This window comes from Cydia amplana, chromosome 5 (assembly GCF_948474715.1).
Source record: "Cydia amplana chromosome 5, ilCydAmpl1.1, whole genome shotgun sequence".
NCBI classification, from domain to species: domain Eukaryota; kingdom Metazoa; phylum Arthropoda; class Insecta; order Lepidoptera; family Tortricidae; genus Cydia; species Cydia amplana.
The window spans coordinates 15,542,114-15,686,292 of NC_086073.1; the positions used below are offsets into that span (position 1 = coordinate 15,542,114).

At 37.3% G+C, this 144,179-nt stretch overlaps 9 protein-coding genes across 12 annotated transcripts in view; 2 read left to right on the forward strand and 7 right to left on the reverse strand.

Annotated features, from left to right (window-relative positions):
* The first annotated feature begins 1,350 nt into the window (after nt 1-1,350).
* On the forward strand, nt 1,351-33,660 carry LOC134648131 (protein Wnt-6). Its single transcript, XM_063502602.1, has 6 exons — nt 1,351-1,552; nt 17,495-17,715; nt 31,858-31,964; nt 32,094-32,300; nt 32,681-32,821; nt 33,281-33,660. The coding sequence occupies exons 1-6, from the start codon at nt 1,491-1,493 to the stop codon at nt 33,599-33,601; spliced, it is 1,059 nt and encodes a 352-aa protein (XP_063358672.1). The 5' UTR covers nt 1,351-1,490; the 3' UTR covers nt 33,602-33,660.
* Nucleotides 33,661-34,031: 371 nt separating this feature from the next.
* LOC134648189 (uncharacterized) lies at nt 34,032-37,146 on the reverse strand. The gene is made up of 5 exons (XM_063502670.1): nt 36,842-37,146; nt 36,392-36,579; nt 35,579-35,720; nt 34,907-35,046; nt 34,032-34,361 (listed from the first exon to the last, which is right to left on the reverse strand). The coding sequence occupies exons 1-5, from the start codon at nt 36,870-36,872 to the stop codon at nt 34,032-34,034; spliced, it is 831 nt and encodes a 276-aa protein (XP_063358740.1). The 5' UTR covers nt 36,873-37,146.
* Nucleotides 37,147-40,362: 3,216 nt separating this feature from the next.
* Nucleotides 40,363-44,197, reverse strand: LOC134648190 (uncharacterized). The gene is made up of 8 exons (XM_063502671.1): nt 44,030-44,197; nt 43,706-43,765; nt 43,532-43,597; nt 42,738-43,196; nt 42,290-42,477; nt 41,713-41,854; nt 41,037-41,188; nt 40,363-40,473 (listed from the first exon to the last, which is right to left on the reverse strand). The coding sequence occupies exons 1-8, from the start codon at nt 44,091-44,093 to the stop codon at nt 40,363-40,365; spliced, it is 1,242 nt and encodes a 413-aa protein (XP_063358741.1). The 5' UTR covers nt 44,094-44,197.
* Nucleotides 44,198-46,978: 2,781 nt separating this feature from the next.
* LOC134648191 (uncharacterized) lies at nt 46,979-49,482 on the reverse strand. The gene is made up of 4 exons (XM_063502672.1): nt 49,026-49,482; nt 48,435-48,622; nt 47,874-48,015; nt 46,979-47,145 (listed from the first exon to the last, which is right to left on the reverse strand). The coding sequence occupies exons 1-4, from the start codon at nt 49,480-49,482 to the stop codon at nt 46,979-46,981; spliced, it is 954 nt and encodes a 317-aa protein (XP_063358742.1).
* Nucleotides 49,483-54,560: 5,078 nt separating this feature from the next.
* LOC134648132 (protein Wnt-1) lies at nt 54,561-72,880 on the reverse strand. Its single transcript, XM_063502604.1, has 4 exons — nt 72,529-72,880; nt 66,517-66,779; nt 57,131-57,429; nt 54,561-56,306 (listed from the first exon to the last, which is right to left on the reverse strand). Exons 1-4 carry the CDS (start codon nt 72,618-72,620, stop codon nt 55,782-55,784), a joined length of 1,179 nt encoding a protein of 392 aa, XP_063358674.1. The 5' UTR covers nt 72,621-72,880; the 3' UTR covers nt 54,561-55,781.
* A 37,930-nt stretch (nt 72,881-110,810) lies between these two features.
* On the reverse strand, nt 110,811-112,292 carry LOC134648508 (protein Wnt-4). The gene is made up of 2 exons (XM_063503030.1): nt 111,992-112,292; nt 110,811-111,787 (listed from the first exon to the last, which is right to left on the reverse strand). Exons 1-2 carry the CDS (start codon nt 112,060-112,062, stop codon nt 110,836-110,838), a joined length of 1,023 nt encoding a protein of 340 aa, XP_063359100.1. The 5' UTR covers nt 112,063-112,292; the 3' UTR covers nt 110,811-110,835.
* A 7,815-nt stretch (nt 112,293-120,107) lies between these two features.
* Nucleotides 120,108-144,179, forward strand: part of LOC134648133 (sodium bicarbonate cotransporter 3) — a 74,851-nt gene continuing 50,779 nt past the window's right edge. For all 4 annotated transcript variants that reach the window (XM_063502605.1, XM_063502606.1, XM_063502607.1 and 1 more), the window contains exon 1: nt 120,108-120,126. The gene's annotated coding sequence lies outside the window, so the exon portion shown is untranslated. The remainder of the gene's footprint in view (nt 120,127-144,179) is intronic.
* LOC134648264 (uncharacterized) lies at nt 142,217-143,548 on the reverse strand. Its single transcript, XM_063502754.1, has one exon. It carries the CDS (start codon nt 143,546-143,548, stop codon nt 142,217-142,219), a length of 1,332 nt encoding a protein of 443 aa, XP_063358824.1.
* The window catches only part of LOC134648265 (uncharacterized), a 5,715-nt gene continuing 5,665 nt past the window's right edge, over nt 144,130-144,179 (reverse strand). Inside the window, exon 3 of the mRNA XM_063502755.1 lies at nt 144,130-144,179. This exon is cut by the window's right edge and continues 3,002 nt beyond it. The gene's annotated coding sequence lies outside the window, so the exon portion shown is untranslated.

Sequence of the window (144,179 nt, forward strand, 5' to 3'; positions counted from 1 at the left end):
ATGAAAAAGCTGGAATGAATGTCTAGAGCATTCACAAAATAAGAATTTTATTTTGACAAACAACCCTTTATAGATAAATATGAATCGACTAATGTGAAGCAACATCACTATTTGCCCCCAAACTGAGCATTAGATAACGGGGTGTAATAATAAATACATATGCAATTATTAGGCAAAGGATATTCCTACCGTAGTGGTTATATAAGGCAAGGAAAAGCTGCGTCCATGTAATACGCAACATATGCAATGCGTTATGAAATCTGGACCCTGAAATTTGTATGATTGGGGACATACCGCGGTATTCGGAAAACAAGATCCGTTCTAGACTAGAGAACAATACGATAATTATGTACTAGTTACGTTGTAGTTTAGATTTCAACTAGTTCTCTTTTCCAGCTAAATTCGGGCAACAAATGTCACTTTTAAGTTAAAGTATCGTAACTAATAATATCTTGTGGAAATCGTTCAAGAGTATCTCCAGAATCGCGGAAATGTCAAATTTGACAGGCTAGATCTTAAAAATATCGTTACGTATCTTGGTGATGTCTAATAGACATCTAATAGATGTCTAGTTCAAAATCCGAATCGGGCCCATACTCGTCGTGCGTTGCGTATTGCGTATGACAGGTATGTCCCCCAAGCATGCATGCAAGTTTTTGGGTTCAGTTCAGATTGTCATAACGCATTGCATACGTTGCGTACATATTCTCAGATTGTGACAAATTAGTAGATTGAAACACAGATTTTTAAATACGTATTTACTCATAAATTTACGACATCTACCTATTTATGTTACTCACAGTATATTTGGGTAACAGTCTTGTAACATTACTTCTCAAACTTACACCTATGATGATGCAAGTGATCAAAAGAAATTAGTTAATTATTTTTAGTCGAATTTAATTAGATACATTCATTCATCCATTCAATGAGAACCCAGAGAACACACAGCCGTACCCTTTATCTCACGTTAAACAAATCATATGCGTCGCGGTAAAAGCTTGTTCTAACATACCGGTTACACAGTAATCAAAACTGTCCCACGCCCACTCATTCTCATTAATGTTGGTATACTTACCTATACATATATACGTAGCTATAGCTAGTATTAAAATTCAATAAAATCAACTTATATTTTGCGTATGATCAAAATAATGACATGCATTAAATGCTGGCAATCTGTATCAGCAATAATGTAAAAGTATTGCAAGAATACAAACAAGAAAATCAACTTTAAAACAAGGGTGTAAAGTATTTAATTGAGCTTTTCTAATCATGGAGGCTAATCCGCCAAAATCTCAACCAAAATAGCGCGAAAATCGCTCGAGCGCGCAACCCTGCGCGCGCGCAGGTGAGCCGTCAGTCGTCGTCGCGATCTCCGCCCGAAAGGGAACGCGCTACGCTGCGAAATTTCGGTGTTTTCGTAAAGTTTCCAATGTAAACCTGAAAGCGCTGTTCCAGAATGTTCGCGATGTAGTGATGTCCCAGAGATGCGGCCTGTAGTCATCGCCGCTTGCTTGATACTGCTTGCGCCCATCACTGACTCCTGGTGGTGAGTTGAGTACAGTATACAATAATAATAGGTAAAAAACTTAAAAAGTGCCATCCGCTTACTTATATATTTACTTTAGAGAAATCTTTGTAAAAAATCAAATATGGACGTCAACCTGTGTTTACAGGGGGCCTAACCAAAAAGACAATCATTGATAAACGCCAAATGGAAAAAGAAAACTGTGTCGGGGTGACAGATGCTATAAAAAGTCACGTGACTATTTCCATTATTTAAATGTCGGTTGGCGTTTTCGATCTACGGTTGTCATCGTGGATACACCCCCATTGACGTTAGCTCAAAGGCCAAGGGCCAAGAGTACTTCTTTAGTTTTTGAGCTATAAAAAGCGAATCAGCTGATAAATATTTCAAGTAAAATATGAGTTTCAAGTTGAATTTACTAAAATTAACTGTAGCAATAGTGTCTATCTAAACAAATGAAAGGGGCACGTAAAAATATTGGTATATATGTCTATTAGACTGTGCTTCAGAAACTAACAGTAAGTATTTACTTACATAGTGAAGTTGGATTATAGATTACTAATATACTATACGTTTCTATGAAAGGCAAAAGTAGCCCCCTATTATGAAATAATAAGAATGAACCAAAACACTAGTGTGGCTACCACCAGTTTGGCACTGACATAAACGCTATCGAGAAAGTAACTTACTTTCTATGCATCTCGCTCGTACTCGCATATTAGTGCGAGCGAAATGTATAGAAAGTAAATTACGTAGAGCGTAATATGTCAATTTTGACACTGTCAGTGACTCGTGGTACGGGTATAGGAGTATCTTATCTTTCACAAAGTCCACTAAGTACCTATTTAAAAATATTTTTATATCAGTGCCAAACTGGTGATAGCCACACAGAGCAATACATAGGCATAGTCATACAAAAATAATATATATGTATACCTCCTAAAAAAACATTTGTCTCCTTTGAGGCCAATAGCGCGTTTATGAATATCGCCATAAAACCGTAGTAGTGAAATTCATTCATGTCACTAAGGTGAAGTATATAAAGGTTGACGCAGAGAGAAAGTGCACTTAAGGTGTTATGAATAAAGGTAAAACCAGTCTGAAAGCAGTTTTAGTAAAACAATAGTATTGGAAACGTTTTGTGTTACAAATAGCTAATAGAAAATACCTTTGGGACATTACTATAAGTAATTTATATTTCATATTCCCGGTTTGTACAGTCAGCTGCAGAGAAAAGGTACCCTCCCTCCATAGAAGTTTGTATGCAAAGGTGCTAAGCGAATAGTGATGCTGACTATACCTTAGGTAGGTATATTTTTTCTCCAATATCCATGAGATGTGACAGGAACGTAATAGTAAGTAGTTCAGAAAAATACAATTTACATTAAAATATAGGTATGGAGGTTTCTACTGTTCAGGGCCATACTACTAAAGTATTTCATGTTTTTTTTCATTCTCAATATTTATCTGTATATGTACATACAGATAAATACATATAGTCAGCAAAAATATTAGCTTAGCACCCCTGCATATATTGTATCATTTATATGTCGAAGTCTAGTCAAAGATACACTTTGTCGCTTTCCATAAAGACGAGATATGATTGTATCTTTATACGAATAACCTGTCAAAGCGTTTTTATGGCAAGCGACAAAGTGGGGCGTTTTGCCGGCCGGCGGACGCGGAAACATACTTATTTGTATGCAGGGTTGCTAAGCTCTAGGTCAGGGGTTTTCAAAGTGGGGGGCGCGTGGCCTCGGGAAATTTGAACACTATTACCTAATAGTTCTCCGTTTCCTTGCATCGAAGCGAAAAGGGGGGCGTGATGGGAACTTCATTTTAGGCAGCAGGCGGGCGTGCCTAAAAAAAGTTTGGGAACCCCTGCTCTAGGTACTTGAGTGAAAATATCTCTTAAGGACCTCTTATACGGCTATGATATCACTACCTATCAATCTTCCGTCCCTTTCTCTTTCTTCAGAGAAAGGTGGAAAGGCAGAGGTTCTCTTTTAACTAAGTACATACAGAAAATAGAAACCTTGTGCTATCAAAGGGAGATTGTAATAGTTGCAACGACTCTTATCTAACATGTTATTGCTATTTAGCTAAATGGATGCTAAACTATAATAATACTATAGAGATTTATGACAGGGAAGCGCTATAAAGCTATTTCAAACATCAATTCGCTTCAGATGGAGAACAAAGGGCGTCTATTTGCGACTGATTCAATGGATATGGGCGCGTACACATTAATTAACAAGGCCTATAATCGACAAGAGGGCAAAGCATACGGCTCTTGTGCTGAAATTGTTGTTTTTACTACCTATAGATTGTCATATCAACCGAAACACAACTACTACTTGACAAAGAGCTATCTCAAGGATCTCCACAATAACCAGTTGTGTGTTCTATTCCAAACGAAATGATTGTTATTATTGTATGCAATCTAATGAAATTGCAGATTTCAGCCAGTCGCATTATATTAACCCGCCAAAAATAAGAAAATATACTTTCTATTTTTCTAAGTGAAGTGGAAAGTGAAAGTACTTCCCCAATAAATAAATTATAGAAAATATTTTTACAGTACATATGGGGCGTAAAATAGCACTTTTCGTGCGTGTGTCGAAACTTTAAAGTGCCATATGTACTGTAAAACGTTGTTCGATACACGTGCGAATAGGTAGGTAATACGCAACTCGTGTCGATTTAAAACACTCCCTTCGGTCGTGTTTTAATTTATCGCCACTCGTTTCGAATTTCCTCTTTTTCGCACTTGTATCGAAAATAACTATTACACTATTTGAGGTATACATATTTCAATACAACAATAACAACACATATTTGATATTTACCAGTCGCTTTTCGGTGAAGGAAAACATCGTGAGGAAACCGGACTAATCCCAATATGGGCCTAGTTTACCCTCTAGGGTTGAAAGGTCAGATGGCAGTCGCTTTCGTAAAAACTAGTGCCCACGCCAATTACTGGGATTAGTTGCCAAGCGGACCCCAGGCTCCCATGAGCCGTGGCAAAATGCCGGGACAACGCGAGGAAGATGATGAACAACACAATAGCTATGCCTATTAATTAGATTGAATAAAAAAATATGAGTGAAAAATCCTAGAGCCCCCAAAAATTAAGTAACTAATTCTTGTAATATACAAAAAAATCAACAAAGGGGCTTAATAGCGATACATAGTTATATAAATGGTTATAATGTTATTTATAATGTCAATATACAGAGAGGAAAATGGGACTACGTTTGCATGGAGAATCGTCCACTTTCCTCTTAAAGCTGAAGGCGTTCTCCAATTAATCCTCATTTGTCAGGGTAGCAATTAATTGTGCTCGCCAAAACTTCCTGGCCGTCTCCTTGAACTTTGTAATTATTTCCCTACATGCACCAACAAAGGGCAAAGACTACAGGATGTTCCGACAGAGGTATACATACAGTGATTTTAGAACCGCTTGTATATCACCTGCATTTATTTCTTAATATTTTCCACCCCTTAGTAAGGGGATTTTTAGAAAAGGGGTCCCTTTGTTTCCCATAAAGTTTTAAGTCATAAATTAATGTATTGTTTGTCATATTATCATTAGTCATAAAACTGAAACCCTTGACTTTTCAGGATTTTCGTAAAGTTATCCTTTAGATAGGTTGGGTTAGGTTTGTTTTATGGCAATCCTGAATGACTTAGGAACGTCATGGGTGTTTTCTATGTATTTAAGTCATCATCTTCCTCGCGTTGTCCCGGCATTTTGCCACGGCTCATGGGAGCCTGGGGTCCGCTTGGCAACTAATCCCAGTAATTGGCGTGGACACTAGTTTTTACGAAAGCGACTGCCATCTGACCTTCCAACCCAGAGGGTAAACTAGGCCCGTATTTGGGATTAGTCCGGTTTCCTCACGATATTTTGCTTCACCGAAAAGCGACTGGTAAATATCAAATGATATTTCCGTACATAAATTCCGAAAAACTCATTGGTATTACGAGCCGGGGTTTGAACCCGCGACCTCCGGATTGTAAGTCGCACGCTCTTACCGCTAGGCCACCAACGCTTTTTTCTATGTATTTAAGTATGGGTATATTATATATATCGATCGTTGTCCGAGTGTCCCACAACACAAGCCGTTTTGAGCTTTCTATGGAGCTTAGTCAATTTGTATAGGATGCCCTATAACACCTAGTGCTTATGTTTCTTTTAAATATTACTTGGTATTTATTTTCTTCTGAACTTTGCCAAAATTACTGAAGACTTTCCTTGTCTTTATATAAACAGTCTTAGACACAAAGAGGTTATTTCGGGTCAGGGTGTTTTTTCCATACAATGTATTATTAAAAAATCCATAACCATTCCACGCATCCTGTAAAGTTAATCGCCGTGGCCGCATCAGATAATAAATTCGCAATACAAGTTATAAATCAGAGGCATGAAATTCAATAAAGTCATATCGGGCGGGAACCACCTCGGTTGAGACTTTAATATGCAATTAATCAGCCGAGCTGAATTAGGAGCAGCAAAAAGTATTTTTGTAAAACGTGAGAATTAATTCGATCCAGGGCACTTTCTACACACTTAATTGTGTGTTGAACGTTTCATCAAGAACATTAAACCATATACAGATAACTCACAATAGAACGGTCCGGGTCTGGGAGGCGTCCGACACTTCAGTTTTGTATAGAATTCATCACGCGATCACCCAGGAGGCCAGCACCCGTCATAGAAAACGAATTGTCGGAAGCCTCGGGCCGGGCCCGGACATCCTGAAGTCTGTAGACCTATACAGGGTGTCTCATTTAAATCGGTCAGTATGGGAAAGTCTGAAACTATAAGACATACGAAGATCTGTTCTTAGAAACCATGTCATCGATTTTAATAACATGAAAAACTGCATTCATACATTAAAAAAAAACCTGTAACCCTCAGCTCAGCTCGGGAATCGAACCCGGTTGTTTTTAAAAAAATAAACTTACACTATTTCTATTTAGATATCGATTATGTAGGTCTTAAGCAGTAAATTTTACTATGAAACATGATGTCTAAAATAAATAAAATGCATTGTTTTCATATTCTTTAATTTATTTTAGGAAGTGACTGAAATGACCACCGCCTTTTTATTATTTTGAATACAGGTTTTTATTTTAAATGTATGATTGCAGTTTTTCTTGTTATTAAAATCGATGACATGGTTCCTAAGAACAGATCTTCGTATGTCTTATAGTTTCAGACTTTCCCATACTGACTGATTTAAATGAGACACCCTGTATATGATGGTTGCGTCTCATCACATTCCTAGCATAGTCTCGACTTTTTGTCACAGCTGTGCTAAGGATCTTCTGTTCCACTCGGTAACCTAATTTCATAAAATGGCCAGGCAACGGGTTTATGCAAAAGCGACAGTCTGCCATCTGTCTTTTCGACCCAGAGTTGAATGAAACTATAGGTCTATTTTGGATAAGTACGGTTTCCTCGCGATGTTTTCTTTCACCGAAAAAATGATTAAAATACTTATTTATTTACCAAATTTAACCTTTTGTGACTCAAATGTATTTCCATCATTTCGATATAATTACCATACCTACTTACCGTACATTAAGGTCATTAAGTACGCGCGATCAGGCGGGCAGCCGAGCGTGACAAATGACATCATCTCATTACGATTCACGATCTTGTCAACTGATTGACAATTAGACAAATAGGTATATCGTCGATACATAAATGGATCGAATGCTATATTTAGATATTTGTTTCAACTGGTTTGGATAAGTATTTGTTAAATATAGCAAAAAATATTATATTTAACGTCCGCTTCTTTAAAATCGTGAGGTATTTTTTTTCCTGCCGTATAGAGGTAAAGAAAGATATACCTACCGAAATACTCAACCAAATATAAAAATAAGATACCTGAGGAAGGTTTTTGGAGCCTGGCAGAGATTATGAGCTAAAGAGAGAGAATATAATAGAGTAGGAGAGGTGGTTATTGTTTGCAAAGATGAGCCTCCAAGCTTCGAAATGCGAATTATTATGCTACCGAGCATGCACAAGAGACTGGATAGAATAGCGGGCTTATTTTCAGCTATATCCATGATAGCATCAGCTTTTAGCAGATTTTTAAAATATTTTGAACCCCATAAACTAGGTAAATTTGAAAGTGTGGTCGGTAGTATGTGATACTTTCTTGTGAACAGTAGAATGCCATTCCGATCTTTATATACAATGTCCTTCCAGCAGTCAGTCGGTATACCGCAAGCGATGAGGTGGCAATTTGAGCGGCAGCGTCTGGAAGACGTAGACTGTACAACTCCACTCCATCCATCCATCCATCCATTCATCCATCCAACCATCCATCCATCCACCCATCCATCCATCCATCCATCCATCCATCCATCCATCCATCAATCCATCCAGCCATCCATCCACCCAAATCCATCCATCCACCCATCCATCCATTCATCCATCCATCCACCTTGTGACCGCATCTTCAAAACAAAGTTTGGTTTTGCGAGCCACGTTAAAGCTTTTCATAATCCGGACAAGAACTGTTGATGGAGTAGCCATCGGCGGATGCGGATGCAAGGAAGATTGATGATGCTAATGATGCTAACGGCGAGAACCACTAACTACCCAAAACTCCATTTTTGTAGCACACGGAAACTAGATCGGAAACCGTGGAATCACTCAGCTTACCAATACCAAATTGGCCATAAAAGCGATGAGTGGGCGAGATGAATGCCATGTATGGCCTAAATGAGTCGCCTACGTCTCTAAATAATATCGATTTGTTAATTAATTATAGCCTTTTTACGTAATCGGTCAATCACTTTTCGAAGCGTCATAGACTAGCGGGACATTAACATTTTAAGACAGTATTGTAGAAAATCTATAAGAATGTCATGACCGGACTGGACCAAACGCTGGAGTGTCATGACAAGTCATGTCATTATTCATGATAGTGTCGGGGCCGTAAAACTATCGTGAGTCATAATATTTAACATTACCTTATGTAGGTAGGTACATTTGTAATTTTTTAAGAAAATGATAATTTCACTTGTGGACTTATGAGCGCCATTTTGCGATCTATCAATAAAAAAAATGTATCTTAATGACTTGTGTTAAAACATAAGATGGTTGCAAGTAGATCAATAACCCGTAGCATGAAGATCGAAGTAATCTACAAAATAAAAATAAAGCAAATAAAGTAAAACAAGATTTATGGAAGCAATTAATTTTGTTTTAACTTGCATTCTAAAAGCTACTACGTATTGGGACTATTAAGGAGAAGATAAGTAATGTTTGTTTTTTACTCTAGGAATCTGTTTGAGTTAGGTATATTTTTTTATATAAAACGTGTTTATTTAACGTAAATAATACAAACTTAATACTTAATTACCTTATAAAATGAAATAACTAAAATTAAACCTAACAAAAAAAATTAAAATCCCTAAAACCTACCTTCTAAGCCCAGGCCCCTCGGCAAGGTGCCCATCACGCAGGCAGCATTCCCGTGCTGTATAGCGATGGCAATCCTTTGCGCAATCCTTGTTAGGTATATTTGTAATAGGTACGACTATTTTAAGTAGGTATAAACTCAACCGCAATAATTAAATTACAGGTTGATGTAGAATTCAGCCCTAAGATCATTTATAAAATTAAGTATATTAAGTGCCAGTAATTTAAGTTATAATTTGATTTGATTTTATTTTAATTTCGATAGCACAAGTACTCGAGGAAATTAACATTCTCTTAAAAGCTTACGTTGCCTTTGCTTAGGCGAATAATTTTTTCGGCGTTTTTCAGTCCGGAAAGAAACGAAAGCAAAATTAGTAATATTGTCAAGTAACATCTTCCCCTTAAAATCTAACTAATACGAGATCCGCCAGTAGTAGACGCAGTCACAACATTTGGACCCTGAATGACATAAAACTGTTACAGGTTTATTTTACGACCAATTCCGAATTTATGTGGACTTCAATATAATGATGTTCATTTTATTAACACCTCAAGTAGCGCGTCAATACTGATTTATACATTATTGTATTTATTTCGACTTCATGGATTTGATACAAAAGCACAAAGGTTTGACGGGTCTGAAATAAGTACCTACTCAGAGTTATTTATGTTCTGAAAAGGCAACCCCAAATTATAACAGGGGTGTTTACATGCCACTACACTACGGGGTTAAAGGAGTCAAGACTTTGGAGTCTTGACTCCTTTGACCCCGTTGTGGCCTTGGCCTTGGGGCGGAGGCCAAGGTATTGGCCAGGGCCATGATGGGATGCTCTGACAACACCGCGATTGTCAAATGTGTGGTGAAAAGGATGACACAGTTATACATCTGTGTGAATGTCACACCCTCGTCAGACAGAAAATGAAGGCTATCTGGAACCAAAGGAATTCAAAGCACTGCCCTTGAGGTCCATCATCCGACACATGGAAATGGTCGAAAAAGCTCTTGACTAGGCCAAAGGATGCTCTTAAAGGGGTGATCCCGACAGGTCGAAGTGTATCCGAAAGTGCCCCCGAAATAATAAGATACGATGAGATATCTACTTGATACAATTTTCTATTGGATCATGTTCGTATTTCGCTGCCACATTTCTAACCTTCCGTAACTCAAGTTTAGTGTCTATATCACGGCTCTCGATATACCTTATAGACAAGTATGATTGATAAACTGGAAACTGGCTGGCAATAAACCGGCAGACAGATTGGCTCGAGCTCGTGGCCGGACGTCGTAAAGATGACTTATTCTTAATGGATCTTAGCCTTGATGACGGGTTGCGTCAGCGGAGCACCCCTTTTGAAAGGTGCGTCCACACCGCAACTTATGTGGAGCAATTGTGGATCAACATAGTGCAAAAGTAAGTAACTACTTAACTAAGTAGGTAAGTTACCTAATGTTACCGTGTTGCACAGTGTTGCTCCACAAACTGCGGTGTGGATTTACCTTAAACATGTTAAAACGTAAAACTGCAGAACTCTGATGTAAGATAGTAGTACCTAGATGTTTAATGGGAAATTTTATAGTCTGTTTCAAAATTTATTAGTGTCGGAAATTCCCGATTTTCATAGTACTTATAAAAAAATCCCGTTGATAAATTTTAAGTACTATAGGTATACTTACTTTGGTACACTTATAGAGAAAGTAAAGGATATCCCCTAATTTTACAGATTTTGAAGGATTTTTTTACAAAAATGTGTTCTTAAAAGTAATTTTAGATAAACACAAGACCCTGTTTCGCTAATATTTGTTAGAAATTTAAATTGTACCTACCTATGTACGCTGAACCTTACCTTACCTGCTGTACCTTATATACCTATGTACGCTGAACTCGCTGAAGTCATGAAAAGGTAGGTATAGATGGAAGATCGATGACAAAAGACGATCACTTTTGTGTGCGACGAGGGGCAACGTGTATTCCTCGCCCTTTTTTCAGCAGTTATACAGCCTTTGTACGAGTACCATTCCTAAGAACTGTGAGCAATAAAGCAAATGATTGAAATGAGCGTGGAACTAGTCCATTTAGCACTGGAGCGATGCCCTGTCGCTCGACCGCCCGCCGCATGTTTGTGTGGCTGTTAGCGGCTGCCCGCTAACACTGGGACGAAGATCAACTCACGCGCAGACTGTTATATCCTATTCTTCTACACACTGACCAAACTTCCGAGCGTAGTTAGGTAGGTACAATCATGGAATTTGATTTCTTCACAAGTTTGTGTATCACAGTGAAATCAATATGGAGGGCAATTCGAACTTACGTTTCGATATCAAAATATCATTTGGTTATCAATCGCCCTTGCGTTTCGCTCGCGCCGTAATAAATCGTACGTATTGTTCTATTCCATGTCTCTAAATTATAGGTTAGGTTACGTACATACGTATTCTAGGTTACATAATAGTTGTAGTCTGTGTAACAATAATCTTTGTCCATAAACATGCAGTGCACAGCGCGTCACTGTGCGTAGAATCTCACCAATTATCGCACCGCACCCAGCACTCGGTGGCGCTAAAACAGTACCTGATACGTGATAAATATGCGGTTTCAATATAAAATAGTATTATTACTATTTTATTTATATAAAGGACAATTTTATTCAGATCGACCCAGTCCCACAGGCCGCAAAAGTACGTATCTGACACGATCTTATTTGTAGAGCCATATTAAGAGTCACATATATTTGCGGTCTTGGAAGAGTAACATATTATTGCAGGTGACTGTACTAGACGATGATGAAATTATGACGCATAACTAACACTTACATAATAGTCTGTGGTGTCAAAATCGCTGCAGAGTTATCTTGGTCTAACTCTAGGAGGATCATGGTGAAACATTCCATATTTATGTGAAGCGCAGTAAACAAATCTGTTCGATTGCGCTTAGGCAAGCTGTTTCACTTCACCAACTGAAGATTTTTTGAAACTTGTACCTATTAGCAGTACATATGTATGAGTACTATGAGTGGATAAGGAGTAGTATAGTTATACATGTCATGTAATAAATTGTTGCTTCTAATCAGACTAATTTAATCTTTACATAATGAATTAATTGCCTACTTTTAACAACTGCATTCGCAAATCAACACGTTTTCACACTAAGTAGGTACCTACTTATACACTTTTGTTTGGTCGGGTATCATTGATTCATAACAGCTTTAATGATCGGACATGTAAATCGCTACATAATTTGAATATTCATCAATCACAATTAGCTGTCAATACATTCGCAACATTATTGTTAAGTCTCAAGCAATCACAATTGACAGAATACCATATAAACCTATAAATAAGGATGCTCATCATTATTTAAGTAAACCAGCCGGGTGTCAAATATCCCAAAACCGTCTTAAAACCTTCAGGACTGTCCCTCATTCAGCTAGAGTAGAGTGACAATGAATGAGTGTATTTGCGGACACCGGGCGAGGCGCTAACTCGCGACTTGGACACGATTAGCGACTGCATGACGACTTAACTGTAAACATCATTACCATTACACATTCACAACAATTTTATGTCATGTTAAACACGGAAAAAATAGCCTTAAGATTATTGTAATAAGAGTTAAAGTTAGTGTAAGTTTATGGTGGTTTTGAGTATCTGTCAACAGCCAGCAATCGTCAGACTAGATCGGTCTGTCACTGTCCGCGTGTAAACACTTTTAAAAAGTTTATGTTGTGGATTGTTGTCGCAAGGTTTTAGCGGGCGCATCATGAGCGCTCATGCCACACTGCCCGTGTATTTTCCATGATTACGAAAGCGCAGGCGACTCGGTTCTCCGGTGAACCAATAAAACGTGATCTCGAGATCAGTAGCAAGTATGTGTAAATGGAGACCGCACATCTGGTTACTCAAGGCTTTCGACTGGCGGAGGAATAGGAATGACACCCCCGGCATGTCCCCGTGTTTGAGTTGTCGTTAAAATTGGGTCCGTGTACGGCCATTGTTGGGTTTGAGGCTTTCGAAAGTGGATGTTATTTTATGAAATAGAGCGTTTAGCTCCTAACTTTGGAGGTTAGTTTGCGTGACGGGATATTAAAAAAAAAACTGGCGTTGTTTGACAGTACTGTCTCTTGGAAAGGCGGTCTTTATGTGTTTGTAAAAACGGTCGTTAGTTGAATTATTTTAACAAATGAATTAGATTCAATGGAACATGAATTATTCGTAAATTAAAGAAATTAAAATATGGCCCAAACATACGTTGACAAAAAAATTTAAGGAATATTTTTCTTACACGTCTTTTACAAAAAAAACATCATAAATTAAATCTACAATCTACAATAATTTAACTAGGTAAATCAAAACGTATTATCTTCAAAATATTGTCCTTTAGCTTTATAAACAAACGCAAATGTTTGTTAAAATATTTGCCCCTGTTCAATTTTTTGTATACCTACGTATCTTCTATATCTAAATCGCCTAGATGTTTTTACACACATAATATTTTGAACCTCAAAATTGTACGAACATAATATGCTCATTCACGTCCATATCGTATATCTGCGGCGAACACGAGATGACTTTACGATGACAATCGCAATGTCGCAATACTTTCTTCTGTTTGTAGTAGATAAATCTACTTGCAAGTCTTGCGACGCGTCGACAGCTGGCCAGATATTCACAAAACGTATATCTTCATGTTTAACCCTATACTCCAATAGACCTCTGGATTCGAAACAAACATAAGTTATCGCTAGATAGGCTAATACTGGTACCTACTAACAGCCGCGATGCGACGCGGTTGGTTAGCTTTGTGAATGCTTTTCTTACTGCAATAGCTTGCCGAGCGCAGCGCCTCATCAAATCAGAATTCTGAGGGGCTACAGCGAAAACCGAATTTCGTAAATTGTGGGGATCTTTCTCTTTTACTCCAATGAAGGTGTAATTAGAGTGACAGAGAAAAATTTCCGCAATTTGCGAAATTCTGTTTTCGCGGTAGTCCCTCTGAGCGAAGGTGACATTTGGATGATGACTGTAGCAGCATTACTGCTGCAGCGTTGACGCGGACGATGCCACTATCTACCTCCTTGATAAAAGTTGTGACCGGTCACTATACATTTTGATAAGCTAAAATAATTTCTGAGAGCTGGCGGCTTCCTCGCACAACGTATCAGCATTGCGATACAGCGAGAAAATGCCGCCAGCATCCTTGCTACAATGCCTCAAGGGCCTATTTTAGATTTAAGCTAGTTATTAGTACCACTATATGCACTATTTATGTACTAGTAGTATATGTTTTATGTAAATTAATGTTTTAGCATTAAAAAAATCTAATTGACAAACATCTTACGCGGCATTATAATATATTATTTGACGTTGTCAAGCTGCGCACAGTGCAGTTGAGTCGCTAACGGCACCATACACGTGGGGTCAGTTTTGATATTTAGTCAGATTTGTATAGTTATTCTAGTTCCATGGGCACAGCTTTCAGGCCATTTCATTGTCATTTGTTTGGTAAACGTCGAGAATAGCAAACCTGACTTTATTACAGGAGGCCATTAGAACGGCGTGCCAATCGTATTGTTGCCACAGCGACAATATTTACTGTTTAACTGATGGGCCAAAGTAATTGGGATTTTAATATGACGGGACGATTGCGATCTGTCGTGTTCTTGTCTCGTTTTGTTTGGCTTGATAGAACAACTGGCCGCGTAGCAACTCGATCGAAACGCAACTGTCATTGTCGCACTAATATGAGTGATAGAGAGACACAAAGCGTTTCATTGTCGAAGCGATAGCGATTGTAACCTTGGTTAGGCCGGCTGATCATGATTTTGAGCGTAACATTTTCGCAGCCCTGACTAGGGCTCATTTAGACGGTGCGAGAAATCGCATCGCAAAGCTTCATTACATTGTGGTATCTGATCGGTCGACTAAATTGGATGTAACCTCAATAGTCCGCAATGTAACTAAAATCGCATGCGAGTTCTCGTACCGTCTAAATAAGCCCTTTGTCAAGCTAAATTTGGCACAAATTCCTTTAGCAAAATAATAAACTTATTAAAATTGATTTTTTCTTGCTATCCCAATAATAATCCTAACAAATTTCACCTAAAAAACGCGTAGCTTTTAATCACTTTAGCGATTCAACTCGTCAACCATCTCATTAATTTAAAGAAGTCATTTATTCTCATAACCCGCCTACTAATCAGCTAACCCAAATATATAGCAATTCGTTAATTCGGCACTTGTTCATTACGGCTTCCTTTCCGCGCTCGGTCGCCTTCCAAACCACATGGTGCTTTGAAGAATAATTAATTGACGTACAACTTATCACAGTTAATTTATTCGTCTGCATAGACAGAGGTGTGTCGCCTATTTGGCAAAATTCCATCTACGGCACGCACACACAAAAATCAACCATAACTGAAGACAATAAGGTTAGGTTTAGTTTGATGATCATCTAGTGAATTTTCACCGCTTTTAGAAACGCTGTCACAAAGTGAAACTTATATTGAAGCCAAAATAAATAAGTGAATGACGTATTTCCTAACAGTAATCTAAGCCATGGGTGTAAGTAATTTGTTTGATAAATATTGGCAATACCGTACGTATTTTGTTACATACGTCACGACTTGATAATGTGTAAATGTTTGGAGAGATATGTTCACACAACTTTTAGAGAATTATTTAACTCGCATCATAGACACGTATTGGTTTGAGTAACACCTACTCACAGTTGGTGACGAGTGTCACGACTTTTTAGCGTCACGGTAAAATGCATACCAATATACATGTGGTAAATAAGCTATTTTTGCAGACTAAAAGCCCAAGCTATGGAAATTGTCAAGTCGGTATTTTTTATAATTAACTATTGCTATCGGTTCTCGTTAAGATTTCTCGTTTGTTTGGCATTAGAAAAAGACTACGCGATTTTGACGTGTCTTTTTATTAAAAACGCTTTTTAAAAATCAGTAACTATTACTTATGAAAGCAAAAGAATGTATATGATTCATAATTTTTACATACCTATTTGCCGTGACTTATTTTTCAAAAGTGTTTTTCAATAAAAATACACGTTAAGATGGTTTACTTTTTTTCTAATGCTAAAAAGAACTAACTATAGTTTCGCCTAATAGTACTACCTGTGAGTTCCTGTAATTGGCTTCCTGTTTTAATCTTGTTGTCTATTGTAAGTTTTAAAGCTGTTGGTTCTCCTAACATAAATAAATAAATAAATAGCCTTGCGTTAGAATAGTCCGGGACCGGGCCGAAGCGTCCGACACTTCGTTTTTCTATAGAAAGCATCATCACCGAAGCTCATAACTGGCTGTCTATAGAAAATGAAGTTGGACGCTTCGGCCCGGTCCCGGACTCAAAATCACGGAAGTTCAATACTTTGACAAAATTCTTACTAGTTCGGAACACTTGCAAAATACGCGTAACTACTCCAAATACCAAAAATTCATTACACGGAATCTCTAAACCCCTCTTTAGGGACTTTGCGGTCCAAGCAAAGAATTCCACCAACGTTACACGTTACAACTATATCGGTATATCGGTAAACAGCGGTTACCGAAATCGCTCTGTTAGGTAAGACGGTAAACTTATATTTTACCACCATGTTGTGGTCGTAATTTACAAGAATCTCGACTTTTACTGGTGTACTCGAGTTTTTACTGTTGTAGTAAATCGAAGGTCAATCACTAGTTGTTTGTATTAATTAAATCTTCATGGAAAAGGTGAATCAGAGCTAAATTCCTAATGCAGATGTTCTAGATGTATCGAGAAACAGCAACTAGACAATTTTGAAAATTGATTGTTTTATTTTGTCATGTCTGAATTTTAGCGTGTTTTCTAATTACAACTTATCCGAGTAAAACGCGATACTTTGGATAGGTAAATAGTAAATACCTGAAATGCGACGTAAGAAGTTCAATAGAATAAACTAAGCGTTAAGATAGTCTCCGCAAAAATTAATCAAACTCTCAAATAAATTATAACAATTACGCAAAACCTCGTATAAAATCATTACTCAATAATTAACGCAATCGATCACTACAGACCCAGTTCACAGAAAATCTACTAACACATCGTATAAACCGAGTAATTCTTCATCTTTACTCAATCTTGTGCTTTAACTCACTTACTATAGTGTTGGTATTGTATCGACTAGCGTAGGTTTTTAGTATGTTTTGTAAGTATTTATTTGCGTTCTGACAATGAACTCTTATCGAGTAAACAGTGGATCAGTCAGCGGGTCTGGCGTGGCTCAGTCCGCGGGCCGCCCGGTAATCGACGTCTGTGAGTGATTCTGATTTTACGCCCGATTTATGCAACCCTGGTAATTAAACAGCTGTTTACGAAGCTTACTGTCTTTCGTTTTGCCGTATATCTTGTATTACCCCATGAATTAATGAGTTCAATCAAATTATTTAGTTTACCACCAGTGTTTTCCACCGACGTGGTATGAAAAATAATATTTTAGCTTGGCGATTAAATTTTCACTTTAATCGTATTTTCTTTCCAGGGCATCAGGCAGCGCCGTGATCCTAGACCCGCGCATGGTGTGCAAGCGCAACCGACGAGCGCGCGGTCGGCTCGCGCACATCTGCAGGAACGAGACGGGCCTGCTGAAGGAAATCATGCGCGGCGTGACCCTCGGGGCGACGGAGTGCGCGCACCAGTTCAGGCACAGGCGGTGGAACTGCACCACGCAGCGGCGGAGTATGCGGAAGATACTCATGAGAGGTCATTCACCCCTATTTTAATTACATTATAAAACCTCACAACGGGAAATTGATTATGTAGCCTTCTGAAAGAGGTCAAGTTTGGCGTGAGACTCGGGGCTACTAATACAATAGGACTAGGCTTCAACTGTGCCACCAATTAATAAGAGTACGAGTAGGTTAACCAGTCAGATATCTGTCGTATTGCTATGCAACATAACCCTAGCAAGTATTAGTCATACATGGTTAGTGCATCTCCCATACAGCTAGCTTCCGATAAAGTCAAAAGTTACTTACCTACCTTAGACTCCAATTCTTTAATCTACTAGGATGTAGGCTTGCACATATATCCGTTAAACCCTTTTAAAGAATACTTTAAAGTTGAATTAATTAATGTCAGCCTCTACAGAATCATTTAAAGTCAGATTCCTACGCAATTACATGACTCGCAGTCTATAAAAGCCACATTTTAACACCGCATATCGAAATGTTAACTCCACAGATAAGGCCAATAATCTTTATTAACAAATCTATAAACCATTGACTGGCCACAAAACACGGGTATATACATTCGCAGGATTAGCCTTTTGAGACGCGAACTCGAATTTATGACTGATATTAGTCCGGTAATTCAGGCGACATTTTATTGAATCGAAAATTCTATTTACGACCAATCAACACAAAAGCTCAACAATCAATAGATTTAAAGGAATGACTCCGATGAGTTCATCAGTATTTAAGATATTGTAAATGCGGTCGGCGGTCGGCTACCTGCTGTTTATTAATCGACTAATGTGCTCGAGCGACGACGCCTGCGGCCGTTTTGTATCCGTTTTCACATTTTTTATTTTAATTTGTAAATTTATTTGAGAGCAAAATTCTATTTTTCATTATCGATTACTTACCTGTAAATGTAATCCATTCAGTCCATGGTACTGAATCAAAATTATGAAGGGATATGTATATAGGTCTCGTGTCAATTTGAACCGTTTTTAACATTATCTCAGCTAGTTATTAAATATTTTAACTTGTAGCATTGGAGAACGTAATCCTAAATCTTTCAATATCGATTATTTTTAAACGTAGTCAATCGTATAAAAACTAAATTATGGCTTGACAATATCGACATCTTTATCTCTCTCTATCAACACGCCATTAACAAAACCTCCATTGAAAACCATGCTCAAGCTAAACATTAATAAAATTATTATAACTTTAATGGGCTGAGCTAAACGTATACACTGACAAACTTTTTTACGTTTTATATGAATAGTGAAGGGCAAATAATGCAAAACGTGTTAAACGCGATGGATATCGGGGCCTAATTCGATTAGCCTAAAAGAGTTGGCTTTTATGCTGCTCGTTTATCTAAGTGAACCCGAATAGTGATGTGACAATATGACGTATTTTATCGATTTATTCATTAATTCTTAAGACATTATCAATTATCACAGGGATCTGTAATAAAATCTGTATGTGTGTTGCACTACAAATTTAAAAATGAATGTCAAATCTTTATCGATTATTTTTATTAATGTGCAAAACTAGTTCTGTAAACCTACTGTTATTATAAACAGAACTAGATTTGCACGGTAATTTTGTCTGCATTAAATCGTTCTAACCAGAATGCAGTGTCAGCAGGATCGTTACGTTTATTAATCCAACCACGACTGATAGGTTATGTAACGAATAGTGGTCAAAGGGTTCAGCATAGTTAGTTCGCGTCTTTATGGAAATTATATGACTGCGTTGTTGCTTTAACAGTAGATTAACTTGACGCATAAGTATGCCGGTATAAATGTGCGAATTATTAAAAAAAAATCATCTCGACTCATAAATTGCTCTTTAATTTTCAGGATAAACGGTATTTCTGCCTTTGCACGTAGTAGTACATATATAGTATACCTATACCGACTGCTAGCTAGCTGTGTAAATTTAACTTCACGTCCTGTATCGATATTTTTCGTCTTGTATGGGCACATCACTAGCGCTCTGACCATTAGTCTCCAACGTGCATTCATTTGGATTCATTAGCGTAAATTAAGTGGTATTTGTCAAAATTTCGTCGCACACAAAATATTTATAAACCACCACCTGAGCTTTTAGGATCGCAATAAAGTTATCTGAGATCGTGCCCACACCTTTTTGGGGCATTTTTTTAAACAACATTTGTCACAATTTGGGAATTTATTTAGAAGGTTGACTTTTGAAAACGTCATCAACTGCTTGGAAATTATATTTATAGGAATTCAGCAGCGACTTGTAACTTTTAGTCTACATATAACACAATGTACAAGATTACTTGGCAAATATGAAAACGCGACGGAAATCAGAATGATGTCAAATATCATTGGTAGTTGAATTCAGCAATCTATGTCAGGGCGTAAATTACCTATTTGATTTTTAACAGAATCTTCCAAGGTATAATCATTAAGAACCCATCGTGTGTCCTGAAAAAACGTTTTCGTATAGACCAGTCGGCTTTTCGCACTCATAAAATGTTCATATAGCTTGATGGCTTCCATTTTGTAACACTTCAAACTTCAATTATCTCTAGGTATTATAGTTCGTTTTTTTAGCATTAGAAAGAACTTGAAAGAAGGTATGCGATTTTGACATGTCTTTTAATTGAAAAACACTTTTTTTAAATCAATAACTATTACTTATGAAAGCAGAAGACTATAAAAGATCGTACTAGATTCATAATTGTTACTTACATATTTACCGTAACTTATTTTTAAAATGTGTTTTTCAATTAAAAGACACATCAAGATTGTTTACCCTATTTCTAGTGCTAAAAAAAACGAACCATAAGCGAAGGTGTAATTGATATGTGGTATTTATAAATAAACATATCGAAACTGTCATACTGTCACTAAAGAAAAAAAGCAAAAAAAGTTTATTCAATATTCAGATGACAGCAATAAGTGACCGAAGTGTTTACCACCAACACATGCTTATAAATGTCAGTAGGTTTTTATGAGTTTGTTAGGGTTTGACAGCCATTCTGCTAATGTAAAATACATTAATTTGATATTTTATCGCCAGCCGTGATAGCTTAATTTGGTGATTTTGTTTCTCATTTAATTTGCGTCTTGGTAACTCTTGTCCATTACAAAATAATTTATAGGGTGATATTAGATAAGATATATTGGGGCATAAATCGTTTTGCTACTTTTTGCTTTACGAATGAGTTTTTTTGACAAGATCTGTGTGCGTTTAGGATAAAAAAATATAAGTATAACTTAATTGATGTCTATTTAAAAAAATATAAAAAAAGATTTGAAGAGACAAAACACTGGCAAAACTGTGAGCTTTTGCTTTGATTAAAATATGACAATATGTCCGTATTTTAATAATACTATATTTTATTAAACGTGGAGTTTCTAAAATATTGCTTTTACATATGCCATTCGTCTGTGTAGAAAGACGATGATGATCGATTAATTGAAAAATAATTTGATTTGTTCCCAAAGTTGTTCATCTGTTCAGCGGTTTAAGCGTGAAGAGATAAGAGACAGAGCGACCGAGTTACTTTCGTCTTTATATAATGTATTATAGTAGGAATATAGACACACAAAATTTCCCTTTCTATATTATGTGTTTTAGCTTGGCCTTGCCAAGGTGACGATCGCTTGCGCTTCGCTTTCGAATCGCTTTTTGTCTCTTTATCACTCTTTCATATTAGTGTGACAGTGACAGTTGCGTTTCGATCGCTACTAAGCGTAAGGCTGCCGTATTCTAACTTCAAGATATTCACAAGAGACGACACGTATTAGATCTATCCTAGATACGTTATAGTTTAGATTTCAACTAGTCCTCTTTTGCAGCGCAATTCGGGCAACCAATGTCACTTTTACGTTAGATAGTGTTAGATATCTATTGGATGTGAATTGGATCTCTAAGTCATATCTGTGGAAATATTTCAAGAGTATCTACAGAATCGCGGGAATGTCAAATATGACAGGTTAGATCTTAAACATATCGTTATCGTATCTTGGTGATGTCTAAAAGATATCGAATAGATGTCTATTTCAAAATCCGAATCGGGCCCAGGGATTTGCATGTTGGCTACGTGGCCAGTACGAGCTTACTTAGCTCTTGAAGCAAAATGCGACATGAAAAAACTTTTATGCTAGGTATCTTTTGTCATCTTAAACAAATCGACTCAAGTCGATTAACGAGCTGACCGTACAGCGTGGGCTGGTAGCGTGGTACCGTCAACAAATTAGGTTAAAAGGCCATAAATTGATGGCCAGCGTTGGGTGGCAACATACAGACCTGAATTAGTCCCCGATTTTTTATCACACGGTGACAAGAAAAAATAATGGGTACGGGGTGTTACTATTTTACTGAGAGCAGATTGTGTTTGTTGATGAAGTATATTTAGCCCTTGCACCATCCCACTAACCCGGGGTTAAGCGGTTAAACCGTTAACCTAGTGTCAAATTGTACTGGTAACCATGGTAACTGCAGGTTTATCCGGTTAACTCCGGGTTAGTTAAATTTAAATGGTGCAAGTGGGCCTAAGGCACTTTACATTTATGTAAATAAGGTAAGGTGTGTATTTGTTAATGTAGGTTTCTACGTTTCTTGTCATGTCGTTTCCGGATTTAATTAATTATCGGACATCTTTATAATTACAGGTAATTAATAAAATATTTCAAAGATGCTGTCACAAGTTGTTGTTTTTAATTGATAATTCATACCTCTACTTATTGAAACTTAAAAGAAGGTAATGGAAATGTAATGTCTAGTCAAACAATATATTTTGACAACATCAAAGAAGGTAACAATGTAACAATGTTTTATTCAAAACACTGAACATATAGGGTAATTAGTTTTCAATTGTAATTTTATACATAAAATTATAACATCCAACATCATCCTGTAGCTGCAAGAAAAAATAATCATCTTTAATTGGTCCCTTTCATTAGTAAGACCCCGCATTCCTCTGCCTTGGTCGTTTTTTCGGTGTCAAATTTTTATCAATGAAAAAAGGATTTCAGTCTTATTTAAATAACGTTATCGAATGAGATTTACCATTACAATACAGCTGAACAATTTAATCTTTAGTACCTCATTTAAACTCACATCACACGATTATCCCAAAAGGAATGATTACGCGCACTTAAACGACTACCTACGCAGTAATTAAAAGTATGATTCTCAAAGCTTAATTGGAAACGTACAAAAATAAAGGCCATAAAATATCTCCAAATTATCGTGACTCCAGTTATAAAGCGCGTCTTAACATTAAATTCAATAAAACTCAATCAAAACAAAACGAGATCTGTAAAAGGTCGACAATCGGCCCTGCAGCGGTATCAAATCGTAAATACCTCGACACCTTATCTCCTAGAACCGACGCCGGGGCCAATTTCCATTTAAACAAAACAGCCTAATTAAGCTATAAACAAACCCACAAACACGAGCTCCCAAATACTGGCTATATGATCTCGAGCCATTAAGGTCGGACAGTCGGCGAGCAGTCCACGGCCCATAAAGATTACCACGCGATAACCCGACTACCGCCCGGGACCTCACATGCCGCGACCCCCGCATTCATACCCAGCGATGCCTTCATATCGACAAAAAACTCGGCGATAAATTTGGCGCCCCAACACGTAAATGTTCTTAATTATAGTGTAATATCCGGGCGCGTTTCTTATATCTAATCTACTCACTCTTATGGTCGATGTCCCATATTGGCCCTCCCGATCCGCTTAATGATAGTCATTTTTCTCGATATCGATTATTTTGCGGCGGATAAGTACACCGCTTTATCGTAATTATCGTAAAGAATCAGAATGGCTGATCCTGTCCCGTGCTCATGTGTTTGGACCCTTCAAACGCGTCTGACAAACGATTGCGAAACGCCAAATAAAGGCCGACTACATATTTATAAGTGCTCGATATAGCGAATGTCAGCTCGTTGAATCATGGTGGAATAAACAATAACCCAGTGAGTTATTTGAAAGTCAAACATCAGGCTCGGGAGGAGTAATCGACGTCTCAAGCACAAAATTGTCGGTTTAAGTTATATCTCGCCGTCTCTAACAGTAGAAATCTTTAGTAGCCCGTGTCCTTTCACAGTTTTGGTTATCTCGCTCGAGCGTTGGACGGGCGCGATAGGTGAGCACGTTTCACTCGGAGGCGAGTGCCAGGCTACTCCGCATTTAGTTTTTTTGGTTTCCCCGCGGACAGGCCGTCCGTCTGTCACGAGTGACAGGCGCGCGCGAAACCCCTGCAATTCTCACTCGTCACCGTCCACTCGTTGCCAAATTAAAGGAAATACCCCTCCGCTGAAATAGGTGCTGAGAGCGCCGCGACGTTTTTTCAGACGTGACTTTTAAGGAATTATAATACCCTGCAAGATTTTAAAACTGTTCTTTCTCTCAATTTTAATGAGAGAAAATAAGGGAAGTCGTTCATCGGCGCGGTATTTAGGTGTGCGTCGATGTCGGCTCGTCACAGCGAGAAATGCGTTTACGGCGCGGTATGACGGCTAACAGGCTGACGGATTGCGAAATGTCGGCTGTCCTTATTATATGGGCAGTCGAACGGTGTGCGACGTGTCGCGGCATATCTGCCTCCGGTAATGCCGGTGATGCAAGCTCTATGCCGCCGAATGCACGCGCGTTAATTAGGCGCTAACTAGAGGATCAAAAGTCGACAGCACGTACTCGCGGAGACATCTCCTTGTTCCAGTTCAACGCACATTAAGAGCTAATTATTCCCATTAAACGTGCACAATCCATTTAAATTAGCCATCAGACGTTCATTGAATAAAGCATTCGCGTTTTGTGTGCGGCTGAATGACGCTCGGCCCCTTCCGGTGGGTGGTTGCTGTCACAACACGCGGTGCGCCCGCGCACCGCACCGCACCGCATAATGAGACGTTTACTCGCATTAGCTAAAGAAATTGACAAGTGAACAATAGCGGACTGAGGGAAAAAACGACCGCGAAAACTGCAGAAAGAGCCGGACAGTGTCGTATCGTATTACCCGACGTAAAATATCTGGGGGAAAGGAATGAGAAACGAGCGTTCCATTTAAATACGGGTAGGAGCGTTCGCGTGCGTTCGGTAGCGTGAGAATGCGCTTTATTCGGCGGCGACAGCGCGTCCCAGCGCCCGCGCAGGCCGTCGATAAATCAGGAGCGGGCGCAGCGATCGCGCGACGCTCATATATCGGCTAGAGGCCACAATGGCCCCGCGCTGACACGCTGACACTGACGCAATTGCACGCATGCACTCCGCCGTCACCCCGACAGCCGCGACGTCAACCACCCCCTCGCGCGCCCCTCCAACCCCCTCGCGACCCTATTTATTGCGCTAAATAATTGAATTAATCACATGAGATAAAATGCTCGCGTTTGTTTAAGCATTCCGCAGCGGTCGCGGTGACAACCCGATGTATTGTCCGCGCATTAAGCTGATGGTTATGCTGATGGGCTAAAACAAGTCACCGTTTGTTTTTTTCCATCGTCTTAATCGCGCGCAGATTGAGATCTATTGAATTATTTCTTCACATTCTAACATGTAACCCTTATTTTTCATATAACCCAATCCTAGTTTATTGACCATGAAGTAAGTACTTACATTTCTTAAGATAGATAAGCCGGTTGGAATCGAGTTCTATGAACTGCCAACCACTGCTTTCCCTCACTGGATGATAGGAAGTCCGATCGTTTTACGATCTTCGCGGGGTCCTCGCACGTAGGTAAGCGAATATGACATACATGTTTATGACGCCGGGTTCGCACGACACACGACACCGGTCAGGAACAATATCACATGTTTCACTCAAGCTCGTAAGAAATGGGGATGAATACACTACGCGGAGGAATTTGTATTGCGAGCCTCGCTGCTAAATTGCGTTTTCAAGATTGAGATTAAATCATAATAAGTATGTTGTGTAGGGATATGGAAAGCCGTGTTTATGCGAAATAAAATTACGTAATGAAAGGATTACACAATCATTTTATGATCGTGCCTTTTTTGGTCCGTGCGAAAATGTGTGGCGTGGAATGCTGCTGTCTTCCTAGATTGAAGCTTAATAACTTGATTGTAATGTAGCAGCGAGATATACATACTTTGTACACTTTTGGTAGGTATATTTTCTGGCTTTTATCAGTTATTTAAAATGAGAATCTTATTTATTATATTACCTAAATTTAATCAGGCTTTGAGAGATATTAAACCTGTATATCGATACTTCTCATCTGTATATCGATTAAGACTATTCAGCGAACTAATTACATATTTAAGTTTCTTATTCCGTTAGTTACGTATATTAGTTATGATTTCTGTGTTTTACCGGTAAATCATTGTCTCTATACGAATAAAATGCAAAAAAGGAAAAAATCTGAACTTTTTTTTTAACTAAACTTCGAACACTTAGTTTTAGTAGGTAATTCATCGTCATGATATAATTCATACCATAAACCAAGGTAATTTGTACCAATTCTGGCCAGCTAATTAAACACGAATCGCACCTGTGCATTCAGGCAGTGACATCGCATCGCGTCGCATCCATCTCGGATCTAAAATTCCTGAACGAGAGTGCGTGAACAGTTAATTTAAAGGCGACTCGACGAGCGAATGCGACTCCGATCTGTATCGGGAGCGAGTTTCAGTTTATCAGTTTCTAGCGGGAACGTCCGGCCGATTTGCGGTGCGGTTCAAGTGTGAAGCGCGGGCGTTGAGGGTTGGCCTTTAAGACGAAAGTGGAGGACCCGCGCGAAATCGCCTTTTCATACAAACGTAGTCCTCATTTTCCCCTCGAGTTATTAACATTATTAAAAATATTTGGAAATAATGTGTTGTATATCAACCACAGCTATGCCCCTACGTTAGACGTTTATTGAATTTATAATTATTATAAGTTAGGAGCATTTAAAATTTTGTATGAAAACTGTTTTTCGCTCCTAACTTTTTATAAAAAGTTATCAAAAAATCGAAAAAAGTAAAACGTGGGGGCATAGTTAGGGTTAGTAATTAAACCTCCAATTGATACGAGTGACGCTGAAAGTGACCTCAACTAACGTACCATGACCCCTAGGAAGAGATCGAAATTAGGAGTTAGGAAATTGTACCCCATATATCGTTCCAGAAAGGTCAGCCTTAAGATTCTATGAGTAACGTTATAATGCGTTACTTTTAAGGTCTTAATTACCCCTGCGGGCTCAGCACGGTTCCATTTTTATCGACTATCACTATGCCCGTCACTTTCGCACTTACATACTTGTTAGAACGTGACAGGCATGGTGATAAACGATAAAAATGCGACCGTGCTACTAGGGCTGAAAGCGAATTTGATGGCCAACTCATCCCGTTCATTAAATAGTCTCTATGAAGGCGTCTTCAAAGACAACGTTTCCTCTCAAATCGCCACGCTTATGCTTTAAGGCAACTCGTTATAAATAAAATTAAAATTGCAAAATCCCTCGCAATTTCACATATGGGCTTGGTATAGATGATCTCGGCCGGTTATCGGGGGATTTGACGTGCTCGGCCATTCTCACCTCTTTACATTACATTATATAATTTATATTGTCGACGCCATGATTAATGTAAACGCGAGTATTGCAATGTTGCGTTGCATTTGAATAGCCGCTAACGGCTTTATCTACGAGTGGATTGGTTGGCGAATGTTTAGGTGATTGGTGAGAGATAAAATGAGGTCATCATCTTCTTCCTCGCGTTGTCCCGGCATTTTGCCACGGCTCATGGGAGCCTGGGGTCCGCTTGGCAACTAATCCCAGTAATTGGCGTGGGCACTAGTTTTACGAAAGCGACTGCCATCTGACCTTCCAACCCAGAGGGTAAACTAGGCCCGTATTGGGAGTAGTCCGGTTTCCTCACGATGTTTTCCTTCACCGAAAAGCGACTGGTAAATATCAAATGATATTTCGTACATAAGTTCCGAAAAACTCATTGGTACGAGCCGGGGTTCGAACCCGCGACCTCCGAGGAAAATGAGGTACTTAATATAATATATAATATTTAGATTGTCTATTTCGTATATAATCATTAATCACCACAAATTTTATTTATTTCTTACGGTATTTGGCTGGCTGGCTAGATGCCTATATTGAACGACGAGTCCCGTAGTTTTTTTTCTTTACTTGCTACAGGTCTGTCCTCGCAACGCTCAAGATTCCAATATTCGAAGTTTTGGAATCTTTCGCTTGCTCGGGTATCAATTTAGCACGAGAGGTTAAACAACAACTTTGCCCCCTTGTAAAACAAGTAACTATTGAAACGTTGCGAAAATGTAAGTATATGTACGTAATTCAATGCAACTAAGTAGGTAACATTTGACTATGTAGTAGGTACAACCGGTTACAAGTATTAACAAGAAAAAGATGTCAATGTCATATCACAATGACATAAACGACAACCTCTAATGATGTATAGGCGGTATGGCAAAAAGTTACCGACGAATAGAGCATAAAGCCAGTCCAGAACGGACTCATAACCGCTTTGGCGTGGAATTGTGGAACTAGTTATAAAACGGTTCTAGTACCAAGACGCCAATTATCCAATCCGATAAGAGCCAGTAGCATTTTCATGAGCTGTCCGCGCCAGCACGTGCTCCATGATTGACGGACTGTGAATGGCGGAACGACTTCCAAGTATTTTGACGCTGCAAAAACGGACGACCGACGCGTTATAGAAGCCATACAACTTTCAAGTGTGAATCAATTTAATTCCATCGGTTTTATTGATCGATCGACAATTTCGCTGAATTATTCAGTGAACACGAATACCGACATTCCGCGCTCGTGGCAGCCCCGCAAAAAGCACACCCCCGAATGGAAGGCACGACCTCGTGGGAGTGGCCCCGCCAGCATACTTCCAAACCGGAGACGTTTGTAAAAAGGCAGCGTTCGGTGATGAGAATGTCATGTCCCTCGTTCCCAACGACATATTTGCGAGTCGGGGCTGCGTTTTGTGATAATTACAGCGCATAACGCGGGCGGAGCGCGCGGAATGCTCGGCTCTGAGCTCACCGCCGCGGATTTATAATGACGGCCGAGTGTCAACGCTGGCCTATCGACAGCGCTCCGGCCAGAAAAAGCGCGGCGTCCACGGCATCTGCCATGGGAACGACTCGCCTCCCCCTCGCCTCCCGCCACTTTTTTACCCGGACTAAACGACTAGCGAAAAATCTCGAAATTGACATTCCTCTCATAATTCCAGAGGACGCATCCTTGGCGACGTCCGACGAAATTCAACCGGCATAAAAATGACGATGGCAAGGACAGCGTCACTGCTGTAATTACCTCTGGGTGTGTACTCTCGCTTTTTTGTCTCACGTCAATTATATAAATTGTTGGTGCAATAAATTTCGCTGTATCTTGGGACGGTTTGGCCGCGGATCGCGGAATGCGCCGACGATACGGCGTCGTCTCGGCCTGGGCCCAATTAGCATGGAATCGATAGGCGCGTCCGATCCTCATCGCCCGTCAACTCGGGCGCAGCGACCTATCTAATCTCTACTTAATTAATGCTCTTCTGCTATCGAGAGCTCAAAGTAAACTCTAGTCATATACCTACCTAACTGCGTTATTGAATCTAAGCAGAACGTGAGGTAGAGTTGATAAACAAAATTCGTGCCAGCGAGTTCCCATTTAAGGGATGTGGGGTTGCATGAAGTAAGTTAATTAAGTTTACGTAACTAGTTAATCAGACTCATCATTTAGGTACTTTCTTATATATAGCGAGGCCATCTTATTCCAAGACTTAGTTTAGAATCTGAAAGATGACGTGAGACGCGATGAGCCCTGTGTCCGGCACTGAGAAGTATATAGTATACCTATATCCTAATACAGGAAAATATCAAATACATACTCGAAAAACTTTAACGTAACTCTAACTGAGGTGCTCAACGGGACAGCGTGATGAAAAAATACCTACGGCAGCTACCAAAGGTCACTTGTTACTAATTTACTGTGTTAAGTTGACTAACCCCTTATTCATATAACTAGGCAATTTCTTACAAACCTTTGTTATAATGATACTCATGCTCAATGTTTTCGCAAGCTGATCTGCGTGTAATATACATAGTCCTACGTATATTCCAATTAGTAAGGTGAAGAAACGGAAGAAAAATCCTATAACCTCTAACCATATAGGCCATAAGGGCCTTTTATTTCAACGTATATTGAATCTACGAGTATATATCTTCTGTGGGCTGGTAGCTTGACATACCTAAAACTAACTATAATTACTAGCTGGTCATAAGACTAGCGACTCAGAGCACTGATAAGATTGATTTTATAACACCAAATGAGTTTGCCTTTCACTGAATACATCTGATCTTTCTTATCGAGTGAATCAATAAATAAGTCATCGACCGAAACAAAAACACTGCAGTTGATGCCCGCCGCATATTCAGCGGATGGTGCATCGGTTTCCACATTATTCACGTCTGAATATTCAGCCAACTTGGGTTGACCCGCCGTTAATTGTTATAGCTGGCCTGTTAACTTGAGTGATACACGGCTGGTAAGATCATCAAGCTTCATTCTCAACTTAGCGATCTCACCGGTGTACCTACTCGTATGCTAACGGGAAATACGTTTAGCTTTCTACCTAAAGTCAAAAGCTTTAACGAAGGTACTTATCTAGGTAATAGTTTTAATTGCAACTGCCTTCAGAGTTCTGATTTTTAACCGACACGGAGTCCCTAGGTAGCGATTTTCTATAACCAACAAGCGAAGATTATTTTGGTATAGAAAGCCTATCTATCCAACGTGAGATAATGGCATGCAAATATCTATCTAGAGAAGCAAATCATAATGCCACAAATAGGCAATTACAAGAATTTTCTTTTACAAATCAATAAAAACTGCCAGAGCTAAGAACTCAATCAAACCGTGGTATTACAATCACTCGCAGAAAAATACGCCTATTAGAAGAACCATACTCTTGAGCCGAGAGCTGATAATTAAAACTAGTTTTTCGTGTGGAACAATATATTTAAAGAACATTGACATCAGTACTTATCGTAATAAGTTTACTATGTATTGTGCAAGTAGCACACATATGCAACCTCCAATAATCTCCGCTGGCTGGAAGAACCAAACAACAGTGTTTCACGTCCGAATGTTTTATGGATGGGACCATCGATTCGTAAAGCTCATCGAAGTTTATTACAGCGGCCGCGTGAATATTGATTTTTAGGTCAACAGCTTCACTTTGTAATTCGGTGCTAATGCCCGTGTTCCTATGTCCAAGGGATAAAGGGCCGTGACGGATCGGCCATACAATGACGACTGTCAAAAGTTGGTAAAGCTATTCCTTAGACGCGTAATATGCAAAACACAAGTACTTATGCACAAAGAGCGATTAACATGCTTTCGCACAGTCATCTAATGTTTTGCGTATACTTGTTTAACGGCCATGAATCTTTAACGCGATGTTTAGCGCATTATTAATGTTTCACGAATCTTGTTGATAACTGTAAAATGTTTTACGATGTCGATATTCTAATTTAACATTTTGTCTAAATATTTTCTATGGCCACAAGTATGTATAAGTCAAAATTATTAAGTAACATACCTAATTTATTAACTTACATAATTTATTATGTCAGTGTATGGGTAAGCGATTCAAGGCAGCATCTCGATCCAAGCAAGAACCCATCTACCCACCATTTAAATAAGTATTCATATGATGAAGGATATTTTGATTTTAATTGTCAGCAGCAAATTAACCCAACCTTTAATTTTTATTCATAAAATTCATGCGAAGTTTACAATTCCTAAACTCTGTTTAAAATTTGTAGGACAAAGGTAACAAATAATGAATTAAATCAGGGACTACCAACCTTTTTTGTGTCGTGTCTTCTCCGGTGCGTTAAAACAATGTATGTCCATATTGTCCATTTAGCTTCATAAGTAAGGCTTTTATTTAATTCGCGCCTCAATAACATACCAATAATCTCGACTTAGAGAGGGTTATGTTCAACTTAAAGATGTTAGAGAATTTAGCTTTATGGAGTTCCGAGTAATCGAGCTCCACTATAGTTGCTAGGGCGGCGCGCTCCGTATATCTTTAGAATATCGGCACATTTACATTCATAGGTACATATATAGTGTTTTAAGCAATAATCATAAGCGATGGTTCACCAAGATATTATTTGTCCACAGACATTCGAGAGACGGGGTTTGTGAACGCCATCACTGCGGCTGGAGTCACATACGCTATCACCAGGGCGTGCACGGCCGGCTCGCTCCTTGAGTGCTCTTGTGAGAAGGTATGTGACAATCGCCAGAGTCAAATTTGGCATCACAAGCAACCGGTCTTACTAGGCTGGAGGTGAGCCAACACTGGCTAATCCAATTCAAAATGCTTAACGAGTGACACAACTTTCTTCTTCCTACAGGGCGCGCCAAAACCCCGTCGCGGACACATGCCCTCGATCACTCTCCCCCCTTCCCCCGTTCCCACGGACCGGTGGCAATGGGGGGGCTGCAGTGATAACGTACGCTTTGGCCTGAAGAAGTCCAGAGAGTTCATGGACAGCCGTTACAGGAAGAAAAGCGACATAAAGACGCTGATTAAGCTTCATAACCATAATGCTGGGAGGTTGGTTAGTAAGAATTTAATTCGAAGGCCTTTGAGACAGGTTTTACCTGACTTGACGATTAGAGAGTGGTGAGACATCAGTAATACTTGGTTGAAGTTGTGTCTGGCTGTCGGACATCCTCGCCAATCAGGACGGAATACTGAATACTGCTTTAATGCACATATTCTGCACTGACAATTCAGGATGGTCTAGATTTATTGTAGAAAATTCCGGTTGCCTTTGTTTGACTACTGGAATCTAATATTACTATTCGACGTTATTTAATTATATAAAAATTATTCAAAGTAATATCGTCACTATATGTAACATAATCCCTGTCCAAAAATAGGCAGAGGCAGACAGCGGCAAAGAAGAATTTAATTAACGTTTGGTTTGCTTTTCAGGCAATTAAGAACCATTTGAGAGTGGAGTGCAAATGCCACGGGCTCTCCGGATCGTGTACCTTGAGGACCTGTTGGTGGAGGATGCCTAATTTTAGAGAAATTGGCGACAGGCTAAGAGACAGGTTCGAGGGAGCTGCGAAGGTAATCATGTGTTTAATGAAATACGTTTTATTATAATTCTTTTCAAAATATTTTATACATAAAAACACGTACCTGTATGTTAAATCTTTATTATATAAAACTTTATATGGCAGTTATTGCGCAAGTTGTATATTCATATATTTACATTAAACTTAAAGGCCATAAAATTCAACATATTTCCCATCCATCTTATAAACGTCTTAGTTCAATACGAGTACGTGTACTACCCTCGCTTGAAACTCAGTGACCGAATGGATGGATTAAATTACTCATTCTTACTTACAATATGGGCCTCTCCAAACGTCACCGATAATCGCATGCGATTTGCAATACATTGCGGCATTTGGTCGATCACTTGAATTCGTTGCTCCTACTTAGCCAGCAATAATCTAAAGAGGTATGCCATTTGTCGCAACGTCTGTAGAAGTAATTAATAATGAATAAACTTCTTATTAACAGGTAATCGCAAGCAACGACGGGGACAGTTTTATGCCTGAAAGCGCCAGCATAAAAAGGCCCGGCAAAAAAGACATCATATACTCAGAAGAATCCCCAGATTTCTGTTCGCCAAACATGAAAACTGGGTCCTTGGGTACCGAAGGGCGGCAATGCAACATCAGTTCGGCAGGAACTGATAGCTGCGACCAGCTCTGCTGCAGGAGGGGATATGTGCAAACGACGGTCAGGGAAACCGAAAACTGTAACTGTCAATTCAAATGGTGCTGCGAAGTTATATGTGAAACTTGTTTTGTTAATCGGGACATACAAACATGCCTTTAATGTGATAGATTATATATACATATTATTATGAATTTTGATATTAAATTTATCGACGAAACTGTTGTGGACTTTTTTGAAGGGACTCCTTATGTTGTTAAATTCATCGATTTATTAGCAGAAGCGATTCAAAGCCTCTATATACGCACACCTACGTTTGATTTCATATGTTTTTTTTCGACCACATGGAAGTTTTTATTCAATGAACTTTAACAAATACAATTAAAAATTCTGGACCAAGGAAATTTGGTTTTTGAAATTCCCGTGATTAAAATTTTTTCATTAAAATGTTGCCGATCCCTGGTTTAAGGCATTTGTTTTATTATTATTAGTATTTGGTGCCACAACTTCTTCGCTGTTTGACTCTATCGTGTTTTTACACTACTACGGTGGTCAACAGACGTACAATCCGCCTGTTGGATTATAGACGCTTTCAAATCCAGAAATGTCCGTTGCGAATTCCTGGCCTATCGGTATAAGATTCAAGCGAACTTAGTATAGCATAATTAGGTTCCATCACCGATTGTCGTTCGGCAAGATTTGTTTTTTTCGATTCTCTCATTTCAATTATTGATGACTGTGACATGAATTTCATATTAGGAAAACTGGGAGGAGGGAGTCGATTCAACTTTTTGCATATTTCTATCTTCATATCCTTACGCGGTAAGTTTCGTAGAATATTATTGTAAAGCAATCTTATTTTCTGTATGTCTATACTGCTGTAAGTGTCTTTTTCATCATGTCTCATATATAGGACCCTTAGCTGAAATAGAAAAATAAACGATTCTGATAAATCATAATAGCAGGATAGTTAGGTAACAATATTTTATATAATATGCACGAGTTCCTAACTATCGACGTGCGCGTCACGAACCGGGTGCTTTATTATACTTCAATAGAAGTTTATATTCTAATAGAACTTTAAAAAGCACAATAGATAAAAATCTATATTGCTAAACACTGATTTAAACGGACTCGAAACGACGGAGGTAAATCTTAAAACTTAAATACGCGATTAAGTCCCGTTGTACAATTTAATAAAGCTATTTTTTCAGAACTTCGGTTAGTTGTAGTATACACCTTACGCCCTCAAAAACCTTTTCAAGGTTGTAACCCCTTGTAGTGGTTGCCTTCTTGTTTCTTTCACATACTCGTACGTCACTTAGACGCAGTAGTGGTGAGCACCTGCAAGTCAGTTGCCGTCCGGCCTTCCCAGATTGTGGTGAGTTGGAGTACCAAGTGACACGGTGACCAATGTACATGCACTATATCTTCAGTCACGAGAACACTACACTTCCATAAAATTACCTTGGTAAATCCTGTTATAGTGGGATAGCCATCCGCAGTGTATTTGTGTGAAGGGTAGTGGCCAACACTGTAGTAGTCATAAGCCAGATCATGAAACAGCCAGTCCTCATCGTCAAGTCGTTTGAATAAACCTCTTTTTTCTAAAAAACAAAATGTTAAGGTGTATATGACACCGTAAGATTGTGAACCCGTTAGTTTATAATCTAACGTAGGTTAGGTTAGGTTAGATTATAATCTCCCTACCGTCAGTTTTTAATGTAACTAGCGAGATTATAATATGACGAGTGTTTACAATTTTACGGTGACATATATCCAAATGTAGGGTAATTCCGAAAATCATTTATGCTATTTATAAGAGGCTATTTACTATCCATAGGTATTATTCAAAATACTCTTTTATTTAAAAAAAAAAATGTTAAATGTATTTTTGTAAAGTCGTGCGAAGGCCGATTCTGATCTAACAATTTGTTAAAGTATTGATCTTGTTTTGATACGACCTTGACAACAAACCGGGACTAATCACTGATGCTGATTAGTCCCTGTTTGCGTGCATAAGATGCACACGGACATCGCAGCGGCCAAGGTGCTCAAAAATATCTGAACACACACTAACGCCTTGATAACAAAGGCGTGTTCAGATATTAGTGAGCACATTGGGACGGTTATTCTTACCAGGAAGTATAGACTCCATGGAGACGTTGATGAACTGGTCCCGGTTGGGTGCATTGTGTTGCGGAGGTACGCCTGCCAACGCCAGGACTATGGCTGCCATCGGCCCGTTGTTTTGAAGGCAATCGTAGCCTATAATTACTTTCTGACAAATTCATGTTAGTTTATGTGTCATTCATAGCTACTTCAGTGTTGCTGGTGCAGCGTTGCGGCTGCGTGGAATCGGTGAATATCGATTTTGTTGATAAATGCCATGTATTATATTGTTTACTGTGAATAGGCTATTGCAAGGATCTTATATTCAAACTAGGTGTTCCTAGACTATTCCGTTGAGGCACAATAATGTGGCTGTATTTAATCTCTATAAATTAAGTCAACAATTGCTTTTAAAGAATGCAACATCACATTTACTTTCAGGAGAATCACGTTCAGACTTCAGACAGAGATAGCGTTTTTCCGGTAGCTCTTTAAAGCGCCAGATATTATGACCTTCCAACCTAGAGTTCAAACTAGTCCATATGCGATCAGTCCGGTTACCTCATGATGTTTTCCTTAACCGAAAAGCGATTGGTAAATATAAAATCATATTTGTAGGTACATAAGTTACAAGGACCACGTTGGTACGAGCTGGTATGCGAACCCACGAAAATGAAGTGTTTTAGGTACCGCTTGGCCTTAGTGGCTACACAAGAGATATTTGCGAGGGTTAGGGATCCTTAATGGTTCAATGTAGGACGTAGGTATATTATATGTGTTAAAAACCCCAGTTGTAGGTATATAAATATTTAGATTTGGTTCGTTCGGAACAAAACTAACCTGCACTCCAGAATTCGTGAAAGATTTAGTGGAATAATCCTTGCAATCCAGTTGTCCTCTACGATTGATGAAGAAGACCCATCTTTCGTTTTCATCACTAGGTGGACTGGCGAGTTCCACGAAATTGAGACCAGTAAGAGTTTTAGCGTTTTCCAGGTAGCCACGGATTTTTTCACGAAGAAATTTGTCTGGAAATAACTGATTTTTACATAAGAGGAGCTCAAACCACCATAAAGGTTACATGACTATAGATATTTTTTTACTAATAGGTACCTACTAATACGTACCTACTACAAAATGAAAGACGCACAAAAAAGAATTGTTACGGCCAATAAATAGGGTCATAATTTATTTTTATACCTATATGTATTATAGTAATATCAATCGAATGTGTGTGTTTGTATCAATAGAGTTCTCCGTTTTAACAATTATTATGATAAATAAACTTACCATATGAAAACTCATCTATGAAGAATGGCATTTGGGCTTCGGGCCATATATTAAATTTGATAATATCAGACGAGCTTAATTTGAAGCCGGGCAATGCAGCCAGTTTTTTTGCATCATATTTAGATTGACCATGAAAAATATTTTTTTTAATAATACTTGGTGATGGTGTGTGATCATCATTTTCTTTATCACCGTAGTTATCATTTAGTAGGGGACCATTATCTTTTTCAATATCTTCTGTTTCATCTGGTTTTTCGTTAAATACAGAAGTATGTAGTTTTTCTTCCGCGTAATTTTTTTCTGTATCATGAATATCATGATCAACAATCGGCCCATTATCGTTTTTCTTATGACGTGTGTTGCTTCCTATTAGTAATTTGGGTCTTGCAACTTCGTTTATTGGAGAATCTATATAAATAGGATTAAAAAATATATAATAAGGAAATTTATTAAATCAAACTAATTACCTAATTAAGATTACAAATAAAAATAAAAATTATAAATTAAAAAAGACAAAACGCTTCATGTCGTTCTTGGTGCAAAGGTGCCCATGATTAAAAATATATTCATGCTAGAATTTAATGCGTGTAACAAAACTTCACATTAAGTTACGTAGGTACCTATATAAAAGCGATTCTCTTCATTGTATGTGTCTTCGTCTGATGAATCTGATGTACGGTCATCATAATATTTGGAAAATCTACTTGTTTCTGCAATCATTAAGAAAATATAATTATATTATAAATATTAAGTAGGTATATTAGTATAAAGCTGCTTGCTTATGATTATTTTCCAGAATGTTTGCCAAAACTGGTATAAAAAGTTGATCAAACTATAAACGTATTCATCTACCTTTGTTGTCTTCTAAGGAGCCCAAACTTACCTATATCCAGCGAAGACAGACCTAATAAACCGAAAGTAAAAATTATTGTTCTTATCCTGTAGAGTATGTGCGGAAAGAGAAGAGTCGTGAAACGTATGGTATGGATCTACGACTCTTCTCTTTCCGCACAGACTCTATCGTGTCGGGTATACTTGAAATATCATTGTCAGCTTATTAGAAATATAATGCGCTATTTAGTAACGTTACGTCAAAATAACATTTTAGGCATTACTACATGTGCCTTATAGGCGAGATTTGGATCAAAATATATAATATAATTTATTGTCTTCATAGTTCCAAAAACTACTTGAATACGAAACAATTTCAAGAGTAAGTACGTAGATAACTTACCGTTCATAAAGAGGAGTAGTAGTAAACATAATTGAAAATAATTGCACAGGCCATATGACAGCATCTTGTAGTACCTAACATAAGAATTAAATTGGCAAACGCGTTAACTGCCAAGTGACCTATAACTATAAAATGTTTACTTATTTATTGTTGTAGATGTGATAAAAAGTTTATGGATTCAGCAGGCTTATGTTGCAGCAAAGTTTATGGCTTATGGGGTAAGCAGTCCTACATATTAACATTGCTAGTACACATCTAAATGTAATCTTTGATACGTGGAAATGTCATTGAACTATTATTACTATGTATAGAACCGGCACTGAGAACCAGTATTTTGCGCCATGAGTTGTGATTGTTTTGACAACAAACCATAGAAACGGAGCGTGAATCTCGCGACCTAAACGCGTAAGCGCCATAATTTTTTTCCGCGCTTACGACGTTTTGGTCGCGTGGTACAGGTTGCGATTGCGACAATTTCATTGTTTGGTATGGCTTCTCTATAGTAATAATATCTCAATGGGTAATGTCGAGGAAATCGTTGAAATTTCGGTAGATAGCCGAAAGATGACCGAGTATATCTACGAAAATGTGGATACTACATACATACAGTACAACTGTTATACCATCTCTATCGTAAATCGGTAGCCCAGGAAAAAAAAGATACTTAAACATAATGTAGGTAATTTAATTCTTACCGCAACAATCATTTGCGAATAGAAATTAAGCTTAGAACAACTAAATTCTCTATTACGTTAACATTAATATCCAGAGAGGAAATATGTACTCTATCTCAAAACGGTCAAGCTATGCTTCTGAAAGACGAAACTTGACAGAGCACGTATGTGTATACATTGTACATTCACATGCACGCAGAACTGCCTAGGTACCATCATGTTTTACAAAATAATAATAAAAAACTATATCGGAATCGGAGCGGCCGAAATGCTCAAAACTTGTGACTTCTGGAACATCTTAATTTACAGCTAACGGAGTTCTTAACTAACCATGGATATCACATGGAGATCTATAGAATATTTATACCTACTTGGAGTTACGTGATACACTGATCTCTAGTAGATTCATTTAACTCATTTATTTACATCAAAATACAGTAAAAGATCGCACTGAAAATTTAATGTGAATTTGTGATTCAATCAAATTAAATTGATTCGCTCCCAGTATTTATTTGCATTTGGTATTTCTGTAGTTTCCTTTTTTTATTGTAAAACACTAGCCATTATTTTATTACCTTCAAAATTGTATAGGTATGTATTTAAAATCTAAACACGTTATAACATTTTACTGGTGTTAGTTTTTCGAGTTTATTACTTTAATTTCTTTTTAAATACAATATAATAGATCTTCAAATTCACTTATTTACTTTCTAGTGAACTAAGTGTTTCACCAGCAAACAACATGGTCTCGTCTCCGTATAACTTTTTCACCGCTTGGACGTACTTTTTTGGTTTTGGCATTTTAGGTAAATCTTTCGGCATTGTCAATCTGGTATTTCCAAAACCAGGTCCCGGTCGAAACAGAGCTTTGCAGTCATCGAGTTTCATGCCCTTATATTGTTTGGTGTGTAAAATGTTACCGTAAAGCATATATGTTTTTATTGAATCAGCGTAACTGTAATCTTTTGATTCTTCATTCTTTAAAATATTTTCAAAATCTCGATCAGGCTGTAATAAGTAAACAAAAGCGTTAAAAAATAAAGCAATAAAAATTGATGTTAGGTACAGTATGTTTAACAATAACATGCCCGGAATAATGTTTAATTTAAGAATATGGTGAAGAATACATTTTTCTGCCAAAAATAAACCGAAACACAATTCCGTTACGTTGTTTTATCACAGAGTACCTATGACCATTTCATGTCTCCATCAACAGTTCTGGAAGCCTAGCCGATATGACGATTTTTTGCGTTACATTCGGAATTAAAATTATGGTGTTTAACTAGCATGAAAGGCATCATTTCAGCCTAGGATTATTGGCACTCTCACTGCGTAGGAGCGCCAAACTGCCTCGACTGAAATGAGTGCCGTTCATCCTTTGGTTAACAATCTACTATAAACCCTTAATATTACTACCAGTTGATATTTATATTTTTTATTAAAAATTAAATATTACCTAGATTTTATTTCGGTGCCTTTATTTGATAAATTATGAATCTACTAAACAGATATTACAAAATTGTTTTTTCTTCGTGTTTCCATGACTCTAGTTACTTAATTTACGAACGGAGTGACAGATGACTTTCACGAGGATGTATGATATATTACCACAGTCATTCAAATCTGTTGCTGGCTCGCGGACCTCTCGGTCCATGCCTAACTGGCCTAAGACATTGAGTGCCGGGGACCTGCTCGGCGGGTTCTCTGTTCGTCGTCGCTTTCCTCTACAAAACGGGAAATCGCTGGGATCGGCTACGAGCGTAGCGCTACGAAGACGTTGGCAGCGAATGTGTTAAACCGCTTGATAGTGTAATTTGTAGCTATAATCACGAGTAGGTACATGCAATCTATTTTGTAATAAATTGACGTTGAAAACTAACAGCCGTATTCGAACAATAAAATAAGTCACATATATTAGATATTGAAACGATATGGATCGGATATTTCAGTGCCAAACAAGTGTCAAAAGTGACGTTTTTGTTTGAAGAAACGTCACTTTTGAGACTTGTTTGATATCGTTTCAATACCTATTTAATATTTGACGTATCTTATTGTTCGAATACGGCTGTAACACAGCTAATTATTTTGATGTTAAATGAAAAATTATAGAGTCGGACCGAGATAAGTCTACAACGATTTTGATAGAACACGGAGTGCAAGTGTTATTTATACTTTATACGTCATAATTTCATAGAGGTTTGCAGTTTAAAATAACACGGAGGAATGAATAATAAGTTTAAAGATTATGTACCTATAGAACACTATTTAATTTTCTTTATATACTCACTGATTCGGATCCGCGAGAGTCAGGAGATATAGTGCTAGATCCATCTGCAGTGTATTTATGTGATGGGTAGTGGCCTGCACTGGCATAGTCATATGGTAAATCATGGAATAACCACTCATCATCTCTTAACAGACTGAATAAACCCAATTTTTCTGAAAACAGTATTATATAAGTCGTACAATATCTCACAAGGGAGCAAAATTACATATTTAGGACGAAGGCGTACATTGAATCTTGAACAAAGAGAAGGATTATATAGTTGAATAACGAGAGCAACGAGGGATTCCAAAATAGAGTCCTGAGCGTAGTGAGGGATCAAGTGTTAACACCCAAGATGGAAATAATTTGCTTAGTGCCGTTCCTTATTATAGCTCGATTTAGTATGGAGGTATCATCCGTCAGAGAGTACGAAACTTGGCATGCATATAGAGTTAGACCAAGAGAATTCTGCAAAGATTATGATAGCACACGTAGTGCAAGTCTTAATTACCTGTACGTCATAATTTCAAAAAAATTTGACGTTTAAAATAACACTTGTATTGCGTGTGCTATCAAAATCGTTGCAGACTTATCTTGGTCTAACTCTAGATTTAGGTTTATAAGAGTAAAAAAAATAGAAGTAGAAACACAACACAAACAGAAGTCCTGACAATCAATTTTATTTTTCTATGCTTACCTGGCAGTATATGTTCCTTGGCAACAGTAATGAACTTATCACGATCAGGTGCATTATGCTGAGGCGGCACACCCAACAACGCCAAAACTATTGCCGCCATAGGCCCACCGTGCTTGAGGCAATTGTAGCCAACTGTCACTTTCTGTCAATTATAAAGTTTAAGGGAAAAGACGTAGGTAGGTCTAATGAAGCTAATATATATGATTATTAACAATGTATTGTGTTATCTCGTGTTGGAGGTCAAGATCCATTTTGGGTCACCGGGACAGTGAGGTAAATATTAACAATGTCTAGTGAAAGGATGTTACCACACTAAATCAATCGATCGATTTGTCTAGTTAGGTTTCTATCGATCAACGTCGATTGTTCCATGTTGACGTCGATAGATGCCATAGATCGGTGGGTGTGGTAACACCTGGGTAACACCCATCAACATCTTTCTCGCGTTGTCCCGGCATTTTGCCACGGCTCATGGGAGCCTGGGGTCCATTTTGCAACTAATACCTGGAATTGGCATGGGCACTAGGTGTGGTAACACTCAAAGACAGTATTTGAATATACATCTACGACTACAAACCTGGACACCTTTATTTGTGAAGGAGTTAGTGGAATAATCTTTGCAGTCTAGTAGGCCTCTTCGATTTACGAAAAAGACCCATCGTTCGTCTTCCTTCATAGGCGGCTCAGTGAGCTCATGAAAATGGACCATCGTATTAAGTTCTGCATGATCCAGGTAGCCGCGGATCTTGTCTCGAAGAACTTTGTCTGGAAACATAAGGGTTGATCAACGTTCCGGAATACGTGGCTCTGGACACATATAAACTGGAGTCGAGGACTTTAGAGAACTCGATACATACTGCGATAAAATACATAACTATACCTACTCTGGCAAACACACATTGTCAGTAGAAAGAAGCGCGAAATTCCACTGGAGAAAAACCCTTCACGCCAATTTTTTTTTGCTGCTTTTTTCAACTGACGCAATTGGCTTGCCAAATTAAATGTATAAAAGACGTTACTCTCACCATAAGAAAACTCGTCGATGAAGTACGAAACGGTAGCGTTAGGCCATATTTTAAACTTTTCAATTTCAGCCGGGCTTAAGTAGAAGGGTTTTCGCTCAAGTGTGGTGATTACTTTCTGATTGGCATTAGGTCCATTAGATTTATTTTGGTCTAAATCAGTTTTGTCATCAGCCTCTTCTTCATGTTTTACAGTGTCATCTTGTACGCCTGTATTCACTGATTTATCTTCATCTTCAACCGGCGTATCATCCTGTTCCTCATTTGCTTTTTCTTCTCCAACAATTGGTTCATTAGCATCTGGGACATCATCTTGTTTATCAACTCCGTCCGTTTGTTCATTGGTGTCTTTAACATCACCTTGTAATTTATTTTCGTTTCCATCATATATTGGTTCATTTTTGCCTTGATCATCATCTTGTACAGGATCATTTTCATCTGCATTCATCGTCTCATCAGCAACTAGAACCATATATTGTGTTTTATTTAACTCAGTTTGTTTAAAAATTAGTTGACCTAAAATTTTGCGAGCAAGGCAGATCGATTCTTAGAAGCATGACCTGAAATACTTATTTCTCGGTCCCCAAATACATAGATGAAATATAGCCTTCTGATAGATACCGAAGGACGGAAGGTCATAGAAATGAAACTACGTACGCAACTTTTTTTTTATTTATCTCTTTCAGTTAGAGATGTTTCGATAATATTTAGATTGTATTGTATAATATTTCTTATCGATCGGTTACTTCATATAAATATACTTAGATCATTATCATAAATGTCGTCATGCATTTTACCTGCCTCATCTGGATTTTCATCGTCAATTGCGTCGTCTTCATTTGGATTCTCACCGTCAGCTGTATCTGTAATGTCATATTCAAAAATTCCATGGACCTACCATACCTACCTACCATAAGTGCACAAGATTTACGTTATCAGCACATATTCTTTTAATATTTGTCCTTCCTTACCACCAAGTTTAACACGATTTCCCTCATTTGAACCGGAAAAGGAGCGATCGGGCGATGAATCTGTTTAAAAAAAAAGATTTTTAATGAGATTTTACCGGATCAAATGTTAAGTTATATTTTGTAAGTTACCAGCAGGTTTTGTTTGATCTTGATTTTGGTTTATTTATTTTTTAGTGAATTGCATTCAGATAAATAGTACTTATTAAAAAAATTAAGAAGTAAAAACCTAACTAACGAACCTAACTATAATAATATAAAAAAAAACTCTTACTCATGTTACTTTTTTAATAAACTTGCATCAATTCGTATATTTAAAAAACTTACCTGCCATATAAATTACTAATAGAAAACAAAACATGAAACAATTGAAAACACATGTTTGTTGCATCTTCAAACCCGACTTGTGAGTCAAAAGTTTAGTTTGTGATCTCGGTGTCGAAAATCAATAAAACGTCAAATGTGATAAGAAAATTTTATGATTAACACTGTACGCTATAAAATTGTTCAGAGACGAGAGCTGCTGTTGTTTTTCTTGTGTGGATAAGGAATCCGTCTCTGCTCGCTTTTTCCTTAGTTAGGCTGCCAATCAATGGGTGGTTCAGAAAAGTCAATCACAAAAGGAGGAATTCCCTTTTATATACTAAACTTAATGTCTAAAGAAAATAAATCGATAATTTTCTTGGAAGCACAGGCCTGCGCGATTCGAACGCGAATCTGTGTCCGCCACAGGTCTATCGCGAATTTATTATTGTAACTTAAAAAAAACCTGCTTTCCGACGTTTGGATTGGCAGATTACTTAGGGTCTCGTTCGTGGATAACCAACGTCCCAGCAAAATGTCAAAACAGAAAAACGAGTAACTTACCCGTCGGGTAAGTAAGGGGTAAAGTTGAGGGTAGACATGGGTTTATAATATTAGATTTGTTTTCTCGTTAGGTGTAAATTTTGAAGTTTTTATTAAAGCCTCTCACGTATATTAATTACTGTCTCAAGATGTCGGAAAGGTGAACAAAATAAATTCGCGATAGACCCGTCACAAATTATGATTTTAAATGGGTTTAGAGAGTTTTAAATACCTACTCATTGTTTTCAGTTTTATGCGTTTATTATTTTGTTTTCTATTTAAATACTAGGAATACACTCCTGCAAATTCACTTATTTATCTTCTAGTGAACTAAGTGCTTCACCATATATATCCCTATATGCGTATAACTTTTTAGCCGCTGCAACATACTGTTTTGGTTTTGCTCTTTCAGGTATTTCTTTTAGCTGTGTCAATCTGGTATTTCCAAATCCGGGCCCTGGTCGGTATAAAGCTTTGCAGTCTTCAAGTTTGAGGCCCTGTTTAGCTTTGTTGAATATAATGTTGTTATAAAGCGATGCTATTTTGTTTATATCACCGGGGCTGTAATCTTTTGGTTCTTCAGTGTTAATAATATTGTCATAAGTTCGTAAATGCTGTAATGAGTAAACACAAGAGATTACGTGTAGGTAGGTCAGATTCTCAGTTGTTAATTTGGATATGAGAAAATTGAATATATATGTATAATAAACATGACTTATTATATAATTTAATAAGTAAATAAAAAGTCGAATAACTAACGACTTACATAATATGATCCATGTAAAAAATTATGTTGTGGCCAATATGGCAGATTCCGAATATACCTAATTTGTAGCTACAAATACCTATTTACATCACATTAGTTCCAAGTTTATTTTCTAACAAATGTTCAGTTGTTGAATTTTTAAGCATTAAGAAGTTTTATAAATTTTATAACGTAAGGCCTGAGATAGGTACACAGGCCAAAGCTATTTGTAAGAATGAGATAACGATATTCACCTCTCATTCTGCATGTAGTATAGCTGTGTCCCTAGTGTCCCTACTTAAGTAAAACTTACAAGTGGGTGATTCTTATTCTTATGCATTTTTTGTGTAACACGTAAGAATAGCATGTATTTTTGTGAAAATAAGTAAACTCTATATCAATATACTTAGCTCTAGTTTTAGGTCAACCTAAATGTATTGTCCTAAGAGGTTTAGAAACATATAAAAAAAATTACAAGTGCGAAATGTCACGGGCCGTGTAGTGTGACTTCCCCAGATTTTGTGATATTTGATTTTTTTTTTGAAAAAATATGAAATGATTTTGCAATAATTTTTATCAAATATATAACACTAATCCTTGTTCTACAACACTGTTTATAAATTGTATGGATTTATAACGATTTTATATAATTTTAAACAACATACATTTTGTGATTAGTTTTCGCGTCACCACCGCTTGTGGAAATATAAACATGCAGTACTCGGTAGAAAATTATCTTTACTACTGGCAGCCTTATTAAAGGTTTTTTAGAACAGCAACACTGTGTTGTTGTCAGGTTTACAAATGGCTGAAGAGAGAAGTTTTGTCGAAAATTATTAATTTGTGTTCATTTGAAAAAACGGTCAACCTTAACGCATCACCGCCGTGTTAGAGTTTTAAAAGTAAGTTGCAGTTTCACGTTATTGTTTGTAACATAAGATATACCTCATACATTGCAGATTAAGCTAATTATTTAACATTTGCAAAATCAAAGGAAATGTTTATGTAATATCGAACATGTTCCAAATTATCACGACCGTGGCCTCAAAAATCTGTCACCGCCACGGACTTTTGAGTCCACGTTCGTGACATATAGATACGTGGTCGTGTCATTCTTAATTCGTTTGATTAATTTAGAGGCATATGCACTTTTCAGAAATGCATTTTTATTAGCTACAGATAATTTGCTACTATTGCCCGACTGCCAAAGCAAAAAAAATGTTTTTCGCTTGTATTATGTATGATTTGTATCGAATTCTTTGTCACGCTCTACAGCCTTTATAGTTTTACGGATTTCAACGTCTGAGCTATCATTAGGTTTGTCGTAGTCATAGGAGTGACTTAGGCTATGTTAAAATAACTATATAAATCAAAATAGCCGAGTTGGCCACCAAAATGCCGAAATGTCACGACTGAGGGACACTTTGTCACAACCGTGTTTATGTACTCATTTTATTTACCTTTCCTGAGGGTATTAAGCTTGACCATATGAATCAAAAAAATCTTTATGTATGTACTTTTGATATATGTAATAATATGTGAAAAATAAAAACGTTTATGAAAAAAAAATTTTTTTGGACACAATTTAAGAATCACCCAAGTGTATCTTTGGCCTTACCATTAACGTTACAATTTCGAGGAAGGAAATGGTTTGATGATTATGCACAGAGTACCTTTTTTCTTAGTTAGTTTAATATACTCACTGTCTTGTATTTATCACTTATATCTATAGTTCTGTCTCCATTTGCAGTGTATTTATGTGCCGGGTAGTGGCCTGCACTATTATAGTCATAATGAAAATCGTGGAACAGCCACTCGTCATTCCCTAACAACTTGAATAAACCCGACTTGTCTGGAAAGACAATATTAAATAAAACCTGTAAAATTGTAATAAAATAAAGACATTCTAACATAAATAATTAAGCTTTAAGTTAAAGCTCTGTCAATTTAAAATCATTATCTTAAGAATAATGGACTGAAATATCAATGTGAAAATTAGGTCCCCCAAAATATGTAGAAGCTTACCTAAAATAATTTAGTATCCTGTAATCTAGACAAGAAAAAGAAAGAGTCACACGGAGATATCGCGACTTTCCTGTGGCCATGGCCATACCTAATTAGGGCCACCCCACATCTAGCGTCTTTCGAGCGTCGGCGTCTGGTCAGCGCTATGGAAAATGACGTTGCGTCGACGTTGCGTCGACGTCGCGTCGACGTTCGGCCATAGAGTTGTAGACGCCGACGCTCGAAAGACGCTAGATGTGGGGTGGCCCTTATAGGTATGGCCACAGGAAAAAAGCCTTTAAATTTTAAAGTCTAATATTTGGTGGGACTCAAAATCAGCATAAACAGAGTCTCCACTTATAGAAGTTTAATCTGGGCTTAAACATTAGCAATAACAAAGTCCACAAAAAATGTGTAATTTGATTTTTTCCTCTGTACCTATAACATTCAACTAATGAAAGCTTCGCAAAAGAACGCGTCGCGTGAAACATAATTCCAAAGCAGTAAATGTCCAATTGGTAACTGTTAAAGTGAAATATAGAGCCAATCATCAATTTCCTTCTCATATCTACTTACCTGGTAGAATATTGCTCCCGTAAACGGTAATGTATTTACGACAATCCGGCGAGTTGTGTTGAGGCGGCACGCCCAACAATGCCAAAACTATTGCCGCCATCGGTCCGCCGTGTCTGAGGCAATCGTAGCCAACTGTCACTTTCTGTCAATTACGTCAGTTACTTGATCTTTTGACTTGAGTTTTAATAAGAATCAATCAATTTCGTCGAAATTTTGACCTAATGTACTTAAATAACAAATATGTAATAATTACTATAAGTACATACTTAGGGAACAAATCAAATTATAATATAAAATATTTTTCACCGTATAGGTCAATCAACCAAAAAAGGCGTTTGATTAATTAATTAAGCAAGCTGGAAATCGTTTTGATACCTTAATTTACTCCTAAATTCGTATAATCCAAGTTTTCGTAATCCCAGGAGGTGTGCAAACATATTTTTTTCGAATAAAATAATAATTTGATTGGCCTAGGAAGGCTTGCTCACTTTTTCTTTAAGTTTATATGAGTAAGTTGAAAAACAGTAAGTACCTACGTTTAGTATGGGTACATCAACTAACCTGGACTCCACTATTTGTGAAGGATTTAGTGGAATAGTCCTTGCAGTCTAATTGTCCTCTTCGATTGACGAAAAAGACCCATCTTTCATTTTCATCCTTCGGCGGCTCAGTAAGCTCGTCAAACTCTATATTTGTACGACGTTGCGCATAGTCTAGGTAGCCGCGGATTTTGTCTCGAAGAACTTTGTCTGGAACGCCGATTTAAAAGTTATGACTTAAATGTAGTACCACTAAGACGGATATGTGTCCTAAAGCGCCAATGTTCTCGTGTTTACGTACGGCACACACATATTCACAAACTTAACGCAGACGGTGAATAGTTAAACCCGATAACTGAGTATATTATTATGTGTATGTGCGAAATTGGCCTGTCATGAAGTCACATTCTACCACCGTCACTCTCACTCTGTTTCAACTCTGTGGTCTGAAAAACATAGCAGTTGATCATCAGAGACGAGAGACGGTGTTTGTTTTACAGTTTAGTACAATGACAGTAGGTATATAATGTATGTATTCGATCCCAAATGGACGTAAAATTTTGAAATTAATTGAAACCCGTACGTCCTCATTTGAAATTGACATAATTCTCACCATAAGAAAACTCGTCGATGAAGTACGGTACTTTAGCTTCAGGCCACATTTTAAACTTTTTCATTTCAGCCAGGCTTAATTTGAAAGCTGGTATCTGATACGTTTTATCAAGTGACGTAGGTCGCATTTCATTCTGATTTTCATTTGTTAAATCATGCATGTCTATATTTTTAATCATATCACCATTTTCCCCATGTTTTACAGTATTATCGGGGACGCCCGTGTAATTAACATTCCTTTTTTCATCTTCACCTGGCTCGTCAACTTTTCCCTCATTTTCGTCTTCATCGATTGGGTCATTGGCATCTGGATCATCACCTTGTACATCAACACCGTCCATTTGTTCATTGGCATCTTGAATATCATCTTGTAAATTGTTTTGGCTTTCATCATCAATCGGTTCATTATTGCTTTGATCGTCATCTTCTACAGGGTCATCTGTTTTGTCTGCATTCATAGTTTCATCGGCAACTAAAACAATATATTTTGAATTAACTTTATTAGCTTTTAACTAAGAATCTTGGTAATTTTAGTAAGTTTGTTTACGTACAATTTTGTGAGCAACGCTGGTTCTTAATCTTACAAGCTGTACATAAAGTGCTTTCCGGTTTTCACTTGTATTGAAATAAAACAATCTTTACGAAATTTAGGTAAATAATACAAAATTGTGGTATTATCAGGCTCAGACTATTGATGGATACCTAAAGAGCATCATAGTAAAAAGTTTCATATTAAACACAGCATACTGTTGATTATGTACTTTTGTTTACAAAACTTACCTGCTGTGCAAAATAATAATAGTAAACATAACTTGAAGCAATTGAAAACACACATTGGTTGCATCTTCAGACCCGAAGTCTAAGTTAAAATGGCGTTCCATTTATGATTTAGGTGTCGAAAATCTATAAAACGTCAAAAATGTGATATGCATCTTTTATGGTTAACGCTGTAAGCTATAAAATTTCTTCTTTGCGGCTGCAAATGTTTTCTAGCGTGGATAAGAAGTCAGTTTGTAGTGGCTGGTTGTCAATAAGGCGCTGTATCCATATAGCTTCAATTTGAAATCAACCTTATCGACCGACAATGTGGTACCTTTTGCTTGAAAATTTCACGTTTGTTATGTGATTGTGAGTAATAGTGAAACAAATATAAAATAGGTACTCGCAGATGTGGATAAATAGGTGTACATATATGGAAACCGCAGGCATAAGAATTTTCTGAGAATGGCAGTTTAGTCTTCAACTCTAACTTGAAATAAAATATCTGATTAATTTTTACATGGTTATATAATTAATTAATAATTTTACAATAATCCATTAAAAAAACTGTAACTTATATATTATAATAAATTAGGGTCGGTACTACATAATGTATTGTTTTGTATCTTAGTACGAGCAGGTCTCCGCAGCTCGACGAATGGCGCCTTTACTGCGATAAAAAAAAAACGATATTTAGTAATTATTATTAATCATAAACCTCTTCCGTGACCTCTAAACTCTTCCGCTCTCGTGGAGAATGCTTTTTTAAATAATGTTAAGATACTGTAAAAAAATTGGTAATAACAAAAAACCTAGGATCCTTAAACATTGTCACACAAATTTAACCAAGCGCATCACCGACTAAAATTCACATGCACTACAGGAATGCAAAAATACTTGCGCGTAAAAAATTATTCACGCTATTTCAGATTCAGCCACGCCATTCGTATCCCTTATGACAGATTTCTCAGTTCATAAACATAAATTTTCCAACGTGCCCGATACTCGTGAGAACGTGCCTGCGGCTCTGCCGACCACCAACACAGACTGACTTTTCACTTTCGAGACTTTAAAACATTCCATAACGAACCTTAAAACTATAAAAGATAGAGTTGAGTTTCCGTTTATCATAACCTCTTTGTTAGAAAATGAAGCTGTTTCAGAAAAGTTCGCGCTATCTGGACGCGCTACGGTTGCGGTCTCAATAAAATAAAATGGCGGAGATATGACAGTTTTCGTTGCATCACTGAGCGCGAGCATAAATTTTAAAAGGGAACATCATCATATATCGAATGCTCGATGGAACAACGCTGGATGCTGTTTTCGAATGCTCACTACATATCCTGCAACGTCGAAGAAAACGTACAATAAACTTAATAGGGATACCCCTAAGAGGGAAAGAGAGGTCAAGTGATGGGAATTATGACTCGATATGTAATAGTCGATGCAAAGCAAGACAGACAAGGTGATGTCGACAGATAAATGTCTAATGGAGATGTAATGTCTTGTATTAGGTTCGCGGTAATAATAATATGTCATGCTGTGAGCGTAATATGTGATGTAATTGAGTGGCCAATGAAATAACATTAAGAAAGGTAGGCTCATTATTTTGCTGATCGGGAAGTATTCTTGGGTTGTAAATTTGACGGGTGTGTTCATAATTTCTCAATTATTGGCTCCCTTCTCTTTACTTTCATAAGCGAGCGTTCAAAAGGCCAATCGACAGGCATTAAATAAGTATACGTATGACTTCAGAAGTTCCTGTAGACCTACGAGTAAGTACTTAGTCACAGTAGGTACAATGCCACCTCAAAAATCATGGTAAGTTTTATATTTCTTGATATAGATTCGTAGGCTGGTTTACATAAAAAATGACTAGGTAAGTATTCTAAGTTACAATACAAAATACTCATATACACAATATGAAAGACCTCACACCTGGTCTAAATTCACATTTATAGACCGACTGGAGATGTATCCTCTAAAAACGCGCCGGGCTCAAAAGTATTATTTTCTATATCTAAATAATCTGCTATAGTGGACATCGATCGAGATTGTCTTAAAACTACAGTAGATGGCTAAAAGTGACTTTCGGATGGCCACTGCAGCTGCATTCAGTAATGCGACATTACTGCTACGGGCGATTTCATTAATTATTTTCATCATAAAATGAATGACGTTCGTTCAATGCCGCACTCATTTAAATATAGAGTGACAGCGCCCAGGTGCAGGCAGCAGCAGTAATGCCGCAACAGTAATACAGCTGCAGTTGCCATTCAAATGTCACCTTGTAGCTTGTAAAATAATTAAAAATGTGAATATCCTCTCGCCGCCCAGAGACCTATAAAAAGGCCTCATTTGATTTTGAATTTTAATTTTTACATATCTAAATTTCATTTTTCTTGACGGTTATGACAAAAATGTTCGCCGCTTATCTTCTTCTTAGCTTCTGGAGTTCATTTAAAGGAACAATGGGCCAGAGCCGCGAGTTCGAATCTTGTTCCAGGTGTATTTTAAATTTTTCCTACTTTGTTTCAAAAATTGACTTTAAAGTTCGAGACTTTTCGCTGTAAGATTGTTGGTTAAAGAGCGTTTTCTAAAATAAATATTGAAAACCTGATCCTTTCAAATCTGGACGTTCTTGGGCTCCTTCTTCTTCGAATCGTCAGCATTCTCCACCCCGCCATTAAAAAAAGATGTCCCAAATTGTCCATTCCATTACATCACGTTTTAGTATGAAAAAAAAAATCACTTGTATGTGCGTGACGTAGGGGAACGTACAATTTTCATACACATTTTTGGGACATTTTATTTTATCATCAGAATTGAATATGCTAGTGATTCTGAGTTGAAATAAACCAAAAACACCAGGATCTGTAAGAATCAGGATTTCGATATTTATTTTAGAAAACGCCCTGAAACGTCTGTTAATGAACGAACGCGCATCATACTTCCCATTTTTGCCTACCTACCTTAAGTTTTCAGAACTTATGTTAATTATAAGATTTATAAGTAATGTAGGTACGGTAGTAAGTAAGGTATGTACATATAGTCAAAGTTGCAGGTAAAAGGTTGATGTTATGGGAATAAAACATAGTCCAGTTTTTTTTATTGATTTTGTATTTTTAGTAACAACTAATCAATATTTTAATTATAAATAGATATGTACTGCTAATGTACAACCAATACTATAATAAAATGTGTCAACCCCAAAAGTGGTCATTGGACGAAATATAATTTCAAAAGGTACATTCATCTATACAACAATAGTGAGATTCAGATTAGTTCAGCTGATTTCAATTGTATTTTACCTAAGATTTACAATTAAAATTTCTACTTTCTCATAAATAACTTAAAATATCAAATAAGAGTTTATTTACATGCGTAAAATTAATTTAAAGAACTGCATTTTATTCGGAGAAAATTTTTAAAACTGATAAAACTGTCAAAAATAAAAAAGGATAATATTTAAAATGGCACCAATTTAATTTGATCTGTGGTTACTGGTTTTAAATTAAGGTTAAAATACTTTTATCACAATAGATTTCATGTTAAAATTCAAAACAATGCCTTTACAAATCCGTCATGGATATTACAACTACGAAATTATAAAATACTTCAGTCTTTTTAAGTCCCCGTGGTTACCACTCGACACTCGTACAAAATTACAACTTACATTGCCACTGGTTACCTTTCGAATCAGCACATATTACACCGAAATCATCTAATTTTGAACGCAAAACATGTTTGCAAATCGGAAATGAATAATTTACGTTTGATTAGGAATCCTTAAGCTAGTATAGATGAATCTTCATAATGAAAATCTTTACATTTAGTGATGTAACCTGTAAAAATATATATTTTTAAGTACCTACTTGCCCTCATCCGGTGAAAAGTAAGTAATGACCATGTGAGAAAATTGGTCTGATATGTATTTTTGGGTCCACAAGTAAAGATGGTCGCATGTTTCCTTACATACTTATGACCCAGAAAAACGTATCTAAGACGAATTGTTTCGGTCACTATGGCTCAGGTGGGTCAATGAAACATGGACTTATTAGAAAATGTGAGAAAATTACACAAAAATGGAAAGGTTTTCTTTATCCCGATTCATCTAATCATTCATTTACTTTAAAGCAACATTTTAAAGTAAATTCATGCATAATAAAAACAAGTTTTCAATAAATATTAAAAAGAAACCTATGACAATATGTTTGCCATAATATCCTTACACGAAGGCTCAGCAGGGGCTACCTATTACTTACTGGCTAACTATTTTATATCACATATCACGTACGATATATTTTTATAATAAATCCCTTTGAGGCAAACTATCGAATTTGGACAGTCAGGTTTAGTACAGTTATTGGGACATTGAGTATTGCCTTATATCCACTGAGAATGGAAATGTCACGCCGAAAGCATTTTAAGGCCGAGCCGAGCCGAATGCGTAATGCAGCAACGATTCAGATTCCGTCTTAAATACACGTATGCACACGCTGATCGTAATATCTGAAGAATGTAACAGTTGACATGTAATTTCATACATTACAAATGACGTTAGAACGCGAGTCTCTACGTAGGGAGCTGTAAGCGTACTGCAAACGCATCTGGTTTAGCATGTCTTTAAAGCTACAATACATTTATTAGTAAATAGTTGTCTGCTCTTGGCAATTTTGTACGACAGAAAATTAAATTTACGATCAACTACAAAAACGCCCCAAACTTAATGGATACATCGGGTATCCTTCAATCATATTATTCATATCAATGTCATATTATTATTCATTAGTGGAAACAAATCAACGGTGGTCTGTTACAATTAATCAGTTACAAATCATTAATTTATATATCGCATGCATCAATCAATAGTTTTGTAGATACTTCTACTAAAATCCGTAAAATCGGCACAATATAAAGTTACTAAAAGTGACACACATGCTTTAACATGAGGACATATATTAAGGACAGCGTAAATGGACGAGCATAATGTATAAAATGTACAACATGTGTCAAGCTCGCGTGCATATTATCTCGGACTATCGGACGCAGCACGCATACAATATTATACGTATAATACTGATTATTTAATTCGTTTAATATTTAATTAAAATTCTCGAGAGCGTTTATCTCGTAATGTGGGACACTTTTACGACGACTACTTGCGGGCTGATAACAGGCTCCCAGCGTCCGCGAAGACACCCTATGCCTTCGGAATAAGACACAAATTCCAATAACAAGCCTAATTATAATATGAAAATTATATTTATAAGATAATTTCGCTTTTGATGCAACAGTTATACGTGCGTGCACAGTAGGATGCATTAATATAACTAATTAACCCGATATAATCATTGCTATTGTTATATCCAAGTATAACTATCCGCAAAAACAAAATCTATCTATTATACACAACTTTGAAATGATATTAAGAAATATCAATTAAAGTCAGAATAAGCGTAGCGTAGGTGTCTCCAGTCGGAGCGCAGTCAAACGGAAATAATACGTATAGGTACCATATCTAAAATAAATAAATTATACACCTGACTGCATAAGGAAACCAATAAAACCAATTCCGATTGTACCAGGGATGACAGGCTGACAGAAACAAATCGTCATTAAACTGGTCTCATTAGTTTCCGAACGACAGTGTTCACAAAAATAACGTTACTAGATCACATGTTCGCACTTAATAGCCAAATAAATTAACCGAGCGAGTGGGCCGAGATTACTACACAGTATATCGCTTATTTTAATTTCACGCCGGATCAATTATACGCGTAAAAAAGAAGAAATAAACAGTGATATAGAACTATTTACATAAGTCAACATGAATTACGATTTCGTCGACTCCGATAGAAGAAAAAGTGAAGCGATTATATACACGGTCCGTTATCTGCCTCGGAGCACTTGAAACGGGTCCACTCTCGAGTCCAAGTCACAACCACCAGAATTTCTAATCACAAGTGTAACTGGTACACAGTCCGACGTCTGACGCCTATAAGCACGTGTGGACCTTCTTCTGGGTATGACACACCTTGCATTTGACCTCACAACACCAGTGGAACGTGCAGTTGCACCGCTCCACGACTGTCATCTCTACAGTCTTAAAGCCGCGCCCGCAGCACATGAGGTCACAGCCGTCGACGCCTATGCTCGTCTCGTTGCAGGTGCGTCCGTGCGTGCCGGGGATGCCTAGCCGTGGGTTCTTTTCGCAGAATCCCGGCGAGGCTTCTAAGTAGACCAGGTCTTTGACGCCCGGCGACTTGTGGTCCGGGTTGTGCGGCCGCAGTTGGAAGCCGTACCGGTTTCGTCGCGGCACGCGGTGCGGCGCCGCGTCGTTGCGCTGCACGGGCGCCTCCTCCGCGTTATGCATCATGACGCGCGATGCGCCGTCGAACCGGTCCTTAAGCGCGTCGCCCACCGACCGAAAGCTCGGCAGCCGCATCCAACACGTCTTTACAGTGCAGGATCCCGACATGCCGTGGCACTTGCATTCTTGCCGCATCTCCGTTTGCACGTGCTGCCAACAAAATAATATTATTAGTACTGAATTGCCGCTGCGCCTAGAAGGGGGTCTCGATAGAAGCATCAGATACATAATGATGTACGAATATCTTTAAATTCCTTCGATAAGCGTCGATAGTAGTGATCGATGATTCCTTAAGCGCACTCCGTCGATCGCATCTCACGATCGAGCAAATTGTTACAAATCGTGAGGAGGTGGGCCGGTCGTCACCGCGTGTGGACCGATCATAAATCATGCTCTAGGGACATTCATCATTCTTAGAAGGTAGATAAATGACGTGAGGACGGAGACAGTAAATATTTTACTATCCCCGAGCGCTGGCGCTTCGTAGAACGCGGAACGCGTATTTATTCATTCACATTGTATGGTCGAGTGTCCAAATATGTGTAAAACAATCGATGGAATGTCGTGAATATTCATCAGGTGGACACCCAGTGCGTGTGTCGTGACAGGAATTAAGCGCGTGGCTTAATGATGCGGCCGGGTGGCTCGAGGCGCCCGTCGTTCCTTTTAGATGAATTTTAGGGGGGAACAGACAGTGGGTATGCAAATGGTGGGTGCGGTGGGAGGGAGCTGCGCGAGCGCAACGAATGGGTGGCGGTCGCGCCGGCCCGGCCCGCGGCGTAATTAATGCACGGACGACGCGTCAAGTGGCGAGGATCAATCGTCACCCGTAATGGTAATGTAAACACGCCAGACGACAATGCCTGTCGTTGGCTCGATAGCCGATTGTTTTATTTAATGGATGTTTATGAGGTGCTACCGGCTAAGTGGCTATTGGATAAGCGTTGATGGATCGAGTGGGCCAATCGACTTACCGCTCGGCCGGCTTCGTTATTGTGTAGGTTCATTTTTTCCCGGAGCGTTTTGCCGCGCTCGCCGGTGTCGACGAATTCGCGGCTGAAGCGGAAGCCGAAGCCGATGTTGTCGCTGCAGCCGCCCCACTTCCAGACGCGCACGTTGGCGGCGGCGGCGGAGCGGCTGCGGTGCGGCTGGCGGTCGACGTGCGAGTAGTCGCACGTGCAGGACTCGATGGCGCCCTCCGCGCACGCCCGCGACACCGCGTGCGCAACTCCTGCGCTCGTTATCGCGTATATGAACGCTGTTTCTCGGCAACCTACGACAAGATAACACAAATTGTATACTTTTTTAACCAAAGCCGTAACATGCCCTTAGCGCACAATAAATGACATAGTTTTGTAACTCCCATTACTACTTTTTATTAGCAACTAGCGACCCGCCCCGGCTTCGCACGGGTTCACAAATAATACATAAACCTTCCTCTTGAATCACTCTATCTATTACAAAAAAACGCATCAAAATCCATTGCATAGTTTTAAAGATCTAAGCACACAGACAGACAGACAGCGGGAATTGACTTTGTTTTATACTAGGTACCTATGTAGTGATAACTTATTATGTTTAGTTAATAATAAAACGAATATGCACTGCGGTATGCGAATGGAATGGTTCAATACATTTTTCAATTTGACATGTTTGGCATTTCATACAAATTAATTCGTTCCAATAACGGAGGGCCTTATTTTAATTACATTTATCGCGAAGGGTAGAAGAGGTATTAAAATATTTCAAAACGAGTCGTAAACAAATCGTATATGGCGCAGACCCTGTGGCACGATCGGTATTAGGTTAATTATATTGAGGTACCCATTGTCGTTTTATGAATTTATGGGTATGTTAATTAAAAGCGGGGACGACATTCCGAGCAAACAGAATAAGTCATGTTCGGTCCGGATTTAAGATGAAGTTAGAGCATAAAGCGAGCATCGCAGGCCCATTCATCCGAGGACGAGCGCAGCGCATCCCGTATCGAATGCTATAAATAATTAATAGCCGGCATTAGAATCAAATACTCATAAAATACAATTAAAAGAGAGAGGGTATCTATATCTCCACGATTGAAAATAAAGAAGTGCCTTACCTACCCGAGAGATTATAAATTTGATCATTACAAGTGGTACGCGCGTCGATCCCTCTCTCTTAATATCGATTTAATAACCCCAGTGCTCGATTAAAGCGAGCCCAACTCTTTGTCTACGCAACGAGACGATATTATTAACGGACCCGAATGAATAATGAATGACCGCCTAGCCGTCGAACATAATTAAATTTACATTCGTTTAAAAAAATGTGCATAAACTTTCTCGGCTGTCCCGTATGGACATTATCTCATTATTAATTCGCGTATACATTGTAATTTTACGGCGTAATGCGTATTAATACCTCGGGTATTGTTAGTGTAGCTCTCATTAAGGGGTCCTGCGCGTCAAGGCCGGGATGGAATTCCTCGCAGGCTATAAAACCCTCGATCGCTCACGAGATAGGCCCTCGATTAACGTAAAATTAGCAATTAATGCGGGCCTAATGCCGGGCCGTGTCACCTCCCGCCGTACGATCTCGAGTGTACGACGCGCCAGCGACGCCTTTGGTGGGCTACCGGCCACCTCCCGCTCGGTAAAAACGAATGACTCCTTTATGGATGTAAAAATAATAAGGAACGCGTATTTGTTGTTATTTATATCAAAAATATGTGGAACGAGCCCGGAGCGCCAGCGTTATTAAGGACTCAATAAGCAAATGAAATCATTTTTTTATTGAGATGTCATCGTGCACCGATATAAATTACGGGACGCACACTGCCGCCCGGGACCGCTTTTTGTTCGCTTTGGGATGTTATACAAAAGTATTTTATTCAGCAATTACTTTAGACGTTCGACTGGGAATTTTAATGTCAATTTCGCCATCATTCAATGCTCGGACGAAATTAATTCACGGTACAGAATACGAATACGAGCGTCGCAGAGCAGGGCATTTATCTTCAGTAATGACTTGGAAACGTTCTCTCGCATTAACTATAACGAATAGGTGCGGGCCAATTAAATATGGCACACGTAAATAACAATCGTAAAGTGATAGCTTTCGGCTAACACGGTTACATACTTCTCTGTGCGTTTTTGTAAACAAACTCTCCAACATTATAATGTTGTATGTACAAGTAATATGTTTTTATCTTTAACGCAAGAATCCGATTTATAGTTGGGTTATAAAACGGTAGAGGTCTTCTGGTGCGTCGAGTGCGGAGGTCTGCCGGCGGGGAGTCGCCAGGTGCCCGACCACGTGCTGCGCCCAATAAACGGCTTCATAACGCGTAGATATCTGTCCACACATCTGTCAACAGACATCTGTGAATGAGTGCCCGCTGAGATTTTAATGCCGCCTCTTTCTTGACCAACGGTACGACTAATTAATAAACTGCGCATTTTAATCGCTCTGTGAGAATTTTCGAGGCTTCCAAACCGATGATTCACCGACTTTGACATAAATTAGGAATAACTCTAAGTGTAAGACCTGACTGGACGCTCGTGTTAGTTTAGTGCACGCTGCTCAAATCACTTGTGAGCCCGACGCCACGCTGCACGCCCCGCCGAACGCGCCGGTTCCAGCGTCCACTCAGGCCTTACACTAAGTGTTGTAACACGCGAGACAATATTTGCTCAATGCTCAACTATAAATAATTGTGCAATTTGTGTCCGTGACCAAGCCCATCGGTTTCCCCAGCTACAAAGCCGATTGTCGCGTTTTGCGAATAAATCGCGACGTAGAAAAATTATGACAGATGCAAAGAGGCTTCATCCGCGAGGCCGCATTAGTCACGGTATTAAATAAAATGTAAATGTCCTTCGGGCCTAATTAACCGCCCAAACAACTCTAATCCGACACCGGCCATACGTAACCTGCGACACGGACAATAGCGCCTGCATTGCCTTTGAAATAATCATGTTTAACGCGCCCTATTATTTTATTATGGCAATTTCATCCCATCAAATCGCAGTCAAATAAGAACAAACATGAGTAATGTTAATCTATAAAAGTAAATTATTATTATAACTGATAATAAAGTGCTGTCGGTGGATTATCTGTGCGGATAATGAATGGTCGGCTGTACGGTTTACAGCGAGCAGCGAGCGATAATTCCATCCAGAGGATTGGCAGTTAAGGCGAGGCGTTGGAAATTTATAAAAGTCAAAATCGGATCGGCCGATCGCTCGTGCGAAATAAAACTTAATCACTGTTGACGCTTGACGAGCACCTGGCCGCGCCGAATCATTCAATAATTCAATATTAATGCACTAATTAAATACGTCTCTGTCCGCATTAAGTCATCACGCCTAAGTGTTGCCGCGAGATTAATAAGAAGGATTGACTTATGACGGTTCGCGCGTCGCGCCTCATGAGCCTTATTATTTACAACGACTTACATTATTCAAATTTGATGGGACGTAATTACTCAAAACAGCGATAAATCACGCGTTTATAAAAGGAGCCACGGCGTTTGACCGGTTTGGAGCGCGGCTCTATCGAACTATGATGAACTCATTACAGATTTGTATTTATACAACGTTTTACTGCCGTGTAATGACATTTTATCTTCTGCAGTAAAAGAAATGACTTTGATTCGTTTCGTCGAAAAACACATAAAAATTACTCCGTAACGTCGACTTAAGGTGCCGTTACAAAAATGAAAGGAACCTGCAATGGTAGCTAGCCATTAAGGTGCAAAAACAAAGCAAAAGTGAACTAGTAAAGGTAATTTTGCTATAAAGGCGCGTCAAGAATGGGGCAATAAAAAGCAATAATTCATTTTCGTTATGCCGTGTATGGGTGATAATTTCACATTGATTCCGCGGTCCGAGCCTTCAGTGCGACAATTGAGAATTACGTCGGCCGTATATCACTCATTGTGAGTGGCACAAAGCGGCTACCACTCGGCCGGCTACCATCCGCCACCGCTCCCGGCCATCCATTTCCATTCCCATTGCCATTCACGCGACAGACAAAGACATTTGTTTTCAAACTCGAAAAAAAGTACCGAAAATAATTCCGTTTCAAGTGAGCTGTCAATAAACAATAACGGGCAGCTCGAATTGAAACTTTTGATAGGTCGTAATTTCGCAAGACAAAAACTTAAATTCTACCAACTTTTTGCCTTAGCGGAATACGCGAGTAGAATAAAAACGAAGCGACGAAACTTCTGTATCTCAAAAACAATTCAAACGCCACAAAACCTAAAACGCTTATCTAATTGAGCATTAAATATTTCGTCGAGCGCATTTTGTATCCATTTTATTTTGTGAGTCGATCGTTTTATACGTTTTATCCACCCACGGCGATGGAATCTTGGGAGCCGATATTCGAAACACTTCAAAACAGGAAATATTTGAAAAAAGGTCGGGTTTTATTGGCCGAGTTACCTGCTATTAGGCGATGTTAGGTGTAAACGCGGCTTCCGTGGAGCTCGCTAAACTACTCGGCAGGAGGGCTCGCTCGCTCCGCGGGGACCCATATATTTTTCTATTCTCGACAATAACACGAGGCATAAAGGCTCGAGCTCATTGTGCCGTTGTCATCATTTGTGTTAATGCGATCCTTGAGGTTTGCACCACAATGGGATGAAGACGTCTCGTCTAGTGTCAATGCTGTGACGAGGTGTAAATTAGTAATTATTCGCGCCCTACCGGGCGGTCTTTGTGAGCAGAGCGGTAATTATGTTGCGAGACAAACTCTTTGTCAGCCAGGATTGGATGAGCGTTTTCTATTAAGCTATGATTCGCGAGCTTCATTAACGGACGCTGCCTCCCGCCGCGATCGACTGCGTTTTTATGCGTTTCTCAAATGGAGGTAATTGCAAAGTATAAAAAGTTTATCGTTGATATTTGCGGCAGTAACGCGCGGCCGCCGCCCGCCCCGGTGCGCGTACTCTTAATAAAGTAATACTCTCTAAACACACACGCATATAACATAAATTTTGTAATCGCTGAGGTTTTTTTAATCAGTGAAATTATAACTATACGGTGGTCTCCGAGCTCTTTTAGCGAGGTCCTTTATTAAGGAATATAATATATATGAATAACCGGTGGATATGACATAAATATATTTCCATAGAATAATGCGGTATCATTTTGGGTCATCCCATTCGTTTTTCGTCAAGTTCTTAAATTAGTCCTATTCTGCTTTCGTCACTCATTCTACATTGAAAGATTTGAAAGCGACTGACGATTGTGACGAATGTAGAATGGGTGACGAAAGTAGAATAGGACTAATTTAAGAACTTCACGAGAAACGAATGGGACGACCCAAGATGATACCAATAATGCCACTAAAAAGTATATTATACACAAATTACATGAGTAGGTTTGAAAAGATAGAATCTTAATTGGTACCTATTATAAATCCATTCAAATATTAATTCCCATTTGGTCATAAAACTATTCTCAAAATGGCGATAATTATCGCTTGCGTGCTCAATTACTTTAAATTGGTTCTGTCTCAGCAATTTACATGTTTTATTTAAATAAATAATCCGGATCTGGACCGATAATAATTCTTTTGATTTACCAATCCACACAGACCTGTCTCGCCGCGGGGTAGTGTCGACCCCGAAACGTTTCTTTTTTCCAACTAATGATCATTAATATTGAGTAAACATATAAATCTAATTGCGATTTGTTACCAATAACCTTACATGAATATTTCATAAGTTAAATGGTTTATGGTCTCGTTTACGAAGGCTTATTAAGTGCCCATTAATGTTGAACATAGATATTGTGGTTGGCAAGAACCTTTTACAACTTGACCATAGGGTTACACAATGGGCTACTTTCCTACTAGTCAAATCAGCTTCTTTTTTAGAACTGTCAAAATGATTTGCTAATATAGAATTTATATGAAAACGTGTGTAGTGACGTCACAGTCAACTCACCTACTTTTTCTACTTTCATCCGATTTATTAAAAATAAATTGTGTTTAACAATAACTGCTATCTATGTTTTTCTAATAATTATCTGGTGCTTTATTTCGTGCACGGTGTGAAATAATTTATTTTAAGTAGAGGAAAGTACCCAATTCGTGAAGTTTATAAAGCGTAGAAAGGATTCGAATGAACGGACCGACAACAAAGAATGACTCAATCGCCTCCATTCACAGCAATAGTTAACATTCCCTAAGAAACGTGAGCGCACATTAAGAATAGCATCTTTCACTGCATTCGAAGCTAATAGAAACATCGTTTACCGCAAACGTTTGGACATTTCATTAACGCGAGTTCAATAACCGGAGCGCACTCCAGTCCAAACGGATGGGCCCAGATATCGACGAATTCGAAATAAGATCGAATTAGCTGGAGATATGGAAGCGAACGCTCTTAATTTTGAAGATAACCCCAGTAATGCGGGCGCGCCGACCTCCGTCCGATCTAAGGAAAGCTTTCCGATATAACTTTTTATTTATGTTTTAATCAATGCCAGACACTTTTTACATGGTTGCGTAAGAACCTGTTTATAAAAAGAGTAAACCTAAGTGGATTGAATCGTATAACTAATTAACTTAATTATCGAAATGTTAAATTCTATTGTGAATCGAATTTGTATTAATCATTCAGTAAAGTCCCATGCGAAGTTTGCAAACAGCGCAAAAAGCCTGAACGACAAAATTGAATTACAAACTGGCTTTTTTGCTGTTTTTATCGAATAATGCTCTTAAAAGACCAGATGTTCGCGAGCTCATAATAAGGCATATCGCGTACAAAGCATCGAAATCGGACACCGGAGATGGAACAACCATGATTCGGGCAACAAAGTAACCGTTTGCAGTCAAGCAACTTGATTGTTACTCAAATTGGTATCTTAATGAGAGGGGATAAAAGCCATTCTATTTTTTGTGGACGGTGAAAGTGGTTTGGTTGTTTGGGTCCGTGCGAGTTTAGCGAAGTGTCTACAAGATGTAGATGTTTTGACCGTTGTTTACACACACTAGAACTAATTTATTGTAACTCTGATCTACGCTAGTCGGTAAATTAACTGGGCTACTATAATATTTCTCACGATCACTTGTGTAGTTTAAAAGGTCATTCTAGGTGTTAGTCAATGTCTATCCAATTACTTGTTATATTATTGAGTTGAGTCAATGAACCCGGGGCCGTATTTAATAAGGAAAACCTAATACCAATATAAAATCGATTCATTTATGAACATTATTAGTGCGCCGCAGCCTTTTGTTTTTTTTATAAAGTGTACCTATGTTTGAATTCCTATCTATGAATTTTTATGAGTATAACTGATCGCAAAGATTACTACAACTAATATCATCTAAGTGCTGCCAGCTATTGAGTTTGCTATCACAATCACACGAAAAGATCTAGCGCTCCGCTCGGCCTGAGGGTGCAGCATCTGTTAATAACACTAATAACACTGTAGATACCTACATACATTATATCGAATCTTAATGACGAATTAATATGATTATGTATATTTATTATAATAGCTATATGATTCATCTATAGAATAATCAGTTCCAAGTTAAGCATAGACAACCTAGCAAACGTGTATAAATAAAATGCTACATTAATCATCTGATATCCCATTTGTCTGTTACTAAGTTACTTGCCAGTATGTGAGTGCGAGAGGGACAAATGCTGTATGTTGGGCATAAAAGCAAACGTGCTGACTAATTAATATGCTATATTAAGAGTACCTACCTGCTAAAGCCACTTGTCTATACAAATGAATCTATAATATATAATTCTCAAAATAAAGATCAAAACTAGAAATATGTAATTTGTGACTGAAATAAATAAAAATAACAACGAATTTAAGGTTATTAGCATAAAAAGAACCTAAAAGTAAACATTATTACGGGAAGCAAGAATCAGTTAAAAGTAAAGCACTTTCTCATCGGAGCGACAACATTAATGACAACCTTTAGAATGATACAATGAGTAAAACACTATCATTATTCCTCGTCCGCCATTATAATCTCCGTAGCCTGAAGTTTATTCATCTACAGCGTTAATACGCGTCCGAGTGTACCAGTATTGTGGAACTAATGGGGATCTATTTGCTGATTCGTATCTATTGATAATATCGCCCATTCAAATCGAGTAAATGGACTCTACGGTGTATCTGTGAGATTATGGGATTTAATGCGTTGCTGGTCCCTTACACAATAGAACCAGTATAAATAGAGCTCTCATCACGCATAGTTGAGACGTATTTAAGGGTCACAGTTAAACTGGATATAAGGTGATGTCGGAATAGCAGGGATATTCGCGGAGCGTCGACCATCCAAGCGGAATGGTTGCAGGATAATGGTGATTTTGTGATTTAAGGGTTCCGAATTATGAAATATACTTTTAGATTACTTTTACGATATAGTTTGATTACCAACTTTTTTACGTTTACATTCGTTTCCATTCTGATTTTTATTATTTATAAATAGAAAGTTTTGGTTTTTAGGAATTTCATTAGGTAGGTATTGTGAAGTTCATGAAAAATTAAATTATTCTAATTTAATTCAATAACATGTATTGAAGATTAAAGAAACAAACTAATTTGCTAATACTCTCGCTTTGCTAGCAAACGAATTGTAACTCTATCATATCTCCCAAAGGCCCAATTTCCGAAAACGTTAATTAAAATCAGATTCCCTTTAACAAATGAAAAAAAGAGCTCCCGTCACTCGGGCACACGTAATTGATCCCGGATGTTTTATCTTGATGAGCCCTTTATCCCCGCGCTACCCCATTGAAGATACCATCTAAAGGGTTGCTTACAAATATCACTTAATTTGTACTCTTTGTTACTTCACTAAACCCTCCACTTTTTACATTTCAAGCATAGGTACATTTCAATTGCAAGTTTTTAAGCCATCGATAATCTGTTCTTCTCCAAAAAAGATTATATGGCCTTAGTTTTTTAACTTTTATTTTGCACCGAAATTGAGACAAATGAATGACGCGTGTTCTTATAATGGCTGTTTAAGTTTTAAGTACCGGTGACAGGATCAGTGTGATTTGTACGTATTATCGTAATTGGTAATTATTTATCTCTAACTTTTCCGATTCAACGTCCCTTATAATCTGACGCATTTAACATTTGCATATTTATGAAGGGTACACAGAAAGAACATGTCTAGTCACTCTGACAAAATTTTGATTTATAGCGGTTTGAAAGGACCGACGTCAGTACATAATTAACCATATTATTTTCGTGTAGGTGTTTTTAAAGTGAGAAAAAAGTTATACCTATTTATGATTACAGAGGCAACAGAAGCTGTAACAGTTCATTGATATTTAAAATCTAATTTTTCAAAGCATTACACAGGGCTACAGTTTCAAAAAAACACTTACCTTTGTCTACAATTTTGCCGAATAAATTCTTTCCCCTTAGAAAATTTCTCGTTGAACAGTTCCATCTTCTATATTTGAATTGGTGCTGGCACTCGGCGACAGCCATGCTGGCTCCTTTCGCGACTGCGGCTAGAACCCCAGGGTTCTCTCGCGCCAGTCGCCGCTGTTTCCTCCTCAACGTGGCGTGTACAGCGGGGTCCATGTACAACACGCCCGGAGATATAGGCGACAAATTATTCGGCTCCCCCGCTTTCGCGATACCCCTGAAACAAAGCGAAACGCTACAAAAACGATCCACTTTTGTCACCGTTGCAAAAGACAATGGCATCCCAAAAAAACATAATCCGAACGCCACTTAAGGCCGGGTGCTCGAAATGAACTGCTCATTTGAAAAGGTAAAGACAACAAACAATTGACGACCGAACTGTCAATCCGCAGACGTTTAGATAAATATTTGCGTCGCGCATTAATCTTGGAGGGGCCGAGTCAACAGGCAGAGCGATCGAGATCACGGGCTGTTGACTCGTCCTCGGTTCGAAAACTTGGTCTTCGGCCACAAAAAAACCCGGAGCACTCGCCGGCCGCTCCAAACGCTGGAAATGGTATTACTTTTCTATTTGCTTTTCTTTGTAGTCGAGTGTTACGTAAATATGGACGCGTTCGTCGGAAATTCTCATTTCCTCTAAGAATTTGTGGAGACGCTGCGACACGGTTTTGTTTTTAGATTTTAAGGCTTTCTTTACTTTTAGTTCAAGATTTATGTGCGCTAACTTGTTTTCTTTAACTCCTTCAAACCTTTTTTTCTTCTGGCTGTGACATTCGATTTGCTCTTAAACTTTTTATTGCAGTCTGTCTGAATAAAATTATCCTAATAGTGTGCCAAACATCGGTGGCAATAAGATATTTCAAGATTGTTATCTAATGATTACATCAAATTTAAATAAGTCACATAAACAGCATTTAGTTCTTTATAGCAGGTAAAATAATCAACAGCAGTTAATACATTTGCATAAATCAATTTCTTATTTTGAAACTCAATACGTCAATTAATTTATATCATGTTTTTTCTTCAAAACGAACATGCAAGTGCATTTAAAATCAAATCTTTTATTATGTCCGATTTTATTTGCCACTTAGTTTAATTTATGCAATACTTATCATCATCATTGTGGTCATTCTACTCATCAAAAAGTTACTGAACTTATCATAATGTCTCGGATGTTAAATGACGCGTCGACAGTTTAAAAAGATCTTAATCCGATATTGGGTGCTACAAAAAAAATCGACACCTACAACTGCTTGGAAAACAAAGGATATTTGCCTGTCCATATATAGTTCTTAGCACTTGTCACGTCAGTAGGAAACTAAATACGAAGCGAGTCTTAAGGGAAAAAATCGTGAATGACTTTCACGGGCACACGAAATGTTTGGACAGCGATAAAGGCCTGTATGAATGTGTCAAAATAACAAATATTGTCTTTGGAAGGCTTGGGCTCTTATTCGGGTAATTAAGCGTTTCCTTGGGTGATGAAAGACGGAGTGGTACTCTTAGTATTCACAACTAAAAGGCCGAAAACATTGATTTACTAAATTTTTTTTTTGATCTTGAAATTATTACATTACCATTGAACTCAATTATCAGGGAATAGATGTACATACATACATACATACCGGTCAAAATCATAACCCTCGTTTTGCTTTACTTAGGGCAACTTGCACCATCCCACTAACCCGGGCCACCCGGGGTTAACAGGTTAAACCATTAACCCAGTATCAAATTGTACTGGTAACCATGGTGCCTCCAGGTTTAACGGGTTGACCCAGGGTTAGTGGAATGGTGCAAGTGGCGCTTAGTCGGATAAAAATGAAGCAGATTTTTAAGATCTAGGTATGTTATGCCCGAGATAGACTTGTAAGTTTTACTTACGTAAGTAGGGACAAAGCTATTTGTCAGAATGAGATAACGATATTCATATTTCATTCTGTAGTATAACTGTGCCCCTACTTACGTAAGTAAAACATACAAGTGTATATTGGGCCTTAATATAACAATAACACTGTTCAAAATCACCATGGAATAGCCATACGCTCTAAACGATTTCGTGAACCAGTTTAATCGGGATGGGACAAGTTCAAACTTGAATCGGTCTAATAACATTAATATCAAGCCATTCGAGTATAATGTAATGAAGCCATTCTGATGTGATGGTGACATTACATGAATGAATAATGTCGTCTAATTGAATGAACATGGCTCGATAAATGTAGGTTGGGAAAGGTTAACGAGTGTTTAAATTATTGGTGAAATTATGAAACAAATGTAACTAATAAATACTATGATAGTCCGAATTGTATTAATAATAATATAGAGAAAACTAATAAATTGAATAATATTGGTATCTATACCCGATTTACCCGTTCTAGATAGTAGAAAATGATTAAATATTCACATACTAAAAAGGTTAATGGAGTGAAATAAACTAAACAAACGACCATTTTGAACATTGCAACTGACTGGAAGATGGATATGGATTTATCTCGTAGTGCCAAAAATATTATTGCACAGTTTAATGAAGTAAATAACTAACATTATTTGTCATCTGTCATATAAATGTTACTTGGAACAATTAAACCTTTAACAATTTTTGGTTTCATGTGAACGCTTAACTATATTCGAGACGGCAAACCCCAAGTATCATACTCATACTTGTACCAATGTACTAACAAACTTAATTTTTTTGATAACAAATAAAACCTATATTATCAACTCTTAACAGTTTTAACTCGTTTTACTCCACGTGTATGATCCTTCAAGAAAGGCGCTCTGGGCAGAGAATGTATCTCCTAGGCACTGCTTTTAGTGCTTTTGATGCAACGAATATCGTATTGCGAAAATATAGTCAGCAACACATACTAAAGTTTCAAGCAACCTCAATTGATATTTTTAACCACACGACGTTTAAATCTTTATAAACGGCCTGCTTTATCAGTGTTATCGCGATTCAGGCACGCGATTCCGTAGCGTTATACCGGAGAGATGTGATGAATACAAATTAGTTGAACAATTTTGTTTTATCTTTTATCGCGGTGTGTAGGAGTTTTAATAACTTAAAAATAAAGTAAAGTTTAACACGCGCGTTGGCATGGTTCATAAAGGTGTTTTTGCGGTTTAGCTAGGCGGGTTTAAATGTTCGGTTTTTAAGTGGTGGTTCCGGCAGATGGCATTTGGTTAAGTGAGTAGCGAAAGGGGGATTCATTTCCTTAATGACAAGAGAATGCATACGATCTGAAAGTATATGTTTATTATTTGTAAATTTCCTTTCTTATGTTTTGATTAAATACATTTAACAAAATCTCAATGTAAAAATGAATCATAAAACTTATGGAGAGGCCTCGATGTAAGCCGTCGGCTTAGTTATTAATGGACGAAAATATATATTTATAGGTATTCATAAAATAAGTAAATTATGGTAAGTAGTAAAATACCTATGTAAATAATAGCATACAGTCACATAAATATATACATTTAGTAACAAATATTAATGAAATGGTGCCGTCGGTCGGTAAGCATTCAATGATATAACTATATGGCGTAATACCGCAAACTGTAATTTATAAGGATTAATTTAATAATGGTTAATTAACATAAACAAAGTTATAGTAGTAATTAGTTTATTAGTAGAACAAACAATTAAGTTGGTAACGCGTAACACGAGCCTGTTAGTTCTGATACCCGTGATAAGAACATAATGACTTAAAAACGTGATAGAAGCGTCATACATTTAATTAAACAATTAAAAGTCTTGAGAAACTTGAGAACAAAACACGTTGCAGTTAAATACTTAAGAATGAAAATTATTTCTATATACACGTTTAGTATTTCCTTTTAATGCGTAAACAAGGCTATCGAAATGTTATTATAAAATATTGTAAGATCTTGACAAAAAATAATTTAACGAATAAATATAAATAAACGTAAATATGACAGATGTCAATACATATTTAACGATTACCGTCGCAAGCGCAACATTACCGACGGCATTTATTATTAAGTCTAGGTTACAAAAAATGTATAGTTACAGGTATAATATACAACATATTTGTTTATTCATTTTATGTCAGTATTAAAACGTAACAATCGTCGTGATTTATAATTACGGGAGTGATATTACAGTTTTTCTGTATATTACTTATAACCTTCACATATTGGATTATTAAATATGAAACTGAATCTTCTAACAAAGTAATTAACATTCAGGTAAAAGCTAAAATTAGTGGCGATTTATTAGTATGTATAAATATTACTAACTCGTAACTATTGTACAACTTGTACAAGTACAAGTTGTACAACTATTGTATTCTACCGCTGGGAATGTTTATAATTACATACACTTGGGTATACAATTGATTATATGAGTATTATACATATTTGTACAATTTAGAACATGAACAGGCAAGTACCTACAAAGGCCAATTTAAATCCCATTTAGGGATCCTTTCCAGTCAAATTTAGAGTATTAGGTAGATTAAAAACTACTTATTATTTTCCATCTAAAAGATATCTAGGTCTAGTGTGGTATTAGGCAAGACATACCAGGAGCTCAGAGATAGCAAGAGCAAATACAAACTGAATGCTCCCGTCCGTCAACCGGGATCACTTGTCGCCTTGTCTAGAAATAACAATCCACCAGTCTCTGTATAGTTTATTATACACTAACGTAAAGTTTATAACCTTTTATTTCAATGAAATATGTGTCAGAAAGTGACGTTTTTATATGACAGGTTTCAAACAACAATAAGGCATACGGTAGGTGCTATTTAAATGATTTAGTTAATGTTTTAAGCGTTTACGTAAACAATTACATGTAAATTAGCCATTGTGTGCTACTGGCATTAGTAGCATTACATGCAATCGATAGCCGGAAGATCGAATCAAAAAGGCTACAAATATTTTATAGCTGTGAACAATGAACTATAAATGGAATATTACTTTGCATTACACATTTAGTGCGGAAATACAATTAACTATTTATTGTGTTACATAAATTAGGTACAGACAGAACAAAACAAATCAGAAATCAACACTTTAAAAATTTACATTAAAAATACATTAAAATTAACTATATACTAAATTAGAACTAAACTCAGCAGGCTTTATTGTGTTTAGAAATCTACATACCTATCATATATAAATATTATAACTGGATGATATGACCACATCACAAACAACCGATTGAAATAAATAACCTCTAAATCAACCTATCTAGTGCACCTGCGAACCGTATTTAAATTATAATATGTAGTTTAAGAAGACTGTTCATTTGTAGTTACAAACATCCTATCACATCTAAAACTCCAACTACTTATCTAAGAAACTTAACCTATAAATAAAAGTGTTTATCTGTTAAATAAATGACAAACCTACACGATGTTATATTTGTACTAATAAATCTTCATAATCCCTATCAAATCTAATGCAGCTATTTATTAACTGTCACAACAAACCAAAGCCAACAAGATTACATCATTAATTTAACTTAAACATGTAATATTTTAGTTTAAAGTCAATAATTAAGTTTTAGTGGACTATAAACCGCACGCGTTAGCTTTCTTTAATGATTCGCTAATTAATATCTCACTCGATTTATATGAGGGAAACATCTGGCTGTCATCCGGCGGCGGGCGAAACTTAACTTTACTCCCTCACAATTACGGTCCAATTTAGCTAAACTTTAACTTCTACATGCCTTTTTAACTAAGACTTTTAAGGTATTCTTAAATTGTTGTGACATTAGTACGATTCGGTTGTAGTTTCATTGATGAAAACGTCATAACTTAAAGTATAATTTATGTTAGCGTATAAGGCATTTTTATAACATAAACTTTGTCAACACACAGTAATCTTCAATCAAACTTCACTTATATTGTTTCTACTCAACTGCAGTTATCATAACTACCTTAAACCCCAGCTCGCTAGTCAAAATTCCAAAGACGAGAACAGAGTGTACTCACCACCACATGCTGCCGCGTCCTCTCCGAGGCTTGCCAGCGGCGTCGCACCGTATACACAGAACTGTGAGCACAAATAACCACAAACACTTCATTTTAAGGGGCGGGAGCGAGCATGAGCGCGGCCGGTCGTCGCACGGTCACGTCTGACGGCCGAGCCCGGGCCTCGAGGCGGGCCCGGGATGGAGGGAGGTCTCTCATCACCTGCCTACGCCCGATTGGTACGCGCCTCTATTTTTTTTCGACACATTGTAATCTTTGAGTTTAGGTCATTAGGTTGGTTATGCAATTGTTGCTTGGATTAGTTGTGCTAATGTTGTTTATATTTTTATTTACATTGCCGAAACATACTTAGGTTAATTTGCTTAAGGTAATTGGCCGGTGTTAAGTTTGCGATTAAGATAAAATGATGCGATGTTTTGTTTTTTCACACCTTATATTTAATTTTTGCGCATCTGGTTTAATCAGTATCTTTATCTAGATAAATTTACAAGGCGCAGACTTTTTACCTGCAAACATATAAACACCTGAATGAACTAAGCAGGTATAACTAGGTAGTCAGGAAGATGGTGGGCAGCAATAGATCTAGTTTTTACTGGCCGCTACAAATTCCATTGAGCAAAAGAAAAAGCAGTTGATGCAATCCAGTAATTTATGGCATGTGTGTTGGTTTTAAATAGTAGTACAGTGTTGCCAGGTGTTTGCATTTAATCAATTAAAAACTGGCGTAATATGGATCTTACAGACAGTAAATTAAATTATTTTTATTAAATACAGCAAGGTTTTTGATGCAAAAATGGTAAATTTGGAACGGCTACTTAATTTTTGGTAAAGTTAAGGATGACGCACGTTAGACCGGGCCGTGTCCGGGCCGGAGCTTCCGACGCTTACTTTTCTATGACAGATGACAGGTGATCACGTGATGCTTTCCTTAGAAAACGAAGCTCCGGAAGCTCCGGCCCGGACACGGCCCGGTCTAACGTGAGCCATCCTTTAGTAGACACTTTTTAGGGTTCCGTAGCCAAATGGCAAAAAACGGAACCCTTATAGATTCGTCATGTCTGTCTGTCTGTCTGTCTGTCCGTCTGTCCGTCTGTCCGTCTGTCCGTCTGTCTGTCCGTCCGTATGTCACAGCCACTTTTCTCCGAAACTATAAGAACTATACTGTTGAAACTTGGTAAGTAGATGTATTCTGTGAACCGCATTAAGATTTTCACACAAAAATAGAAAAAAAAAACAATAAATTTTTGGGGTTCCCCATACTTCGAACTGAAACTCAAAATTTTTTTTTCATCAAACCCATACGTGTGGGGTATCTATGGATAGGTCTTCAAAAATGATATTGAGGTTTCTAATATCATTTTTTTCTAAACTGAATAGTTTGCGCGAGAGACACTTCCAAAGTGGTAAAATGTGTGTCCCCCCCCCCCCTAACTTCTAAAATAAGAGAATGATAAAACTAAAAAAAATATATGATGTACATTACCATGTAAACTTCCACCGAAAATTGGTTTGAACGAGATCTAGCAAGTAGTTTTTTTTTTAATACGTCATAAATCGCCTAAATACGGAACCCTTCATGGGCGAGTCCGACTCGCACTTGGCCGCTTTTTAATTTTTTTTGTTCGTTTAAATATATATACCTATAGCCAGTAATTAACTAGGCACATAATAAACAGATATGTAATTCCACTAAAGGCAATAGGCAATAGGGACCTAATTAAATGTTACACCTACGATTTACGAACAATAACATTAATGTGTGTCGTTTTTAAGTATATTACAATATTTTTGTTTGTCGATACGGTCGATATCTAAATAAAACTTTAGAGCAATAGCGCCTTTATGATCACCTACAATTATATACCCTTTTGCTTGAAAGCCACATTTTTTTTTCATAAATTTAGCAATCTCATTACAAAACATCCCATAATTCCCATCCCGAGTCCTAGATCCCTGCGCCATAAATCGGGATCCATGTCTATGATCGCGATGAGTCAGCGCCGGTGGGAGGGGCGGCGCGGCGGCCAATCAGCGCGCGGCGCCGGCGCAGCGCGCGGGGCGCACGTGTACTGTGTAGTGCAGCGCCTACGCTCGCACGGAACGCACGCTTTTTGCCTGCTATATAGCCACATCTCAAAATTTAGAATTTTTGGAGATTAGACCTTAATTAAAAAATAAATAAAGAAAAGAAGCCTTCTGTGCCCATACGTTATACCTACCTATCTTTTTTTACTAAATAAGTGTCCCACACAATGATATCTTCCTCTTCTACTTATGACTCCAGATTTGGCACTTACAATTCTTATCGCTATCTATGCTCGGGCCAGCTCCAACATCGTAGGTCCTGTGTCTGTAATTTCCCTTGCTAAGAACCATTTGAGGGTCCAGCAACTAAAATAAAAAACAATTCGAAACTTTACCGTAGGCATGTAAATTATTAACGAATACAGTTCCAATCCCTAAGTGCGTAGCAGCCAGTAGCGCGCCTTATAAAAGACATCAACGACTACGCACACATACACATATCATACAGGTAGAATCCTTACACGCAAACGCATATGTAAGCAAAATCAATACTCTGTACAATTAGTTAGCAAAACTTAAATTTTACGAGTTATATGATTGTTTAGGTAATAATTAGGATTGGTTTCAGTATTAGATTACAAACTAAATTGGGATTGGATATTTCATACATAGAAAATAATAATTATTGATCTTTCCATTTAGAGCCTCTTGGTTCACTTCAATGGACCGAATACCGTTTTAAAAAAAAACTACTTTATAAAACTATTGCTCAAAAAAAAAACCTACCTACAAACATCTGAAACGAAACCACTTAAAAATGAAGAGTAACTTAACTCCATAAAGTAACAGTTATGAAGATTTATTCGTAAACACTTAAAAGTACCTTCTCAAGTGGTGAAAAAAATGACATGTGTCTGGGCGAAACGTCTGGGGCGTTATGTCAAGTTTTGACACTTAATTGAACAACCATGTTTGACATTTGGGGTGAAATGTATTTTTAAATGTTCAGGGTAGTTTAGTGACATGTAGAAAAATTGGTTTGAAAGCCAATTGGACTTTTTGTAGGTAAATTATTTAAATATTAAAATTTTCTGTCATTTGTCCCGCATAACATCTGCCACCTACAAGCGTTCAAGAAACGACGACTAACTACTTATGGTTTAGGTAGAAACAACGGTTTTTATTTAATTTTCCCTATGGCCCATGTATACTTACTATTTCAGAATTTAATATTTTAATTTATATTTGAAACCTAGATGTGGCAGTTATGTTTATTTAATAATTATCGAAAATTTCATCGATATTCTGCTATAAGTAATCCGATTAATAAATCAGTAATTTAAATCTTAAATGTATATTTGTAAACTTCTTTGAAAAATTAAAAATAAGTAAGTAAAATTATGTATATTATCTAAATGATAAAAACGAGTGATGTATTGATGATGACTCATACAGGTATACCACTTTATTCTTTATTCAGGTAAATACTAAGTATAAGTTTACAGCTATAGCCAAGACACTTATACTGTTAATACATATGTAGTCAGTATCATAAAATTAGTACACTTGTATTACACACATTATCCACTTTTCGAAGCACATCAAGCTATCGAGCCTCCAACAAATTTGAGTACTCTTAAAGTTACATAAACCAGTTTCCAAAAGCTTGTGATTCACTTTCACAGCGGTTTTCCCATCCCTAACATTCGAGGCATTATGACAATGCGCAACTTACGAGTATAACCTACAGTGAAAACCGAATAACCAGTTACAGAATATAAAACAATCAAAAATCAACTTTAAAAAGTATTAAGTAAGGTTTATTTTACCGCATTGAGTGTCGGAAAACGGGCAGCCGATATCATTTTTACAGTACTCCTCATTGTATCTTTATTGTTCACGTAAATATTAAATTTTATTGTGTTTACGGACTGGCCTTCCAGCCAGTGTGGTCTCCCATCCCAAAGCGGGTTAAAAAGAAAAAAAAAGAAATATCCGCCCCTCCTTTATTACCAGTTACCGCACAAAAGTAAAAAGTTGTATCATCTCTTTAAATTTAAATGTAGTTGTTACCTTTTACGCAGGTGCGGTAGTTTCCATAGATTTGTTAAGGGAACGCCAAATTCAACACTTCTGTTGGTCGGATGATTTATATTATTTATCTATGACTATGCAATTTGAATAGTAATAGCTTTCTGTAGGAAACACGATGTCATCTTCTTTTAATCCGTTCAGTTATTTCATGGTGCTTTGATAATTTGGGAGAGAAGTTATTAGGGATATTTCTATTTGAAGGACGTTTTTAGGGTCTCGTCGTTGTTAATCGGAAATCTAAAGGTGCTGTACCCAAGCAAACATACTCTATAGTATACTCATAATTTGTATAATATTGATTAACCTAGGAAATGCATAAGGTAGGCAATATACCCGACCTGATGAAATGACTAGATTTTCTTTTATTAAATATTCAAGTATTATTAAAATGTTAGTTATTTGTTTCCGTCCCTAACCGCACTTAACTTTTTGGTTTGTGTAGAATATTTATGTGTATAAACTATACAAAAGATTCAAAAGAGCACTAAACTTGTGCTTAACCGGTTTTAATAACTAAATAAGAACTGGACCATTCCCGCGATCACCAATGCCAAAAAATAAAACTGCCATATTTTTCAAACCACAAATGATTCCATTCCAAGCCTACCGCCAAAAATCTGAAGGACTATTCACAAAATATGCCTAAAGTATTCCAATATAGGTGGCCCAGTATAGGTAGGTCTGAGCTCAAATTCTACAATATTGTTATACCTATGTATGTGCCTATGTAAATTTAGGCTGCGCTTGCTCTGAAAAGCTGGCCTCGGTCAACGCATCTGACTAAAATGCTACCAGCACTTTCCGCATGCACCGTTTTCAGATTTATTAAAATAAAATGTTGTGTTGTGAATATATAGATAAAAAACCGGCCAAGTGCGAGTCGGACTCGCGCTCCAAGGGTTCCGTACATTACACAATTTTTAACAATGTATTTTTTCATGTGAAACGTGACTGAAATGTCTATAAAAACCCGTAGGCATCAAAAACGAAGTAATTAAGTCCGACTCACGCTTGACTGTACATTTCTAATAGGTTTTCCTGTCATCGATAGGTAAAGAACTATTTTGTGTTTTTTTAAATATTTTAGCACAGTAGTTTCGGAGATAAATTTTCATGTGTCTAAATGACTATTCATTGACCAGTCAAGCTATCATGTAGGTTCAGGGTCAACAAGCAAAAAACGCTAGCGCAGCGAGCGCGAAATTGTTTGTAAAAAAATTGTGAAATCGTGTTAAAAAGGCCGGGCTGGGCCTAAAAATCCGAAGTTCCCTAGTGAGGCGAGCTTTCATGCGAGGTCGAAGCCGTGCTTCAGGATAAGCTCAGCTATATAGCATAGACGCCAACCAATGTCCATTGTATTAAAAAGCGAGACCGCAGGCCGAGCTTGGCGCAGCGAGGTCAAAGGCTAAGCTGAAGAAGAGGAGATTTGGAAGACAAACCAAAAATTTAGGTAAAAAGTGAGACTGAAGGTCGAGTTCAGAAATCTCCACATTACTTAATAAGCCCGAAGCGTATTTATAACCAGCGCGGTGAGCTTTCATGCGAGGTAAATGCTAAGCTTCTGAAACAAATGTTTATATTTGTTAAAATTAAGCGACGCCGAAGGTCGAGCTGTAAGAAAGCAGCGCTCTAACATGAACCAATCGTCAAATGTACTCAACAATAATATGTGTCATATGTACAAGAGTTACTCGGAGGGCCGAAGTTCCATTGATGAGGTTTTAGGCCCTCGGGAGCCTGAAATTCGAGCTCTACATTACAGACTTTAAAAGCTATAAAATAACATAATTTACATACCATCTAATGATTGTGTGTCTGAGAAACTGATATTGGACATTAGCTAAAAGTAGGTACCATAAAACATTTTTTTTTAATTTGGCCATATGAAACGTAGAAATGTAGGTAAATAATAATATACCTACATTTCTACGTTTCATATGGCCAAATTAAAAAAAAATTTGTGACGATCACAAACATGTACGAACATGTACAGACAACAACAGCAAGAACAGAAGAGGACAATAAGTGTGCATCACGAAATGGATCCAACTCAGCATAATGCTAGCTATAAACTATAAAGCCAGCGCTGGTCTTCCGTAGGGCCCATTCGGTGATGCCATGACAGATAACACAAAAAGATAGGTACATATTAAAACATTGCAAAAGATACACAGAATAAATAATTAAGAAAACAGAGAATACAAAAATGTATACATGAAAACGAACTAAGAATACAAACAAAACAAAAAGAAAAGAAAAACATAGATAAAAATAGGATATAGGTAGTTCAGGGGGGTCTATTCCACGACCGTGAGACAGTCGGAGCTCGCACATAAAGTTTCGAGACGAGCCTACAGACGTTCGGATTGTCTCGCGCGCCGAACATTGTTGGCGATTGGGAACCATAGGAAATATCTAGGGTTCCGCGTTGTGTTATACTTAAATATATATGTACAAAAAATAAACAGACGTAGACGTCGCTATCGCCCAGAATATAGATACTTCTGTCCAAACCTTTACCGCGGTTTTTACCTCCCATAGCAAACTTTGTTCCTATCTTATCCTGTCCTGTGTAATAGAAAAGATACAATATTCTTTTAAATATTTTTATTTTGTTTAAAATTTCATGCATCATTATTTAAGTCCTAGCATCCTAATTTCATTATTAAATTGGGAACTCCAGGCAAACTCAAAAACGTATGAATGAAACCTATCATTAATGCCCAAACCGTACCCTAAAAAATTGAGACATCCAAATTGTACGCGTTTAGTAGCGATAATATCACCGCTGTAGTGATATATAGCTGCCCATGTAGACTAATAGCGTTTTAATATACTGGGTTAGTCATCTCGGTCGACAAAAAATCGATAAAAAATAGGTAAGTGTGCGGTCTAATCGTGCGAATTCGAGCGAGACAAAAAAGTTGTACGCTCGTGTGATTAATGTGATTTGTGTTAATTATGATCAAAAACTTCACAAATTATTACTAGAATAATTAAATATACTGTGATAAATGTAGGTACACTAGCTAAGTAACCGGATGTAATGATGAGGATAGTAGTAAAATAAGAAGATACGTATTGTGTAAACTTATTAAATCAATGTCATATATACATTGATTTAATAAGTTTACACAAAGATAATAAAATGAGCGAGATGCTCTCTTTAATATTGTACTGTTAATTTATGTAAGTACTCGTAAATAATATGATACAAATTAGATAACATGGTGCTAAAAATCAAAATCTTATTTTCCCAATTTGAAAATGCGTCTCTTAAATGTTGAAGCAAGGACATAAAACCTTCCTACATTATCTGCTAACATACACACAACAACAAATAAAAAAGCAACAACGATTGCACTCCGGGAGTGCCGATAGAAGTGAAAACTCACCTTACTATGTTACCGACGCCCGGTAACACGATACATACGTTTAGCGGAGGTATTGTATTTATTTATTATATATTATTATCATTCTCAAATAAGATCACACTTTTTCATTGACATGTTTATTTACATACTTGGCAGGTTGTCATGGCTGACAACGTCAAATTATTTGAACATAGGTAAAGAGTCTTGAAAAGGAGTCCGCAACATAAATGTCAAATAACATTGAGTTTTTCTTTATTGATTTAAATGCTATTTAAATTATGAGTGGCCACCTTACGGGGCTTACGGTCATGTGATCGCCTTACGCCCCTTACGGTCACGTGATCGCCTTACGCTGTCTCGAGTTTATCATTTTTTCCCCACCTCAAAAAGTGCCCAGCGCCGCTAAAGAAGTTTTCACCTCAAAAAGTAAACAAGTAATGAAGTCAATTTTTACCTTGCATGTGCAACTAAATTAAAAATTGATCCCAAAGATGTGTTGATGAACGTAATTAAATTAGTCCCTTGCTAATCAAACCTCGAATTTGCGAAGTAAATTATAGCGAATGATGAATTGGTCTGACGATCGTAATTATAGGTTTCGGTGTCGAGGAATTCCAAATATGAACTGTGATGGCAAATCCAGTGAACCTTGTCTAGGGGTACTGGCTGTTTATATGGTGGCTAAAATGTAGGCAAGCTCTAGACTGGAATCCCCAAGGAAAGAGAAAACGTTGCCGTCTAAAGCAGACCTGACGACGGACTATTGCACAGGCGAAGGCTATTGGAAAGACTTGGAGCGAACTCAACACTGATCTAGATGGCGGGGCTCAGTGCACGCCCTTTGCCTGCAAAATGCACAAACCATCCTTAATTTTTAGACCGAATGTGTGGAAATGTATGCTATTAAAAAAGTTATTAACTTTCTTTCTTATTGGATATGTGTAACAATTCATACACACCACGCACTACTGGTTATAGGGTAAATCAAGCAATGAAATGTACGGTGTGGAAAACATGAAAACTTTGAAGGTCGACATCTTAATTTTGATTCACATCTAAAATCTGTCAAAAACCAGAGAGGTCATGCATGCACATAGTTCATGAACAGGCTGAGATGCATTTGCAAATATAAATAGCTAATAAATACCGTAGTAGTGTATGTGGGTATTTTTATAAGTACATAGATGCTACAGTAGCATTTTAGCGCCTACTATTTCACCCACAAAAGGTCACTTCCGAGGTCACAGTTACAACCTTGACCTTTTGACGAAGAGGGCCAATCATGAGAACTAGTTTTTGCTTGCGTGTAATGAAAGCGAATTAGAATTATTGCCTGCGGGCAACTGGCAGGTACAATCATTAACATGATTTGACTTCACACTAACGCTCCCACAATAATAACTATATGTAGACGAAATAAAAATTATTGTGGATAAGAAAAGGAACTTTCTATTTTGAAAACAAGAAATGAGAAGTTGCCATCAAATTAAAAATTAAATTAAATTTCTCCAGTACTTGGCGCCAAATAGTCAATTGACAATCTTTTATAGAAATCGACAAATAAGATGGACTAACGATTCTAACTAGTCAAGATCTCAGGCAAACAGCGGGAAGCTAATGCCTGGTGGTTTTATCTTTATCTATATTTTCGACTCATAGGTATGACAGTAACAGTGAAAAATCTCAAATTTGAACTTTGAATGTTGACCACTTGTACGCAAAACAACAGAATTTCACTTTATAGTCAACGCACCTGACCGTTGAAAATTTGTATAAAACAATAGACAGTAGGTAATTGAGACGAAGGGCCCTTTGTGCCAGCGCACCAGATCGTAAGAACCCCGATTAAAACCGGACCCAGTAGAAGTGAAAGCTCAACTTATAGTGGCAGATATCCTTGCAAGTCTTGTAGGATAGCTCGCAATTTAGTCACAGCATTCAGGTATGCAGGAACCGAGCATTGTATTTTTATTGCTTGGTAACTGTACTGTGGGAGAACATACTTGTAATTTAAATAGTTTTGGTAGAATTTATCCGGTAAATAATTCAGGTGTCCAATATGGTAGCAGGTCAATTTCTGGGTTTGAAGGAAAAACGAGTGCCTATGTCAATTCTGAATTGAACTGAGAGTACGCCAGAAGTCCGCCAGACTTCAGTCGCGGGGCGAGGTAATTCGAGTCGGGGCGGGGCAGTGCGTCGCCGTTCTGTATTATATTACAATTACTTATTTTGTGCTCCCGCTCAAAGCATTTACTAAAGATAACAGCAACGGCCAATAATTGATGTACTTACGTACTATTAAATAGCAGTGCAAAAATACGCAGAATTCGTGTGTAGGTACCTACCCAATATAAATAGCAGGTTATATACTTATCATAAAAAATCAATTGCATTGCTTACACCACCTGCAAACAGGTACCTAACTTCAGCTAGGTGCTACATGACCAGATGTGTAAACTAATAAAACTGATCCTCACCTGGACATCGGACACGGGCGTAAGAGCAATCTGCACAAGCAATAAACGTCGTTAATGATCCAAAGGCTTAATGAAACCATACCGAAGCTATAAATAAATGTTATGTTTGGTAAGAAGGAGAGTTTTCAAGCCAAAGGGCAAGCGAGTAAAGTCGTAAGAACAAATTTATTACCGCACATAAACATGGAGCGTAGTGAAATAATTAAATTACACATTTCTGCCATACCTATATATATTATGTCTTAGTTGGAATAATTAGCTATAACTACAGATGACCCACATTTACGAATATTGTAGTTGAATAATTCCAACTTAAGTACCTGATAGGGACATTTCTTTTATTATACCTATTATATAGCACGAGTAGGAAGAAGGATTTAGCGTAAGTTATGAAGTAATATCAGGTTTTTAATCCCTCTTACTTTCAGACTGTGAAAAGTATGTGAAAGAGCCTCTGAGACTTTGGAGAGTCATCATTTTAATATTTCTTCACATTTTGTTACCTATTTCACCCGGATGAATCCGCCAGCAATCCTCTACTAGTATTTCATAAAACGCCCGATACCCGACTATTACATAACACGGCATCGGCGCGGGTGCTGGAGTATGATTTCAATAAGTTACCCAGCATTGTGAGTCGAATGCTCATGCAAACCAACCTAAGAATACCTGCAAACAGTATGAACTGAGTTGAGAAGAGATTGATTCGCAAATGTTGCCAAAATTCACTTCTTACGGCTACCATTAGTTTGGCACTGACATAAACGCCATCGAGAACGTAATTTACTTTCTATACATCTCGCTCGTACTCGCATATTAGTGCGAACGAGATGTATAGAAAGTAAATTACGTTCTCGATAGGATAGCGTATATGTCAGTTTTGACACTGTCAGTGACTCATGGTACGGGCTCAGTCTACGCAGCTGTGGTGAGGGGTAATTAAACTATGGCATTTTCATATCTAATTGTAAACACCATATCTACATTAGTTCATCTTGAATCAAGCAATCTGCTGATGTTTTCGCTGACCAAGTTGCTAGAATCTGACGTATTTATATATTTATGTTACTTAAATCTCACTAAAAAAGACAAGTCACCAAGCAAGTAATCTTATCCAACAACAACCATTTGCCACTTCATTTCATCAAAAACAATGACCCAGTTTTTAATATATTTTCTGTTGTCTATTATGTAATTGTAAGAATAAACATTTCTAAGCGTAACTAAAAAGTGGATGCTTCAATACGGACGACAAGAACAGGGGCAGGCCTAGACGGAGTGGGTGCAACGACATCCACAATATCCACAGTAACAAACTGACAAGAAGCTTCTTAAAGCAGCGGGGTCATCTGACAATCTCCCTTTCTAGGGGCGTGAGGAGGCCATTTTAGGGCGAGGCCCTTTTTGGCTGCGTCTGTCGCGGACTGTGGCGACAGCCCGGTCTGTTGTTGCCAACTGTATATAGTTCTAATAGGGAAATCTCCAATTAAAATTGCATGGAGAGGCCCTTTTCCACTATTCTAGCCCATCTGAGCGCTCGACTCTTCTGTGTTAAGAGGCCTGTTCTAGACCATCTGAGCGCTCGACTCTTTTGCGTTAGGTAAGTAGTAAATACACGGGCAAGCCACGTAAAATAATTGATCCGTCAAGCGTCGGAGTCCCCCGCGGCAGACCACACCGGAGCTCTAAACACGTTATTTTGCGATTTTACTCCGCACAGGAAGCGATGTATGAGGAAAACACAGTCTGGTAAATGAAAGTTGGGCAAATGGGCATACTTACTGATAAAATTGTTATAATTTTCATGGCAATGATGGTATGTAGTGAGGCTGACGCTTGCTTTTCCACCGGTTTTGCTGAGGATTTCTCACACCTGGTGCCTGTTTTTTCAGTCACACCACTTTTGTAAAACGTTAGCTTAGCTTAGGTACTATGCAATGCATTTTTGTTAATTTAAAGGTTTGCGGGTAATTTTCACCAAAGATCAGGACGATTACTCATGGCTCCAAAAATTTCGAACATCCTGAGGACACGATTATTATTTCGCTCGGCGATGTCTAAAATTCGTTTATCATGATATTCTCCGGTAGGTGATACAACTAGAAATAGAAGACAATCTTTGTCCACCCATCAGGGGGCCTAGCCAAGGTGACCAAGCCATGATGTGACTTTTAGTAGCGTCTGTAATCCCGATACATTTTTTCTTTTTGTTTGGCGTTTTTCGATCTACGATTGTCATTTTGGCTAAGCACCCAGGATACTTTCACTTTTCACACGTTTGCTCCCGCTGAGATCTAAGCACATAATTATTATGTATCCTAAACCAGAGTTATAAAGTTTCATGCAAACAAACAGTAGGTATAGTAATAAATACGATAATAGGTTTTAAATTTTACTGCATACCTTAATTAGGAAGTATTCGGAATTTCTGTCTTGACAATCGTGACATAGACATTAACATTCTATTTTATTTTTATAAAAATTTAAGTGTGCGTCACATTGGTCGTTATTTTTTAACCAATTAGTGTTAAAATGTCACATAAACAACTTAGTAGCAACGTTTTTTCACCGAATATGTACCACCCAGAAACAAAATAGCTACATATTTGCGGCATTTCCGATCAACAATAGGCATTCATTATGATTATTTAAATGATCGTAAAATTTTCAAAATTAGCATTAAGTTATAAATTAATGACCGGTTTTCTATTAAAATTGGGTGAACTTGTCGTTTATGCTACTAAACACTTAATTATGTCGTTTATATTTTACGACTGTTTAAAATGTCATGTTTTGTATCATCATAAAAGCGAACTCAACTTGCATTCAGTCAAAATAAATATTATACTATTAAACGAAGAATATTTACATAAATAAATATACTTAGTTAGCTAAACGTTGTAGACTGCGGCCTGAAAAATGGTTTTACGTAATACTACCAAATTTTTAATTTAATTTTATCTTTCGTTGCGATATGGGTAACTATATACCAATATATTATTTCTACATACATTACTAGTAAGGATGAAAATTTTGCAAAATAATTAGATTTTTAATAATATTATTTCTGGTTCTAAGACCGCAAAACAGATCGCGTTAGTTTTGTTTAGTATCAACACACCTTTTGCAAATGGTCGATCTAATCTACAATCGTCCTAGCGTGTAATAAAATAATTACACCTTCGGCGCCAACCGATGACCACAGAGTAAAGAATGAAGCTATCAAAACCATCAATCGAGGAATCCAGGGGCCATCGGAACTAATGGGTAAACGATTACAACCTACATTTAACTAAAGTTCTCTGACAAAGAGCAGCTAATGGTGTTCCACTCGCTTCCCTAGCGTAGGCAGCGCACCTCAAGGAAACCAGTATAATATGTGAACTATTAATAAATGTTGATAAAGCTTCAACATATCCATATTTACATGTATATTAACCAGACACCGAGCCTGTTAATCCAAATTTGACACTTAAGGCGACCGATAACTTCAATGAACTTGACATCATCAAAACTTTAATCTGAAAAAAAAAGCAATTTTTCTGCAGTTTTTGAGGTTTTTCAGATTCGGGGGTGAGAGCTATACTTCATTTGTGAAACACAGACAGGGACTTGTGTGGCCTTACATAGTGTAATTAAAAGTTTAGTATAATGAACTCATTAAGAATTTAATGAATGCTTAACAAATTTAAACTATGAAATAATCAATTTCATATTAAATTCGAAGAATATTTGATTTCCTACATTAGTGTTAGGCGAACGAAGTTTTTGCAGCTACATACAGGCACACAACTATTTACCTGAGTCAAGCGCTCGCTTGGAATCACGTCTGTCCATTGGAATCACATGCCAGGTCTCACTTTCGGACCGTGTGAATCTGAAGTGAGCCCGAAAAAAGGTGGAAGATCAAAGAAGGCAGCCATTGACGAAATGTATCGGCGTTAGTGTGGGAGCGGGCGCCGCCTTTGTCATAATAATGACGTATTTTATGTAATGGTGTACAGTCGCCAACAGTTTGTGTGCTTTATTGATTTCGATGAAATCAAAAGCAAAGAAGAATTTATTGACTTTTTAAATGAAGGATTTCGAATATTAATTAAATTCTTGTAGGTACATATTTAGGTTGAAATTTCTTATTTTCATGCTTTCACTAACAAACAAAGAATATTCTAGATTTATGGGACATTTTTTACAGAGCATAGCAATATGTTATGCAAGATAAATAAATGAATAAAAAGAAATTAGTATTTTTTATAAATATGTAGTACTAATTAAATAATAGAACTTGATAAAAAAAAGCAGAATAAGCAGACAATATGTCTGTCGAGGCCTTGAAAATGGTATTAATTAAGTAGGTACATACCTATATAATTTATGAACGCCACTGTACTTTAAAATTATGAACGAACAGAAATAACACGAGTTGAATTACTTATCTTTCAATATCGGTGTAATAATTATCATACTTCAACTTGTCCAAATATTTTCTGGATGAGCTACAATTTGTTTCGTCAACGAGCCATCCAATTTTGAATCTTATTTCTTTGCATTAAGTACTACAGAAATGATCGACTTCATTGTTGATCCCATCATTTATTTAGAATGACTATTGGTTTGTTACGAGTATTATATAGGATGGAAGTAATCGGCATCGGCATTAAGTAATATTTACTATTAGAACTTCACAATGATAGGTAAGTAGTCGTAATCCGTTTCAATAGTTTTATTTCATGATTAATCCATCTGTAGGAAAATCATACAGACGCTATAAGTATCACATTTATTTTTCAGGAACCACGATGCCCTATTTAGCGATAAAACAAATTTACAGGTATAAAACAAATTTCTTATCGTATAATCAAGACGTCTTACTTAAAGTTTTTTTTTTCACATGACTTATTAGTTACTTATTACAATATTAGTTAGCTAATTTCATGAAGGTAAAAATAACACGACGGTATTAAATATCACTCTAGGTGGTATCAGTGACATTCCTTACCTATCAGTTACCTCGAATCATAAAACGCCTTTATCTTGCTCCCACAGTTTCTAGACCTTTCAAAACCTAACCTACTAATCCTATTCATCCCATTTGTGACCCTATACTTTATCTCTTTCAATACAACATCGTGTGAAAGAGACACGTGTTTATCTAAAAGGCTACCCTAATTTCCCGCAAGCAAAAGAAACAATAGAGAAAGAATGCTATCAGATAAGGATGAGTTTACAATCGTAACACCGGTCCCTTTTGTGAGGCAATACACAATAGCAAATTAAGTAAATCCCTTTAGTTGTGTCCGAAACCGATGTAGGCTGTTATGGTTTATTTTGTCTTTTCTGTATGGGATGGAAATACCATGCGTGGTTTTGGTTAACAGGAATTATTCATGTACCTTGACTTTCAACACGGGAGATTTAAATACATATTACGTACTTTTAGAACATGAAAATGTTTCATCATCATCATATCAGCCCTTTATCGCCCATTGCTGAGCATAGGCCTCTCTTCTAGTACGCCACTTGTCCCGGTCCTGAGCTAATCTCATCCAGAAGTGACCCGCAATTTTCGGGATGTCGTCCACCCAACGAGCCAACGGACGCCAGGGCTATAACCGCGAAAATCAAAGTTCGTAAATTGCGGGCATTTTTCTCTTTCACTCTAATCACGCCTTCATTGGAGTAAAAGAGAAGAATTTCGGTTTTCGCGGTAGCCCCTCAGGCGCTTCTTTCATCTAAAAATGTTTAGATACTGACTTAATTGGTATTTTAATGGTGCAAGATTTTATTATCCATAGAAACAACAAAAAACTGTTTTTAATATTCTGAGTGTCCAAAAACTAGCTACATACAATTTAAATTACTTACAACGAATACTTTTTTCTGTCTTATACTTTTACTGCAAAAGTACTATGTAGTTTTACCTATTAATACACAAAATCACCAGTAGTAATTAAGGGGAATTGTTATTATCACAGACATTTAAAAAATAAACGGTTTGTGCTAATTGTGCATCACTAAAATATTTGACTAAGTGTAAATTGTATAAACTAATAAATGAAGGATGTTTACTAAACAACCTTATTTTAACAAAGTACAAGTTTTAATAACTATAGGTGTCAACTAGTTGAGCATTTGTTTATGTAAACATCCTTTCATATTATTTACCTTAGCTGCACCTAGAAAAGAGATTGCAGGACAGGTGTGGGCTTGTTTATTTGACCGCCTTCTTATCGCCCGATACCGTTTTTAAAAGTAAAACTTTGCGTAGGCAGTTGTTTTTTCTAGGGCGGTAAAAGTATTGTAAAACTTTATTTTTTTACGGCAGGGTTACCGGTATGGTGGTCTATTTTACGACCCTAGAACAATCGTGTTAGTAGTTAAAGTTACCACTTGTCTTTGAAATGAAACCGAAGTTGGTATTGCTATGATTATTTTCTTAGAAGGGTTTAACTTTGTTTTGGGTATTACTGGAGCGTAAACAAAGGATTATCCTTAATTGTTTTGTTTCTAATATGTAGCGAGTGAATGAAGGGCAGAATTTCCGGCACGTCTGTGGTATTTTCCACAATTGCACGTGCAAATATAAAATCCCGTAGAGTCTTTGAACACTACGACGAAACTTTTACCGATAAAATAGGTACCCTTATTAATATATTAAAAATATTGTACCGGTTTTCATGTATGCGACACCCGATTATTCGTTGTTATTAATGCAACTAAGTATAGATACTGTTATGAAAAACCAACAACATAAGTACCTAAACTTTTGGCTGAAAATTACATTTTACACCATGGGAGTTCACAGTCAGGCACAGAAAATATTTAGGCTTAGTTAGGTCCATTTTTTTCAACCTTTTGGCAATCAACCAACATCATATAAAATGTACATATATATATGTATGAAATATCACCTAGATAATTTCACCGCAGCCACCACACTGTCCATTTTTTACTCCACCACCACAATAACCACCCGTCCCTTAAACACCATAATCAACTCCCAAAATGTGCCGGTTTTGTCGCCCAATTTGTTTCCTTTTCTCTCAAAATGCCATAATGCCAAAATGAGTAAGCGATTATCACGCATTCTGGAATCATTCTGATCATATACCGAGCGCATCGACTCACGCGCACCAGTATATATTAGGTAGCTTAGAATACAAGTACCTTAGTTAGCAATGGAGTTATCAAGTTAAGAGAAAATTTACATGTCAAAGTGCACCCTCAGGAACTCAGGCAACCATAGATATCATCAGAAACATAATACCTATTAGGTACAGTAAGCTGTACCTATTAGGTACAGTAAGCTCCCTCCATTTTTGCAAATAAGTTTCTATGCAAGCGGTGCCAGTAATTTCTGCATCTTACTGTATGTATTTTACGTAAGTATGTACTGTATGTATGTATGTATACCTACTTACATAGTGTAGTAGTGTTATTATGGCCGGGATCGCCTGTAAGAGTTATTTTCCATGTAGGTGTAAGTGCAGTGTCCGATTAATCGCTTAAATACATACTCAATTATTGCGCATATTATTATTAAAAGCAAAAAATTAGATATAATAAAACAAGAAGATATGTATCTAATACTCGCTCGTAGTTTTTAGTGCGCGGGCGGCGGCGGCGATCAAAAATGTATCAAGGTCGTTGAGGTACGGATGCGCCTTAACTAATACATATTAGTTTTCGAGGCGATGCGTTTCTAAGCAATGAGAATATTAGCAGCGGTCCAAGTCAGTCAAAGATTAATTATTGCGTGACTCATTATAACCGTGCGAAGGCTCTGGGCCACGGGACGTCTATATTATTAATAATTATATTGGTTTCTACCTGTGTGGGGGGCGTAATGATAATGTTGTATTAGTTAACAGATTTTTCGTGACAAGTTAGGGAATATGGAAGGGTATTTAAAATAAACAATAAAAAATATATATTTGGGGCTAATGTTACACTTAGTTGGTACATATTTTCCTCGCGTTGGTGTGGTGAAAAAATTTGTGTTTCTATCGGTGGCAAAATTTATTTAACCCTCGTGGCCTGAAACCCTCGCAACGCTCAAGATTCCAATTTTCGAACCGCTCGTTACGCTCGTTGTTTTTTTTTCTAGCGGCAATATATGATTGCGTACAATAGAATAGTCATCACTTGTGACAGTAAAGTTGTGACACGCTTCAGTATGTGTGACCTTTGAAAAGAAAAAACAAAGTACGAAATGATAAATTGCGTGCTGAATTATTTGATAGCGAAAAAATAAATTCGTACATTTTTGCTAAAACATAATAAAAGTTAATGAATTTGGGGCTATACTACACTTAGAATATGTGGTCGAATCAAAACACACGCTACAACCGGAATGTGCAAATAAAACAAATATGTAGCACTAATTATAAAACTATTCACTCAAGTTCCAGTAATTCATTAGTAAAAAAAAATCGCAGTGAACTTCAACTCATTAATCTTCTGAATAGATATGTAGTTTCCGTTTCTATCACTTCTAAAGAAATGAAAAGGGACAAAAAACAGGTTAGAGATGAATTTATTAAATCATCATCGCCAAGTCAATTAACTACGTGTGTGTTCTCTCACGGCTTCAAAATGTATTAAATGAGTTGTTATATTAATTGAGTTCTTTCGATTACTTAAAGTTTACCTGCAAGGTGAAAGGTTAAACAGTGACATGAAATATGTACATGTACTTACAGTCAAGGTCTTAAGAGGGGGCTAGCGAAAAATTGTAGTTTTAATCAACGAAAACCGGCATTCAAAAAAAAACACGGGAACTAGACTATATTTGGAAGGGCGGCCTTTAACCAGAACCTTAAAGGTCTCATGACTAATTAATCCTCTTTTTTGTCCTATATTGTTACACTACATACTATAGGCAGTATAAATTTAGTATAATACCCACTAACAAACTTTAAACCAGAAGTAAAATTTTAGAGTTACATACATATATTATCTTCTGTAGCAAGTTTCACGCGGCGTGCTTCATCATTTGTTCCCTTCTATTTATTTTATTATTCAATAAAAATTTCCTACTTATTCCTTTTTTTTATTTATTGGGAATGTGACTTCTTATTTTTTGATAACTATTATGTAACTTATCACTCTAGGTATATTATAATCAAACAATACACCAACAAATAATTCTAAAACCTCTCCAAAAACATCATCATCAAAACCGCCCAAAAGAGCATTTCATAAAACGCGGCGTTTCATAATAGCAATATCCTGTCCATTGATTGTCAAAAATAAGGTATTTCGGCAATTACGGTGCCCCCCACGCGATGGGTAAAAAACCGGCACCCGTCCAGCGCTCTTAAAAGGTCCAACTTCACCTGGTGGCCCAAGATGCAAGAGCAAGGCGTAAGTACGTAAGTACTACTTACCTACTGTCTTCAATGTTAAAGGCGCCGGCTAAAGTTTTTCAGACTTCAGAGTAGTGGACTTTATCCAGCTTTTAGTTTGAAGACGGTGTGTACATTGGAGTTGTAGTGCGAAAAACATAATTAAATTATCACTTCTGAATCGATATCGATTTGTTAGGCAATCGGGAGTCCTATTTGAAATTATTATTCATCAGGTTATCATTTTGGCATCCATTCGCAGCGTATCTCGCTCCACCATTACCCCTTTACTGCGTTGTTTAAATTCGAACTTTAAGAGCCAACAGGAGTGGTCATTTCTCCATACAAATGTACTCGACTGTTTCCTCCGTGGGTTTTGAAGCTAGAGCAATGATTTTTTCAACAAAGATTAATATTATCAATATCTGTGTCGGACCGTTTTGCTTTTTTTTTGATATTTTTGTTTTTTAAGGCGCTAGAGCCCTTCAAAAATGGCCAAAATGGCTTAATTGACTATGCCGCAATTCAAAACTGATATCAATTTACCAAAAAAGCAAAACGGTCCGACACAGATAATTTCATAATCATTTAGATTTCAAAATTTGGTTACGATTGGTTAAGTTTTGGAGGAGGAAACAGTCGAGTACGAAACCTCGATTTTTGAGATTTTTACGCAGGATTCTTCGCCTTGTCCTTATCGCACTAGTTTTAGGTGCCGCTTCCGTTAGCGAGACGGGTATATTTACCTAAAATATTTAAATCTCAGCTCCTGTTTCGTCTTAAACGCTGTTGATTTAATAGACTTTAATATTATAACTGCCATATATGGTTTCCTACTATGCAGTATGCACTTAAGTGATACAATTAATAATATGAATAAGCGATATTCATTGAGAGTACTAAGTGTGCAAGTTTCCTATATTAAGTTTTCCTATAGCACCATTTATCTTACCATCTATTTGAGCTCTCAGCAATTGGCAGCACCTCAACAAATGTGCTCTAGGACTTATTTTCCATTTAGGTACTATCTTTATTTTGGTTACCTACCTATTTAAACAAATACTAACGGCTGTATTCGAACTTTAAGATACGTCAAATACTAGAGATTGAAACGATATGGATTGCATATGTCAGTGTCAAACAAGTGTCAAAAGTGACGCGTTTGTTTGAAGAAACGTCACTTTTGACACTTGTTTGACACTGAAATATCCATTCCATATCGTTTCAATCTCTAGTATTTGACGTATCTTAAAGTTCGAATACAGCCGTAACTCGCGTGTAACGAGCATCGTTGTTAAAGGTTTCATGGTTCGAGGCTGCCGAAGCCTTGAAATCGAAACATTACCGTAAAAATCTAACTAAAGCACTCGCCCGCTGTGTCTTATAACATGGGCTGACGGTACCCACAATTTTTTCGTTATTTTTTCCCCTTTGTTGCCTTTGTGCGAGCTAGCGCCGGCACCCAGAGGTCCCGAAAGGTGTTCTAAGGCGTATCGAGAAGTACTGCCCTTTTTCAACAAAATGTTGTATCTCATAAACAAAAAAACAGCACTTACGACCTTCTGCACGGGGAAGTAAGTGTAATGGGCGTCGGTTACATATTTATTTTTGTTTTGCGCATTCCTGACTTGACATGTAAATAAATGAATTTGTTAGACAGTTTTTCAGTGAGCGATTTCGCGATTTTACGCTTCATGGTGGCACCTATTCGAGAAAAGTGGGAGGAGTGTCAAATAATACATCTGCACCATCCCTAGTAACCATTCAAGGATATTTCTATAGTTTTTGCATTATTTATCTTAATGCGTTGGCTGGCAGGAGAATGGTAGTCGACACCTTTTATGGAAAGCTGTTTCCGATGGCACTAAATAAAATTACTGGCACTTGTGAGGTATGCGGGATGAATAGAAAAAGATGTATTTATTGGTTTGGCCCTGGACATTAGCGCGATGAATTTACGAGTTGCCGTTGCCTTCGTGTTTCAGTTCAAATATTTATCTTGCTTGATTCCCTTTGCATTTCTCAGTCAGGCGAACCATGCTAAACTCGCTCTATTTTCTTTGTACAGGCATAGATCTTTGTTACGTAAATATTCATGCCAAGTTTTATGTAATTTTAAAATGAGAGCGTAACTTCGAAAGGTTCGTGTGAAATGCCTCAATCTTACACTTAACTCGACTGAGCGGTGAGCGCATCACATTTCTCGGTCCTACGCTTACCTCTATTAAAACTTTGTTGGAACTACCAGTAACTGCACATTTTATATTTATTCTAAATAATATAATACTTAAAGTTTGTGCAGAAAGAGAAGAGTCGTGGAATGTATGGGGCCCAATACATTCCACGACTCTTCTCTTTCCGAACAGACTCTAGGTAGATATCTCACGAATTGTCAATATTTCGGCTTGGTGGTGGCTTGGTCACATCGTAAAGAACCGATCACAGAATCGCAAAGCACTCACTGGGGGATGTTCTTATTTTTATGCAACAATATTTATTTCTGTTTTTAAAACAATGTTTGCATTAACGGTACACTTCACTTAGTCTTCTAACAGTCGTAGCTTCCAAAACATAGTTATTGATTAATTTCAGTTTAATATTGACTTTATTATTGAATTCTAGCACATTCCAGAATTATCAAATGAAATTATAACAAAGTTCCCACCCCCTTTATACCTTCTATGCGCCGAAGGATCAAACTTTATAACATACCACATGCAATAAACAACTTTATTTATAAGATGCTAAAGTCAAAAATAAATGTTCAGTAAAAAGTTAAAATGAAAAGTATGCCACCTACGATGCCGCCAAGGGTCGAGCATGAATGAAATTTTATAGCTACTAATACTTCTAATGGCTGAAATGGTAACTTGTGAATGAAATTATTAAGAACAATTGTTCATATAGCGTCTGCTCTTTTGTTCTGTGGCGCCAGTCCTTATTTTTATGCAATGTGAGCGTTTTATTTGGACACAGTTATCGGGTTGGTGGTATAAACAATGAGGTACCTAATTCTTTATTGTTGTCGGTGCATACAGAAAGAAAAATAAATGTAATGACGTCATGATAGACATGATGACGTTAAATAATTAAAACAAAAATATTATGTACTTTCCTAACCCGCGAAATAATAACGTGCTAGCAAGTGCTAGTCAATCAGTGGCAATCCGTTATACTAACTTGCGTATTTTTACATAAGTATGCAATTAATGTTGCGTCCTCCCACCGCGATAAATATAAAAAACCAACACCAAAAGTAAGTACAAAACTCGACATGTGTTTCGCCTCTCTTAACCCGTCATTTCCCACGTGTGTGACGTCACCATACGGTAAACGGTTAACGGTATTTGTTACCAACTTATGTATCAAAAAAGTCTGTCCAAATTCTTAAATAAATTACCATATTACAATTATAATTTAAGAAATGGAAATATATCACTAAATTCGGTTCAATCATCTGCATTGACAGTGGAATTCAAAATCAAACGATTACTTTTCATTGAAAAATTTCACATCTCAATCAAAATCTTATCCTCCAATCGCGTATGGTTTAAATTCAAAAAACATTAATTTAGCAAGTTCCTATAACACTTTCGAATGGTTTAAGTTATACCTTACTTACAAGCAATAAAGTTGCCTTTACAATAACTGAAAGGTAGATAGAAGGTTCTAAGGGCCTACCGCGGAAAGTAGAGAATCGAAATTTCATTCTCTGCCTCTCTTTCACTTATATAAGAGCGATAGAGCCAGATAACGAAATTGCGACTTTCGTGGTCGGCCTTCTGAATGTAAGTTTTCGTTATAAATCGATATTTAGCGATCGAATTTCATCGCGAGCGCCGATCCGCGACCGAATGATGATAGAAATCGATGATAAGGGCTCGCGTGAGTTTTAATGATTCAATCTGATTGTTTTTGTGTTTGTTTATGAAATTAAAAGTCGCTTGATATCTCAATGCCAGATTTAATCAACTTTCAATCTTCAAGAAAAATATATTTTCATTTCGGTTCCCGGCATCACACGCAGCGAAGTGATACATACACAAAAATTGTAGTTATTTTTTCTTCTATATTTATTTATTTAAACTTTATTGCACAAAACACAAAAATAATGTACAAATGGCGGACTTAATGCCTAATGGCATTCTCTACCAGTCAACCATCGGGCCAAACAGAGACATGTAAAATTGGTGCAAGGCTAAAAAAGGAATTTACTTATTAAATATCGGTCAGATATTTATTAAATAAGTATTCCTACTGAGATCCGCATAATACCTCACAGCTCACAGCTGTACTTATAACTTGCTATGCTATAATTAATGAGCGCTATTACTAATTGCGAGCCTGGGAGAAGTGTTAATTAACCCGTTCTCGGCTGTTAACGTGTTAATATCGAGCTTTATCGACTTATTATTTACTCATTAGCGAACTAGTTCGCCATCATTGGTGTATGTTAATCTATATATCTACGACAGCTAAGGCAATGCAATTATCTAGGTTGGATTAGTTTTAGTAATAAATATTTTGTAGAAGCACACAGAGAATTTTATTACATATTTTGTAGGACACATTATTAGGTATGACGTTCATCTGTGACCTACCTTTGACGTACTTACATAAAGTTAGGTACCAATCGCTGTTCATCTCCAGTCAGACAAGATAGAATATTAAACCTATGTATTTAGGGTGCCACTAAACCTAGACATAAGTACATACTAAGGTTGATTCACGCTAGACCCGGCCGGGGCCGGGCCGGAGCTTCCAGCGCTTCGTTTTCAATGCAAAGCACCACGTGATCACAGATCAGACGTCATAGAAAATGACATGTCGCCCGTCTCGTCCCGGGCGCGGCCCGGTTTAGCGTCAGTCATCTTTAAAGGTTACATTTTGACGGTGACATCGCCCATTTCCCGTTAAGGGGCCCACTGATTACCAGTCCGCCGGACGATATCGGCCTGTCAGTTGTTCGGAACTGTCAAATTTTTGTTCTAACTGACAGGCCGATATCGTCCGGCGGACTGTTAATCAGTGGGCCCCTTTACTGAAACGCAGCAAAGTCTGGTGTTAAATTCATGTTTAATTTTTTAGGTTACAAAGTTCACAGAAGTTCTAAAAACGTGTAAAGAATGTTGTCGCAAGTTTTAATTCGCGTTAACACATTAAATCACGGGACTGGACGGTGGGCTGGTAAATTATGTATTAAGTGTTGATGCATTATTGATACATAGCCGAGTTTCGAGGCGTCGAGAAGAGGCTCCCCGGGGTGAATGATGCTGGACGGGTGTGGTCCAAGAGAGGAGAACGTCTCCATCGAGCCAGTGATATTAATGAAATGAAATGAAATTATTTATTTCAGACACCAGGGGCCGATTGCATAACAACTTGTAACTAATAATATTAGCGAAATTCTCTTTCTAATTAAAGGAATGGAAAAGAGACTTCCGCTAATATTATTTTACAGATACAAGTTGTTATGCAATCGGCCCCAGGTATCCATATTTTTGTCTACAAGTCTATGTTAGTAGGTAACAAAGAAAGATAAAACTATAAAAATAAACGTTAATGTTAGTAGAACATATAATATATATAATGCTCATTGGATCTTACATCTGTATTACTGTATTAACCTCTATACGCCCAGAGACCTATAAAAAGTTCTCCTGTTCCATTCTAATTTGAATCTTAGTTTTGACAAATCAAAATTGCATTTTCATTGGCAAGTTTTGACGTCTGGCCGGCTAGAGGTTAAAGCGTTAATATATAACGAGATATTCAATGAACTTCTCCAGCAGATTCAAGGATCGAACTATAGACATCATCCGGAAATTACCTATAGTGGACTCGTAGCTGTTATTTTATTGTATAAATTATCTTAAGGAGATGTTTTTGTACGCCAAAAGGCAAAACATAGTGATACCAAACTTATATTTTTGTACACCACTGTAATAGTTTTACCTATGTTTTACAAATAAACACTTTGACTATTGTCTATTTAACTATTGACTAGCTCGTACTACTTGCGGCTAAATAATTTTGTTATGATTCAATCTGCGTCAACCTAATCAATGTCATTGTTAATTTCAATGTTTAATTCTTCTTTAATAAACGCAATATGTTGATATTATGTTCTAAACACGGTCATATCTCGCTTACCTTTTAACCTTTTGGACGCCAATGACCGACATATCCGCACCGTAGGTTCAACGCCAAAAAACGATTAATCGGTCACAGACCACAGAGCAACATCGACCTACGTGCATATGCATAAAGTTCAATTTCAGTTTGGACATTTCAATGACGTGGCGTCTGAGTGACAGCTTTTGTGTTTGACACAGCGTCGAAAAGGTTAATTTCAATGTTTAATTCTTCTTAGATCGACGCAAGATGTTGATATTATGTGGAGACGTGACTGGTTAGATCATTTTCCAAAATCATAATTTACCTGTAGCATAATTTCTATTCGCATTTTTTCCTATTTTTAATTTACACCACACGCATTAATTCCTAACATGATTTTTCCATTCGCATTTTTTCCTACTCTTAATTTACGCCAGACGCATTAATTCCTAGGTTAAATTTTTCTCATAGTTAATACTTTCCAAGTCGTTTTATTAGCATTCTTTTTATTTCTTAGGCGATAATATTACCATGGATTGGTCCCACCGCACTGTTTCTTTTCAAAAAAACATTTAGTATACAACTTAGCTAGAAACCTACCTACTTACACTTTTTTCCCCAAAGTGTAATGTTTTCATAGACGTCACACTAAATTAATAGGTTAAGTAGGTTAGGTTCGTTAGGTAGCTTCAGATGCCCGAAGGGCGAACCGCCCAGAAATAGGAGCCCCGCGAAGCGGGGCTCGTCTAGCTATAAGTTGTGAACTAAATATTTTTTGATAAGAAAGTGGGGTGGGGTAAACGATTTTTTGATTATAGAATAAACGCCGTAAGAAATATTTGTGAGTGGCTAAATTGTCTAATGGGAAAATATGCGAATGGAAAAATCATGTTAGGAATTAATACGTCTGGTGTAAGTTAAGAATAGGAAAAAATGCGAATAGAAATTATGCTACAGGTAAATTATGATTTTGGGAAAATGATCTAACCAGTCGGAGACGTTTCGAGTGACACGATGGTCAGTTCTAAATGCGGTCATATCTCGCTTACCTTTTAATAGGCGTGTCAATGTATGAAATTCCTGGTGCTAAGCGTCCTTACTTTAACCGATCCCCAATCGACATTACAAAGTAACAGAAGTTATAGTTATTTACGATACAAGTGCGGAAAAGAGGAAATTCGAAACGAGTGGCGATAAATTAAAACACGACCGAAGGGAAGTGTTTTAAATCGACACGAGTTGCGAATTACCTATTCGCACGCTTATCGTACAACGTTTTACAGTACATATTATGCTGTCCCTTTAAATATTTGACAACGAAAAGTGCTTATTTACGCACTAGTGCGGGAAAGTAGCGCTATATGTACTGTAAAGTAAATTAACTGGCATCTTCTGTCGATTACACCACCGCGTAACCCCGCAAGGCGTCGAGTATTTTTTCACCGACGATTGACAGTCAGACAAGCTAAGAACATACTGCAACACCGTTTGTCAATCAGAGTAAGAGTTAACCTTTTTTTAGTCGGCATCTAATTTGTAAAGTGTTACATACTACTACGCCTTAAAAGGTAAGTACTAGGTGGCTATTTAAATAACCCGTTATAAAACTAAACGTATATATTCGTAAAGTCATGAGACGGATAGGTATTTTGGCCAATTTTGACCATAAAACTGAATAATTACGTTCTGTCATTGCTTCGATGGTCATATTAATGTGATGTAAGTACCTATGTACTACTTAGCGGCGTACTGTAAACAATACACAATAGGTACCTAACATAAATAACCTCCTGTCCTGTATGTGACGTCTAGACTCCGCTGTATTATAAGGAGGTAAATGAAACTCTGTTTGTCAGGCGTGTGCTTTGCGAATTGCGACCTGTCCGCTTGCCATGATGGTTGACAACGGAGCCTCGACTTGCAGTTCGCATTGGACTTTTATTGTGTAAAAGTCACACTGTACATAAATAAGGTTTGAGCGATTGCAAAAATAATTTTATTTTGGGCAGAATCAGAAATCTTAATCTACAGTGGCATGGACATGATTTGGGCACTGCCTTTGACTCTAGGAAAGTAATTAAAACGGTTCCATTAGGTAAGTACCTACACAAACTACATATTTTCACATCACCATTCATTTCGTCAATCGGAAATCAATTACGACCATAAAATAGACATAAAATCATAACGCACCATAAAAAATACATCAAACTATACCAAATAACGAAGTACAAGTCCGTATTGAACGGCTCCAGCCGATGGAAATGAAGAGATTAAGAAGCTCTGATATTCTATCAATAAAAAGTTCTATATTATATTAAAAATGTATAAACTTAAGATGTTTTAATAAGTTGCAGTCGAGCATCGCTGACCGCGTCGCATTCCCGATTCTCAACGCACTTCAGGCGACCACTCTTAATTAAATAATCAAATCCAGTACTAATTTCATCAAACTCCTATCTTTCTATCACATATTTTTACAATATATACCTTATTTATTATGTAATAAAATTTGTTTTTGATCAGGTTTTTTAAGTTGGTAAGAGGAATTGAGGATGGCAGCGGTCGAAATCTGGCCTACCCTTTATACTGTTGGAGCTTTAGATAAGAATTTGAAGCGTTCACGGCGGTAATGTATTTTGGATTTAATCTGTTTTATATTGTTTTCAAATAGTTATCAACAATTAGGGATTATAAAACTCTGTTTGTAAGCCATATAACTTCGTAAATTAGTATTGCAATTATATCCATACCGATACTGAATATCTCTCATCTCATGAGAAACTCGACGTAATTTTGGATGCTTCAAAGTGCGCAAAAGAATTTGGGTAATCGATATAACGAGTACTTGTGCATTTTACAAAGGTATTGTTACTCTCGGTTTTTAATCCACATCACCTAACATAACTGTAAATTCGCAAATAGAACAATTCCAATACAAAATGCAACAACTGAAACAAAAAATAAACCATTTTCAATTAAGTGCAGTTGAGTTACGTTAGAAATTTGAAAATGTTTCCAAACGTCTTAATGCTTTTCAAAGTTGAGGCTACGTACAAGACTGTTATTAAGCCATCGGCATTGTTAGTGGATTAGGGTGTCCATTGAGACAGGTAACTGAGCAGGATATCGCACGTAAGTACGTTTTTTAGGACAAATCCCTTTGCGGATGATTTGTTGTAGATTCGCTTCGGGACGAGTGTCTTTTGTAATGGAGAATACTTGACTGTTTGTTTTTGTAAGGTTTAATGCTTTTAAACGCTGAAATTAGATAATTTTAGCGAGGATTTACTTAAAATACACTTTTACTTATTATGCTTAATGTAAGTGACATCAATAACAACAAAGTGCTAACTACTTAAGTATGTACACCTACTTGACCAAACTTAATTGTTTGTCACATACTTAATTTGATGATGACTTATAGGTAGTAACAAAACAACAACAACAAAGCCAGTACCTACATAAATATTTAAATCGAGCTTAATTTGAGAATACTGGTGAGGAATAACCTAAGTGTAAATGTGAAATATGTATGTAGATGATGATACAAATTTATATTTTTAACCGATTAGATAGTCCAGTACTAATGTAGATAGGAATAAATTAGATAGGAACTAATAATGTCAAAATTCTGCAAAAATACCTAGGTATTATGTAGCTACATATAAAACAAAAGACGATAAACTTAAGCAACTTGGTTACCCGGAAAGAGTAATTAATTCGAACCTATGCCGTATTATAAAACCAAATAATAAATAGCTAGTATGTATACATACACACATACCTAATACCTACACCTACATCTTCCACGTTCTTTAACCGGAGCAGCAAAAGTGCTGTCAAAAGGACCTAATTCTTCCAATTAATATTGTATCGATTTTGTCCCCAACACAACTCAACCCTTTCAAATTCTAAACTTAAGAACTGCGTCATTTTCCGTCTCGGTGACATTGTTTCAATTATGGGACGCATTAAACCGCCATAGACAATGAACAGTACAAACTGACTACCGAAAAATTCGCTAAGCTTCGGACCCTCTAATTATTCATACTTGATCAGAGCTGTGAACGTTATTGTGACAAACCAACTTATTCTTACCATTCGTAAAGCTATACGGTCCTTTGTTACAAAAGAATATCGCCTTTAACTAAAGCACTTAAGCCTGCTGCTTTAGATTGCTGATCTTCGCCAGCGGTAAACGTAAGTTGGTAAAACGGTTAATTTTCTTCTAAACAGTTGACAATGACTATTTATATTTTTTTAAATCTAAATCCCTTGAGATTCGCCTTTTAAAGAATTACCGATCTTTCAGCGCATGGCTTAAAGGCGAGATTTAATTAGCAACTATGCGCGGTATTGAGTGGTTTGTTGTATTGCGTTAAATTACCTTTGTGATATTAAGGGCTATTAGTTTTTTAGGTAAATTCTCGGTAGTGATTGTGGGTGGCAAGTTGCGTTGCTCATTTTTAGAGATCCGTGTCTAAAAGGACCTTGTTGAGATTTGAGATCAGCTTATTAAATGTCCTGCAGTTAGAAAACTTGTTCAATGCCAATTTTTGTTAAGATGGCTGTTTGTGTATGAAACTGTTTTCATTAGATCTATACTCAGTTTTACGGAACGCATTGTATAAAAGCCGATGTAGACAAATCTTGCGTACCTATGTAGGTACTTACCTATAGCAAGTGTGGTGATTCATAATCCTCAGTTTGACATCGATAGGGACACTTGGGAGGACCTAGCGTCTGATCGCGATGGATGGAGGGGTGCCATCGCGAAAGGTCGCGAAACTCACAACGCATGGTTCTAAGATCTTGCCCGCAAACGCGCAAAGAGGCACAATCTCTCTGATGTTACTGCCGACATGGCTCCCTACTTCAGCTGCCACAAATGCGGTCGCAAGTGCCGGTCCCGCATTGGCTTATACAGCCACGAGAGACGTTGTTCCTCGCTTACAGACGCTGCATAAATCATCTGTCAAGATGTTAAAGGCCTGAATGATGATGAATCCTCAGTTATGAGCTTATGAGGGAACGACTGAAGAGAGATAATAAGAAAGTAGGTACGGCGCTACAAATTTGAAATGAGTCCTCTTATGAACCAAGTAGACATTCTCTGCTGGTTTCTGTTCATTATATAAGTTTCTGACTAGGCAGTAGAAGCGTTAGAGCGTATCAGATATATTATATCGGTCACGCTGACATTAGTGCAGCCGACTGTACCCATGGCCACGAACCTCACAGCAGTCCCCATTTTATCTCAAAACAAAAACAAAACTCCCTTGCTACAAACGTCCTTAGCGACTTAATATTCCTTACAAAATCCATCGTTTTGAGACAAGAGTCAAGCCTACTACTCAGCCAGTGACGCGTGTGATGGGATATGCATAATATCGCATTATTTAACATAATTAATTAAGCACCATGGACAGATCGACAAAAAGAAATGCACGCAACCTTGTTGTTCTAAAATGTTTTACTTCCATAAAATTCTAATAGAATCTTAGGTCGTTTTTAAGCTGAACGGTGAGGCTCTTCGTATCGACATCTTCATCGCGTTCACTAAACATTAATAATCGGTGGTGACGGTCGGTTTCCGTTCTCGATTCGATACTCGCCTAAGCGCGTACTTTTTGTTTTTATTGATTATTTTATATCGGGATATATCGATTGATATTCGATTGTAGTATTTGCGTAAGTACCTATAGGTACTTATTATTTACCAATTGTTGAAAACCAAAGCAACCAGCCAAGCGAAATAGAGGACCAATATATTATCGTTACCTATAGAATTATACTTTTCTTTTCAGTATTGGTGATACCGACAGATAGGGACAAACGACAATCAACAGCTGATTGACTTAGCAGACGTTTATGAATAACGCCGTTAGTATATAGGCTTACAGAGTTAATGACCATGTTTGCTTGAAATCGTATATTGCCTGTAGATTACCTCTACTCACCTGTAAAATTCTGCCCGTCTTCTACCGGCCAGTGCTCAGAACAGCATAAAATGCCTGAGCAATATTAAATGAAATCATAAAAGCCCGGGCTTGATGGTGGGCAATTTAGACGTGTAACATATTTTTTATCAGCTTTGTCCCAAATTAGTGCTATCATTGGAACTCGATCGAATGGGTATTGGGTAGGTTACTTGGGTAGGAACTCACGGCGAACGACCGGTAAAGGGTTGCGCACAAATCATGCGAGGTGTTTTCGGCTACTTTTTTTGGCGAGGAGTTTTTGGCTGACCCCCCACATAACCTCACGAGTACTTAAAAAAAAATTCGACCTAATTTTAAGATACGCGCTCCATAATTTCGTAATGTAGACTCGCTATTTTGAAGTGCGGAGTGAAGATGTATGTTTAACGAAACCGAGAAAAAGTATCTACTCATATGGTAGGTATTTTTTCTTTAATTCGTTCACTGTAGAAAAATACACGTGAGGTCTCCTTATACCCCCCTCCCTCAACGTGTTTTTTTCGTGAGAAACGTGTTACGATCGACTCATTTCAATGGTAGGTGCTCAATAGCCCAATCTTCGAGATCGATAAATAAATGAATCTCAACACTGCTGGATTTTTTCTTTTTTCCTCAAAAACAAACCATAATTCTGTGGATAATGGCCCGGCGTCGATTATAGGCGTTATAATAATATTGTAGACGATACTTAGTCCATAATGCGTTGGTCAAATGGTCATTGATTTAGTTATCCGGCTTTTTTATGAAATTGTAATTCTAATTAAGTATAGTGAGAGATAATTTTTTTTTTATTAATACTTACATGCTTAAAATGTTTCTAATATGTAGGTAGGTACTTTTATCGTAGTTTTGTGACTGTAAACTCGAGCTGTCAAACAAGTTCAATTTTATGGTGACAGTCCATTTCCATGCAACCGCAGTTGCACTACTGTTCATTTTGCTATGGAAATTGACAGTAACAGCGACGCGTTCATTCAGTACCAGTAGTGCAGCTGCGGTCAGAAATGGAATGTTACCCTTACGTTCAAAGTTATATAAATATTTAAGTAGTAAGGTAAGATTTATTTCCAAAAAACCTAATTTACCCAAGTTTTACGCATAACATGTAGAAAACAAGTAGGTTCGACGTTCGACGAAACCTGCATTTAAATTTTATATAAATACTTAATATAATTAAACACACGCTTATGTCATACTTACGTAATAACTAGCGACCCGCACCGGCTTCGCACGGGTTAACAAATTAAACATTAACCTTCCTCTTGAATCACTCTATCTATTTAAAAAAACCGCATCAAAATCCGTTGCCTAGTTTTAAAGGTCTAAGCATACATAGGGACAGACAGACAGCGGGAAGCGACTTGGTTTTATACCTAATATTGAGAAATAAATTAAATTTTAAAGTTTACGTTCAACAACTTATAAATAAGGTAATATGAATATAATTAAATAAAGAAATATCTTTCGTTAGAAATTAATTATTTTCTAATTTTTGACCAAAATAAAATACTTCATTAAGTAAAAGCATAGGTAAAAGTTTACATTTAGAGAGTTAAGTTTCATGCCATCTGTTGGCCATTATCCGTACTTCTCAAACGAACAAGTCCGCGCGCTGCGCTGAGTCACCAGTTACGGAGCCAGTTTTGCTACTCGCCGCTAGAGGGCAGAGTAGTCGAAATGGTTGAAGTGCTTTCGTATTTTAAATATAGATGGCGTTTGTATCTATAACATTCAAATACATTTTTGTAAGGTAAGTAAACGCATTCAAGTGCATATAATATATTTCATAATCACTATTATTTAATATAATAAAATGTTAAAAGTTGCTTTATTGTAATTGAAAAAAATCAAGCTTATATTCTAAGAATAAAACGTTTGGCGAAATTGAGTTTGTATTGGGAGAGAGCACGTTTTCCTCGAGTAATGTTAAGGGTAACGGTTCTTCAAATTAGGGTAAGAAATTGGTTTACTGCACCATTGGTTTCCTCTCGAAATGAACGGGCGAGTGATGTCAAAATGAGATCAATTTGTTTGTTCGAATCGATCTATACTGCCTTTAGGGCTACGGCTGATGGCAGACGCGACAAGACATGTCAACAGTGGCGTAGCTAGGCGTGGGCGGAGTGGGCCGTCGCCCACGGCCTCGCGCCCCATCATTAGAGGCCTCGCGTTAGGCCCTTCGGGCACATTGAAAGAAAAGGGCCTCGCAGATGCGATTTCGCCCACGGCTAGATTAGTTCACACTACGCCACTGCCACTGCACGTCAATGTGGATGGGTTTATAAAGTACCTAAAATCAGAGACTAGTGAATATTCAAGGCCAACAACCTCCATACAACACCGCGTGCCTTTTACAATTTTTCCGTTTCCGTTTCCTTTATGCGTTTAAAATTTGCTATTCATAATTTCTAAACGTAAAAGGCGACTTTTCTGGCCGGCCGCTGTCATATATTATGGCCTGACGTTTCGAACGTGACGTTACGCTCGTGGGCACAGGAAGACTGGCGAGGAATTGTATCAACGCATAGACTAGGAATCCTCTAGACGGAGTTTAGAGCAATTATTTCATGAAACCGATGCTGCCAAAAATACGGGGGTGCGGGGGGACGAGGACGAAATTAGAGTAGAGGCGTCAGGCCGCGGCACAAAAGTACAATTAAAGCATAATAGAAAGCATTTTAAGCATATTATTATTTAATGGCGTTGTAAGTATTGTATGGGCCTGGGATTCTTCTTTATTTATTAGACTCCGACGACGAAATCCCCTGTCCCTCATTCTGATTGAAAGGACCATGGGCAACTTAGTATGGAGCCTGGACCCAACGCCAACAGAAATGAGAGTAAGGTCATCAGATAGGTATTTCTATGTACTTCATTTTGTTCTATGGGAACCAAGCGGAATTCCATTGCAGAACTGAGATATTGGTATTTTACCCAAAATGTCGTCACCCTTATTACCTAGGCAATAGAGTCCAAGTAAGTAAATTCATTACTGCAGGGTACTTAGATGTTCACGCACCGCCGGGCGAGCACACCGAATGATTTGCCGCGCTCGCCCGGCGGTGGACTCTATTGCCTAGGTAATAAGGGTGACGACATTTTGACTAAAATACCAATATCTCAGTTCTGCAATGTAATTCCGCTTGGTGCCCATAGAACAAAATTAAGTACAGAGAAATACCTATCTAATTACCTAACTCTCAACTCTGTTGGTTTTGGAACAATTTTGACGCATAGTCCTTTCGATGTTTTCTGATTTCAATTGCTTCACGTACTTTCCTGCTGTAGTAAAGACGTTCCGTTGAGAGGACTTTGGGATTATGGAGCTCAATCCAGTGGTTTGGTCCCAACTGTAGCAAATGTTCGGCCACCGCAGACTTATTTACTTGACGTTTTTTAACAGCCACGATATGTTCCTTGACCCTTTCCGCTATGGTGCGTTTGGTTTCAATCAGAATGAGGGACAGGGGATTTCGTCTTCGTGGAATGCAAATGCAAAGGAATGCAAATGCAAAGAAATGCAAATGGAAAGCAAATGTAAGGGTGAAAAAAGATCCCATCTCATACCATGATGTCGTGAGTGTTGTCTGTAGGCAAAGTGACAACCCTAGCGCACAAGTGAATAATCAAGATCAAGTGCGTGTAGTTCGCAAAACCCGCGCAGCAAGAAGACGTTGATACAATCCCTCACCAGTCTGCCTGTGCCCACGAGCGTAACGTCACGTTCGAAACGTCAGGCCATATATAAACGTAAGTCTTACGCGATTAAGTCCCGTGGTATTTATAAAAGTATGTAACCAACAAAGTAACGCAAACGCATATATACTTACGTCACTTTACGCTATCGAATACTACACTAGGGGTACCTAGGTATAGTAAATATGTACCTACGGTCCACTTCGCAGGTCACTTTATACGCATGGGGCACGTGGCATGTATCGATCCATCCTGTTGGTAGGTTAATTGGTACGGTGGAGCCGTACAAAAATAAGATTAGATTTATAAGCTTTGCAGGCCAATTCGAACGTACACTGATATGAGAATGACATCTAACTAATGTCATTCAGATATCGTGCATTTTTTTTTAATTATAAACTGTTCCGCGATGGTCCTAGTCTGGCCCTAGTCACACCGATGGAAAGTGATAGACCTCACCGGTTCAGTAATAGCTATTCACCCTTGCTTTAAAGAGCATGCATATTTCGCTCGTAGTGCGAGCGAAACGCATGATAACTAAATGATATAATTCAGATATATCATTCTGATTTCAGCGTACGTTCGGATTGGCCTGTTGGCAGTGGCAAAAGGTGACAGTCCATTTCCAACCGCAGCTGCACTACTGTTAATTTTACTATGGAAATTGACAGTAACAACGACGCGTTCAGTACCAGTAGTGCAGCTGCGGTCAGAAATAGACCAAACACATGCCACTAATACCTAGAATTTATGCAATAGGTAGACAGACTTGTTTGTTTGTAATAGGGTGATTTTCGCGATTTCGGTATTCATAATTCATAAATTTACTTCACAGAATATGGTACAAACAATCGGCCATTTCATAGGCCATATTAAACATGTTCAGTATGACCTCCTTACCTCCCAAAGGCATAACACAATTACCCTGTCTAGTTTTCTAGGTCTGTCTGTCTAGGTTTACAAAAGTCCCTAGGTACTTGAGACTAAACAAATATTTGAACTGAAGCAGTGTTTGTCAAACCGTGAATCAGGTCTCGCAGGGTTGACGCAAAAGATTCGGTAAACTAAGTGAGTCAGGTTATAGAGTAGGTATGCCACTTTACCTATGCAATCAACCTTTATTATTTAGGTATCTTAAAAAGCAACTTCAAAAGTTTACAATTTAATGACAAAAAGGGACCAATTTGGAACAATAATGTACGTTTAAATAAAACAAGAACAAACATGCGAAATATACGATCGAATTGATAACCTCCTCCTTTATTTAAGGCGGTTAAAAATCAAAAAAAATTAACCAATACCACGAGGGCTGAACAACTAAACAACTATTTAGGTATTAAACAAGTAAATAACTACCGGTTTATTTTGCTCTGAATAGCTATGTTTGATGTGATGAGTGGCGCGACGGTCGCCTAACCCACCCAGTGTAAAGTTTGACGGTTTCAAGGTAATACGTAATATAATGGTGTTGAGGAACAAGCAATTACATTTTTATTGGGTAAATATAAATACCTAGAAAGAGAATTCCTAGAAATAGTATTCATGTATGCAAATAGATAACAAATATAGTTACAGCTATTTTAATGAAATCAGTGGCAAGTAATTAGCAATGCAGATGGACTTGCGGGCGTTTGCAATGCAGAATGCAGGTGCTAAGAGAAAATAGAACAACTAAAGGGCTTCTGAAAATAAGATTAAAGTTTTGTATAATGACTTGAGACAGTCCCCGTTTGTAGAGTTCTGACAATAATAGGTACAGTAAAGGTATAATATGGACAAGGACAGAGTGCCAGAAAATATGTAGGTATACCTACTCCACCTTATAGCCGGACTTTAAGGCAGTGTGTATATTTTTGGTATCCATATGTAAATACCTTGACTGTAGACACAGAAACTTACACATAATAATATGTACAAGATGTTTCCAAAAAGTTGTCGAAAATTTCAGATTTCAAATAAAGGAAACTTTCATTTTGGAAATTGTCAATTTGGATCCCCATACAATATGAGAAGTATCTGAAATTTCTCCATGTCGAAAGTTCGCTATTTTGGAAATTTTCCGCACGGCTAATCAGTAGGGAGGTACAGGGTAGTTTTAATTTGCTTAATGCATTAAATATAGTAAGTGTAGGTCTATGTTAGTTTGCTGATTTATTGATTTTATGAAGCCCAATTCTATAAGTCCTAAGTCCCTACCTATACATCATGTCCCAGTAAATGGATTTGTCACCGTAGCCGGGGATCGGATACCGGTAATTTTTGTATGGGAACGGAAACGGAATTTTTTCGTTCTTTGCTAATTACTTCATTTCTAATTGGGCAATCTAATAATACGAAGTCGTAACCTAAAAACACAACTGAGTCCTACATTTTGAGTATAAAATAATTCGAAAAATATGGTTATTTCTAAGTTTTTTTCAAAAAACCGGTTCCGATCCCTGACCGTAGCTGAGGAGTTACGTTTCCCGATAAAACTTACTTATAAAATAAGTTTATTCATACAGATATAAAAAAATAAAAATAAATAAAAATAAAAAGATATAATAATGGTCTTTATTATAAAAGTTTAGAAATACAGATACCTACCTACTATAAAAAAGACACCTTACAGAAAATATTTAAACCTACTATGTACTATCACAGCTTATCACCCGGCACTCCCAGAACCTTGCAGGCTTTATCACAACCAGTCTTTCCTTAGAAGATATGACCTACGTCACCTACGGCTTACTCATCAGCAACTATACATTTTAAAAGCATAGAACTGAACTCTAAATTATATGTGTGGTTGAGCTTATATTAAATATGATAGATCTAGGTATTTTAAAGAATTTTATATACATATACCTACACCTACAACCTACAATTCTTAAGATACTTATTGGATTCGTTCTAGTAAACTATAGTTTACAGTTTTAATTAGGTATAAAACACAACGTGATCAATAAAGTAAAACATTTATATACTTTCGATTTTTTTTTGCTAGCCTATAATGGTGTCCCACTGCTGGGCAAAGGCCTCTCCCCTTATCTTCCACGACTTCCGACATAGCGCCTGCCAGTTACTGAGGAAGGTGTCTAGGTCGTCCCGCCATCTCCGTCTGGGCCTGCCGCGTCCGCGCTCTTCTTCTGGCATCCACTTAAATTCGATTAAATGCAAATTTTCTCACCATCATAATATCAGTAATTGCACTTTATTTACACGTATAAACATCCACGTCCTTGACACAAGTATCACACTTGACGATGCAGCAGTTCACCATCTTGCACCTGCACCTGGAGCTCACAGACTTCTTGGTCGTCAAGTACCCGCGCGCGCAGCACAACGTCGCGCAGTTGTCCCTGTCTCGACACACCCTGCCTCTCGTGCTCACACATAAATTAGGCGTCTTTTGAAGATACATCAAGTTGTTCTTATCAATATTCATTTTACGTCTTATTTTAGGCGCTATCGCTCTCTTTGTCGTGTAGTTAAGCAACTTCTTCTTCACGGCGTGGTGATAGTGCTTCTTAAGTACGCCCATAGCGGAGTTAAAAGGCCCCAACCTCTTCCAGCAGGTTTTAGTAGTGCATGATCCGGAAAAACCATGGCACTTGCAGACTTCTTTCATTTGCTCTCCGATGGAGTTGATACCTATAACGACATCTTGCTTGAGAATCTCGGCGATTTGGTCGATCCCTGCGTGTTTGAAGTCCAGAAAGTTCCTTGTGATCCGTTTCCCGTACTTGAAATCGTCGCCGCAACCGTTTCTCATCCATTCTGAGGCATTTTTTCGAAAATTTCCCTGGCAAGAACACCTTGTGAGGTCTCCAGAAGCACATCCTCTCGCTACTGCATGAGTTATAGAAGCTGCAGTGAGGGCATGTATAAAAGCAGTTTCTCTATAAATTTTGTTAAATATACTCTTCTTTTCTTTTCTATTAAATACTAGAGAGCAGTTCCATCGATCGTAGAAGAATGCTTCCTCGCAAGCTTGTATGGCTTGCGCCTGTGCCTTCGCCAGAATGCTAGTTAAACTGGCTTCCCTGCTGCACATTTTTACTTGTCGAGGCGAAGGTCTGATCAATTTGCATGATCCTGGATGTATCATTTGAGATCTGTCTTTGAATAATGCTTCTACTGTCTTTTGTAGTACTGGTTGAGATCTGTAATAACAAACACAACTTGAAACACAGGAAGATGATTTTTTCAATAAAATTACTTTGTAGGTTGCCTATACTAAAGCAATTCATTAAAACATACATGTGTAGTAATAAATTTTGTAAATGTTACAAAATTCTGTTTAATTTTGAAAAAATTATAATCAAACAGTGAACAAAGAAGCAAAATTTACATAATCAGAAACTTACCCTTCAACAACTCTGGTCGCCATAACGGAAACCGAAAACAGTAAAACCGTAAGCACACTATAACTAAACATGGTTCAAATCTATAAATCACATTGTTAACTAACAGTTGTTCCTAATTATTCCAATCACATCATGTCAGTGTTGGTCTGAATGCACTTTGACAATGAAGGATGGTAACGTCGATAGGTTATCGGGGCTAGGTGGGACCATTCTTAAAATGGTAATTGTAAACTTAGAAATCAGTGTTCATACATGTGCGGTGTGCAAATAATGCAACGGAATGTCTGCTATGGGAAAGAGGTACTCCCAGCTAATGTGATATTATGTTTTAAAAATTGTAAAAATAACTTAGGCGTAAGTAAGTACTTACGTACTGACACGCGTTGTTGAAGTTTAAACGATTTAATTACACTTTACTGTTTGTAGTGGTTACAAAACAAGAAGACAACATGTATTAAGCGTGTTCTAAAATAGGAATAAAACTTTTGCACTGAATAAAATAATAAGCCAAACTTACCTAATGACATCTAGAACTCGAAAAAAATGCTGAACTTAAGTGAAGTAACAAAGAAAAAAATTTGCACAATATCCTAAAACCGTTTTTGTAACAGGTAACTCATAGTTCACAACACAAGTGCCTGTTATTTCTTTCAGCGTGATTAGATTTATTTAAAAATGATTCATTCTTGTCACGACTTTCTGTCTCCTTGTTAAGAGAGTATAAACCTATATTATTATCCGTTCAAGATTTTTTTTATTGCTACATGTATTTTTGGAAACAGAAAAGCAAATTCCTATCCTCAAACGTATGTACAATACAATGTAATAGTTTTGAATAGTTTCCCTCAATATTTAAGGCCCTTCACATTTAAACCCGTCTGCATTCCAAATCGCATTTTAAACAACATTCAAGCCGAATCGTATCAAATGTAAATTTTCTATACTTAATCATGCACTGATTTATTCATTCACATGTCATGTATTAAGATGTAAATCAACACCTAGAGGATAGCCAAAGGGCACAAACCAAAGTCGTACTAAGTAATCATAGAAGAAGGGGTATAATCCTTAGGCGGGGGTGACAATGGACCGCCAGGTAGCTAGTAGAATGAACTAGAATGACAATTTCCGTCTGCTCGAGCGGGTAATTCCAGCGAGCATCGGAATTATACTCGTGCCTAGTCGAATTAGCACCAACGCCAGGTGCGCTAGCCAGCTAAAAGTAGAAAACTCTTATTAGATTTTCAAATGTTTTTGGACGCATTGAGCATATTTGGACTTATATCCTGGTGGCTGGTAGTATACCCTGACAAAATTTACAGGCTCGTACCAATGAGTTTTTCGGAACTTAGGTAAGTACTTATGTAAAGTATAAATAAATATTAGGGAAAATCTTACACATTTTCATCAACCTAGCCCCAAACTAAGCAAAGCTTGAAATATGGGTGGTACCTACGCGACGATATACATACTTACAAAGAGAATACCCATGACTCAGGAACAAATATTTGTGTTCATCACACAAATAAATGCCCTTACCAGGAGAACCCAGGACCATCGGCTTCACAGGCAGGGGTCACTACCCACTAGTCCAGACCGGTCGTCAAAGTATATCATTCAGTATCGTTTAGTATCATTTGATATTTACCAGTCGCTTTTCGGTGAAGGAAAATATCGTGAGGAAATCGGACTAATCCCAATACGGCCTAGTTTACCCTCTGGGTTGGAAGGTCAGATGGCAGTAGCTTTCGCAAAAACTACGCCAATTCTTGGGATTAGTTGCCAAGCAGATGCCAGATTCCCATGAGCCGAGAATAAATGCCGGGACAACGCGAGAAAGATGATGAAGATGATGACCCTGACTAAATTTAATCCGATGTTTCGGATTTCAGATACCTAAATATTATCAGTTCCATGTTTAATACCACGTCGGTGGTAAACAAGCATGCAGTCTGGTTGTAAGTGGTTACGGTAACCTAAGGTAGCCTACAAGTCTGGAGATGTCACTTTCATAATAAGAAGTGGATCAAATAATAGAAACTTATTAAACACCAATTGTAATGCATGTATGAAAAATGTAGTACCTACATATTTGAATAAAATAAATAGTATCTATAAGATCTGTTCAGCTCTTTTGGAAGCTAATAGTAAAATAATTAAAATAAATTACAAAGATTAGGAATTCAACAGAAGCCCAGCAAAAATAAATTCGCGTAGCGTGTCCGTTGAGTCCGTTCGATCGGTACAAGTGTCACCGAGAACAATTTGTGAACATTCCGTAGGTATTTAGCGCATGTCGACGTTAAACGTTTGCGATTGTACGATGCTACAGGAATTCGAATCTATTGTAAAGCTTTTATTGTATTTGGAGCTGTAGTTATAGTATTTACATTACGATACAAGTGCGAAAAGTAGGAAATTACCTATTCGCAGGCGTATCGTACAACATTCTACAGTAGGAACACATATGGCCCTTTAAATTTTCGACATATAGGGCCCGATTCCGATTTTGAACTAGACATTTATTAGATGGCTTTTACTCCTCGCTAAACATCTATTAGATATCTATTAGACATCACCTAGATATGCCAGTGTCAAACAAGTGTCAAAAGTGACGTGTTTGTTTGAAGAAACGTCACCATTGACACTTGTTTGACACTGACATATCCAATCCATATCGTTTCAATATGTAATATTTGACGTATCTTAAAGTTCGAGTATGGCTGATAGGCACGTAAAGTGGCTACTTACCGCACTAGTGCCAGTCAGTGTCATGATTACCAAATACCATTTTATTCGTTTTTGTAGTATAGCCTTAAAAAAGTAAGACAGATTACCTACTTTTAAATTTACAATCTTAATATGCACTACATTTTAATAAAACATGAACCAATAGGAGTCGCCCTCAATTTTCTTGTGCTCAAAATTGCCTTAACTTAGCCTAGGGCTTAAAGCAATTTTCTTAACAGGATCAGCGGCCGGACCTGCCTGAGCATGTCCCGTTTATTAACGGCAACTAGTTTAGGACTCACTATAGGTCTAGTAAACCTAGTTAACCTTTTGATAGCCAAAGTTTAGGTAATCCTACAACTTAATAGTTGGGGTGCCCCTGGCAACAAGGACGCTTATAAGTTGTGTTAGGTTAGGACACTTAGGGCCACTTGCACCATTCACTAACCCGGGGTTAACCGGTTAAACCTGGCATTGCCATGGTTACTAGTACAATTTGACACTGCGTTAAGGGTTTAATTGCTTAACTCCGGGTTAGTGGGATGGTGCAAGTGGGCCTTAAAAAGTTAAGATTATGTTAAAAATTTGCTAAAGATACGATATGTAAGTGTCGAAAGTGACGTTATTTCTTGAAGAAACGTCACTTTTGACACTGACATATCAAATCCATATCGTATCTATAAGTAATATTTGACGTATCTTAAAGTTCGAATCGGGTCGACTGTCAAAGTAACCTATGTATTACTATGTTTGTTATGGGAGCTGGCAAAGGTGAGACGAATAAGCTGGAATCCTTCAGCATAAAAGAAAATGTTGACCAAAGCTTTTTAGAGAACACAATGTAAGTAGTTTCTCATTAGGGTAAATTTAATTATCTTTCAAAGCTGCAAAGCAAACCCAAGAGTAAATTCGGCTATTCATTTGGATCCCTCTTGGACAACATCACCACTGCTATTATAGTTCGTTTTTTTTTGCATTAGAAAGAAGGTAAGCGATCTTGACATGTCTTTTAATTGAAGAGCGCTTTTTGAAAATCAGTAACTATTGTTTACGAAAGCTGAAGAATATAAATGATCGTATTAGATTAATAATTGTTACATATTTGCCGTGACTTATTTTTAAAACGTGTTTTTCAATTAAAAGACACATCAAGATTGTTTACCTTTTTTCTAATGCTAAAAAATACAAACTATAGAGGATCATTATACCTTCATTGTGTGTTATCATTAACATACAATGTAGCAGTGTAAAAAAAATCTGATTATGATTCTAAATCGATTGGCAAAAGAAAGTAATTTGTAGGATAATCGATCCATTTTTACAACAAAATAACCGATTTATGATACCGTCAATTTAAAAGACTTGTAAAAACCAATTTAACTAAGAAAGCCTACTATAAAATATCAGATTATATAACTGATATTGTATACCTATGTGGGAAAATGAATAAATATAAAAAATATAAATAAATAAAAAACTGAATAACCCAGGAGGTCTAACCAACTAAAATAATGTATAGAAATAGTCACGTGACTTTACGAAACATGTCATCCCAGCATGTATGGCATTACTCGATGTGCGAGTGTCATCTTGGCTATGCCCCCTTTACCTACCATCATTTTTAGAATGTGTAGCGAAAACGCTGTAATATTTTCGTGAGAATCACCCCACGGATCTATCAACCCTACTTGTTGCTAGGGCGTTGCCCCCTGGCCCATTGCCAAGTCGGCTAGGCCCGCAACTCGGTCAACTTAGATTTATTCTTCTGAAGAAACTGAAGATTGGAATTGACCTCTTGGCGTAGCTGTACCTACTGCCGTATTCGAACTTCAAGATATACACAAGATACGACACGTATTAGATCCATTCTAGATACATTATTAGTTTAGATTTCAACTAGTTCTCTTTTGCAGCGCAATTCGGGCAACCAATGTCACTTTTACGATAGATCGTGTTAGATATCTATTAGATGTGAATTAGATCTCTAAGTAATATCTTGTGGAAATCGTTAAAGAGCATCTCCAGAATCGCGGAAATGTCAAATTTGACAGGTTAGATCTTAAACATATCGTTATCTAAAAGATATCTAATAGATGTCTATTACAAAATCCGAATCGGGCCCCTAGTGTACCTTGTGTAGTGTACCGTAATACTCGTGTATTACGTCGCTTCTGTGCTACGCGACAGCTACGCCGTAGCACCTGCTTAGCAAATGACCAAATGCATTAAATCTAAAATGCTGAAAATTGGATTGAAAGTTTTCTCGTGTACAGTGGGCCAAGAAAGTGGTCTACCAGTTTTAATAAAAGTTTCTGCGACATCTAACGATCGATAAGGTTGACACTGACATTCATGTCAAATCGACCTTGTTGTCTCATAACGTTCAAACGAACCTCAACCGTAGGGTGGTAAACCACATTTTTGGCCGACTGTACATATATTTCTTAACACGTTCCCTGTCCGGGAACCCCCAATGTTCTTTCTTTCAGGAGTCCGTGCTTCCACTATGGGTTCACAACTTCAAAGTTGAAGCACACTTGGACGAGTGACTTTGTTCTGAGTAGTTACGCCACTTTCTGAAGATGTTACTTTCTGAGTTCGTCACTTTCTGATTTTGATATCGAATTAAGATTAAGATTAAGATGTTTACTCACCATAATAATTAAGAGCGGCCTCATCATCAAATCAGACATTTTTAGGGTTCCGTACCTCAAAAGGAAAAGACGGAACCCTAATAGGATCACTCGTGCGTCTGTCTGTCCGTCCGTCTGTCACAGCCTATTTTCTCCGAAACTACTAGACCAATTAAGTTGAAATTTGGCATACATATGTAAGTTTGTGACCCAAAGATGGAGGTGTAACGTAAATAAATGAATTTCAAATATGGAGGCCATTTTTGGGGGGTAAATGAGAAAATTAAAAAAAAAGTATTTCAAACTATATCGTGTTATATATCAAATGAAAGTGCTCGTTGTAAGAATCTCAAATATATTTTTTTTACACTTTTAGAATAAATAGTTTAGCAGTTATTCAAGAAAATAGGCAAAAAATGACCATTCCTCCCCCTTATCTCCGAAACTACTGGGTCTAAAATTAAAAAAAAAATACACAAAATAGTTCTTTACCTATAAATGACAGGAAAACCTATTAGAAGTGTGCAGTCAAGCGTGAGTCGGACTTAATGTACGGAACCCTTGGAACGCGAGTCCGACTCGCACTTGGCCGGTTTTTGGGTGTAGCGATACCATGGGACCCCAAAGGGATTTTTTCTCTTTTTCATTGGCTAAGTACCTATACACACAATACATACATATTCATGTCTTCCGCCTTTTGTTTTTCCATGTCACTCAAAAGCGAATTATCGTAAGCGCCCAAGAAAATTAGTATATACATAAGCCGTTTGTTACAATGCAACCCAATAGACATGCATTTACTTTCAAAATAGCATAAGTTACCTAGAGAGTTGAAATCAGATACGCCATTTTGGTTTTAGCAGAATAAAGCATCAAAGTAAAAAGGGCTTAAGTGCGCGAGTATTGCATGGTTGTTATGTCTTTTTGGTTTGTATATGGTGAGGCCAATGCCCGTCTAGCCAGAATCGACCTGGGGTATTTTCATTCCCACTTTAAAGTGGGATGTAAAGTTGCTATTAGGAATTGGAGAACCATTTGTTAAGCAAAGTGGACACAATGAACCCTGTTTGATTTTGATTTGAAACCAATACCTAAGATATAGAATCGGACCGGACGGACCTCTACGACCTACGTGGCATTTTACAATGACAAAGTGGCATAGTCATCATTTAAGTCAAATTTATATGAAAATATGACGTTTATAATGACACTCCCTCACTTTGTTCTGTTCAAGCCGGTGCAAAGTCAGCTTATATAGAGTCCCACCATCCCACCACCAGCACCACCACCATGCCACCAGTTTCTGCCAAAGGCGTCGACGTCATCTCACCATCACCATCAAGGTTTAAAAATTATATTAAACGTGATGTAATGTTGAAATTGGAATCCTAAACCTACCATAAAAAATATGTAGACTGCTTTATATAAATTAGCAAGACCTTTTTAAGGCGGCTTGGTAAGAATTATTTATCTCTTCGTCAGACGGTCAACACGATACTTAATTAATCTTAGCGATAAGCCGAAAATTAAATGATACCGTCACACCATTATGAATTCAGCCTACGTTGTATAAAGGTAGGTACCAGATCACTTACCTACAAGGCGATGCATGTAAGACAAATCACAGTCCCACACATCTTCACTGAAAGAAATACTTGTATAACAGTTAGAAAATAAAATGTCGATGTACTTTTCTTGCCATAACTTTTTTTACATAGAGATTTGACTGGAATATATAAAACCCGTTCCCATGGCACCTATATTGTTTATTCTTATGGATTCCAGGGCTGGTGTCCATACAAAGTGTATGCGGATTTAGCCGAAAAACGAGATAAGTACTGACACATATTACTGCTTTTCACATAAACTATGAGGAAAATAAAAAAATCTAAAAAAAGAATGTGCAAAAAATGTAAAAATAGTGTGCTAGAACAAAAAAGTGTTACTTTGCTCCCTCCTAGTAGGGAGGAAAAGTGCCACTTTGATCCCTCCTAGCAGGGAAGAAAACGCTAAAAGTAGTGTGAAAATCAAATTCCTTAACTGTACTTACGTCGTATCAGAAATTATTGTCATTTGTGGCAGCAATGTGTTATTGTGTCATAACAGATATACATCAGATTAACTCCACAGATGTTTCCGACAGCGCAAATGGAACTTTTGATGTGTCCTATTGTATTCGGTAAGGCGGATATAATTTTCAGGGACATAACAGTCTCATTCCTACTCAAATAAGCATAAACCCCACTAATATGTCGAATGAACTTCCACTACCAATTCCACACAAAAATCACCTTTATATCGTATGTGTTACAGCCTTTTAAAGTGCTTTGTATTGAACTCGACAGCTTTTCAGCTGTAAACATTGTGTTGAATTTTGTATGGAAATCGGATAGTATGAAGACATAGCTGTGAGTGTGTGTTGAGGCAAGGCGGGGTTATAGCGCATGCGTCGTGGCTCTAACGAATAAGGGATGTATTCGACCAGGCGTTCGCCTGAGCACAACCAGCGTAACCAAGATCTCTTCCTATACCTAGTTGCCACGGATCTCCAGGTCTAAAGTTACTGGTTCTCTGGAATCAAATTGCTGGTATGTGGTTATAGGAATGTGCAGACAGCTCCCGAAGCCAGATCTACTCGCTGCTTCCACCGCATATCTCGTGTTTTATGAATGAATGTGTTTGAATATTGTTTTATAAGTGAAATATACGAATAAACAAGTTTAGTGAGGTGCAGTTAATTTTTGTTTGAGGACTCGGAGATGTGCTGAATTGGTAAGTTTTTATTTTAAAATCAAATGTGAAAGTTGAAGAATATTGGTTTTATTTTTATTAGTGATTTTAATGCCGGTTACATGAAGTATTTTTGATGTGCCTTTGTTTTACACGTAGGATGAACAATGTTTTTTAACTTAGCATACTAACCTAATAGTTATACATATTTGGGTTACATTTACCTCCTCGTGTCTACTCGTGAGTCAAATATTTATTGTTATTTACTTTTTCATATATTCATCACGTAGGTATGTAAAAGTTGCTCAGGGTATACATTTTTTGAAAAATTTAATAGGTAAGTATTGAAAATTTAACATTAATAACTTAATAGTCAGCCGCAGCAGCTGTTATTGAGCCACCGATCTGATTTAAATTTGTGCAATCCTCAACTTGATCCTATTTTAACCAACTTAAAAGTTTATGTGTATTAACTCCATATCCTCCATAAAATGAGTATTATTTAGTAAGTATGCCACGAGCTGAGGCAAAAAGCCGGGATGATGCGAAAAAAGATGTATTGTGTTATTATACTATTTTTTTTGTGTTTTTAATAATGTTTCGTATTGATTACCTAGTTCGTCATTTCGTTATTAATTGCCGCTTAATACGTAGGTACCGGCTTAAACAAATTTCGGTCCTATTACTGTTAGTTACCTAGAGAAGCGTATATTAATTAAGCGAGATAATTACCTATTATCCTAAATGACTCGACTAGGCCACAATGCGCGGTATCGTGCGGCAGGAACCCATTTGTACCGACATTTTAATAACCGTCAAACCACCCAACTACATATATCTAATTATCTAGTACACAGTACACAAGTTCATTACCTAATTAAGTATTAATAGGTACCAATCAAGGTACTTTCTGGTGTCGTTTGAGGTTATTTCTTATATATATGAATATAGCTTGCCTTCAATCGATATTTTAATAATAGTCACACTACGATTGTCCACAGAAATATACAGATATGTTATTTCTACTCAGAATCACGAGCTCTTTCTATCCTAATAGGAGAAAAAAAGTGTCCCAATATTCCATACATTTTTCGATCTTTCCATTCCGCGACCGCCATACAAAGTCTATGAAAAATGGTGACGGAATGGAAATAAAAACCTTAGGACACTTTTTTTCTCCTATTAGGATAGAAAGAGCTCGATTCTGAGTAGAAATAACTAAAAAAATCCCAAATTTGAAAAAAAAGTGTAGGGGACAACAAAAAAAAAACGCCCAGCGACTTTAAAAAAAATACACAAACAGGTTTACGCAACATTGCCAGTGGCTGTTTTTTTGTATGTATTGTTTCTGTAAGATAAGACTGATGTAATGACAGAGTAATAATTTTGTGTGGTGTAAATAGGGTCTCCAAGAAGGCACAAATTTAATATTATATTCCTTTATGAATATATTCGAAAATAAACTGAAGCGTGGTCAATTTTAGGGGCAATATAGGTTCTTATTTCAGAAAATGTTATTGAAAACACAGGGCCGATTTTCGCTGTTGTGCCTACAAAAACATCAATTTTATATAACTATGATTGATCCGCGCCTGATGCTATTATAATTCCGAAGCAGTGTCAAAATATTTTCCTAGGAAAATATAGATATCACGAACAATTCACTTTTTTTCTACCTATATGATTGTAGATAAGCTGAATGACCATAACAGTTTGGTACCTAATGGTTTGTATTAGGTCTATAATTGTTATAATAATGATACCTCCTTTGTAACTATTCAAACTTCAAAGTCACCTCCATATTTTATAGATGTAACTATTTCTAATAGATCATTTATTATTTGTTAAATGTACCTGTACCAGACTATCGCTAACAGAATAAACTGAAGACAAATATGTGGAGAGTTTCAAGTCAAAGAATCAAAGAATCCGATCACAGTGGGACGACTAATAAGTTATTATCTTCGGCTGAATAGGAAAACATTTGATAGAAATACCAATCTCATCCCTACTAGTACATATTATAAATGCAAAAGTAACTCTCTGCCTGTAACCTGTACCTAGTGTTGTAAATAACGCTCATTTCGAGGCTTAAAGACTCGAACCCTTAAGACTCTCGAGGCTTAACGCCTCAAAGGCGGCAAAGACGATTTCTTACATCCATACGCGTAAAATAAATAAATACAATTCTCAAATATAGTCGAGTCTTCAAGACTCACGAGTCTTGTGGGCTCGAGTCTTTAAGCCTAAAAATAAGCGTTATCCACAACACTGCTTGTACCTCTTCACCACCGTACCTACCTACCCAATTAATTAAGCCTAAGGATGACAGGGAAATGATAAAATTAGCATCCCGTACCATCGGATGTCTTTAACAACTTACTTCAATATCCGGACGCTAATTAAGGCAAATCTTTTCAATCGATCAAAGGACTGTTCTTGACTGCTTCCGAAATTATACTGGTTTGCAGTACCGTAAAATGGGGTGAGTAGGGTTCGCGGGGAGAGTTGGGTTATGAATGGGGAGAGACGGGTTGAAAGGGGGGTGAGATGGATTTTTAAGGCTACTGCTACGAGAATAATGTATTCCAATTTAAATAGAGTATTTAAAATGGAGCTATAGTAATACTCATAATAAAAAAAATTGATCCAACAATCTTCCAAAATCACCTTTGTATGAAAACCCAACTCACCCTAAATACGAGGGACTACGGGGTGAGGTGGGTTTTCCTGTTCATCGTCAAAATTATGAAATGGAACTACCCAAAATAAAATAAAAACTAAAATACAAACTTCCGGAACACTTATTATATACACCATTCGGTTTGCAATGTTTGCATATGTAAAAATAAAATGGTATCGAGGTTTGAATATCAGTTTTGCGCCTACTCACCCCATTTTACGGTACCTAAACCAGGATAAGTGTAATCTCCTCTTATGTACAGGAGTTTCATAATTAGGAGAAAGGGAGGAAGAGTTAAGTACAAGCCGTTATGACGTAAATAATACTTTAAAATATAGGAGTCTTTTTTAAGAGCAAAACTGTAATGCAGTAAAATAAGTATCGATTTATATTTTTATCTCTGAGGTGACCCTCGCGCAGGCAGCTTTCTCGCGCAAAGATTGGCCATAGCAATCCAGCGCGGGAACGCTGCCTGCGTGATGAGCACCTTACCATGGGCGCTAAATTTTGATAGGTATTTATGATTTTTTTAGCTTTAGTTATTAGTTGTAGTTAATTTTAGTTTTACATTCATTTTATAACACTTATTATACAATAAATGAGTTATATTTTTATCTGTGATGTACATTTACATAGGTTACTTATGTTCTTAATTCTTAGATATTTAGTATATAAAACTGATCCTTTCGTATAAAACTGCTTCAGATCACAAAAAAAATGCTAAAAAGGAGCACGCGGACCTGTATAACGGATAATGCTCTAGGGACAGCTTTCCCTTTTGGGCCCGGAAGGTCACCGTTGCTTCCAGAAAAGTTAAAAACTGCCAAACCATAATGCTAGGTCAAGGAAGAAAAGGTTCAAGTGTGAGGCTGTTAGCTTGAGAGGCGAGGGAATGACATCCCAGTGGTTAATATCCTTGGCAGAATTAAGTGGTACAAATCAAGTTTTGAGGCGGAAATTACGTTGGAGTAAGGGTTTTGATCAGATATTTCCTTGTAAAGTTTATCTTTGGAGTTTATGTTGTCATTCATTATTTTCTTCAAAATCTTAGCGTAATTGATATGATTTAATTCATAGTTAAAATATGTAGGTAAGTTTTTTGGTAGGTACATAAGTCGGAAAATATTAAGATTAGGTACCTACAGACATTTTTATGTCACAAAGCAATGCAATTTTTTTTATCAAAAAAGCCAATCTGCTAAATTTATGTTACAAAAATTGCTATCTTGCCAGAATTCCCGAAGCATGCAATAAGAAAAGTTAACATTTTATTGAATTTATTTCCTCTTTGTGTCTGTATCAACAATACATGCACTTGACTCTGTTGAAGCCGAACAAATTCTCCGAAGCCTTTTATAGAGCTGATCTCCAGCAACCGTATATAACCCTGACATGCTGAGTTACATAAATGAAGGACTTTTCATTCATATTCATAGGGAAATCATTTTCTCAAAGTGATATATTTGAACTTGAATGTTATTGTTATTGTTTAGCAGCAGTCGTTTTTTTAGTGGAGCATAGGTAGAGTAAATCATACTATATTTATTAAATATTTTGATTTGTATTTATATGTAGTAATGCATAGTTCTATATGAAATGAAAAGAAAAAGTGACCAAACCCTCTCGTGGCGAAGGCCGGATTCGAATTTTCATTTTACCCCGTCACGGTGGTACCCGTCCCAATATCTCGAGTATATGCAATATTAGAAAGACTAGTGCGTGCGTGCTTGAAACTCCGTTACGAGTCCCATAGGGGAACTTGTTTGCCTAATAAAATATGGCATACGCATTTGAGTAAGTTCGTTGACAATGCAGTATCGTGGGAGACGGAAGATATATAATAATAAAAAGTTAAACTTATTACAATAGTCTCCTTGTAGATTTCAACACTACGAATAAAAGAAGAATTACAGTGGCATTTTGCCGATTGAAATTCCCGGAGAATCATTTATTTCTACTGATATACTGGATAGATACTTTTAGTAGCCTAAAATCACAATTACTAGAACGTCTCTGTGTAGGCGTCGACTCCACAAATATAAGAAAGAATAGAATAGTTGATTTTCACCCATATTCGAACTTTAAGATACGTCAACTATTACAATAGCTATAGAAACGATATGGATCGGATATGTCAGTGTCAAACAAGTGTCAAAACTGACGTTTCTTCAAACAAAAACTTCACTTTTGACACTTGTTTGACACTGACAATGACATATCCGATCCATGTCGTTTAGATATCTAATATTTGACGTATCTTAAAGTTCGAATATGCCCGTTTCTTCCGTTTTCAATCCACAGTGTTTATATATTTTTACTATTTTTAGTTATCTGAAATCACAATTACTAACTTTAGGGCCAATTTGTTCCAATCACGAAAATATAATATCTTACTTAAATGCCAAGTCAGACGCCGATATTGCTCATAAAGTATGAAAGACAAACTAAAGTTTTATTGCAAATGTTCCATTTAAATATTTAACAGCGGGTGGAACTTGCTACGGCCGGGCTGATGCTAGAAAAGCAAACTTTATATAAAGTTTGATAATATTAACCTACTGTATATTTATGTTAATGTGCATTTTCTATATATCAATCAATGCTTTTTCTGTTAGATGTTATATGTTTTTTATTTCCAAATTTTTCTTATTCACATATAATTATTATGTGAATTAAGTAGTGTTCGTCTTTTATATCATTTAATAACTACTTATTTAATTTTGTTTTCGATTACCGCGACCTTGACCCCCGCGATACAGGCCATGCCTAGTGCGTGCGGGGTTCACTGTAATAAGATTCTTAAATTTTTATGGTCAATAAAGATTTTGTTATTGTTATAAAAAACTATTTTAACGGATTGTATTGTACTTGTCAAAATTACAATGTGCAAAACTACCTACATACAAAAATAAATAACTTGATTTAGGTACCTACATACCTACATCAAGATAACTACTTCTTAATATCTTTAAAGCCATTTTCAAAAGTAAGACTTATTTGAGTTATTTCGTTCAACCCAAATGTAATTAACAAGCTAAAACAAAATCCCTCAGGACGCCTCCGCAAGTTACATGAATGAAACGTAATTTTATCAACTCTGACGCAATCCTATCACGAATCATGATTTCATTTGTAAATATACCTCCAGAGACTTATAAAATTCACACCTTCGTGTACCAGGGGTCGAAATAAAATACACTATGCTATGTACGATAAGAGCGTGACCGGTAAAACTTTGAAAAAAAGTAAAGAGTTATCATGTCAAATACTATCATATGAGAGTATTGTAATTACATATTCATGCTTTATTTTTAATAAAACGTCCAGTCTCCTGAATTATGAACAATACCTTGGTATCTTTGAGGTATAATTTCGACCAAATTTTCAGCTAAAATGCAAGGTAAAGACGTACGCACAGACTTCAGTTCTCCAGTTAGGTCAATAATACTAAGAGTGTTATTTCCTCGTAATTTAAGCTTTATCCACGCCCAAACATTTTGAACTGGGTTGGCGTCAGGTGATTGTGAGGGCCAATCCAAAACATCGACGCCATTTTCAGTTTTTCATGCAGTACAGTGCTGACTTCGGCATTTAGGGTCATTATTCTCTTGCGAGATCCAAGAAGCCTTATCCTTCAATCGAGAACTTTTGAAAACGGAAGGCGACAATGCCTTTTCATCAATTTTCACCATTTTATGGGCGTCCAGTGTATCGGTGCACAAGTGCAAATGGCCGAAACCCTGCTTCGAGAAGCATCCCCAAACATGTTCCTCTACTGGGTAATTCTCGGTTCGCACGAGTACTCTATTATTTGTCGTAGAACAAGCCTAAGTCAAGTAATTAACTGCCCAAAAAGAAACTTCATCGGAAAAAAAAAATAACTGCAATCTCGGTTTTTGTTTTCTTTCGCCCACGGTAGCCTTTTTTTCATATGTTATTCAGTAAAAGAGAAGCTTCTTCACCGTACTGCAATATTTTAAACCATTTTCATTCAAACTCCTTTTAATTGTATCTAGAGATATCTACAAACCTTTTTTCTCCAATTTTACTTGCCCAGAACCGCCAGAACGCAATGATAGAAGTGGATTTTTTGAAAACATCTGCAAGACCCGTTTTACCTCTGTGGAGGAGGTATTTTTTGTTTTCCCGCGGTCTGGTAAGTCGTAAACATTTTTATACTCCATATAATGCTTCATTCACTTAATTACAAACGCCTTCGATTTATTTATATACAATCAGCAGGTTTTCGTGACATTTTGGGCCCTTTCGGGTACGTACAGAGGAACACTGCCTCATAACGTGAATCGTAAGCGGCATTCTTTTTTTTAATTGAACTTTAGGTGGGAAACTGTCAAAAGATTTTTATTATTTTTTACGAAGCATTTTAGACAAAAGAACATTCTATTCAGCGAGTACTTTTTTTTCTCTGCCACATCCTTAAAATATACATAAACACTGGTCACGCTCTTGTCAAACACACTGTAAATGAAAATCGGTAGCAATTCAAAGAATTAGGATAAGTTATTTCTGATCTAAGCAATTAATACCCATTCCAAAAAACTAAGGAGATTAAGAAACTAATTAAGAAATTAATAGGATATATACCTAGATCAATCATAATGAAATCTGAGTAATTGGAAATCCCAAAAAACGTTAAAATATCAGTGTTCTCGATTTCAGTCTTAACGTTACAAGATATTTGAAAAGTATCACAGTTTTATCGAAATGATTGAAAAAAGTCTTACTCAACTGTATTGCGAGGACTGAATCCAAAAATAAAAAAAGCACGCCTCGCCTTGTTAAATTCTTCAAGTAATAGTGACGCACGTAAGAGCTGAATATGAATATTTATATGGAAATTACAGAGTCTTCTTCGATATTGATTAAAAGAATACCCAAGTGACTAAATACGCCTTGACGCTTTACTGATCACGTTTAATATGTATTTGGAGATTATCGTCTGGGTCTCTGTTTTATAAGTTCAAACACGCTTAATAATATCTAAACCAATCAACAACTAAATCGGTGATATCCTTGTTACAGGTTTTCAGGTCAGCTAATGACTATGAAAAGGTTTTTTCATACCCCGGTTTGAAGGGTGCAATTGCAATTGCGCGGTATGACGTTTGACATAGCATTATCACTTATCAGTGACTCATAAGTACATAATTTAAATAATTCAAACATATACAGATAACATTCAAATGTTCAACATTGAGGCAATCGTGGTAAATAAGGTCCATTAGGTAATTTTTAATCTATACAATACGATCAACAAGACCGTATCAAAATAAGATCAAATAACCATAACAATTCCTTTAATCTGAATCGGGCTCTAGGTATTTTACAAAAGACTGAGTCCACGCGCTTGACCTACATGTCACGTCCTGATACTTATCTGCGGGGCCTAGATGCTAAACAGTCTACCTTGGTGCCTACCTCGTACCTACTAAGCTATGCAGTTTTACCTGTAACTTTCTATTTGACTTTTAAATAAAGGTATATTGTATGAAAGATGTTGGTACGTACCTATTCTAAACTTGGTCGATTTTTTAATTCTTGTTCCCTAATTGGCGATTGTTTCATGATATAAATGGACTCGAATGGTATAAAGTTGAAAAAAAAGTACGTTCAAGTCACTGACTCGCTTTCAATTCAAAGGAAGGTTGGTTCAATCGACATCCAAAGTAAGAAAAAGTGTGAAAAACTTGAAATCTATATTGCCTCGATTTCCAACTCACCGGCTACCAGTTATCTTATGGAATTCCAAATTACATGTGAATTTAAAAATAAAGGTACTAGCACTAAAAAAAGGTAAATGATTATAGTCGCTGCTAACAAAGTTGTTGGTGGCAGAATATAAATATTTCCAATAGCTAAGCTGATATTTCAAAATGAACTTTATTCTTTTCAGCTAATGGCGTAATTTGATTTACTAAGAGCAAAAAGTAAACAGTGGCATTTTTGTTGAGAACAGCTCTTTGTGTTTTTAAAACGCTTTTTGGGTCTTACATCCCTGTGAATAATTAAGTGAATGTAATATAACACTTTAAACTCTCGCGTTTTGTACACATATTTAATAAACATTAAACTTTGACGGGTAGCTGCAATTTCTTAGTCTACCCGAACATTTTTATTAACTAATTTCGGGTAGTTTAGTGGTGTTTTATTAATATCTCCGTTGACATTTGTTGGGACGTCAGTCTTTCCGTGACCACAGCTGGTGCAACTCAGCTGAAACGTCGGAATTAAAGGTAAAAACAATGAAATTATATCGCGTTAGACCCGTTTGTGTAATTCAATAAGTGAATGTAGCAAAATTAAAGTAATTCTGTCAAGAAATTTATAAAACTTGTAAACAGTAATTTCTCACCTGATTTACACAACAGGGAGGCTTGAGATAAATCTAGCTTGAGTAACATCATAATGTTATAATTAAATATTGCATATAAGCTGTGCTACAAATTGAACATGAGTGACATGAGTCACGAGGTTACGCAACTGTAAATTGATGGCAATGGTCTCATTCGCGGTGGAAATTTCATTAAGGTAGGAACACAAGTTATTTTCACTTAGTACTATGATATGGGCGTATCTCAAGTTTACGATCTCCTCTGCAGGGCTGTCTACGAAATAAAGAGATACAATTCTTTTGAATTTATTTTATTACACACTTAATTATACAGAGCTTTATACAGAAGATACCACGGTTGACTAAGAAATAATAAATCATGCTTGCGTGTATTACTTAAATGTTGGGAATACACAATATTTGTATGTAGGTACGTATTAGGCTACTTAAATTAAGGATGTTGTGAAATATATGAGCCATATATCTGTGAATAAATAGATAGAATATTCTTTATCTCATTGCACACCAGGATATATAGAGATTCAATTTTTTTTTAAAGAAAATGTAAAATCGCTATTTTTGTAAAGTTAGTTAGTGTTTTTGTTTGTTTTTTTAGGGTTCCGTACCCAAAGAGTAAAAACGGGACCCTATTACTAAGACTCCGCTGTCCGTCCGTCCGTCTGTCACCAGGCTGTATCTCACGAACCGTGATAGTTAGACAGTTGAAATTTTCACAGATGATGTATTTCTATTGCCGCTATAACAATAAATACTAAAAACAGAATAAAATAAAGATTTAAGTGGGGCTCCCATACAACAAACGTGATTTTTGACCGAAGTTAAGCAACGTCGGGCGGGGTCAGTACTTGGATGGGTGACCATTTTTTTTGCTTGTACTGCTCTATTTTTTGTTGATGGTGCGGAACCCTCCGTGCGCGAGTCCGACTCGCACTTGGCCGGTTTTTTTTTTGCTTGTTTTGCTCTATTTTTTGATGATGGTGCGGAACCCTCCGTGCGCGAGTCCGACTCGCACTTGGCCGGTTTTTTTAATTAAGTAATTAATCTCTTTAACACACAAAATTAAAAACGACAGCAAAAGCAGGTACCTATAGTTTATCATAGGACTGTCTCATTTCAAATATAGGCAGAGAGAATCATATTATCTTTGTCTTACCAGCAACCAAAAGAAAAGGATGAGTATAGTTTTCCTGGTTCTTACTTCTTACCGACTGACAAATTGGTTTGACCAACTATACTTACCAGCATAAAATTAATTAGGTGCGTAATTCACAGCATCGTTTCCAGTTTCGAGGAAAACAATGGGGTAATGAAGCTTGCAATAAGAGAAATTCGATCATTAACTTTATTTATGTCAACGATTGTTCCTGTAAATGTTAGAAACAATTCTCGCCATTTCAGAGAGTTAAATCGTAAATACACACACGAGTAAAGAAATAAAAATTATATTCTATGACAGTTTCATTACTATCTATGCACAAGATATATTATCATGGTCCAATTCGGCTTATTATTAACCGGGCAACTAAAATATTAAACAGGAACTTTCATTTGGCATATAATAATATAATTTGGCTGTGCATTAATATTTTAGCGCCAAAAAAAATATATTTTAGCCTCAAATATAAGCATCATATTATTAAAAAAACTGGCAGCAAAATCAAGCCACCCAAAAAAATTATAGGGAACTTAAAGTGATAGGTTGGCATCTAAAATAATAAATTGGCAACTAATATTGTAAAGCGATCATAAAATTTAGTTGTCATCTAGGTGTTCACACCTAAGTAATCAACTAATCATAACTGAGCATATCGTTTCAGCTAGGTAGTATTTTAACACGAAAGCAGTTAAATTTAATGAATATTGGTCACTTTTTACACAAAACACCTCAAATTAATTTACCAATACGCAATGGTCAGTATACTTATAGTCGAAATTTCTAATCATGAAATGCCTAATGGCCATTATACCATTAGATCTTTAAATTTTTAATTACTAAGTTCAGTAGGTACCACTTTGTTCTGCTAGAGTCAACAGATAGGTGCGACGACGAGCGAAGCGAGGAGGAGCGTGTTAGGTTGATCGTGTAATGATCAAACAAAATATTTTAAAAGAACTTCATTATTTAATAGATAGCCGTTTTCTTTTTAAAATGTGCTTCATAAATGGTCTCCAATATATTAATTCAGTTGCCAAATAAATACTTGGTACCTGCCTAAAAATAATCAAAAGCTGTAACGGCATTAAAATACAACTGATATTGATATATTTTAAGGCTCCGTTTTTGTTGCCAAATTATTAATTTTAGTAGCCATTTCTATTTTTTTAAACTACCCAAATTCGTTTAATTAGTTGACCGGTTAAATACGTGCCGTTCAATTCTATAGGTACTTACATATAACATTAGGTAAACGTACTGGTGCGCGACGCGGTCCCAGTACATCTCATCTTGAAACCTAAGTCTTTGTAAATAGAGGTGACAGCAGGGTGTCATCTATTGGGCATTAGCATGTCGAGCACTAGTACGTTTACCTTACAGGCTGTCCCAAAAATATGTTAACATTTTTTTCCTGCGGCATATTGTTGATAATTTTAACAAACGTTTCTGTTTATGTATCAGAGCTAAAGGAATATATTTTCAAGATATACGTCTTGTTTTGGTTAAATTATTGTAGTTTTACTACTTAATGACATCTTGTAAAAGACTGTTTTACAAAAAAACTGCAAAGTTAGAGTCTGTTCGGAAATAGAAGAGTCGTGGAATGTATTGGGGGATACTTTCCACGACTATTCTCTTTCCGCACATGCAGACACTATAGCAGTTATACTTGACATTTACTGTCCTCCAGTCCTTATACACATAAACTGCACAAAAAGGGTACTTATTTCCTAGCTAATGTGTGTGACATAAAGCCACAAGCTACGACCACAACCTTTTATTTGCCTTATAACGAGACACAGCTTATACGAATCCACCGTCTAGACGTCACCTCGTAAACAAAGCCAAACAAAGCTATTCGACATTCGAAATTGAAGGTACAGTGGGCCAAGAAAGTGGTCTACCAGTTTTGACAAAAGTTTCTGCGAGATCTAACGATCGCTAAGGTTGACTTTTCTAACGGAGTTTAGGGGAAATCGACCTTGTTGTCTCATGACGTTCAAACGAACCTCAACCGTAGGGTGGTAGACTACATTTTTGGCCGACTGTACGAGACGTTCGATACAAAAACAATTTGAACGGAATTAACGGAACTTCGACATTTTGTTACATAGAAAATGGCACGTACCTGTTACTTGTTGTTAGTCTGTCTATGTCCAATATAGGTTCAATAAGATACCTACATTGTTTTCGTTAAATGCTTTTTGGAGCAGCGTCTGGTGGATAAAAGTTTACTTTGGCGGTTAAATAGACTAATTTATTTAATATTAAGTAGTGTTTATACAGGGTGCTTCCTGTAATAGCTTTCCAGGTGCTTTCCTGTTCAGCAACTTTAAAAAATTATGAATCCTTTAGACTTCCTCTTTTTCATACAAAATAAATATTGCCTTCAATGTACGCTGACATCAGTGTGTTTGACGTTGCTTGTCACGCTTTAAACATAACAAAATTTGCAATACATTGCGTCTTAGAATAAACTTTAAAGTGTAATAAAAATCAAAACATGAGTTATTTTCAAAAGTTGCTGAACAAATGTTGGTCAGTTTGAGGAGTACAGCCTACAGTTTAATTTATTGCTCCTGTTACAGGAAGCACCCTGTAGATATATACAGTCGGCAAATCTTAATATAACGTATGTACTTATCTAGTATACACTGTCTAGTATAAATTGTATAAGCGAGTGCGCTAACTTCTGTCTAGTTATTGTCACGCGTATTTCATCAAATTGTAGAGAAAAAAATTTTACCGACGAATAAAACCTTGATGTACCTATTTTCATTTTGAGGATTTTTTTTTTTAATTACATAATATCACCAGTTACTTGTGACATTGCTACATTTGAGAATACATAATTTAATTAAAAGAAAGTAAAAATATTACACAGCAAAAATTATAATTTAATAGGTACCATAACAAGTCAACACCACGCAAATCAAGAACAAGCCGAACTTATCCTTATGTAATTATTTTTACGAAGTTGCTACAAATGAATAGGCGTTACCAAAACTTCCAGACCAATTATATTACGCAATTAGATACCTACGTGGCTGTCTGCTGCCCCTTAAGACGTAATCTAAGCTAGCTCAAGTAAAACTGACACATTGAGGTCTTATTATCTTAGCCTAGCACTAGCAGTGAAGGAGGTCCAGCCCTAGTAGCACGGTCGCATTTTTATCGTTTATCACCATGCCTGTCACGTTCTAACATGTATGTAAGTGCGAAAGTGACGGGCATAGTGATAGTCGATAAAAATGGAACCGTGGGTTCGAATCACGATATGTTTTATCACGAACTAGCGAGTAGCGACCCGACCCGGCTTTGCACGGTTTAACAAATTATACATAAACCTTCCTTTTGAATCCTTCTACCTATTTAAAACCGCATCAAAATCCGTTGCGTAGTTTTAAAGATCTAAGCATACATACAGACAGACAGACAGCAGGAAGCGATTTTGTTTTATACTATGTAGTGATATTTGTTTCGGAGTTAAGGATGTTTTCTCTCGGTATGTATTTATCTATTTAAGTATGTATGCAGTGGACGAGTCTCGAGTATATTATACTCGTATTAGCTTTCTGTTAAAGTTTTTAGGAAATTTCGTTATTTAACGTGTGAAAACTTTTAGCATTAGGGCCAATTTTGAAGAAGAATGAATTCGATAACTAAGACTTAGAATCAAAGATTTATATTGAGGTATCACCTGCTCGTCTGCATAACAACAAGTTAGTACTATATTTATACAACGTAATTTCGTTACAGCTTGTGAAGAATTTGTACGTACCGGACGATACCGGTCTTGCCCGAGCCTTAAAAAGTACTTCTGAAATCAAGAACTTTTCTTTTCACGATTTTCTCGAGTTTGCCAATTAGTGGCAAGTAAAGATCATTAAAATAATTACTAATAATTTTTTATTTACTTTTTTATTTACTAATATTTTTTTGTTAAATTACCTACCTTAGATTTTGGGAAAATATTGTTTCATTCATAATTCCTTGACTTGTTAGAGAATGCTGGAGCGCTTTTCGATTTTTATTAATCATAGCATTTCAACTATTATAATATATTCTTTAGCTAATATGGCCAAATATACTTTTCATAATTCCTGCACCAGTACTTGTATGCCCCATCAAGCATAATAATCGCAAACATATAGTAACAAATAAGTACATACATAATTGTATTTTATTTCAGGAGTATTACGAAAAACAATCGAATAACTGCGAGGCAATTATTTTATGTGGACATTGTAATAAATATCTGTGATTCAAGTTTTGTGCCTCCGGGAAATACCTAAGTGTAAGGCCTGAGTGGACGCACGAAGCGGAGCGTTCGGCGGGGCATGCAGCGTAGCGTCGGGCTCACAAGTGATTTGAGCAGCGTGCACTAAGGCCGCTCCTATACGTTTGCATTTGTTTAACATGCACGCAGCACGCCCCGCCCCGCTGTACGCCCAACTTGAGCGTCCACTCAGGCCTTACACTCTTGAATTGGACGCTTCAGCTTAGCCGGCAAACAAGATACATAATGCTCTGAATTATTCATGTCATGTTACACTTATGTTCCGAAGCTTACCCGTTGCATGGAGCAAAAGCAGAGCATTGGATGTAGAGGTACAGTCAGCTGCAGAGATTAAAACCGATTTTTATTTGGTTATATTATAACACTTTAAACTCTCGCGTTTTGTACACATATTTAATTACACAAACGGGTCTACCGCGATATAATTTCATTGTTTTTACCTTTAATTCCGACGTTTCAGCTGAGTTGCACCAGCTGTGGTCACGGAAAAACTGACGTCCCAACAATTTTTTTTTTGTTTTATTAATTGATAAAATTTACACAGCATTACAGCGGACTAATACGTTGTGAAAATTATAATAGACAATATTTATACAAACAAGGTACATGATACAGTCTAGAAAGGAAAAACAGAACAAAATGTCAGAAAGAAAAACTAATAAAAGACAGAAGATTCACGCTTATCCATCGCCTCACAGAACTTCATACATTCTTTACACAGATCCATCCAACTACTTGCAAATAAATCACATTCCGGTGCTGATGCGAGGAGCGCGTTAATATATTGTAGAGCGCGGACAAGTGGTGATTTGCCATGGGACGTAGTGCGTGTTTTAGGCACAGCTAATAGGTGACGACTACGTGGTCGAAAATTAAATTGAGCCTTAGCCAATAGATGGAACGAACAGGCGTACGAGCTGTGCAACTAGTTCAGGGCAGTCCGAGTTCCCCCGTAAGACATTACATCCAGTAGTCAAGAGCGCGTAGTTACGCCTTATCTCTAAGGGATTAAACCCTAAAACGCCAAGCAGGAACTTTGATGGGTACAAATATGGATAATACCCGTGAATCTTTTTATATAAGAACCGCAAAAAGGCTTTCTGGATTTTTTCCAGAAGCAAGACGTACCTACTTGTCCTTATGCGGGTTCCAAATGACCGATGCGGAAATGTCAACGGAGATATTAATAAAACACCACTAAACTACCCGAAATTAGTTTATAAAAATGTTCGGGGTAGACAAAGAAATTGCAGCCACCCGTCAAAGTTTAATGTTTGTTTAAGTTTAATGTTTTTTTTTTGTTGCCAATTTCTTTTTCGTCAGCTTTCGATAAAACTTGGTGGATAGATAAAGTTCCCTATTATGTACAGTATATTTAAGCGCAATTTCACCGTATGTCCTTAAAAAAATCTTCCACTGAGTTTCGACAATGTATGGTATTTTGGTAAATCAATGGTCCCAATGGAATGCATCTTCTTATAACATTCTTGTACGTCTTAAATTTGTCACTTTCTATAGGAAAATTGACAGAAATAAGAACAAAAAAAACTATACTCATCCTTTTCTTTTGGGTGCTAGTACTAGTGTAAGACAAATATAGTATGATTCTCTCTGTATATGTTTGAAATTGAAATGAGACAGTCCTTTGACAAACTATAGACACCTTTAGTGCATAAGTAATATACACTAGGAGAACAACAAGAAACAAGAAAGTTCCGAGATGGTTCCGATATAGATATAGATTTTCTCCTTATTGTTCTCGACTTTCGCCTCGGTGATTTAATTTGACACATCTCAACATGTGGAGCAAATACCTAAGTAACTAATAACTAATAAACGGAGTTTGAAATATTCAACATAGAAGAGACTCTATATTAAATATCTTTAAATAGACATTGAATGAGTTTTGTCTCAACAACAGTCCTATTACGTAACTCATCCGTAACAAGTTACGAAGCGAGACTAATATTCTCTGATCTAAATATAAAATAATACAAACAATCAACATAGACTTATGAGGCCTTCAATTTTGCCAATTTGAGTTAGATAAAAACCATCACTACCGTCTGAAATAAGTAATATGTGGCTTTCCATTAGAAAAGGGTCCTTTTGCTCCTTGTCAATAAGGATATTTTCCTGATGCAAAGATCCTTATACTCCTTAAGCTTGATCTAATTCTCCTTATACTCCTTAAACAAAAACCCACTAGTAAATTGACATTCAGAGACAATTTAAATTTGTTTAAATTTTACATTGCAAGTTCCATAGAATGACACTTTACATGTTTAATTTTGCAAATATAGTTTGTCAAAGGACTGTCTCATTTCAAACATAAACAGAGAGAGTCATACTGTCATTGTCTTACACTAGTACTAGCACCCAAAAGAAAAGGATGAGTATTGTTTTTGGTTTTATTTACTGACAATTTGGTTTGAGCAACTATAGCAAGCCAAGCAAGACGTCACTTTGACACATATAACCGCGGGTAATTTAGGCTTGCGATCTCATTATGCCTTTTGGCCTGCACAGCAAACTGACATTGAAGTATTTAATTGAATATTAAGCGTAAAAGCAAGCATTGATGGAAAAGTTCATAAGTAACGTTATTTTCAAAGATGAAAGCTAATCTTCTTTTTATAAAAATAAATAGTTTTAGTTTATATGTTTCAGTTTGAAATCGGAAATCTGTCGCTGGAGACCCTGTACATATAGAACATTTTAAATTGTAACTCATGTAGGAACTCACTCTAGTATTCCCAGCTCGCCAATCTATAGCTTCAGAGAGCTTGTTTGATTTATGTAAAACGTCCTCGGAGTGTGTATAATGATCCTCTAGAGCCGAAGTGAAGCTTGAACGTCGCCCTGACACTAATCATGTATAAATTATTGGATTATCGGATGGCATGTTTCTATTTATGATGCGCATAATAGTTATTTGTTTTACAAGGGGCCAAAGTTGTTGTTTAACCACTCGTGCTAATATTGATACCCGAGCAAGCGAAAGATTACAAAATTGAACCACGAGCGAACCAGAGAGCATGACGTGGATAACAACCGTAAATATGAAGATAGTTAGAATTTACGATTGTTATGCGTGTTGTAGTAGATGACATAGGTACCTATTCAACTTGTTATAGAACTTATTAGAACCCTAGCGTTAACCTTTCGTATAATATGCGTATGGTAGGAGTATAAACTTGTATATTGCGGTCTAAAATTGTGGGTTCAAACATCGGATGTACCGTATAGAGCCGAATAAAATGTTTTAGAAAAAAAAAAGCAAAAAGAGTACGAAAAATGTGATTAGAATAGGAGAGACGAGACGAGACTTATAGACGAGAGGTTAAACAGAAAGCTAACACTATAGGTACCATCGCCCACACTCGTTAACTGTCCATCCAGTAAACCTTATTACAAAAGGAATAAGGCCCACCAATGGACAGTTAACAGTGTTGCTATTTGTACATATGTAGTAAAACCGAACTGTTTGTCAACTGACGCTTAATGTCATGTCGCTGATGTAGGGCCTATTCTAGCCACACTAACTTACATAAGGCATCACATATCAAACAGTTCGCTGTGTAAACAAAGCCTACTATTAGCTATTCGCAAAGTCTATAACCACACCGCTATTAGTAAACCAGTGTATTTAAGTCAAAATTTCGATCCCGCATATTGAATGCCGATGAGACAGAAAGGTTCTTGAGCACTGACATAGATATCTAGGGACTGGCTTTACGGGCAATAATAATGAGGCATGACAGGGGCCAGTACAGCGGTGTGAAATCACTACAACGCGATTGGTAGATGAGTTCGCGTCACGCGCGCCATTGGTTGACGAGTTCACATTAGTAGTAGTAGTAGTAGTAAACACTTTATTGCACAAAACAAGTACATAACACAGAGATAATCGCGTACATTACGCGCGCTATTGGTCGCAACTAGTTGCGTTAGACTGCACGATTGGCTGGAATTCGTGAGTAACACCGCTGAGCTTGTACCATTTTTAGTGCCCCATTAGCCCGTCCTTAGATATTATAGGTCAATGTTCTTGAGTAGGTATACCAACGGTCGCGTACCAAGAAAAGCATCGTGAGAAAGCTCCTTACAAGGTTCAGATATTAAACAGTTGCCGAATTCAACATCTACTGCAACAAACGAGGCGAGTCTTTTCAAAAGGGCTTATCTCAATATGAACACCATACAAAAATAAGCTTTTTTGAAAAGAAACTCCTCAAGCAAGGTTTTTATGAGCTCTCTTGTTGCTAAGCAGGCCGTAGTGTTGACCGGCTGCGTACTTAGGCTTAGATCTTTATTATCGTAATTGGTGTTATAAATCTAAGGTTGTGAGGCATCAGGGGTAGGTACCTACGCCGCACGACGTTTACCACAGATTACCAGTTGTAACGCCTGACGATATTAGCCTGTCAAAACGTAAAAGGCGACATGTGCGAACAACTGACAGGCTGATATCGTCCGGCGAACTGATAATCTGTGGGCCCCTTTAGACAGAGCTCACACACGAGGACAAATCGTTCGTCAACAGACAACAAGGTATTGATTACAAGTTGCCCTCTCTGTTGAATAACATTAATTTCGTTACATCGGTCCCTTGTTTGCGAAACGCAATTATTATCACGGTCAACTTGGCGGCTTAAGGTGTAATTATAAACGTTCCTCATACCCTGAGATTAAGTAACTCGGGTTCGCTTGGCTTTTGTTATGTACTTTGATATTTGTGTTTGTCACGTGGAGGTAAACCAGGCATCGGTGTTTGCGATTACCTACTGACATATTATTAGTAACTGAAAACACCGTTGCGGCAATTATAGTGTAACGTAATTAAGCATACTTTGTCTTTCGACCCCATACCGCAGTGAACGGGTTAAGTGTTTTTTTTCTGTGTGTATCATACAGAAAATTATTTCCGTATGAATGTTATAATATTTAACGAATTTAAGAGAGCGACCGTTTTGTGATAAAAACCATCAAAATATTATCAATATTTATAGTCATTTCAGTTAAGTAAATGGAATGAAGTGTGCTTTTCTTTTAGTCTAAATACAATGATAAAAGTATTTCAAAATTTCCGCTACATTTTTATTTTTAATACAGTAAAAAAAATACCTATTGTTTTGGGCTAAATACGGAAGTGTTTGACAACATGCAGAATTTTCCCAGTTCGACCCTTTTATCAAAACGCGTAATCATTAATCAAATTACAATACATTTGCCAACCCATTCCATTTTGTATGGTGCTTCCATATCGCAAAGCGCTCGTGATGATGAATGGTGAATGGATAGAATACCTCAAATATACTCCGCATTATTTAAAGCATTTACGAAGTCTCTTGATAAAAGTATATACTTAAATACTTTCAAATTTGTGAACCTCTGCTGTGAGCCGCTCTACCTATTTGAATTTTACACCATTTATACTCCAACAGGCCGTAAAGGCCTGAATACCTAAATGAAGCTAATAATTTGATGAGTACCCATGAACTAAAGTATGTGCTTACCTTCTTCGAGTACTTAAGGCACCAATAGCCAATACCAGCACCATACTAAAATTGATAAGGCTTGCTTTGCACTTTTGTATCATATTTGAGAAAATTATTTCTTTTATTCATTGTCTTAATTTTTACTTCTATGTCCAAAGTTTTTCGTTTTATACATTATTTAATTTTTCATTTTTTATTTTTTTGTGCATATTATATTTCATCATTCAATTTAAGAGCTGGGCTCTTGTCGGTGCAGCGTGATGAATTTGTCTCCACCTTGGTCGATCCGAAGCCAGCCCTTTAGCGTCCTGGTATGCTCCTTCACTTCATTATATTTATATTGCATAACAAACACATCGTAAAAAAGGTGAACTTAATGCCATTCCTGTCTATCTTTTTATTCTGTTCTAATATAATGTATGACCGCAAATAGACTTTCACGCTCCATCTAAAAGATAAGTGATCCATTGTTAATAGTGATCAAAACAGTACACAACGGCATATTTTAGCTCAGAACTCCACGCAGTTACGCCTTTCTTGACACGTGAGCAAGAAAAGCGTATTGTAGAACTTTCAGATAAAAGCGTGACGTTGAAAAGGTCGCTTTTAAAGCAGAAATATCACAGTTGGGACAAGAGACACGAGTAACGGTCAAGGTTACGTTGAAGTGCTATTTGTAATTGTATCACTTTAAGGCACTTGAAAGGTAAGTTCAATACGGCCAGGCGTGACTCACTCCGCGATTTCGTCGCTTTGCTACAGGTAGCTAAAAGTACATCCGTTCCGCCCCAATTTTGGGGAAAGCCATAAGCGGCGCGTGGCGCTGTCGCCAGTCGCCACCTAGCGGCCATATCTGTGCTGATCGTAACAGACGCTTTTTGTTAGAGAGTGAGTCTTCTGTACTTAGTACTAATATTTATTCTGTGATACGGCCAAATCCGTTCGCAGGTAATTCTGTACCTATTTGAGCGCCTTTTTCAGACAATAATACACGATTATTATCTTCATCGAAGGAGTAAATAGCAATTGCTTTTAGTTTCAGCAGTCAAAAGTAGCTGTGCGGATAAGAAAATACTAATACGAAAATTACTTTCGTGTTCGAGATTTCCCACAGACAGATTTGGCCGCATTGACATAAGGAAAGGAATGAAAATGGCCGCAATTACTTTTTAAACCACGAATTTAGCGTTTTTACGGTTAATTGAGTATAATAATAAATTAAACCTTTAAAGGTACGTACTACGGCGAAGGGTTAAGCGGGCAGAAAAAGGACTAAAAATAGGTTTAATCAACGTGGAGTCCCGAAAAGTCGACGGTGGCGTGTAAGCTCAAAATGATCTGTAACGGTTCATAAAATCTATTATTTTGTGATAGGTTTCTTTCATTGCAACAACTACATACAACTATCTACATAAAGGTTGTCTGGAAGAGATCGCTTTTTAGCGATAAGATCGCCTGTTTTTTTACCTCTGCTTGTGTTACTGTTTTCTTTTATTGAGATGTGCAATAAAGAGTATTATTTTGAATTTGTATTAGTATAAAGTAGGTACTTATAAAGTATAAAGATATTAAGGGTTCACATATCAACTGCAGCTGCATTGCTGCGGCGTCGTTGTTGCCGCCGCTATATCTGCGAATTTCCTTGATAAAATGGACGTGGACTCTGTGCGGAAAGAGAAGAGTCGTGGAATGTATTGCGCCCCATACATTCCACGACTCTTCTCTTTCCGCACAGACTCTATCTGCAGTTGACATCAGAATCGAACGTCGCCTTAAAGTGAATGAAATGGTTTATAAGGTAAACGTACTGGTGCTCAACGCAGTCCCAGTGCATGTCATCTTGAAACTTAAGTCATTGTCAATAGAGGTGTCAGCAGGGTGTCATCTATTGGGCATTAGCATGTCGAGCACTAGTACTGTCCGGAATCCAGGACAATTTACACAATTCGATAGCTAAAATACGGGAGCAACGAAAAAGCCGGCATTCACACAGAGCATTTTACTGACAACTAAAAAACAAAAGTATTTTATAAAAAACGTGACAAATATTAATAGACAAAAAGGTATAATCATATAAAACCTATTTCGTCCTCGACATCATCCCCCCCGTGTAGCAAAGCTACACAAATTCTTCGTTCAGTCGAGCTAGCTTTCTGGCGGGCCTCCTTAATATGCCCCCTTTGGTCGCCACGTCAGCCACTCTTACAATTCCATCTCTGCCCGGGAACACTTCCACTATACGCCCTATAGGCCAGACACCTCTAGGCAGGTCAGGGTCAACTACGAGGACAACGTCGTCTAATTTTAAATTGTGACACTGCCTTCCGTCGTTTCTTCTCGGCTTTAGACTGGGCAGGTATTCTTTAAGCCACCTGGTCCAAAAGTGCTCGGACAGTCGTAGAACCTTTTGCCACTCCTTTCTTGACGAAAATACACCATCGTCTAAAACGGCCGGTAGCTGCTGCGGTGAAGAGGTACCTATCAAGAAATGGGACGGAGTCAGGCTTTCATACTCTCTGTTCTCAGTAACGTAGGTTAATGGCCGCGAGTTTACTAGCGCCTCTGCCTCTAGGAGAAGAGTATGGAGTAGTTCCTCTCTGGGAGCCCTTTCTTTTAGAGTCACAAGGAGTGCTGTCTTAACTGTCTTAACAAGTCTCTCCCAACAACCACCCATGAATGGTGACGCCGGAGGAATGAAGCACCATTCTATGTGTTTATTGGCAGCAAAGTCTTGCACGGCGTCGCTGTAAAATTCGCACAGCTGTCTGTTGGCTCCAACAAAGGATGTTCCGTTATCGGAAAGTATCTTATTCGGAAGTCCTCGACGTGCAGTAAAGCGACGTATGCTCATTATTGCAGAATTTGCTGATAGACTTGCTACAATTTCCAGGTGCACTGCTCGCGTAGTCATGCACGTAAATAGGGCTATCCATCGCTTTTCCCGACGTCGGCCGATTGTTACTTCTACCGGGCCGAAATAATCTAGTCCGGTGTTTGTGAATGGACGTTTGTGGTGCTCTAGGCGCACATCTGGTATGTCGCCAGTTGGTGGGATGTGGGGCGTTGCCTTTCGCTTTAAACAGTAGGCACATTTTCGGGCAACCATGCGCACTTCGCTACGGCATCGAAGTATCCAAAATCTTTGTTTAAGTTCGTTAATCACCAGCTCGTTGAAGGCGTGTGCAGCTTCGACGTGGTAGTGCCTTATGAGTAGACGAACAGCTGGGTGACGGCCATCAAGAATAATGGGTGATGTAGTGGCATAGTCAACGTTCTTCATGTGCTTTATACGACTGTCCAGTCTGAGGAGGCCATCTTCATCAATAATCGGGCAGAGAGGATTCAATTTGCTCGACTTGGGCAAGGGCTTAGCTTCTCGAAGCAAGGCAAATTCTTCGCCGAAAAAATCGATCTGCGTCTGACGAAGAATGGCAATTTCGGCCTTCTGCATCTCTACGGCGGACAGTGGTGGAAGCTTAGAAGAAGGGTTAGTTTTGGTTTTGGAATTTGGATTGTCATGTGCCAAAAGGGAACGGAACTTATCGATGCACTGAAATATACGTGCAGTTGTACGAACCAGGCGCAACCATTCACTAAAACGTGAGGGATCTGGCACAACCGATGAAGGTTTGTCCAGATTGATGAGTCCTACATGCGTTTTAGAGGATTTTAACTCCTCCAAGACGGATGTAGTTTCAGGTGTCGATGGTTCTTTGGGCCATTCGCTGAGCGGCAGTAACAAGAAATCCGGTCCAGAGAACCACCGTGATAAATCGACGTCACGATCTTTTAATCTAGTCGCGTCATCCGCTACATTCAAACCACTTGGGACGTATTTCCAGTTGGTAACTTTGGTGATTTCGGTGATTTCGCCTACACGGTTCGCGACAAATGGTTTGAATGTCCGTGCATCACTACGGATCCAACTGAGTACTGTGGTCGAATCAGACCAAAAGTAGATCGCATCGGGTTTTATATCGTGACCGATGCATACCGTATTGGCGAAGCGGGAGGCTATCTGATCAGGCTAGCTTGGAGTTCAAGTCGTGGTATAGACGTAGGTTTCAAAGGACTCAGTCGGG

Coding starts and splice junctions, on each gene's coding strand:
- LOC134648190 (XM_063502671.1), bottom strand. CDS start 44,093: ATGCAACAAACATGTGTTTTCAATTGTTTCATGTTTTGTTTTCTATTA. Junction 43,766..44,029: donor ATTAGTAATTTATATGGCAG/GTAAGTTTTTTA, acceptor TTTTTTAAACAG/ATTCATCGCCCGATCGCTCC. Junction 42,478..42,737: donor CATCGACGAGTTTTCTTATG/GTGAGAGTAACG, acceptor TTATGTTTCCAG/ACAAAGTTCTTCGAGACAAG.
- LOC134648264 (XM_063502754.1), bottom strand. CDS start 143,548: ATGCAGAAGGCCGAAATTGCCATTCTTCGTCAGACGCAGATCGATTTT.
- LOC134648191 (XM_063502672.1), bottom strand. CDS start 49,482: ATGAATGCAGACAAAACAGATGACCCTGTAGAAGATGACGATCAAAGC. Junction 48,016..48,434: donor TCACAAATAGTGGAGTCCAG/GTTAGTTGATGT, acceptor CGTAATTGACAG/AAAGTGACAGTTGGCTACGA. Junction 47,146..47,873: donor CGGGAGCAATATTCTACCAG/GTAAGTAGATAT, acceptor TTGTCTTTCCAG/ACAAGTCGGGTTTATTCAAG.
- LOC134648189 (XM_063502670.1), bottom strand. CDS start 36,872: ATGCCATTCTTCATAGATGAGTTTTCATATG. Junction 35,047..35,578: donor CATGGAGTCTATACTTCCTG/GTAAGAATAACC, acceptor TTTGTTTTTTAG/AAAAAAGAGGTTTATTCAAA. Junction 34,362..34,906: donor CTATAACAGGATTTACCAAG/GTAATTTTATGG, acceptor TTTCTATTTCAG/CTAAGGGTCCTATATATGAG.
- LOC134648508 (XM_063503030.1), bottom strand. CDS start 112,062: ATGTTTAGTTATAGTGTGCTTACGGTTTTACTGTTTTCGGTTTCCGTT. Junction 111,788..111,991: donor GCGACCAGAGTTGTTGAAGG/GTAAGTTTCTGA, acceptor TTGTTATTACAG/ATCTCAACCAGTACTACAAA.
- LOC134648132 (XM_063502604.1), bottom strand. CDS start 72,620: ATGAAGTGTTTGTGGTTATTTGTGCTCACAGTTCTGTGTATACGGTGC. Junction 66,780..72,528: donor GGACGCGGCAGCATGTGGTG/GTGAGTACACTC, acceptor GCTTTGTTTCAG/GGGTATCGCGAAAGCGGGGG. Junction 56,307..57,130: donor ATAACGAAGCCGGCCGAGCG/GTAAGTCGATTG, acceptor TTTTGTTGGCAG/CACGTGCAAACGGAGATGCG.
- LOC134648131 (XM_063502602.1), top strand. CDS start 1,491: ATGCGGCCTGTAGTCATCGCCGCTTGCTTGATACTGCTTGCGCCCATC. Junction 17,716..31,857: donor GCGGAAGATACTCATGAGAG/GTCATTCACCCC, acceptor ATTTGTCCACAG/ACATTCGAGAGACGGGGTTT. Junction 32,301..32,680: donor ACCATAATGCTGGGAGGTTG/GTTAGTAAGAAT, acceptor TTTGCTTTTCAG/GCAATTAAGAACCATTTGAG.